The sequence below is a fragment of the Nothoprocta perdicaria genome, unplaced genomic scaffold, assembly GCF_003342845.1.
Source record: "Nothoprocta perdicaria isolate Ctin4 unplaced genomic scaffold, notPer1 scaffold_222, whole genome shotgun sequence".
NCBI classification, from domain to species: Eukaryota; Metazoa; Chordata; class Aves; order Tinamiformes; family Tinamidae; genus Nothoprocta; species Nothoprocta perdicaria.
In genome coordinates, this window is record NW_020455427.1 from 642,762 (window position 1) to 786,940 (window position 144,179).

Genomic DNA, 144,179 nt, shown 5'->3' on the forward strand with positions numbered 1-144,179 from the left:
GGCTGAAGAATTTCCTGAGTTTTGTCACTGTACTGATTGCCATAGGCCTAGAGATTTCTGTAGTAAACATGTCATATGGTAGTTGGCTATATTTTGTATCTATTTAATATGTAAAATATTATTATTCTCTCTATATATGTTTTTATTACTTTGCATAATATAGATTTGTAACTTTTTGATTTAGAATATATTTATATTTTAATTAGCTTATCAATACATTTGTGATTTTGCCTATAATGTGTGCTTCCTTAGCTCACATAGATTGCATGAGGTTTTGGATGTGGTACTATTGCCTGCAAGAATATATTACAGAATAAAAACATTAACCACTGTGATTTAACTCAGGAATTAAATATCTGTGAGGGTTAACTGTATTTAACCGTTTCTAACTCAGTTTCAGAAGTTTCGAAGACAGAAAGAGAAGATGATTTCCTCAAAGAAATCCAGGGGAGATTAGTCAAACAGATACATGAACTAAACAAAATAATTGAGGCAACATATGTTTAGTAACACTGAGTTGTGCAGCATTTGTAGATTTTGGATGCTGGTATGTAATTTTATTAAATGGGATGCTTTGACAGCATTATAATCATCTTTTGAGCTAAATAATGCATTAGAAAATTTTTAATAGATTGGTTTTGCCTCAATGGAAGTATATGTTATCCTCTTAAATAGCCCAGTGGGGGGAAAAATATAGTGAGAACTTTAATTATATAATGTGGCTAAAGCACTTTACTAAGACTCATATTTAATCAAATCTTAAAACAAATAAACAAAAGAAACAAGCAAACAACAACAAACAGCCTGAATTGTGTAATTTATTAAATTAGATCTATTCTAAGTACATTTCTTAACCTAAAATTCGCCATATCAGTATACAGAATCAGATGTTTCTGCAGAGTTTCTCACAGTATGAAAATAAAAAAGCATCTTTACTAGGTCCTCAGCAGCCTTCAAGAGCTATTGGACTCCATGGAGAAGCAAGAATGACTTCGGTAGTTTTCAGGCCATCATTAACAGTGTCCTGTGCCTTCCACATCAAAACACTGTCCAGGCTGAAGAGTTTAACAAAGACACACTTATACCTCTCTGATTTGTTCCTTTCTTTCTTCAGGACTTGCTGCATTGGCATTTTTGCATTTAGGAACATATACAGTGCCCTCTTTGCAATAGAGAAAGCATTGAAAGGAGTATGTTTTGCATTTGGAACAACATCAGCACAGCACCCTTTTTTGGCAGGACTGGGGAGGGAAATGAGTTCCGTGATTAAGACCACCTCCTGAGAAGGTATTTCTTTGCATTCACAGCTCAAAGCCTAATAAATGTGGTGCTACCTTTGCTTATACAGACCACAGACTTTGTGTTAAACTAATGGAACAAGCCTCAGGACCTTTCAGGTTTTATCTGAACTCACCGTGGCTTACTTGTAGTTATTTAAACTTGTTTAGCTGTACCAGCAATTGTGTGACAGTTACTAACCACTCAGCTTTGACTTTTGGTTAACTTTTACAGTTGTGTGGTGTAGTACTATTAATTACATATATATATTTGTAATTGATAGACAAGAATAAGTGGCCATTTTGTGCAAAGTCAGCCAAGTATTACCTCAGAGTAGTATACAATATAGAGGAGAATAGGCAGGGGAGGATAGCAGGGGCCTTCACTGAAAAAGTAAAGGAAGATATTGGATGCCCCAGGACTAGGCAGCTATTTATTATAAAATGAGTGTCACTTTGGGAGTTTTAGGGGCAAAACAGGAAACAAAGAACAAGTATCCAGTGTAGGTAATACACACTTCAGTAAATTTGGGTAATTTATGGACAAATAGCTATATATACACACATACATGTGTTTATATATACTATATATATTTTAATGCTGACTAGTGGGGGAAAAAGAAAACAGGTGGAGCATTTTAGTAAACATTATAATGACTCCAAGCCTATCCTAGAGCAAGGAGAATGAAACCATAGCATCACACACTTGTTGCAGAAGGCCTTGGGATGTTACTAACACACTGGTGATTTCCTGCTGTTCCCCATCTGAAGCCATTGAGGCTGAGATCCAAAGCAACAGTGACAGGGCAAGCATAACATCAAAGAAAGGAGAGGATACTAGCAAGTTTGTGCACTAGAAGTGTTAGTACTTCAAAATAATCAAAAAGAAAAAGAATCAAAAATAATTATTTGTTTATTCGCTCAAGATTTAATTAGACTAATAATAAATTTTTGGCTTCACATACAAAATGTGTTCCCATTGCAAATTACTAGTGCCAGCTGAGTTTTATACATAAGATATGATGATTGTAGGAGCTGAATTATAGAACCTAATTTCTATTCTGGAACACTAATGATCTTTTTTTCAGATAGCCTAACAGCACTGAGTGGCTCTTGAAACAAAAGATGGTGACTTTGAACATGAATTGATATTCTATGTAAAGCTGATGTAGAGAATGAAGGACCTAAACAAAAGAAGGAAAAAAATATTGCTGCTCTTTCAGCTTCTGTCTGTATAGTAATTTATGCCTAGTTGAACCAGTAGAATTAAATGCCATTTGAAGTAGAGTGTACAGATCTTCACAGTAATATTCTAATTTCTTTTGTGAACTGTGATTAAAAAAACAAAAAGCCAGATATCTTATCCATTGTTAGCTCCCAAAAGAAGTTTAATAAAACTGTTTTGAATAATAAAATATAACTTTATTTCTACAAATATTTGGGAATTTACTTCTGTCTTTTTTTCATATGTATATATATGTATATATATATTTATATACACACAAATTCTCTCACTTCCAGAAAATTAACCCTGCATTTTGCAGAATTCATTGAATCAGTTATTTAAAAATCCCAGGTGGCTTCTTTACAGTATTGTGAAAAGACCTCTATGCATATGCTGCTCAGGAAGAACAGAGAAGCAAAAGGATATGTTAACTTATTTTACTGTATTAGAATGGCTTATAAGTATTTTAGCAAGAGGCATGACTTTTACACTTCTGTTTTCTATAGGCAGTCAATGCCATTTTTAGGGAAGTGTTTGTGGTATGTAAATCTTCTACTGGATCCTCTAGATATGAGCTGTAAAGTAACTACATGTAGAGCCTCTAGTAGTAAAGCTGGTTTGTTCTTCAGTTGCAAAAACTGTAGTTTGAGAGTATGGAGTATGGGGCTTCTGTACTTAGATATTTCCAGATTAATTCCCAGCTATACTGCTAGCCTATTTGAAACACTAAGGGGTATTGGCACAGCATTATTATTCGGGTATTTGATCTAAAAGGCATTTTATGTTAAAATATGTGTTTAAACAGCTAATCTTTTCATGTTTTCATGAGTGTTTTTGGATCTAGATTGCCTACTGCTTTGTAACTTATTAAACTGTTGCTATAAGGTATTAAACTCTTCTCTGCACTGAAGGGAAGGTAGGATTTTATCCATGATTCAGGAAAGCATCAAGCCATCACAAATGCAGCCTGTAAAATATAGTTTTGTGCTTTTTGTGCTGCTGTAGAACGGCATGAGGAAAATGACTGGAGGTATATATAAGTAATCAATTGCACGCTGTTTGCCCACAGGTGAGATTGGCAGTCCCCTTCTCCTGGTGTTAAGCGTGTATGTGCGAAAAGGGAACTTTATGGTATGCTGCTTTCCAAATACCTAGCTGTGGTATCACTGCTGTTTGTATTGCTTGTCCTACCTAGAAAGAAGGAATTTCGTATCATTCCTCTGATGCTCTTTGTATCTCTTTCTACACAACTACATGAGTATAGATGTAAGTTCAGTTTTATGCAAAACATTCCAAATTAGAATAGTTATGAGTTGTTTCATTATCTATCATTACTGTGACTCATATAGCCTTTCATTTTTACTGTCTTGTTTTGTATATTTTCTTGGCACTTATATTTTTTCTTCATAGACTCTTACTTGACACTAAAATACTTCTCAATGAAATCTACGTCAAACTAGGTATGTAACTCTTTATTCCTAGTACATAAAGTAAAAAACCACTATTTAAAGACTACTATTTTTCTTCAGTAGTTATGGAATTGATCTACTTTGCATCCTTCTCATTCCTGATTTTTTAAAGAGAGTGTATGATATGAGCATGTCTGTATTCCTCATGACAATATTTTTATGTTCATGTTCTTTATTAAAGTTCAGTTGTTGTACTAATTTATAATTTAAAAGAAAAAAAAAACCACTTTTATATTCAGAATAGTATTATAGTTAGTAGTGAGTTCCCTGAAAAGTAATCAGAGTTCTTTTTCTCTATGGAGCTTTTCTTGCTTCATTTCCTTGTTGATTTCTTTAGAGCTTGGAGCTTTCCCACATTTAAATTACTTCTTTAAAACAAACAAGCAAAACAAAAAGCACTGCATATGTCTGTTCCCTTCAAGCTCATTCTGACTTCATTATTTAGATTTCTTCCCACTGTTTAAATTTTATGTCAGCTCTCTGTATCTGGAGTTTGGTGACCAGTTCCCCATTCCCCAAAACGTTTTTTTCCTCTTCATTTATATGACAAGCAACTGTTTTTTTTTTTTTTTTTTTCATATGCAAATGACATGGAAGGAAGCAATCAAGCTGCCTCAATGGGGCAGGAATTCTTCCTTGAGATGGACATCTAATTTCAGTGAGGATAGTGTTTCACAGCTCACACTGACTGTCGAAATCCCATCTCTTGGTCTTTCAACATTAATTTCTTTTACCTGTCCCTCTAGTCTGTAATGCTGAAGCAAAAACCTTTCCTTTTTGCTGGTGTTCTTCTTTTGCCACTTGAATTATATGCTGAAAAATATAGTCTGCAGGAATCCTGTCTTTTTCACTGTGCTTATGAAATGCCGCTAGCATGTCTTTCATATTAGATATTGGTTACATCAGCAGTTAAACAAATCTGACAAAGGACCATATCTATTTTTTCCTAGAAAGCTGTGATGTTTTGATTCTAAGACATGGGGGGAAAAAACTATTTTGCTTTCTGTTTTTTGTTCTTAAAGAATGTCTGTACATATATCAAATGTTTATCAGTGTGCATGTTGTGTCTGCTTCTCTACCATTTAATTTAATACCCATGAAAAAATATATCCTTAGTAGTAGTCCGTTCCAATGTGTTATTACAGGTTGTTTGAAATGCAGATTACTTTTCTTCCTCAAGTATGTTCCAGTCAAATCTCTACTTCCTTCATGTTTCTGGAAATTCTGTTTCAATATACTCAGGTTCAAAACCTCATAAGATTTTTGTGTATTTCCTGAGACTAGCTAGCAAACTTTTCCTGTCAAAAGCTTACAAGCCACTTTGGGCTTTTACTTTTAGTCTGTCACCCCTGTCATACAAAAACATCTAATATTTACTTAAATCCAGTACTTGCTACTGTAGTTTTAAGGCTTTAGGATCTTACTGGTTACTCTTCCCCCTAGCTCAGTCCTATTTGCTTTGATTTCAGTATGTTTCAAAAATTAATTTTTTTTTCTCATGGTAGTAGTGGACATAGATAGTATTTGATAAACTAAAAAGGAAGAAATCTGGTTGTGAGGAGCTTGGAATATACCTGGGGTTAGTTTTAGGATTGTGACAGGATTTGAGGATTTTTGACAGGATTTCTAATTTTAGGAATTATGTCTCCAATTCTGCATTCACATAGGCAGCAATACATAGAATGAACTAAAAGGAGAATGGAAAGACACCTAGTGAATTCAGAAGGCACCTAGCTTCAGAAGAGTATGAAATAGTAGCATATGTGCTAGAAGAGGAGTAAATACATCCTATGCATTGTATTCCCTTCAATTATCATTCATTGCCATGATGTCTTTTGAGATATGTCAAACTGTCAGATTATTAAGTATCTGTCATAGGTGAGTGATATGTTTCTCCCTGACTGGGATTTTAAATGATTCTTAGACTTACCCTCCGTAAGTAACAGAAGAAGCTTAATTAGGCATGTGGAGCTGCTGGAGAGAGTCCAGCGCAGGGCTACCAGGATGATCAGGGGCCTGGAACATCTGCCCTATGAGCAAAGGCTGAGAGAGCTGGGTCTGTTCAGCCTGGAGAAGAGGAGGCTGAGCGGGGACCTGATCAGTGTGTGTAAATACCTCAAGGGAGGCAGTGAGGAGGAGGGAGCCAGCCTCTTCAGTGGTGGCCAGCGATAGGGCTAGAGGAAACGGCCACAAGCTGAGGCACCAAAAGTTCCACAGGAACTTAAGGAAACATTTCTTGACAGTGAGGGTGACAAAGCTGAAAGCTGAGGGTGAACAGGCTGCCCAGGGAGGCTGTGGAGTCTCCTTCTTTGGAGATCTTTAAAATCCGCTTGGACGTAGCTCTATGCCACACGCTCTAGGTGACCCTGCGTGAGCATGGGGGTTGGACTAGATGACCTCTGAGGTCCCTTCCAACCTTAAACATTCTATGATTCTATGAATTCATGGTAATATTAAGGAAATGAAGAACCTACCAATAACCAAAAAAAGAAAGAAGAAAATACAACCAAATTCTGATTTCCCCCCCGCCAGTTCTCTAAAATTACATGTCCATTTCTGTTTGATAGGAAACTGTTAAGCTCATCTTAACTGTTAACTGTTAGTTCATCTACAAGATATATTTTCAGCAACTTTTATTCTTGTTTTAATTACTAGACCAGATCTCTACTAGTTTTTAACCAAAACAGCCATTTTTATTTTAGTGGAATCTGCCCTTAAAGCAACTCTGACCTGACAGTCCTACGGATGCCATCATCTGCTCCTCTTCTTTCCTCACCACCCCCACAAAACCTAATGCTCAGACATATCATTGACTGTAGGCTAAAAGCTTTCCAAGTGTATGGACTTAACGAATAGATGACGTTTAAAATGAAATTCAAGGAGACAGAAGTTCAGTGTCAGATGACATTGCTATAGGAAATATTCTGCATTTCCTTACTCTATATGTAGTTATGCCTAACTATCACATAAACTAGAACTGGCTTATCAGAACAAGCTTCCATAACCCTACCAAATCTTGATGTGTGGAGCATTTGACTCAGACCTCCCTCAGAGATCATTTTAGGAAAGAAATCTCAGTCATGAAATGCAGTTAATGCACATTTTATTAGCAGAGAATCAGGTGTATTTGGATAGGAGAGGTTTTAAATCTCCGGTAAGAAACATGCAGGCTTTCCATGACTGCCCTTGCATTCTTGAGTAGTACATCCTAGTTGGAGCAGCTCTGGAAGGCAAAACAACTGATGCTGGGCACCTGGGATCCGCACTGTATGTGTTTTGGAGCTTTTAATCTCAAAGAGATGGGATAAATGCCTGTTAACAGACAGCGTATTTTCTGCTTTATCTTGCTCCGCTGGGAGCCCAGCTCACTCACAGCAAGTTTGCTCCCTGATGCGAAACAAAGCAGGGTAAGTGGCAGCAATCAGAGCATTACTCTGATTTAGAGTAATATTTGAACTAAAAATGTCAATACACATATATGCATTAGGAACATAACTACTCTGTTGTCAGGGCCCAGTAATCACATCCACCTAGCTGGCAGGACTGTGGCCACCTTTTAACTGACTCTTCCCCTTCATATTAGATTATACTGGTGCTGAGCAACTTTAATAGCTCCTCAGGGAAAGTATTTTGGACTAATCACAGGTCTGTTTTCCAAAAAAAAAAAAAAAAAAAAAAACTCTATCCAGAGATTACATGAAAAGATTGGTGATTTCCACTGTTGCACTCAAATGTGCTGATGGTTTGAGTTCTCTAAAAATCATTTTTGTATATCTCTTCAGCACCAGCTTTTAGTTTTTACTATTAACAGTGTTTCTCAGAGGCAAAGAATGTGGTATCAGTGTCCTGTTTGTAAACAGGAGATGCTATCAGTGTCAGCTGGAGAAATACTTCAGGTCAAAAGAAAAAAAAAAAAGTCCTGGAAAGCCTGTATTGCACAAAAGCAGATAAAAGGTAAGGGTGGCGTTTGCGTACTATACAAAGGATAAATTATATATATCCATAGAGTTTCTTAAGGAAATTTGATCTGATGTTTTATCTGCAGTGAATAAGTGATGCAAAACAATACGAAATACTTCTGAGTATTTGAGTTTGAGTATTTGTGAATATTCTTTATTCTTTATTATTTCTCTTATGCTATGCACTTGGATTATTTTGCCTTCAGAACTTTTCAGTGAAGACTCAAATATTAAACTATAATGTCACTTACCTTCCGTCCAATAAATCTGAGCTAATCTTGGGATAAACTCTGTATATCTTGCATGGAATAACTAGTAATAACATTAGCTTAAAGCAATGCTTTGAGTGGTTAAAGAATCTAAGACAAGTATTGAAATTATTCCATGTATCAACTGTTGTTGGTGGGAAGCTGTTGTTTAAGTACTCGTGTGTTTTCAGACAGATAATGACATGATTTCTTGAAGATAGGTAGATTTTCTGCAAGGTAGAAAAGTGCCAGCCATGATCACCTGGTAGTCATCTTATATTCTACAAATGTGGGGTAACTACACGTGGGGTGTACACAGATTCAGTTGAGTACTTGTGGCTGAGCTCTTTGAAATGAAACAAATACGTATGTCTAAAGCCCTTTATGACAGATGAGGTCTGTTTTATTTTTTCCACAGATAATCATCTGTTTTGTTAAAATCAGTGATGTGGCAAAAGGGAGAAATTTGCATGTTTGTCTTGGCCCTCAGTGCCTGGGATCAAGCAGAATTCTTTGGAGAAAAGATGAAAGTGCAGCTTCCTTTAAAGACACATTTTGGGTTCTTTTGGCATCCTGCCCTGCCTTGGGAGGGCAAAATAGGTAGGTAAGTTTGTTTCTACATCTTTGGCTTTGGTCCATCTCTGTGGACTGGAGTTTCCCTTCTGAAAAAAAAGTTCATTTGCCCTAATAGCAGTTTATTGAAATGTCCTTTTAGCATCTGGAAACCCCTCTTATCTGCTGATTTTAAGGAAAATGTGCAGACAATTTTACCCGTCCTCATATGTGTTCCTATAATGGTTTACTTTTTCTCTAGTGAAATATTTTACTACATGAAATGGAACTGTATGCTGGTGATATTCTCAAGTAAGATGGCCTTGTTAAGAATCTGCCCATAAGATGAATTCGGACTAAATCGTAATACACAAGGAACTATGATTTACTAAGTGATGCGAAACTGATTTCTGTTTTAATGGTTTCTCTTAAATGAATGCATTTATGCTAGTTTTCTCAGTAGCTTGAGGGTTGACTGTGCTATTACAACATCTGGAATCTGTGATATATGGAAGAAATTATCCTTTGTTCTTACTGTGTCAGGAGCTCACACATGACACCATTAGGGTATTTTTTTTTCTGATTTTTTTTTGTTTCCATTTGTTTGTAGTTTTTTCCCTCTCTTTCAAATTCTGCTTATTCTTGTCAAACATTGGTTCCTAGCACTATCTGTGCTCTTTGACAGAAGAACACAATAGAGCCTTATACAAGCTGATGTCATGTGTCCTATATTGCTGACAGAGCTTTAACACAGTTGAGGTGGAAGAAGTTAATTTGACAAATACACTTAAATTCCTCAGGTTTAGGTATTGGAATAGGAATTCAAGAGTAAATTGCACAAAATACATGGAGTTCTGAAAAATTTTCAAACTGTTTCATAAAACAGTCAGTACTTTCAAAAATAACTTTGATGTTTCAGCTCACCACCACATATTTCCACCAATCAACTGAAGTAAAAATGACTTCTATCATATTGTTTACTCTGTATGAAACAAAATACAGAATTTTGGTGGTGTATGGTGGTATGTTGTATCTCCAGCCATATCTTTATCAAGCGTTTTCACTAAACTCCTTCCAGCCATGAACATTTTAGTATGTCCGATTACATTATCTGTGTTCTTAATCTCTCTCTCTCTCTCTCTATTTTTTTCCTCCAAGCTACCTCTGACCTTACAGTCCCTCAATCTTACAGTCTTATTTATATTCTTTATTATCTAGGTTTTCCACATGGAGTGCATACTTATAAATTCTGTTTGTATTATTTTGACTATTTCAAAATCAATCTTTTATTTCTTTTCCTGAACCCTTATTGTCTTCAAGATTCTTTTATTAGGTGCTGATTGCATCACTACTTAACCAGTTTAAAAATTTCCCCCATTTTACATGTCTTTCTGTGGCTGTACCCCTCAGTTTCTTTTATCAATTTTGTTAGAAAAACTTATGCTGCTAGATAATTTCTCACCACTATCCTTAATATGCCGTTCAAATACTGGGTCAAGTTTCTGCCTTGACCAAAACAACAGGAGTGGTTGTTTTTTTACCAGCACTAGCAGATTTGATTTACTGTTATGTTCCATTACCTTATCATGATTGGAATTTTGTTTTAAAGATTTTAAGATTTTGTAATGAATCTGTTACTTTGAACATAATGTTGGTTCGAGTCCTTGCAGAGAGATAATACATAGTAAGTAAAATGGACTAGTGGGACATGTTCAGATAGGTTAAATTTCACCTTGACTCCCTGTGACATGCTGTTTCTTCTTGCTTCTCCTGAGGCAGACTATCTCTAGCAGTGTCTGTACTGTCACTTTCTTGTAATAAGAGCTGTCCAAGTCTTCCATTGGCTTCTTAAAACTGGATTATTTGATACAAACCCTCAGACTAACTTTTATAATTTAATAAGAACCTTCCCTTATGGTAATAAGTAGCTTTCATATTGGTCACAATATGGTAAAGCTTTATAGATTACAGAACATGTTAACATAGAGAACATATTAATGCAGAGAACATATTAAGTTACTTATTTTCTTATTTTTTAAATTACTTTTCTTATTACACATTTTCTAAATGATCTCTCAGTCTGCGGTAAGTGATGAACCTTTGAATTTATAAAGAATTAGATTTATCACTTTTGCTGTGGCAGATCAGTTTTCTACCTTTGGAAGTAAATCAGTGAGTAGAAGTCAGTTTTTTTTCCTATTCTCTCCAAACTTCAGAGCATGAAAGAAGTGCCAACTTTGAACTCCCATTTTGAAAACCATAACTGGTAACTGAGCAATGTTCTGTATGTGTGTGCACTACCTAAGCTTGGTATTAAGTTGTCTGTTTCTATGGATGGCTAATTGTCATAAAATTCACACACACATAGTTAGATTACATTTACTTCCTGCATAAATACAGTAGGTAAATTGTTCACGAGTCTTTGATAAGTAATAACATTCAGTTATCCAATATAAGTTGTAGATGTTTCTTTAAAATGCACTGATAAAGTGCTACTCTGATTAAGAAGTCCAGTTCTTGCTGAATTTAAAACAGTTTGAAAACATTATTTTTGTTTACATATTCTTTTCAAACATTGTATTACTAATTTTAAAAATGGACTTTAACAATTGAAAGTTTCTTTGATTTATTTTTCTTTGAAATGAGAATAATAAATATTCAAGAATTGATTCTTTACTCTATTTACTCTGTTCTTCTTTGAAGATTGAGAAATTTCTTTTTTTTTTTTAAGTGTATGTTAGAATAGGGTAGAAATTGTGGAAATTATTAAGCTGTCAGGTTTTGTTCTCACCTACTTCTGGCGAACTAAAGTTACTTTCAGAACATTTTGTGCATTCTTACATTTCCTTCTTTCATTAAGATTAAAAAATTAACATTGCCTTAGGGAAAATGTTTGATGATTGGATTCAGTAGCTGAAATAAAGTGTTTTCTCTTTTTTTTTTTTTTTTGTTGCTGTTTTTTATGTGATAATGTTGCTTACTGTACAGAGCTAGAGAATAATTTCAGTCCTTGTGTGCTGTAATGTTTCCTTCCTCCCTTGAAGTCTGCTTAAGTGCTGCTGCAAGAATTTCAAGTGATTAAGAATACTTTCAGAGACCACAGAAAAGCTAAACTAGTAGTGTATTTATTAAATTACAGGAAGTTACCATTTGGCAAGTGACAAAAAAATAAATATTAAGCTAAGATGACACTTCTTTTCTCCAGAGAATGTAGTAAATAAAACATATACTTGTCTCTCCCCGCTCCCAACCAAAAAAGAAAAAGTTTGTGTGTATATATAATCAAATTATATATAACCTTAAGTAAAATCCTGTCAGTCCCTCCAATAAAGATAAGCTCTGTTTTTTATCAACAGTATGTCAGGCAGAAGTATAATCTTCCATAGGGCTGTGGCATTCATTCACCAAACTACATTTTCCATCCAGAGAAACCCAAAGGAATCAAATGCATTATGTTGTTGTAAGGGATTTTCATTTTATACTAGATTAGAGCTAAATGGGTCTCCCTCAGAAACGTGGAGCACCTCCAAATGCAGGGCATTTGGAAAATGACTAGAAACTTGGAGAGATGCCTGATGATGTTGGGCCACTTGAACTTAGAGTAATTGCTTAGGATGCTGGAAGTGTACAAGTGATGTAACACTTAGGCAGCAGAAAGAATGTTTTTTTTTTCCTTTTTCTATTTATTTTTAGAATGAAGTCGGAGCACTTGCCTAATCTTACTTTGGCAAAGGCTGGTGGTTTTTTTTTTTTTTTTTTTTGTTATAATTTCCTTCTAGATGATACCAAGTTTGCTTCTAAGAAGGCAATTTCTATCCTTAACCATTGAGGTCTTGGTTACAATAATAATAATAATGTTAAGCATCTGTGTCAAGTTTTATATCTGTGTTCTTGGTAGCTTCATATTGAAGATAGTTTTGTTATAACCTGTATCTTTCATTTTGCCTTTTCAAGAGCAATATAAAAAGTGATGGTTGGCCCTATGAGAAAATGAATATATATATATATTTATTTTTTCTCCATATCAGATTCTTTTAAAATGTTGCTTGAGTAGCGAGGTTTTGTGTGTATGTTTGTTTTATTTTTTGTTTTTGCTTTTTCTCTTTCTGGACTTGCTAAATTAATTTATGAAATCCTAAGTAAAATACACAGAACTTTTCTAATCTTGAATGTGAAGTTCTGTTCAGAGGTACAGAAAATAGCTTGGTCGCTGGAGCACTGACATGCAATATGAAAAACAACATCATGTTGCATGACTTGCACCAAAGTTCAGCTCCATTTTCTAATGGGCGTGGTAGTTAAAATATCCTTTTGTGTATTGATTCTTCACTACTTTGTTGTGCTTTAAGGTTTTAATAGTATTTATGAGGCATTTGCTTCATAAATGGTGCATTTGTGCACCATTTGTTCATAACTGGTGCATTTGTACATCTCTGGCTATAAGACTTAGTCTCTCCCCTCTGTATTTTTATTATCTGTTACACTTACCTATTGGTGAATGAATTTTGATACACTTCTCCACTGTCCTTGGTTAAAGATATTGGATGTATCTTTTAGCCTGGTTGTGTCTTATTTAGATATGTGGCCTCGTAAATAGTCAACATGGTAAGCTTGTCAGCATGGTAAAGATTTTCTCTGTTATAGAATATAAACTGTCAGTTTTTCAGTCTTATCTCATATTTATTGCCTTTCTTCAGTACATGAGAATGTACTTGGTGCCATACAGATCAAAAGAAAAGTTTTGCTTGATTTGCACTGCAGTGTCAATCTTTGCTCAGTCTGTGAACTTTCAGCTGTTAGACCTGTATGTTAACAAACTGATTTCTCATAATAGAAGTTTAGAGAACATCTTTAGTTAGATGATTTACTTCAAAAGTCCTGAGAAAAGTCAGGAAGCCAGTAAAAGCAGGTGAAGTCTAGAACATTGATCATTATAAATTTATCAACAATAAATTCTGTTTTATCCAATGGATTTTGTGTGCAGTGAAGATCTTGGCTTCACGTTGCATTTTGCAATGTTCCTCCATGTACTTTCTTTCTCTTGCATATTCTATTCTTTAGATAATCCTAAGACCTTAATAGAGTAAACTGTTTTTACTCCATAGTGGTCACTGGAAGGTCAAAAAAATTAAATAATGTGCCCATAGCTTTGATGTGTAATGAGGACCCATTCTGAGAATTTCTTTGACTTTATTGTCATTGTCTAATCACTCTGCGTTACTCCAATGACTTGGCTGTAGCAATACATAAGAAAATAGATATTATTATTATTGTTATTGTTGTTGTTACTATTATAATTTATGGTGTTAACAAAGGTTACTGATTGAATAGATAATGTAAAAGAATAAACAGGACAAGGGAGGCATGGGACATAAATCCTGAAAGGAACGAGAAGCATGCAAGGGCGTAAAAGCTTTTAGTTTCATTAAGAATTGTTAGCAACATTATCCTGTTATGTATCTTCAGTTCAATATCTCTGCCTGATATTTAATACAATTTTATATATTAAAAAAAAAAAAAAAAGAGACCGCCAGGTCAGTTGCTCCATGAGGATATGGAAGTATAAAATTCTTCATGTGTTAATGACCATGAAAATTAATGCTGTAAAGTGAATGAAAAGTACTTAATATTTAGATCACAACTTTTTAAAGGATCATTTTGCTAATCTTAGAAGGAATATGTAAGCTATTAATAAGCATGGATATACTCCATTACAATAAGAAAAATAGACGTGCATACCATGGAAATCAGAGTACTTTCTCCACAGTTAAGACTGACATAAGCTTAATTAAAACTTACAGTTGAAATAAAGGTAGAAGAAAGGCTGGGTAAGGAAGATGAAATGTTAAAAATGAAAGTTAGAGTTGAAGGAAGAATAGAATTTAAAGATGTATAAAGAGCCATCAAAGCGCATGCAAGGCGAAAGTATTTTAGTATATGTTAGGATATACAGCATGCACAGTGGTACGGTAAAAGGGCTTAGCATATCTTAGAAATGTATCCAGAAAAACAAGTCTCTAAGCAGGTGAGAGGCTTGTAGCCATAGGATCAAATGCAAATCCATATGTGTTAGGAAAAAAATGCAAATAAGCCACATATTGTTCCTGAAACACTATATGATATTTTTATGAAACAGTTAACTGATTTGGTATGAAAGTGTACTATGAACTCGAACTCAAAAATTTTAGAAACATGGTTTCTAACTATAATAATAATGGTTATATCTAAATAATAGAGAATTTCTGATTTAGGTTTTCTGATTGAAGGAGAGCCTTCTGCTGTTAATTCTTTACAGATTTGCTTAGCTGTTCTGTAGTCATGAAACTATTTGTATAAACTAAGGTTGTAAAGAAATATACTAGCTTTCAAACTGACTATTTTTAAGTGTCAGTCTTGAAACACTTCAGAATTGACTCAGATATTATTGTTCAGTACCCTAAATATTTTTTAAGTCAGAAACACAAAATTGTGAATATTTGAAAATGCTGACTGCTGCCAGGTCAAAAATATTACTGCTCAAAGACAAAATGAAATGCAAAGAAGTAAAGAGCTGACATAGCCAGGTCATTTTCTAGAAGTCTAAATGAAATAAGTAGGAATTATCTGGGAAAAGTTATTAAAATACTCAAAGAGGGAAAAGTTGGACAAGACTATAACCTGTCTGAAATATTGTGGCTGTACATTCACCAGCTGATCAAGGATGACCCAACAATCTGTGGCTATAGTAATTTAACAGGAAAACTGATTGAGCCAAGACTGAGATCTCCTGACTGTGAGCTCAGGATAAGGAAGAATAAAAACAGGTTAGTATAGTTCAAACAAATTAATTATACAGACAACCAGTTGTTAGTTATTTTTGTTTAAAAATGATTTCTGTCAGAATATAAATTCTTCATTATAAATTCTTCATAAATACTTCATTATGCAATCTCCTTATATTCAGAAGGACTTCTGCAAGAGCTTAACTGAATATGCAATTCTCTTCTCTATAGCAACATAGATAGGAAAAACAGAAATTATTTCTGGATTTTTTTTTATTTTATTTTATTTTTTTTGCTGCTGTCAGCTAACCTTTTAATCCTTGCAGTTTTTGAAGGTATGTGAGAACCGAGATAAGCAAAGGACAAATTACAAGTACCTTTTGATGGATACACAAGGAAAGAAGAACAAAAAGCTCTCTAGCTCCCGTCTTAAACTAGAAACAAGTGCAGCCTTTTTGTTCTCCTTTAGGAGCTTCTTTTTAGGCCTCGTGTCCTGATCTATCAGGAGCAGAAGGGAAGACCACACGTTCCATAGGAGAAGGCACGTTCTGCAACATCTGAATAAAAGAGGCAGTAGCCATTTTTCCCCCTTGCATAGCAACCCTTCACATTTGCATGGTATAGAATTGAATAACCTCCATTTTGTAACTGAATGTAGCATGCAATGATTTAGTGTTACGATTCCAAATCAGTGAAGGAAGGATTCAAAGACTAGAACATATAGAGCAAAATAAAGACACATTAAATGATGAGGAAACAACATGACAAATAATTAACGGAAATGTACTATTTAAAGCTGTAATTGCAAAGAGAGTGTAATACTGTCTCTGATTAACTGACCAAAAAGTCAAGATACAACAACGACAAAACAATAACTAAACAAACCAGAAAAAAATTAGTTCTGTTATATTAGTTGTGTTTCAAACTTAACCAGTGCTTGTGTTAGAATTTCAGAAGTAAATATCAAAAATATAATAGGCTGCTAATAAAAAATCATTTAATGCTTAGGAGTTTATCTGTAAGCCGGTGACATGCAAACCATGCAAATGTCTAAGATTTTTTTGCTTAAAATCAACAGTGGTTATAAGTCCTTATATGAAGTTATCTCAAGGTCAGTCATTGAGGATATAGTCTTATAAATAAGAGAACCAATGCCTTGTTTAGTAAGGGTGGCCAAAAGTATTTTATGATGTAGCAAGTCAATTTTTTTTTTATGTCTCTTTCTTGTTTTGCATAGTTTATCTTAAATTATGCTTTTGGGGACTGGTTGAGTCTGCATAAAAATTGAACACACAATGGGTAATATTGTGATGTAGAGATTTTTTTTTAGATTGCTGTTAAATTAATTTGATTGTTTTCTTTGCTAAGATTGTTTCTTTGCTAAGAGTACAACAGCTGTGATTGATAATACATCAGAGAAATAATTCTTTTTCAGAATATTAAACTGCAGTTCACCATTGGAAAATTTAATGAGAACTTGGGTCCTATTAACAAGGTATTATGTCAGGATTAAGGAGGTCTCAACTTTATTGCTGGCTGCTGGTGTTTCTAAAGAACTTAGTTCAATGTTCTGGTTCCTGGGGTAGCAAGAAATAATCTAAACAATAAAAGAAAGTATTATTATAAATCTAATTTTAGGGATTGAAACTGAGTAATTTGCTCAGTTATTTTCTTTCTTATTCCACTTCTGCATGCTTAAAGTATGCATGTAGATGTCTTTGTACTACTTCCCAAGAGTAGTCTAAGCGATTCTAAAAATGCTATATATTTCATCATGTTCTTGGGGGATAAAAAAAAAACCTGTGTGTGTGTGTGTGTGTGTGTGTGTGTGTGTGTGTGTGTGTGTGTGTGCATGTATATACAGGTGTATATTTAGGACTGTTGAATTCCTAAGTGTCGCAAAGTTTTGCATGGTTGTCATGCCCCTCTTATTTTAGGATGTTTTACTTATTTTTGTCAGATATATTGGAAGAATGAGAGAGAGGAAAAAAAAACAACAAAAGCATAAAATTTACTGCTAATATCTAGCTATGTGGGCTGTGACAGGAATGATTATGAGGACAGTTTCTGAGTTAGTAAAATGCAAAACAAAAAAGAAAGGAAGAGATTCAATTAGTTTGCTATATTGATGTTTATTACTGGAGTGTGGCTCACTAATATAATATTGCTAGAGGAATTTTTCATGGTGTTACAGAATTGGTCCAAAAGCCCTAGGTAAGTTCCCCGTCATGTTAGGACATGCAAAAATTTTTTTCTTGTAATCAGGTGCTATCAAAAGTTATTTTTCTGCTCTTCTTATTCCTGTGGTATCAGTTCTTATGCTGAGCACAATTGCATGGAGAGTGACTCTGGGAGTAAGTACTTGATTTGAGCAACAGCATCAACACTTCTTTTTGCATTCTTCCTTTTATTTTATTATTCATCATAGCCTTCTTGAAAGAAGGGCCAGGGGAGCTGGGTAAGTCTTCCACAGTATTGTCTGTTGTCACTGTGCCACTCTATAAGTGAATTGAATAACCTTTAAGAGTCTTATTTAAAGCTGAGTGTATAAATGCTACCTAGCAGGGAGAAAATATGTTCATTAACTTTCAATATATTCATAAGTTAATAAGGAATAGGACTAAATCTTTTTTCTTCCGGTGTCTCAGTTCATGAGACAAGTTCTAAGTGTGTATGTGCAAGTGCGAACACATAGACAAAATAAAATTCTTCTCAACTTGTCTATATTCAAGCTATCCTCTCATAACATGATGTGTAGTCCTAAATAACTACTTTATTTTAGCAAACAGCTGTAATTATCCTTCACAGAGGAATGAAGACTCAAATGAAGATTGAGGATAGGTCCACATGTACTTACTTGAAATATTAAGAATTCAGATCATCCAAACTTTAGTAAAACTTAAGACCACTCAGATGAAATCTTCACTTGTTTTTACCAAATAAGAGTGGGATAATGAAATATTCATTCAAAATTCTACATACGTTGTGAATTTTGCATAATAATGGAAATATTGGTTTGGAATAATATGCTATGCTATGCATATTATTAAGCATATAGCATAGCATATGCATTATTATGCATTATGCATAGAATATTATTAGCATATATATTAGCATATATAATATGCATACGAAATAATGGTTTAGAGAATAAGCTTTTGTGTTGGCAGGCTTATAGTTCTTCAGATGGATTCATAATGTTTAATAATTTGGCACATGATCTGGGAAAAAAAAGACTAGACTGCGGAATTAAATAAGGTCTTGTGTTAGCCATGGTCAAAGATAGTTATTTTAATTACTGAAACATTTAGATCTTGAACACTCTTCTATTCACTTTCTTAATGAGTGATCCTTGTCTTTGATCTTTGGCTTGTCCTAACAGCTATTAATACAGTTACATTTTGAAAGCATCATTCCTGATTTTAGCTAAGGCTCAGTGAAGTTGGCTTATATGATAAAAAACCTTTGGAGTATGTCAGTGAGATCTACTCTTGGTCATTTCACATTAAGTTGTACAGCTATATTTATTCTCTTGGTAAACATATTGCTATTTAAAAAACAGAGATAAGGAGCCCAGAATTGATCAATTGTTGCTAAAGTAGTATATTTAGTGGTATGCAGCCTAAATCAGTGTATACACTGCAGGACAATATCTGTATTTCTCCATATGGTATATATATCAATAGGTTTGTTTTCATATATTTTGTCAGGATTTTATTATAGGGTTTTAATGGCTTATTCTTTTCAAATATATCTAGAATGTGTAAGGAGACAGGGCATTTTTAGTAGTATTCGCTACGATTAAAGCTTATGTAAAATGTCTTTTTAAATATATAAAAAGTGATCTGTGATTTGTTGCAGATCAGTTGTTCATGGAAAAGGAAGACTTAATTTTGCTGGTTTTGATAATCTAATTATCTAGTATCCTGTTCCTCAAAGTATAGTCTTCTAGCGAATTGAAAAAGAAGCCAGAGGGAGTATTTGTGGGTAAGCTGCTAACATCATTCATTTTATTAGACAGCTGACTCTGCATGGTGCATGAATAAGCTCTGTGTAAGAAAAAATCTTTGCGTAATCCTTTTAAATTAAGGTCAAAAGACCACACAGAATGGGTGGAATTAAATCTCTACTGAAACTGTTATCATTTTTATGAACTGTTGGTGTCTTAGCTCTGAAGAGCAAATATGGTGTGTTCTTAGCTCCATTATTTCACATATGAGGATATAAAGAAACCATTTTCTTTTTTTTTTTTTAATAATTTGATTCATAGGTTTAATATTTCTGTATATTTGAATATAATATGGTTTCTATTCTAATTATTCTCCATTTCATACCTATACTTGAGTGTATTTCTCATGAAATACATAAACTCCTTGTATTTTCTATTAGCAAAGTGAATTTCATGATATGCAATACGCCAAATAAGAATTCAAATAAAGGATAGAATATAGGCTTATTGAAATGATAAAACTTGCTACATACAGTTTTGCAGGATCTCTGGGCTATAGTGTTTGAAATGTATATGAAATGTATAAAGATAAGCCAGTATCTAAGTTTAATCTAGGTTTAATAACTGCTTAATATTTTTTCATTATTGCTTGAATTAAAGTATCTTAATAGAAAAACAGCACCTTTATTACATGCAACATAGGTTCTTAACTTTTTTAAGTGATCCTAAGGCTACAAGTGCTCAGTTTATGCTAGTAATTTGACCTTTCATTCATCAGGAACTAAAAGTTAAATAGTTTCATCAAAGATAGTTCTGAATGTGATGAGTACTTACTTGTAGTTGTAGGTGATGACATGAATCCAAATTTATTTCTTTTCTTCTAATATGTTCTAAGGATGCATATTTATTTCTCCTCTGCCTTCCTCTACAGTCTTCCTTATGTCCTGTGTGGTTTGCAAACATGCTATAGAACAGACTCTTTGTGAGAATGTTAACTTGAATAATCTCATGTTTCAACAGAGAGAAATATTCCATATGATTCCATTGAACAACCTATATTATATAAATAATAACAACTTGAAAGCTGTGATAATTTATACTCAAAAGATAATGCGAACTGTAGACAAAATAATTAACATTTATGTAGTCAGTAGGAATGGAGGCAGTTATTACACTAAGCTCTATTACACAGACATCTATTGAAAATAATTTGAATGATCTGTTTTCCATATCAAAACATGAGGTAGCATATGAATTTCTCATTGTGAAGGCCATTTCCTTTTAATAGCAGCTAAAGCGTATTATCTTCAAAGATTTTTATGATGGGAAACCTATGAATAATTCTGAGAAGTCAAATGAGTTTAAATTAAGCAGCAAGATTCTGAGAGGATCACTATAAAGGGGAAGATTGTTTTACAAAATTGCTCTGCTGATATTTTCCACAGGAGAATTTGTTTTTACAGGATTTTCTTCTAAGTCCCCAGAGAAACTGCAATTAAAAACACTAGATGAGAGGAGTTTTGCAAAAACACCATTGTGCCTGAAACAAATATATATAACAAGTACTGAGTTATAGTTTTACTGAAAGAATCATGGGACACTGCAGACTTTTATAAATAATTGGGAAAAAGAAAGTATGTCTCTTCTATGGGAAATATTAAAGTTTAATGTATATTTGCCAAAAAAACAAAAACAAAAACAAAAAACAAACAAATCAGACATTACTTCAGCAGTATTTTGTAATTGTCAACTGGAAATAGTGAAATGTCAAAATTCCTTAAATCTGTCTGTAACGTTCCAATTGATATAATGGCTGAGTCAGGCATCTATACTGCAAATACTTCGTTATATTGAAATTAGATATTATTTTGGTGGTAGATTTTGTCTCAACATCTGCTGACAAACACAAACATATTTGTCTTAACTAAGCTGAGGTTAGAAGTTCTGAATTAAATACTGCTCAGATATTTTTAAGAAGCTTTGAAATCAGGTGAGCGCTGTAGAGAAGCTGTATACAGCTTTGTATTTTTACAGCTTTATATTTTTATTCTAGAATTTCAATGAAAATATTAGTCACTTTGTTTCATTAATATTCTCCTAATCTTTTTCTCTCTTCTATGGCACTTTATCTGGCACTTTATGTTTATTTTCAAAATATTCTGAGAAACCTTAGTTCTCCATGTTTTCAGTGTGCTACTCAGTATCATATATTGAAATTTCGCTGCCTCTACCTTTTCATAGAGTGAAATTTGACTTGGATCAAACAAAACAAGTATCTGCTTTATGCTTTATGTGTATAAATATTATCATGCACCTAAAGTGTTTCCAGTGTTTTAAATAATTTTCTACATCAAGACTAAAGAGATCACCTTGTAGGATTAAAATGATGCTCTATCAAGATTTTAAAGAAAAACAAAACCCTAGAATCTCATATGAATGCTTGAATAAAGTTAGATGCTAAATTTGTTTAGGGAAAGCTTTTCACATGGATGTACTAACTTGAGCAAAATTTAACCTGAAAATGATTTTTGGAATTCAGTAGAAAGTATTTGGTCAGAAGCACAGAAGCATTGTAGAATAGTGAGGAGACACAGAAGGCTCAAACTTAATGTTGTGCTGACATTTTAACATTACTGTTAGGTGTTTCAGCCTTTTCTTTCATTTCTCTTAAACTCAGTGAATATTTTGAATATAAAGTAGAAATGTTTGGGAAAGATTACTCCAGTTCTCCAGAAATTTCAGTTGGTCACTCAAATAGGCGTGTGAGCTTGATATCAAAATCCTGGCTTTCTGCCTGTCAGAGCAGATAAGTGAGTGTAGATGCCTTTTATAGCTTAGATGAGCTAGCTACAGAACTAATTATATAACTTTCTTTCTTCTTGAATCTGAAAAACGTTATCCAAAGGACTTAACAGAGGGGAGAAATCATTTCCCTAGACCTGTTAACTATGCTCTTGCCAGTATAAACCAGGATGCAACTCACAGCCTTTACTGCAAGGATATGTTGCTGACCTATTTCCAGCTTGTCTATGAGAATCCCCAGGTCACTTTCTCCAGAGCAGCTGTCAGTCTACTGGCTTCTAATTTGTACTGTCACATAAAGGATTTTGCATTTATTTTTGCTGATCTTCACTAAGTTTCTGTTAGCATATTTTTTTCCAGCCTTAAAGACTCCTGGGAATAGCAGTCTTACCCTCCAGTGTGCTGCCTGTTGCCCCAGTTTGGTGTCATTTACAAGCCTTCTAAGACTGTATGCTATCCTATTATCTGTGTTGTCAATAAAGACATTGAATATTACTAGCTCTGAGGGATGCTACTAATAGTTATTCACCAGTTGGGCTTTGTACTGCAGATCATCAGACTTTAAGCCCAATATTCCAGCTAATTTCATACTCATCTTATTGTCCTCTTGTCCCGTATGGACTAGATTTTACCAGCTGTCTATTTTGCAGTCTCTATTTTGGAACACAATGACTGGTCAGGCATGTTTGGCTTGGTAAATCTACTCTCGCTGTTTCCAGGCACATTCTTGTCCTTCATGAAGGTTTTGAGGAGGATTTGCTCCATGACATCCCCATGGGCTGAGGTTAGTAAGTTTCCCAGCTGCTATTGGTTCAGGTTGGATATTAGGAAAAATTTCTACATGGAAACAGTAGTCAAGCAAGTGAAACAGGCTGCTCAGGAAGTGGTGAAATCATCATCGCTGGCAGTCTTCAAAAAATGTGTAGATGAGGCACTTAAGGACATGTTTTTATAGGTACGGTGTTGAGGGGCTTGTTGAGTCCAACTTGGTGATCTCAAAGGTCTTTCCAATCATAATAACTGTATGATTCTCATCCTGCTTGAAGATGAACTGATATTTGCCTGTTTCCACTCATCATGAACCTTCCCCAATCTCAATGTCTTTTCTAAAGTTATGGAGAACAGGTTTCCAAAGGAATTGGCTAACTCCATCAGCACCCTCAGAAAGCCTGTCTAATCCAATCTGCTTTATGTGTCCAGCTGATGTAACTGCTCCTTAACTCTATTCAGGATATTGCAACATTCCCACAGACCCTGCTAATAAACTCAAGAAAGTGGGAGGCCAGTAGACAAACCTTGCCTATAAAAGCAGAGGGGAAAAATCCATCAGTTAGCTTAGTGTTTTCCATGTCTTTGGTCAGTGAGTTTCCTATTCCACTGAGCAGATGGGGGGTGAGTGGGGCAGGAGGAGGGGAGCACATTTTATTTAGCCTGTCTTCTGCTGATGGTGTACTCCTAGAAACCTTTCATGTTGCCCTTAACATTTATTGCCAATTCCAGCTCCATTTGAGCTTTGGCTTTTCTCACATTATCTGTGCACACTTCAGCAGTGTTTCTATATTTGTCCTGGCCAGTCCGTCCCTGCTTCTGCCTTCAGTGGTCTGTCTGTTGCTTTCAAGTTCAGTCAGGAGTTCCCTGCTACTCCATGCTGGCTTTCTGTCAGGCTCATTCAGCTTTCAACACGTTGATTGATTTTTGTGCTTTTCAAGTACACTCTCTCACAGGATCCTGTCTAGAAGACTACTGAAACAAAGCCTAAATCGGCCATGCTGAAGTCTGGGTATGTAATTCTATTTGCCTTATTCACTTCTGTCAGGATTTTAAATACTTCATTCCTGCTTTTGAGCTTTGCCAATGACTTTCAGATCTTTGACCAGTGCCATCCAGTCCAGCAGAGCAGCATCTTTCCTGGTTTCTCATGGATCACCTGTCTCACGAAATGGTGTCCAACACACTGTAAATCTGCTGGGTGCTTGTGCCCAACCCTGTTGTCTTTCCAGTGGTTGAACTTCCTGTCTCTGCATGACTTCTAATATAATCACCAGTATTAAGAGGCTTTTATAAAAATGCTTTAAGATCTCCCACAGTTATCTCTGCAGCTATTAGATATCCATTAGGCTATCAATTTTTCTGTTCTTTCCATTTAATTTATATACATAGACCAGGAGCTGTGTTCTAAATGATCTTTAACCACAATTAATATCCTATATAGAGGGAATGCTAATAGCTGTTTAATGATTCATTCAGATCAGTTTATTATGAATCATTACAAAATCTTAGCAAGACATGTAGAGATTTCAGTTGAAACTAATTGATTATAGCTGTCAGACCACTGTGTTTAAAAAATGAACATTATAAAATATAAATAGCAATTTATTTGATATTTTGGCTATTTTGAGTCTGAAAGACTGCTATTTTCGACATAGGTTTCTTTCTGTGGATTTAATATTTATGGACCAATTGACAGAAAAAAAGGTAGGGTTATCTTTGATTTATATTAGCATATTTGACTGCTGATGTTGACTATGACTGTTGGGGAACAGTATGCAGCTTTAGATTTCACAACCCGAAGCCAGGTCAGGAGCCAGGTCATGTGGTATGTGAACTCTCTGTGACCCTATTCCAACGGTCAGACCCTATTCCAACGGTCTCTGTGACCCTATTCCAATGGTCAGACCACAGACCATTCCAGAAAAGCAGCCATGTGCATAGTTGAGTGACAACCAATCGTTTGAGCTTTGCGCCCTCTTGTTGTAGCCAATCAGTATAAGTTTCCGTTTCTGTTGCTGTGCTTAGATCCTATGCAAGGCCAAGTTTGTCTACAATAAAACGGAATCATCTGCAACTCATATTGAGTCGTCTCTTGATTCTCGCAAGCCCGCCTCCCGTATATGACAACTTATTGTACAGCTTTTAAAGTCTTTTGAGATAGTCCTCAATAAAAAGTTGATTTGGCATTGCATCTTTAACTTCTGAAAAGTTTGGTTATTTTGGTAATGACTTCAAGTGATGTAGAGAGCATCAAAATATATCAATGGTGAGAAATTTTTGCCAGCATGTCTGCTCTGGAAAATAACTAACTTAATTATTGCTGTGGTCTGTATTGGCATGGATCCATAGGCAATCTTAAGGAAGTAAACATTGAAATAATACATGTTATTGGAAACTCCTAAAATATGTATAGTTTTGTAAGTATTATGAACCACTTCCAGATACCCGTGTTGCTTGTGGCTCTAGAAGTGAAAGAACTCTGAGAAATCTAAGATGAAACACAAGAAGGAGAAAGACCACAATCAGATAGTCAGTACAGGAGAGGTTGTCAGCTTATTTTCCTCTCTAGGACAGTGAAGTATACATTGGATTATTCTAGAACCTGCTTTATTTCATCAGTTTTTGCAGCTTGAATATAATTTCATTGAAACTAAGTTGCCGTCATCATTTTTGAAAGTAATTGCTCAGTAAAGGTCAGTAGGGTTACAGGTATTCTCATCAGCCAACATAATTTTCTTCTTTGAAGTAGCATACTCCTAATTATAGTTACCCATTTATTCAATGTCATGCTATCCTCAATTAAAATTTAGACACTATAACATTAAGTGCATAGATACAATGTAACATTTGTTTCAGCTTACAAAATGTTTCTTTCTGTTTCTAGTGTTCCTCTGACTAGGAATTTCTTTTATAAATATTTGATCACTTTAACAAAAACACTTTGCCCAAATGCCCCACACCGATCAGGCAAGACAAGGAGCAAATCATTAATGGCAAAATCAAATATTACTTTCTGTATTCCGTTTTTCATTAACTGATGATTGAAAGTTGCTGTTCAAGTTAATGTTTTGGCTGTGTTTTTTTATTTGTTTCTGTTTTTCTCCCAGTATTTAATTATCTGCTTATTCTATGCTTATGCACCAGACAGCTCTGTAATGTAAAGCTAATGACTTCAAAAGTTATTCTGCAAAATCAAATTTCGAAGAAGTTCCAGAAGTACAATTTGTCCAGTAAATTAGAAAGTGAATTAAATACATCTTAGCTTTTGGTAAATTCTTCCATTATCAGGCAGAATTTCCTTTGAGATTCTCTGAAATGCCAGAGAATACAATTTCAGTAAGACAAAAATGAAAATGGAGTGTTGATTCATTTCATATTAGATAAATAAAGTTGACATTCTTCAAATAAATGTCATCTAATCACTTAGTTACCGTATTCTAAATACTCAGTAGCAGACCAAATAGTATTTTGTGAATTATTTGAATAGACATTGCAATGTGTGACAGCCAAATTTTTCACCGTATAACATCTTTAGTTTTTTTTTGCAAGGTCCAAATATTGGAAGAGATTCAGTGCTCACAATGTATTTTCAAAATGATTATTTTTTTCATTTATCAGAGTTTAGAAATAAGAGCTTTTACTATTTTTCATATATTAGGGTACTAAGTCTGTTTTGTGGTCAGAATTGCATGTATTCTTCATTTTAGCATTGGAAAAAAATGAAAAACAGTGGTTAACTTCTTCCAGATCTCACAGGAAAGGTATTGCAGTACCAGAAACTGGGAATTGAACTTAAGTCCACGTTCATGAGCTGAAAGAAGAAAACAAAATAAAAAACAAACAAAAAACAAATGAACAAACAAAATAAACAAAAAGGCAACAACAACAACAAAAAACTATCACATCCTGCAGCCTGAACGAATCTGATGGAGATTACCAGGAGCCAATATAATAATACAGTGCTTCTGGGAGGTTCGGTGACTCTTCTTCTCTGCCACCTTTTTTTTCTACCACATTCAGCTTGTCAATTCTCCATTGCTTTGAAAAGGGACAGTGAGCATAACTCTTTCCAATATCTATTCATTCTTCTCTCTTTTTAAAAGAAAACTGCTACATTAATTTGATGCTGTAGTTGTTAAAAAAAAAATCTTTGATACACTGTGTAAGGTTTTTTTCTTCAAGATAGTAGCTGTTTAGTGCTGACCCATGCCAGCCATCTATTGCCTCAATCTTTTCGGCTGTTTAACTTGTGATGGAAAGATGTTTTTTTGAAGGGATTAAAGCTACCTGAAATGTATTAGTATACAGCTTATTTCTGGAGGACTTTGTAAAATCTCTGTATGAGACATGGTAGTCCATAATGCTACATGAGAATCTAAGGCAAGATTATAGGTAAATGCAAAAGTAAAGAGGTAATGGCATGTGGGCATCTGCCATGTGCAAATTATGAAAAGCAAAGGATTTTCTTGTTCGGATTTTTGTTTGTTTGTTTGTTTTTAGGTGTATAAAAAGAAATACCCTGCTGCCAGTTCATTAATTCTTTTAACTATGCTTTTAAGCCAAATAGTTTCTTAAAAAGACATCAAAGGAGAACTGGATTTTTTCTTTAAAATGAAACATTTATACTTTGATAAAAGGAAAGGAGAAGATAGGGATGTATGCATTCCTCTTACCAAAAAAATTGAGATTAAAAATGTGCTAAAACTCTATTACATATTTTTTCTTTGTAAAGCTTATTAAGAGGTATTAAGAATAAAAAGTAATAAAAAGTGGGAAATATCTAATTTCTCTGTTGGAATGGCTAGTCAAAAATAAGGTAATAATTCAATGGTTCAGAAAGGTCGTGTTATGCAAATGCTACTAAAACTTCAGCATTTATGTTAGAGTAATTCTGATGTAGACCCATTCAGAGATAATTTTCCACCCCTAATAAAGACATTTTATATCCTCTAACACCTTTAATCCTTTAATTAGATTTGAAACTATTGAAGTTTCAAAGTCTTAAGTCTCACTCTTTCAGGATCATATAGTTTTTATTCTTCAATTTCTGTAGACCTATTTCTAAATAGGCAAATCATTATAATTTATTAAGTGTTAACATTTCCTGATTCCTTGTCTGAGAAGTAGAGAAATCACTTCCTTCAGCTTTCTAAGAAAGTTCATTAATGTTGATTATTTTCATCGACTGAAGATATTAAAGATCAATTTGGAAATATTAATATTACATAAAAGTAAATTGAAGAATATAGTTTTGTATGTCTATTTTAGCTTATTTGGAAGCCATGAATTTGAGGTGGCAGGGTTTTTTTTGCCCTGGGAGCAGTGTACAGCCATAGGTGCCATTTGAAATGCTCACACACTGATGCCTTCACCCTCATATATCAGATTCGCATCTTCATTTTCATAATTGTAATTGTCATATTTTAGTTAAATTCATGCGTAATGAAGTCTTTCATGTCACTTTGAATTGTGCTTTGAATGTGGAGCACATGGACATCACTGGAAGTTACTCGGAGTATTGTACTTGCACTATGCACTCGCCTTCTGAAGGGAAAGTTTTACTGACCTTGAGGAGTGCAAATGAAAAATCATTTCCGCAAAAAATGAGCTTGAATTTTCTAGGAGCCTTTAGATAAACCTTATGAGCTTTTGAGAACTTATTAGATGCGAAAAGCTTTCTCATTCTTGAGCTTTATCTTCTAGCTGAAGCACTTTGAAGTAGTCCTACAGATTTGTGTGGCAGAGAAAAGTCAATTACAGTCTTGAATTATTAGTAGTTGAAACCTGATATATTGTCAGATAAAGTTAGAGACCTTCAAATTAATAACTTTATTGCAGAGCCATCAATAGTCAGCAAATACATGTGTCTAAATTTATTCCATTAGAAGCTCACATTGCTTTTTTTTCATGACTGCATCTGAATTGCAATGGTTTTGAAAGTAGATATTAATTAAACACAGCTCAAATATACACAGTTGTGGGAAAGCTGTTCAGTTTTCCACAAGAAGCTAAATATATTTTTAGTATCTGGATAACTGTAGAGATAACTGCTAGAGGTAACTGTAAGATAACTGATATATCTTACAGACCTGATGTGGGCAGAAACATAGGACATGCTGTCACAGCAGCCAGAGGTGCTCAATCAGGTTTCAGATAAGTTATGTCAGCACTAAACTCTACAGTGCTGTTCTGTGCAGATCAATTGCTTTAGTAATTAGTATTACTGCTTTGAGTTCCACAGTAAACTGAATAGCAAACTAGATTTTTTTTTTTTTTTTTTGGATGGGCTACAATATGCTGAAGTTGTTACCAGCTCTGTTGTGCACCATTATGCACCAATCAGTGCAAAGTACTTTATTCTTTAGTTGTTCTATAAATCAACATAGTACAGTTTAATATATCTTTACTTGGTATATAAGAAGTGTTTGGAAATGTTTTGTATCATTTTCTCTGCTCAGGAAGCTGGTTGTATTTGCATGTTCCATCTTACTGCTTTTGCTACTAAGTGAGAAGAAATCGTCAGCCTTGGTGAGGTCACACCTAGAGTGCTGTGTCTAATGCTGCAAGCAATAGATGAGAGGCAAATCCAGCAAAGGGCTGCTAAGATGATTAAGGGACTGGAGCATCTCTCTCATGAGGAAAGGCTAAGAGATCTGGAACAGTCTGGCCCAGAGAACAGTCAGCAGAGAGTCTCATCCATGTCTTATCCTTGTGAGAGGTAAAGAAGACAGCGAGAGACCATTCTTAGTGGTGCCCAGTAACAGACAAGAGGCAATGAGCAAAAATTGAAACATAGGAATTTCTGTCTCTCATATATATCTTTTTACTATGCAGATGACCTAAAACAATAGAACAGGTTGCCCAGAGAGGTTGTGGACCCTCCAGCCTTGGAAAGATTCAAAATCTATCCACTCATAGTCCTAGACATCCTGTCCTAGGTGAGAGGGATAGGATTAGATGATTTCCAAACTTCATCCAACCCCAACCACTCAGGGATTTCATGAATAGCATGTCTCTACTATATATTCTTTCTCCACTGAGCAAATTTAAACTTAATTTCAATTATTATTTATTAGTGTGTAAGAAAGATTTATTATATTTTTTGAAATTCTATAAAAGGTACCTCCTATAAAGATTTATAATCATCTCAAGGAAATTGGCACCCATAGTAATTTCTGCTCAGTTCTTTCACAGGGGCAGAAAATGGTGACTTGATAATTACAGGAAGATTCTATATAATTTTGAGAAGTGATGGTTGGTTCAGATTTAGATGCAGGACGAATAATATGAGGTAGCTCTTCCCAAGAGGAAAAAGGCAGTGAAGTTAAAAGCAAATAGAGTCCCAAGCTACACTGTATTACAATAATGCTGGATTCAGATAAAATGCTATAAATGCAGAGCAAGTCCAGCTAAGAGCAACTTCAGCTTTTTAAACAGATAAATTTGGGATTTATTCTGTTGCTACTTTTAAATGGATCTGTCTTTGAGTTCCTTCGTTATTATGTGTCCTTAGTCACAGGATTTTCTAAAACACTCTGATAACAGCCTTTGGCTCAGTTCATTCTGTGCATGTTTAAGGAACCTGTAATTACATTTCTAAAAATAGAATCTTCACAATTCAATACTACAACATTTTTTTCCTTTCATGATATTCAACTGGCAGCTTTCTGGCAAAAATGAAAAAAATTGCAGTTGAGATATAACCAGAGAGTTCTGGATTCTGCATTTTTTAATATTCCTAGTATATACAAATATAGATTATTTTTAAAATTTTCAACATTTTTATAAGCTTGATATTTAAATGGTATAATCAGAATTGACTAATTCAATCACATATCCTTTTCACTTACAGTTTATGACCATTTCCAAATGGAAACCAACCAGAAAGCCTCCTGACACTTCCCAGAATCTCCACGGAAATTCATGTCTCTTTGCTGTGCTCTCCAAATTATTTACCATAATCTCATAATATTTGAACCTTGTCTTTTTTAATTAATATTCACAAAGCTAATGAATTGTTTAGCAACTATATTCATCAAAGTAAAAATCTTTAAATGGCATCTTGCTTTTCCTCTTTGTCTTGCAAGTTTATATACATGCAAGGATTCCAGTGATAATCAGAAGCTTCAGAAAATAATTACAGGAAAGAATTTGGAGAATGTAAATTTTCTCACCAACTCTCTTCATAAACCAAAGGAGAGGAGAAAGAACTCAAAAACTCAAATATGAATGAAGGTGTAAATATATGAAGATTATGTCCATCAGAACAGTTTATATCTTTATTGGATACCCCAAAGCTGCAGAAGATAAGCATATTCACTTGTCTTGGAAGTTTTTTGTTTTGTTTTTGTTTTGTGGTTTTGCATTGTTTGGTTTTTTAAACAGGAAATATTGCCTCTTGATTTTGTTTCCATATTTTTTTAGAATACTGAAGTGAATCATGAGGCTTAGATTATATGCTGTATACTATCCTTCTCCCTTCTTTTTTCTTTATGGAAGATGGACAAAGCTGTGATGTATTGTCTCCATTTACTGTTCTGGTGTTTTTAGTAGGAACAAATTCAAATTTAATCAAAAGAATCATGGAATCATAGAATGCTTAAGGTTGGAAGGGACCTCAGAGGTCATCTAGTCCAACCCCCCTGCTCACACAGGGTCACCTAGAGCACGTGGCACAGGGCTGCATCCAAGCGGGTTTTAAAGATCTCCAGAGAAAGAGACTCCACAACCTCTCTGGGCAGCCTGTTCCAGGGCTCTGTCACCCTCACTGTCAAAAAGTGTTTTCTTAAGTTCCTGTGGAACTTTTGGTACCTCAGCTTGTGGCCGTTTCCTCTAGTCCTATCGCTGTCCACCACTGAAAAGAGGCCGGCCCCTCCTCCTCACTGCCTCCCTTGAGGTATTTATACACACTGATCAGGTCCCCCCTCAGCCTTCTCTTCTCCAGGCTGAACAGGCACCCAGAAAATGGAAAATCGCATAGACACCTTTATGGGAGGGCTCTGAGTGTCTTTATAATGTAGTGTAACACCTACCTGTCAGAATAGCAAACATCACATTTAGAATTACTAGTTCTTCATCGTACTAGAATGACTAGTGTTAATTGCTTAAGGATAACAATTACATTGTTGCCTTCGTGACAGAGTGCAACTTGTGTGTCATCCTCTCTTGGTTTCACTGTTCTGTTCTTGCAAACTTTCAACAATAATAAAAATGAATAATAAATTTCATGATGTAAAAAATACGTAGAAGGAAGAGGAGGTTTGAAGACAAAACCAAATACATTTCTACAGGGATTTTGACAGAAGGAGTTATTACTATCACTGAGAGCACTCAGGAGCTTCTTCTCTTCATGGAAGCTATATGAATGGTTTCAATGGTGGCTAGAGCTTTTCACAAACTACTAGGGAAAAGAAAAGCACAAAAATATTTATTTTCTATTATTTTCTGTGCATCTTTATAAATAATGTGTTAGGATGTTTTTTTATTATGGTTATTATACATGGTGGTTATTATACAATGCATTCCCAGCTCATTCATGGTTTGTTTAGATTCTTTCAAACTGTTACATTGTCTCTTGATTTTATAAAGTCAAGTATAACATTGTATAGTATGCATAAAATTATCAGGCATAGTACTGATTAAAGAACTGTAAGCATTTCTTTAAAAGCATTTTTTTTCTGCCAAGATTAGTTAAGTGAAAGATATCAAGTCATTTGACACTTTCAGCTGTAGCATCCATCTTCTAAAAAGTAGTTTTTTTCCATCTAAGTCAAGTATGTTACTAGTTTTTTGTTATTACAAATAGTAGCTGTATAATTTGTCATCATTTGCATGGTCTGCCTTAGTGTTTTCTATGGAGCAAGGCCTTACTGCCATGTTAACAACAATCCTTGGTCATAGTCATCAATGATCTATTAAGACTGCAGCTTTCCTTATTGGCAATTCAGTTGGTACATTTTTCCTGAAGTTGTGTACTCTGAGATTACTCAATTTATCAAACTTTGACCTTCTAATAGTTGTATACTTGCATGCGCATTGCATAGCTGAACATTTGGTACTGTTTCAAAAAATGAAAAGTCATTTCACTGCAAAAATACCTGTAACTTTCCTTCAAAAGTCATGTTTTCTGTGGTATACTTGAACATAATATGCCCATTACTTAGTATGAAATCATGTTGTAAATTCTTCTTTTGGAATGGAACAATATTTTTTTCTTTTGCTGTGCTTATTTTTCCTTTAGGACAAATAAAATGAAATGGGTATCTAGGAAAGATTAAGCCATAGATACCACTGACTTCTTCCTCCAGTTCCACAGATAAGAAACTGAAGCAAACCACAAGTTCAGTGTATACCACAGAACAAGAACATATGTTTTATATTTGAGGTTCATTGTGTTATATTCTGGAAATGGTACATAGGAGATACAATTTTTATCTTAATATTATTAAATCTGGAAGAAAGTCTCCAAAAACACTAGAAGAACAGAACTAAGAGAAGCTTCCTTCATATAATCAGTATTTTCTCAGGGCAAACATAGACATGTATTTCTGACAAAGAGTAAATTCAAGGTACAGTTATATAAATATAATATAAGGAAAACTCAAATGGATGCCTGGTTGCTGGCAGGATGATATTTGTGTGATGGCTAACAAGAGAATTGAATTCCTGGCAAGAAAGAAATGCATGTTGCTAACATTTGATATAGGACAGGTTTAATGATCTCTGTGGAGAGGATGCACAGGAGTGAATTCCTGCCTGTACAAATCCTGCACAGTGCAAAACAATTGTCCTCTTGTCAAGTGTAAGCTAAAGGATTTAATATTAGGGAGAGAATAATCAAATGCTGGATGTTACTTGAGAAAACAAAGTTAAAGGCTGATAAATACGCTTTACAAATATAAGAATTTTTTTGTACACAAACGAACAGGAGAAACTGCTTAGCCTTAATTATAACATGAAGCTAATCAATAGTTGTAATATTGTGTAGCTGCTTGTTTATTGTTTCAACAATAACATTTTTATTGATAGAATCATTTGAATTGTTGAGTTGTGCTTTTTCCCCATTAGTAGTCATCATCTCATTTACTTTTATTTCTGTTGTAGAAAACTGTTTTCATGTGGAGTGAGACTGCTGTTGTCATGAAATAACGTTATATTTTTATTATCAGTCGTTTAGACAAAATCATACTTCGTGTTGCTCACAAATGGCTCAGCAGTGTCATTTCAGGACATTGTGGAATGGGCCTTGTGGAATCACGTCATCTGTCATGGAGAGAAAAGGACTTTTTGGCTGCAAATGTGTGCTATGTTGTGGAGATTAGCTTAGTGTCTAGCCACTGTCATTAGTCAATTCACAGTGCCTGAGCCCATTATCCTGCTGGTGCATAATTTTGAAATTACTGGGCCACATAAGAAAAGAATTATTTGTGCAATTTGAGGGTTAAGTACAGTTTAGCCTAAAGAAGGGGCTTTTGATGACCTGAAGAAAGAAATAATGAGTCCAAGAAGAAAATTCAGCCATCTGATGAGATCAATATTGAAGTGTGCTCTAACATCCTAACTAGTCATGTGTTCATCCACATCATATTTGGAAGAGATCAAGATCAAAATGTAAAGCAGAGATTTGTTTAGATCAATTTAAAGTTTTAAAATTATTTAAATCCATTTGAAACAGAAGTTCAAGTGCTCACATAATACAAGATGCTTAAAGTAGGTTTGTCAACTAGCAGACGAAAGTGAGAGCTAAAGCAAAGAGAAAATGTCCAATGCTTTTTATATGTTTGTATGAGGAATGTCTGTATCCTTTGGTTAAAGTGAGAGCTATGAGGTTTCTTTTTTTAAATTATTTTTAATTTTTTTTATGTTTTATTTTCCCTCTCTCTCAGTGATTCAGATGTTTTCAAAGATGCATTGAGTAAATACCAAAAGATTCCCTACAAAACTTTTTACATCCATTCCCCAAGTCAGATATCCCCCAAGTCCCCATTGTTTTCCAGAGCATTTTTTGTAGAAATGCAATTTTTGCTGTTTTAAGTCCGGATGCCTGCTTTGACTGGTTTCATACTTGGGTATGGAGGAAAATGTAAATCTGTAAATTCTGTATGCTTCTGGAAAAATGCTTCTTCCCGTTTTCATCTGATGTATGAAATGGTACTGTGCAGTGCAGCAATGATAAGATGACATACATAAATAACATTAAATAACAGTGTGTGCCAGTGAAGAACATAAAGGAAATGTTAGAACAAATTAGATAAAGTTCAACCAGATGGACTTTGGCACATTTGCCACTCATAATTTCTCTTGACTTCTGTGTGAGTTTTTAAGGATTTATAAATAGATTGATTTTATGTATTCTTTTTTTCTCTTTCTGAAGTAGTTTGATCTTTATCAGATGCTCTTTGGGAAGAGTTGATGGAATGAGAAGATTTTATAGCAAACAAAACTTTTTTTTCTGATCAAAATTTAGAAATGAAGGTTTCAAGGAACTTTAAAATATTCTTACAGGAAATTCTCTTTTCTGTGATTTATGGAAAAGGTTCACAAAGCAATAAACTCTCACTGTAATGTTCAGTAATGAGGAAGAGGAAAGATGACTGAAGATGTATTTATTTAACCTAAATAGAGAAAGCAAATGTTATGTGCCTAGAAGTCTCAAGACAGAGAACTCTTAAAGAAAACAAAACCAAAACTTTAAATTTTCAAAGTAGTAGTGCCTTTATTGTTATAGCTGTAACATAGTAGGCTAATAGCAAATGGGAAGAAAATGGGGAAGAAAAATCTTTTTAAATTTTGCCTTCTGTTCTCTCTGACCAAACTTATCACAGCGGGACAATTTCTACCCTTGCTTCCTGGACAGACAGGCGGACCAATTTTATAGACAGACAAGATGTGCAGGGAACTGTAGGTGCTACTTTTTTGTTGCTGTCTGGAAGGGCTAGGTAGTTGGGAATGTGCAAAGAATAAGAGCCTGACTTTGCTAACATACTGGACTGCTACACGGTAGAGGGCAGTACTGCAAATTTCTTCCATGTGTATGTTGTTGCATGTTGTACTAGACAGTGTACTAATACCTCCAGAAATTTTCTTGCTGAGTTGCAGTTTCTATGCTTCCCTTTAACTTAGCTCCTGCCTAAATCTGGAGTGTTTGATTGCAGCACAGACTGGAATAGTCATCTACATTTAATCTTTCTGTCAGGGCCAGTAGTGTGAGCAGGATTTAGGATTCGGCACAGACAAGCAGCTAGACTACAAATACATAAGCCATTTTTTTAAAAAGTAGCTTTTGGATAACTTTATTCAAAAAACCTGAATAATGCTTATCACTCCTTCATTTTACAGTTCTCAGGCCAGTTCAGTTCAGTGATAAAAATAGATTTACCTATTTCCAAGACATGCTCCATGGTATTATGGAGCACACTTTTAATGGTGTAATGGTTGATGTTGCATTCCTAGTATGCAAAGAACATTAGTGGCTGAATTAAACTATTTTTACTCAAAGCACTTAAATTTTTGCACAATCAAATGCGACTTGGAGAAAGAGAAGATGGGATGAGAGCTGATGGAAGGAAGGCAATGGAAAAGAAAAGAAACTGGTGGAATCTGAGGAAAAAAAACCCATAAGTCATAATTCAAAAAAAAATGTTCATCTAGAATTTTGCTTTCCTGCTCTTATTTCATGAGAAAAGTAACCATTTCAATTCTTTTTTCAGAGTCCTTTATATATAGGACTTTTTTAGCTTTATAGACCCTCCTAGTAAATTTTCTTTTCTGCCTGCAGATTTTGCATGCTGATAAAACTCTTTTTTTTTTTTCAGAACATTTTCTTTACTGGGACACTTAGGTCCTGGTGATCTGTTCTGAATGCATTCCTGTGGCACAAATTCCTGTGGCAATCGTGGTGTAACATGCCAGTAGTCAGCATGGGCAAGGATGAAGAATACAGACTTGAGCTGGTAGATGTACCTTTGCAGCTTCTGAGGTATTTTAGTCTGGAATATATATTCTTCCCTTTCTTCCCCCAAACTGTGTCATGGAACGAGTAGGGAGTCAGGGGGGGAGTGACAAAATGCACTTTCCTCATATGAAAGTAATAATAATAGGGTTTATCGATATGGACAATGATTTCACGAGATTCTATGGCAAGGTTGCTAATTATTCACTGCATGGACGTTTAAGATAATACACGATTATCTTGGCTACTCTCCCGTTGAGTCACGAGGTTCAGATTGGACTCCCTTGCTTTCCAAGCTCCTTCTGAGAGGAGTCTGGGTGTGGCTGGATCCAATCCTAGTCCCAGTCCTGGTCAACGGTTTATGACTAAGGGTTTCTGTGCACAATTACAAAGTAAATTTTACAAGTTCAGAAAGAGAGCGCGCTATAKTCACTTACCACAAATCTGTTGTGGTAAGGGATCTCTTAACCTTGAGGAGTAACCTTGAGGGGTGTCCCTACTCAAGGGGAGATGCTGGCGTGCAGCCCGCTGCCATGTAAGGAGAGTTCAAGGGGCTCTTGGGCTTTCTGTGTATTTATGGGATAAGATGATTGACTTATAGTCATTAGTAGTCATTATAGTCATTCTTTCATTTCAGAGGAATTTTGCCTGATGTATGCACCATCAGGATGTATGTAGCCATCAAGACTTACTGCTGGTTAATGTCTGATTCTGGGAAGAAATCAGGGAGTCAACTACCAGGGTCAGATAATATCACTGGTGTTTAACACCTGGGTAGGGCTACGTGTGAAAAGTCAGGATGAGCTGGGAAAGGAGCATATCCGTCACACTCCACCCTGTGACTGTAGTCAATTCATCTTGTCATCACAGAGTGGTGGTACGGTCACCTCTGTGCCTCTGTGCCTCTGTGCCATTGTATAAGAGGAGGAAAGATTCACAGCCTGTTTATGATCTGTAGAGGCCTTGAGACTACTGTGAAGCTGAGAACTAACCCATTATCTGGTTGTAGGGAGTTTGAAGGCGGCTCTRCAGCTGCGAAAACAGGGGCCTTATCTGGTGGTGAGGAGCAACTGAGGAATTTGGAGGCAGCCGTGCCAGAAGGCATGGGGCCAACCAAAACACAGCTGACCTCTAAGCCAGTTTGGAGGTCAAACCTGAGGTGAGGGAGAGGAAGATGATGAAGGCAGGACCCTCATAATGAGACCAGAGACCCCCACTGGTGGGCGCGCATGCGCACACCCGGGAATATTGGATAACAAAAAAGGTGGAGCTTTGCCCGCCCTCTGGTACACCTCCTGACATGTGGTGGCCCTACGTGGCGGGATGCGCCAGATATAAAAAATAATCGTGGATCAGAGGAGGAGAGAGACTTCCAACTGAGACCAACGTTGTCTCCGCGGGGACGCCCGCAAGCTTGGAGCCTGTCAGCCACCTCTGGTCCACGGCGGGGGAATGATCGGTCTCGCTGTCCTGCTGGCAAGTATCCTCTCGTAAGTAATTGCTACGTAGGCGCCTCGTTCCGCATGTAGTTGCTAAGTAGTCATCTTGCTTTAGTGTGATGTTAGTGTGAATTGTCCTAAATAAACTAAGGGGTGGATTTTGCTCTCAGTGTGTGTGCTTTCAATTGCCGAGCCCTGAACCCATCCAGAACAGCCATAAACAGTGTATTTGCGCTTACAGGTCCATGGCAAGTATGGCATAAAGTATTGCTATTATATACTAATTTTGGTTGGTTGCATTTGGGTTATTTATTTGGTCATGTATCAAACCTTTATATATAATACAATTATAAGTAATAGACCTAATAACACTAGAACTAGTAAAATCACTATTGGATGAAGCATGAGATTAAAAATTCCCATTGCCATTGGTGACCATCCGAGAAGAGTTTCCCACCAATGGTGTTCTCCATCCGTTTTCGGTGGAGTCTGAAAGACACCAGTGATAAAATGTGAAAGAATGACTATAATGGAATGAAAGAATGACAATAAGTCACTCATCTTATCTCATAAATGCGCAGACAGCCCAAGAGCCCCTTGAGCTCTCCTTGTATGGGAATTGCCAAGTATAGTACTGATTAAAGAACTGTAAGCATTTCTTTAAAAGCATTTTTTCCTGCTAAGAATATTAAGTGAAAGGCCTCTGTAGTTCTTGAGGAATAGCCTTAGCAATAAAGACAGAAGCAAAGAAGGCATTTAGTAACCTTCTCTGCATCCTCCGTCAAATTTAGTGCCTTCTCTGCATCCTCCGTCAAAAAGGCACCCCCGCCACTCAGTAGAGGACTAACATTTTCCCTAGTCTTCCTGTTGCTGCTGATATATTTATAGAAATCCTTCCTGTTGTCTCTCAAATCCCTTGCTAACTCTAATTCCAGATGGGCCTTGGCCTTCCTCATTGCATCTCTGCCTTCTCTGACAATGTTCCTATATTCTTTCCATGTGGCCTGACCCTTCTTCCATATGATGTATGTTCTCTTTTTCTTATTAAGTTTACCCAACAGCTCCTTGCCCATCCAAGGAGCTCTCCTGCCCCCCTTACTTGACTTCTTTCTTGTAGGAATGCACCGACCCTGAGCTTGATAAAGTGATGCTTGAATATTAGCTGTCCGGGACCCCCTTTCCTTCTAGGACCCTGACCCAGGGGATTCCTCCAAGGAGCTCCTTGAAGAGATCAAAATTGGCACTCCAACCCAAGTCCAGGGTTTAGCAGGCAAATCAGTACCAACAGTTATTTACACAGCTCCACTTGCAAAACTGTTTTTGTAATCCTAATGCTAAATACCTCTTTCTTCCATAAATAGCACATGATTAGAAAACGGTACAATTTAGTGTAGGTATAAATTAATATATCTATACTGCTAGGTCTTGACAGAAACATATTACAACTACAAGTGTTACCTGGTAAAACTCTTTTGGATATTGTGACCTTCAGAATGTGTGCAGAATATGAGGTGCAAAGGTTGTACTCTTTGGTGGGAAGCGGCGTTTTTCTAAGCTAATCTTAGAAGATTATGAAATGCAAAATTGCTCCAGGCAACAATATCAAAAATAAAGAGTGACATGAAGTCTTGAAGTAGTTTATGTTGGAGGATACAGATATCTTGCTCAGTTTTGCTCAGTGCAGTGCAAAGCCACCTAGCTGGTTAGTTAGATGTATTATTGTTTTAGTAAGAAGATTTATTCAGAATGAGAGTATGTCATAAAAATCTTTCCTATTAAATTATCTTTAAAACAACATTAAAGGTGATTTTGATTGTAGTGCCAGAACAGTAGTTGTCAGAACATGTTATGCCTGCATAAACAAAATGTTCAGCTTGAAGCTTGAAGCACAATGTAAAATCAGGCCATCATCTCTGTAACTGTTTAAACTATAAATTTCTATGAAATTGCATAAACACATATGGAGACAAGCCCCGTGAATTTCAAGCTGGCAGGTCTACCTACCTAAAAGATACTATTGAAGACTTAAAGATGTTTCCTTATCATTCAATGCCTTGAGAAGATTTTTGTGTAGGGACTCAATTAGTCGTGCTAATTTTCTTTAATGTCTTTGATAGGGATAAAAGAAAAAAATTACACGGTAGAACTCAAGAAAATAATATATATTGTTGATAGGTGATGTGAATGTATAGTTTATTGCTTGGACCATTGCTGTGAGTCCATTATTTTAGCGATAATGAGGAACAACAACTTCTGTCTTTCCAGATCCAGTGGCTTGGGGCCTGTCAGGTATCCAATGGCATCAGGGCTGCTGCTGCCTCCTGTTTCATACTCTATCCAGCTATAGGAAAAATTAGGCAGCTCTTCTGGATGGTAGGTGCAAAAGACCCCAGCTGGTAGCTGGAAAAGATGGGAATAAGGCAGCGACCCAGCTTTTCTCTTTCTCCTGTAATTGATGTTGTGTTTTGAGAGAATAGGAAGGAATTTTGTTTCCTTCCTGCTGTAATTCTAGTTTTCTTTTTGTTCTTTGTCTGTCATCACAAGAAAATAATGATACAAACCCTAAGACAGCATATGCTGCACTGACATATTGTCAAAACTGAGGTTTTGTTTGTTGTTTTTAGTGTCATTTAAATAGTAGTCTAACTAGCTGTCAACAGGCACTTTATGTGAGTACTGAAGCTGAGAACAAAGATTTCCTATAAATGAGAGAGTAAACAGAAAAATTTTAGGGTTTCTGCTTTATATATTGAGCATATATGCTTTTTCAGTTTCTAAAAAAAATTAGTAATAAACATGATTTTAAGAATCTATGGTTCTTTGCCTCATTCCGCGAACCAGAGTAAATTCTTTTCAGTTACTGTTTTCCTTTGAGTTTTGCCTTTCCTGTCCTACTGAGGTCAAAATGCATTCGTGTGTCTTAAATTGGTTGTCTTGTTGGAATTTAAACCCAAGTAAGTAAATTATATATTTTGTGACAAGAAAGAAAAACATTGTTAGATTCCACAGTACAGCTGAGTGAAAATGAGAAACCACAGCATAGCATAGTCTAATCAACTAAAGCATAAGCAGAAAGAGAATATGACTTTAAGAGCCTCCCAATTTCTTCCTTCTGCTGTATTATTGCTGAATTAAAGCCTCCTGCAAGTTCTCCTATTCCTCCTTGCAGTCATAAAATAAAAGCTAAGGATCAAAGGCATCTAGATAAGGCAGATATAGAGAAAAGAGAAGGCAGATATAGAGAAAGAGAAGGCAGATGTAGAGAAAACTGTGAGATAAATTAATGGAACTGATTTAAAGAGAACCAGCAAATGATGTCCTCTGAAAGTTAAGCATCTTAAAAAGTACTAGGATTGACACTTACAAACGAGGTACCTGCAAGCACATTTTTCTTGAAATTTTTAGCTATCTTCAAACTACATGCTGCAGAATTGTTTGTGCAACAATTATTGGTTTTCATTGAGGTGCATAAATGTTTGCTAATGGTCCCTTTTCAAATTTAGCATCTCTCTGAAAGAATACTGATTCAATTAGCCCAACTATATGTATAAATACTGCCATCATATGTGCAAGTTTTCAAGTACAAAATTAGATGATGAAAATTCAGACAATACTTCTTTTAAAGTGTATGATAATTTCCTGGCATATTTCTATCAGTATTACACTTAAAACAAAAATGTATTGTGTCTTCTGAGAGCTCAAAAGTGATATAATGTAACAAGACATAATGTCAGTCAGCCAAAGAAAGAGTATGAGAACAAGGATGAGGAAATACCAGTTTTTGAATGCAGTAGTGGAACTGGCACTGAGAACAGAAATAGTTACCTAAAGAAGAGATATTGAAGAAATGAGATTTAGTTTTTTACTCTTATCATTTTTATACATAACAGTAAAATAGTAAGATAATATAACTGTTGTAGCATAGTATATTATAATAGTAAGTATCTTATTACTCTTCAATAAAATATCTTTTTCTGGAAAGAAAGAGAAGATTTGTTGTATCGTGTTTGTTTTTGACAGATGTGCTTTTTAATTATTGAGTTGTTTTTGTCAAATGTAAGAAAATGAATTCTTACTAATAATAAAATACACTGTAAAATATGAACTTTTTCATTATAGTTATTTTTCACATAATTAGAAGAAGGGCACACTGCTGACTCATGGTTAACTTGGCGTCAACCAAGACTCCCAGGTCCCTCTCCGTGGAGCTGCTTTCCAGCAGCTCGAGCCCTAATCTGTACTGGTGCCTGGGGTTATTCCTCCCCAGGTGCAGGACCCTACACTTGTCCTTATTGAACCTCATGAGGTTCCCCTCTGCCCAACTCACCAGCCTGTCCAGGTCCCTCTGGATGGCAGCACAGCCCTCTGGAGTGTCGGCCACTCCACCCAGCTTGGTGTCATCTGCAAACTTGCTCAGGGTGCACTCCGTGCCCTCGTCCAGGTCATTGATGAACAAATTGAACAGCACTGGGCCCAGCACTGACCCCTGGGGTCCCACCACTGGCCACAGGCCTCCAACTGGACTCGGTCTCATTTATCACGACTCTCTGAGCTCTGCCATCCAGCCAGCCCTCGATCCACCGCACCGTGCACTCATCTAGTCCACTGTCCTGGAGCTTCCATATGAGGATATTATGGGAGACGGTATCAAAAGCCTTGCTGAAGTCAAGGTAGACAACATCCACGGCTCTCCCCTCGTCCAGCCAGCCTGTCATCCCATCATAGAAGACTATGAAGTTCGTCAGACATGACTTCCCCTTGGTGAATCCATGCTGACTGCTCCTCAGCAGCTTCTTCTCCTCCATATGCCTGGAGATTCTCTCTAGGATGAACCGCTCCATCACCTTTCCAGGGACAGAGGTGAGGCTGACCGGCCTGTAATTGCCCGGCTCCTCCCTCTTGCCCTTTTTGAAGACTGGAGTGACATTGGCTCTCTTCCAGTCCTCGGGCACCTCCCCTGCTCTCCAGGACCTCTCAAAGATGATGGAGAGAGGGTGAGCAATAACCTTGGCCAATTCCCTCAGCACTCTCGGGTGCATCCCATCTGGGCCCATAGATTTTTGAGTGTCCAGTTTGCCTAAGTGATCCCTAACCCAATCCTTCTCAACCCGCGGAAGGTCTTCCTCTAGCCCATTTACATCTCTTCCATTTGAGCCCTGCAGTTCATGGGGGGTCGTCTTAGCAGTAAAGACAGAGGCAAAGAAGGCATTTAGTAACTCTGCCTTCTTGGCATCCTCCGTCACCAAGGCCCCTTCCCCATTCAGCAGTGCACTAACATTTTCCCTCGTCTTCCTCTTGCTATTGATAGAGAAACCCTTCCTGTTGTCTCTGACTTGCCTCACCAACTCTAATTCAACCTGGGCTTTGGCCTTCCTCATTTCGCATCTGCATTCTCTGATGATGCGCCTGTATTCCTCCCACGTGGCCTATCCCTTCTTCCACAAGCTGTACACTCTTTTTTTCTCACTCACTTTGCCCAGCAGTTCCTTACCCATCCATACAGTTCTCCTGCCCCTCTTACTCGACTTCTTTTTTGTGGGGATACACTGATCCTGAGCTTGGAGGAAGTGGCGCTTGAATATCAGCCAGCTCTCCTGGACCCCCTTTCCTTCTAGGACCCTGACCCAGGGGACTGCTCCAAGGAGCTCCCTGAAGAGGTCGAAGTTGGCTCGCTTGAAGTCCAGGGTAGCTATCCTACTTCTCACCCCACCTCCTCCACGCCGGATCGTGAATTCCAACATCTCGTGGTCGCTGCAKCCCAGACTGCCCCCAACCCTCACATTTTCCACTAGACCATCTCTGTTTGTTAGTATCAGGTCTAGCAGCGCCCCTCCCCTTGTTGGCTCCTCAACCACCTGCATCAAGAAGTTATCTGCAATGTTCTGCAGGAACCTCCTGGACTGTCTGTTCCTGGCTATGTGGTTTTCCCAGCAGGGTGGTTGAAGTCCCCCAGAAGGACCAGGGCCTGTGATCGGGAGGCTTCCCGCAGCTGCCCGTAGAAGGCTTCGTTCACTTCCTCATCCTGGTCAGGAGGCCTGAATAAAATAAAAATAAATAATAAATAATAAAAATAAATAAATAAATAAATAAATAGAATAAATAATAAAAATAAATAATAAAAGCTGAAGTGTGCTTTCTTAGAGAAACTGCAGAGGAAGAACATTTTGTAATTGTAGCCTTGTTTCCTTCTTGAAAGGAAAATTTGAAAGTCACTTTACATGTTTTTTTTCAGAAATATTTTAGTTCTTTTGGCACATCATTACATTGAAATCTGAGATTGTAAAAGTCATTTTAGACCCATAAGTCCTGGTACAGCTATTTACTAATACATATTAGCCTAGATTCAGCTCGCAAACTTTTGGTGCAATATTCTTGTCCGGATTCATCAAAAGATGTATGTGTTTTGGGTATGTACACATACATAAAGATTTTGCTTTCAGGCACAAAGACAGATAGCATATGTTGTAGGAACATGTTTTAAAAGGTCAGTATTTCAAATGTTTATAAAGTGGGAATTTTGTGATTGTTTATTTAATAGGTTAATTTAAATTAATCACAGTTAGAACACGCAGTATTTCAGTGTACTTTTTTTTTTTTTTTTTTTTTTTTCCTGAAACTAATGCTGTCTTGTGCGTGCTGACAGATTATCATTTCTCCTTAGCTACACTGCTGAGTCAGGGAGTCAAGTGCCTGCTGCTTGATATTTCTGGCTGCTTAGCATTTTCCTTTCCTATTTGGATTTCAACACTTGCAGTAAAGGATTTTTCTGTCTTTAATGTATAAATGTATAAGAAGACCATAAACCATCTCTGAAAACTGTATTCTCTCCTTTCTATCTGTGTAATGCATTAGAAAGGGCTGCATGCCTGTGAAAAGACAATACTTGCATTCTGTTTGAAGCAAAAGCAGAAACCTATGTTTTACCACCATTTTTTTTCAGGTCATAACCCTGCTGTTTGTGCTGTGGATTAAGATAGCTGGATTGTTCAGATCTAATTTGTCCTCACTGAAGATTTGCCACCTATTGGATTGCATTACCAAACATGAAACCACCCAGATCCATACAGTTGCTACAGAGCCTTGCTTTTTGTTGTGTCTCCGAGGTTGTCATCCCTAGCATGGCACCCTTTTGGCAAGCCTAAGCTTGTGGATTGTAGGTTTTGCTGCTCTATTATCAACTATTTGCCATGCAATAATCTTGGCTTCTCCCTTGCACTCTCTGTGTTTCTAGACCAGTTGGAGACATTTGTATACTACTCACACTACTCCATTTCTACTCAAGCTGCTAATGAGGTTATTAACCTTCCTAATCAATAATATTAATATAAAGGCCTGGCACCACATTACCTCAATATCTGATTTTTGCAATATTTACATTGTCATCCCTATAAATGTACTTTGTTACATAATGTCTCGTGTCATCCAGCTTGAAAATATATATACATAATTTGTCTCAAAGATAAAAGCTAAGTCACTGATAAGGAGCTGATGTTTGCTGGATGTCCATTTTTTTTTCCTTCTAGCAGAGTCTTCTTCAGCATGACTACACTATACCGTAAAAAGTAATTATCATAAGGAACCTATCTCTGTGCTCTTCAGAGATTGTCAGCAGGTTCAGAGCTTATATGTTACTGATGATCAGTACAAAATAAATGTAATTTTATACATTTTTGTACATATTTGTTGCATCACCATCATAACGGTCGTAGGTCTATGCTGAGTCATTTGGCGTACTTGAAAAAAAAAAAAAGAAAATCAGTGGGCATGTAGGAAAGTAATTGCAATGCATCTGCTTAGTAGGGTACATTCTGTGGCAGGGCATAGAGTTTATAGTTGTGATGGAATGGTTTCAAAATCTTTGTCAAGTGACCAAGAGTACATGAATAGTATTACTGATGCTTCGGAACTAATGAGTGTGGTAGTAATTCAGTGTATTGCTGGATATTTTTCAGTCAGTTATGCTGATTCAAACAGTTATGCACATGTCCCTGGGCAGCAGGATAAACTCAGTCACCTCATTGTAACAGAGAAGCCTGTAGGGAGCTCTCAATTGACACAATCAATTAAATTCCATGTGTGTCCTTGGCTTTATCTTGAAATGTAGGAGCAGATTTTCACGTGAACATCCTTTTGCTTGACAGTAGGAATGATGAGCAGAATTGTTTTCTACTAAGAAAATCCTGTAAGAACTCTGAAGACCCAAGTTGTTGATGAACCTCTCTATGGATGGAATCTACACTGCGTACCATGCCCAGTCTGGAAGTCTAACTAAGGCTGCACAAGGAATGTAAGAAAATCTATTTTTTTTCCTTCTAATGTTAGCTCCAATAGATTTTTTTAATAAATACTTTATCAAGTCAGAGTGCTTTTTTTATTGAGATCATCATGAACACTAGCCACAGCACATTTAAGGGTCAAACATTCAAGAAAAGGTCATATAATGAGATGATGAAAGAAACAAATGAAACTCCCTGATTGCTTTGTTTTATTACTCAAAGTATATTTGTCTATCATAGGATAAACTAGGTCAACTGGCTAGGATAACATCGTATACAGGGAAACAATGTCCTAACAGCTACTTATTTTTTTCTCATTGTTTTGCTGTGGATTTCTCATAAGGAAATGGTTTTTTTCCTAAATTTTCCTTTTTAAATTGTCAGTGTACAACTGGAGAGAAGGAGAGCAGGAAACTGTTTAGTCTGCATATTTTTCTAAATAACTACCTGCAGTAGGCCCTACAACAAGAGCTTCTTATGCTATAAATAAAAAAGAGATTTTTTTTTCAATCATATTAAATACTGCTGAATCAGCAGGCAAAACCATCAGTTATTGAGCACTAGAAAAAGGCTTCCTGACTTTCTTATATCAAATTGTTATAGAAAAATACTTTGGACCAGAGGAAAAAAAAAGTAGACATACTCAAAAGATACTTAGAAGTTTGTATTATGCCAGTTTATTAGCCAAACAAAAATTGGTGTGTCAGTATGAACCTGATCGCATCTATTCCTGTTTTTTTTTCACTCTTGCCCTACATAGCACTAAAGAGCTACCTACATCATTGATCATGCCAAATATTTTTGTAAAAACAGTTATTTAAGTCTTCCTGTCGAGAGAAGAGAGGGTTCTGCAAGGCATACATGAAAACAGGCTTGTCCTCTCTTGAGTTGAGGAATAGGAGTTTGCTAGGGACTTTTGGCGAGCTTGCCTTTTCCTTGTTTTGATTTCTCCAGCTGATTTTGCAGCCTGCATTATGGACGAGGCCTGTGCTACACCTGTGAAAATTTAGGATTAGGGATTTAGGAAAGTGAGGAAAATTCCCCTCTGAATCCCAGCAGGATATAGGTATATTGGTGTATTACTGTGTGCTGTCAAAGTTGTGGCAGTTAGGGGAAGGAAACACATTTTCTCAATTACACTAAATTCTGCTTTGTTCTGTTGCAGCCTCTCTGCCTGAACAAAAAACTTTCAATCAAATCTTTTGGCGAAGTAAATAGATTTTGGACAGCTTTTCCTCTGAGAACCTACCATTTGAGTTGGGAGGAAAAGTACTCCTCAGAGTGCACTCTAAATTGCACCTGAACCAGGCCAGGAGTAGTAGATGAGTGCCTGTGGGAAGGTTCCAGATGATTTATACTCCAACCTGCTTTTGACACATGCAGAAAAGAAGGCAGATTTCTGAATTCCTAAATCTAAAGAAAATGTGCATGAAGGACCCTGGTTCAGCTCAGACTTCTAACAAAATGGAAAGACCTGTCATGACTAAGAATTTTGTAATTGTTCCATTTTACGCTGTTGCATTCAATCCTTTAAAGTCTTAGTGCAAATGCATAAATGCTCTCTGAATTAGAAGGGATGCACCCTTTCTAGGGAGATCTACATTTCTTTAAGAATCATTTAAATGGGAAGCATAATTCTATTTAACTTTTTCTATATGCTTAAAGTTGAAGTTTCCTCTTCTGCTTCTTGTTTGAAATGAAATGTTTTTAAATCCACTCATGAAAACAGTTTTCTAGAGGTGAGGCCTCCATCACCTAGATGAATTGTCAAATCAATATGCTGTTTCATAAAACCTGAGCATTGGAGGACTCCCCCTCACTATAGCCATCAAGGAAGATGCTTGTGTTCCAGCATAGACAACAGTTCAGACAAACTCCTGTAGCTCAGTATCTGCCGCTGAATATTTCTGGTCATGAGGCCGTTTTTTATTAAATGTCTTCTTGTGTTTGCTTGCCATGCTCTTTCGTCTGCACATAATATTTAGGTACCTTTAGTGACATCACATGGTCTACCTGGATAAATAAACTATGTGATTTGGAATCATTTGATTTAAGCCACTGTAATTAAAATAATAAAAGCTAGTCCTCGAAAGCAAAATAAAACATTAATCAATTGTAAAAGCATTAGTAAGAGCAGTGATCATTCAATGGCGAGGTATATTCAACAAGTAGCAAAATTAATCTAAAAGATAAACTAAATTTCTCTACCCAAATTTCACTTATAAGAACTGGAAAATTCCATCTTGCTATACTGCAACATTTATATATATTCCAACATTTATTTTATAAATAGATATATATTTATATTAGATTTCTTCAAGCATTATATTTATTCCTTTTAGGGAATATATTTTTCATTGCCAAATCACTCCCCCTAATTTCACAGAATCTATTTTTCAAAATTTAAAAATTCCTAGAAGTAAACTCCAGTCAAGAAAAGCAGTTCATTATTTCAATACACAGAGTAATCCTAAATACAACTAACAGAAGAAAAGAACGGAGAATAATTCTCTTCCTTCTCTGTCCACATTATTTTCCCTTTTCAAAAGAAAGCGTATGAGCTCCATACAATAAAAGCATGGGAGAAAATTTACTAAGGATTTTGATATTATGATTAGTTCTTTCCTTATAGATGTTCGTAAGCCTTATTTCTGCTGATGTCAGTGTAGAGTACATTAAGAAAATATTCATTCACTCAAATTAAAAAATCTTGCATAAAAATGGACCACAAATATGTGCCTGTAGAGCCTTGCAATATTTTTTGGTCAGATGTTTCTACTACGAAAGTTCAACTGCAATCAATCAAATATGCAGTGAGCTCCACAACTAGATGAGTAATAAATACACAGGGGTATAAAGATCAAACTTCAAAGTAACTTGAAGAAATTAAATCAGCAGGAAATGAGCAGGGGATGAAGCCAACAGGAGCTTTCTGAATAATATTCAATGCATTGTCCTTACTTCACTGATTACCAAAAGAAAATAAAATGCAAAAGCAAAATAAAAAACCTATTTACAGCAGGCATATGACCAAGTACTATTAGACATTCTGGTAAGGCACATATATTTTTAATCTTTCCTGTTAATGATTTCATCTCCATACACTTCGATCAGTTCAGAGAAAGACAGGGGTCAGTTTATGCCTCTTAAACTATCTTTCTCACGGAAGCATATCATAGAAAATTGTACGTTTGCCTAGTAAATGCGTGACATTCAGCACAAGAACAAGAAATCATCTCTAACATTACAACACAAAGCAAGAGAGAAGTACGTTGCATTAATGAACACTTGGACTGATACTGGTTACCCCTCTTCTAGGGCAGTCATCACACTCCACATTGCTTTCCTTCATGTGTTCTCAGGATACTAAGTAACCAGGACAGTTAACCAAGTGAAATGCACACTAAAGAGGATGCATATTGTTTAGATTTTTGTCTTTGTCTTGTAAAGAAATGTACATATATATATACTTACTTACATATATATATAGAGAGAGAGACTAAGCCAAAATCTATGATCTTTGATAGCAACTAGTATATTGTCCATGTTAGACAGAAGTATGCAAATACAATATAAAGGTATTCAGAATTGTAGGAAATATAGCAATTACAAGATTTAAAAATCTGAAACATACAATATACATGCATGATATATAAGCATTAAGAAATTGCTTTAAGGTCCTAGTTTTATCCATGCATATTAGAAAATTAAGACTGGGGAATGATGATTTTAGGATCAGTTAAATTTGCAGCACATAATAAGCATGTAAATTGGTGAAATTGGGTTAGTTTAGATAACCTTTCCCCAATAGTGGCCAAAAGCAATGCATATAAGAACAGATCAGGCATACACAACTCTTCCAGACATTAATCAAGTGCTATACAGGGACTTCCTGAGTAAAAAGTGATTTCTCTGTATTTAGCAAACCACAACTAATCTGTTTTTCATTAACATGTCCAGCTTCTTTTTGAACCTATATAAAATCCAAGCATCTGTGACTATCTTAGCTACTCATCTTGTGAAGATGCCCCTCACTTGGTTTATTTTGGCCCTGTCACCTGTTAACTTTATGTAATGCCTCTTCCTAGAAGAAATGATAATTTATCTCTCTGTGATCTCTTTACACTAGTAGCAGTATTGTTGATTGTTACCATATTCCTCTCCTCCTACTTCAGCTGTCTTTAGAGTAAAAGCCCTAGTCACTCTATGTGTGTTTTGTCCATAATGTCATTGACTGGATAAATTCGAGGAGTCTAACTACATAGACTTTAGAACAAGTCACAGAATGGCTAAAGTTGAAGACCTCTGGAGATCAACTGGTCCAACTCCCTGCTAAAAGCAAGGCCAAATATAGTAGGTTGCCAAGGCAATGTCTAACAAGTTTTGAATATTTTCAGTAATGGAGAGTCCAAATGGCAACATGTTCCAGTGTATTGGGTCATCTTTACAAAACAAGTTTTTTTTGCTGCATATAATTTGAATTTCCTGTGCTGCAATTTGTCCCCATTGGCTTTTGTTCTGTTAATATACACTACTGAAAAGACTTTCCCTCCAACTTCTTTAAACCCTCCTGTCAGTTATTTATACACATGGATAAACCCTCACCTGAGCCTTCTCCTATCCGGGCTAAACAATCCCAACTCTCTTCTATGAGAGATGCACCAGACCCTTCATCATCTTTGTGGCCTGTTGCGGAGCTTACTCCATTGTGTTCATGTCTTTCCTGTACTTGGGAAATCAGCTCCAGACACAGCATTCCAAGCAGAGGTAAAGGATCTGCTGGCAATGATCTTCCCAATGCAGCACAGGATGCTGTTAGCCTTCTTGGACACAGGAGCTTATTGCTGATTCACAGTCAACTTTCTGTCCAAAAGGACTGCCCAGGTTGTCTTTGGCAAAGCTGATCTCCATCCAGTTGGCAACCTGGACTTGTGCAGAGGATTATTCGTCACCTCAAACAAGATCTGGCAGTTTCCTTTGTTGAACTTTATGAGATTGCTGTCAGCCCATTTCTCCATACTGCTATGGTCCAAGTGAATAGAAGCATAACCATAGGATGTATCAACCTCTGCTTTTGTTTTCTATTAATCACCTGCAGACTTTCTGAGGGATTACTTTTAGTCCAATCATCCAGGTCCCTAACGGAGTGTTAAGGAGTATTGACTCCATTATTAACACCAGGAGAACATCACAAGCGCCCGGCCTGCAGTGAACTTGGTGCTATTGACATAAACACTGAGCTTGGCAGGTTTCAATCCATCCTACTGAGCACTTTTCTAGCCTGGACATCCTTGATTTCTTCAGTTTCTCTATGAGAATGTTATGAGTGTTGAAAGTCTTTTCAAATTCGAAATCAACAGTATGAACTGTTCTTCCCTCATCTGTTGATTTAATGTCCTTAATTTTTATTCTAGGTCATGAAACATAATCCCTACCCCAATGCAACGTGCAATCTCATGCAGATTTTACCACGATAATGTTCTCTGTCAGGTGCCAAGGGTAAAAATCTCTAGTATTACTTTAAATCGATATCTTAATCACAAAAGCCATGGTAGCAGGTTCTCTGTATTTCTACATTAATAACAGAAATGTGTGGTCTGTCTCTCCCATCTCCTTTAGTGTTTTTGCAGACTATGAAGGCAGTAATGCTTTTGCTAAAAGCTTACACATTAATAATCCAATAGCCATAAAGCAGGACTCCTCACTTGCATATTCTTTTAATGAACTTTTATATAATCCTTCCATTTTATTGTCTTCCCACAGTTTAATTTACTTTAAAATTACGTTTAAAACAATCCCAAAAACTCTGAACAGTAGAGCTCATACTAAGGCTCATTATCCTTGAACATAAACAAGAAGAAATGCTTTTTCTTTTCCTGACAACCTTCCTCTTACACTTTGGTTTTATCTGAAAAGAAAACAACTACCTGATGGAATTCAATATGGACAAATGAAAGCACTCCATAATCTTAGTCTATAATCTGATCATATTACAGCTCATCAGAACATACTAAATTTTCACTGCCTTCTTGTATGCTCAAGATCATTACTATTAGTGTCCCTACCAACCCATCACCATCACCACCAAAAAAACAAAAAAACAAAAAAAAAAAAAAACAAAAGAAGAAAAACCCCGAAACTGTGTAAATCAGTGACATTACAGGATATTGCTTCATTATATGCAGTCTTAGAGAAGGTAAATTTCTCCACCATTGCCACTCACTGGACCAGAACCACTCAGGCAGGGATTATTTTGGGTATATAAATATGTATATTCAGTAAGACAGACAGAGACATTATAAACATTTCTTCACTCCCTTAGAGTATATTTACATTTTTTTATAGAACTATTATATTGTCTTCGCATTTAAGACAGAAATAGTTTTGACCGGTGTTATGGTGATCAAAGTAAAATTAAAAAAAAATCTGGGGGAGATTTCATTGCAAATTAAATTTACATATAGAAATTTTATAAATGAAGTAACAACTGAAAAAAAACCCAAGAATTTATAATTTTCTTCAAAATTGTAACTGATTCCTTCTAATGTGAAAATTTATCTTGTTCTTGATTTGAATAAAAAGAGAAAAAATGTTATTAATTGATTGTCTTAAATATAGGGTTGGGGAGGGCGTTAATAGAAAGTTTGACTTTTATTCATACTTAAATATCACCTCAATAGAGTTATTGTTAGGAATGTTTCATTATATGTTTTCAGCAATAGCCTTTAGAACTTTATAATGGTAATGTAATTAAATATAAAACAATATAACATCTACAGAACTATACCTTTCACTTGTGTGAAAGATCAGTTGTATTTATCTGAGTAAGGCCATTTTATATTTATTCCATGAATTTTTCAAGGCATTTCCATTTTACGGCAGTAACTAGAATAATAACACTGTTAGTAGTCTGTTCTGCTCTTTTCTCTATAATGAACTCTATTTTCATAACTCAGAGTTATGAACACAGCGCTCAGTAACTGTTTTGTCTCAAACAGGAAAATTTAGAGCAAATTTGTAAAGTCATTATATTCAGTCAGGTCTTTGTGAAATGTAATTTAAGAATAGCATCATTTTCTGATTTGTGAGGTAACAGCTTTAATCCATATTTTAGCAATTTTTTATGTTTTGATTTCAGAGAGAAAATACCCGACTATATATATATATACATTTTTTTTTTCTTGTAAAGACATAAAAAGCTGCTTCTCAGGAATGCAGAAAAGGTCTTTTCCTTCTTCCCTGAAATTTCCATAAATGATTCTGACATAAACTTATCTTCTGTTGTGTATATCCATCATGTAAACTTACCAGCAAGATTTCCTTGCAAGTTTGTTTTTATCTATTTTTTTACATTTAAACTTTTACTTCATTGTCACTAGTGACATCATAACCAGTTAAATTAAAACATAAAGTATCTCAATACCTTCATGTGCAGAAAGTATTTTACAGAACGTCTTATGATTTGGGGGAGATACTGTTGAGACATTTAAGATAATAGATTTATGGATGTTTGTGCCACAAAATCTTACATTAGGAAATTTAAACCAAATTATTTTTCTCAGTTTTATCTTCATTTCTGTGCCTTTCAGCATTTCCTATGCATTTCCCTGACACTCTGATAATGTGAGTTTCCTTCTCAAATTGAGAAAAAGAGGGACTTTCACTTCCAGGAGATCCAGATTATGCAAGAGTTTGTAGAGTTTTTTAAAAGGTGTAGAATTTAGCAGTGCAAGTATGTATCTGATAAAATTTGTCAATGCACTGAGGTATCTTAATCCCATTCACTTCAAATTGTCTTGTAAGCTTTGACATATTTAAATCTGGCAAACATCACATCTAATCAGTTTTTGAAAAATAAAGTTTTAAAAATCTGATCAGCAACTGTTAGAAAGAATGATATGGAATGTCATTCCATATGTATGGAATGAAACACAAATATCCTGATCCAGATGATGTATAAATGAAAAAAGGATCCTTTCCTGTAGTTCTAAAGAACTGTTTACAAAAACATCCTGTTAAGTTAAAATTGTTTGATCACTCTTTAAAAAAAGAGTATTAAATAAAAGATTTTAATTAAGATTTTATGGAACAATTACAGCAGTAATTCCATACCAATTAATTACTTTTTTTTTGAAATCATCCTGGAGGTTTATTAATTATGTGATAGAAACATCTTAATTCCAAACCTCTTAAATGTCAAAAATACGCATTTGATCATCAATTTGGTATTCATTTAGCATACAACAACTCACTGGTAAATATGGATAGTGTATAATAACACATTTCATACCACATTTCACGTCTTCCCATTTTGGAAGTCAGGAACCTCTAAAGCTTGTCTTGCTCAGAGTAAATGCTAGAGTGCTAGCACCCTAACGTCCTCAGGAGCAAGTATGCCACATGATGTCAGAAAGTCAATTTTTGCTCTTAGGTATGCTGATTTTGCAAGAGAAAAATATGCTTAAGAGTTACTAAGAGCAGAACTTGGCCACAAACTGCTCTGTGATTGAGCAGTATAAGACGTTCATTTTAACCTTGGTAGCAGGGGAGAAATTGAATTCTTCCTCACCACATGATGAAGCATTGGTAGGTACTGCCACAAGAGTCAATTTTGCATGAATCAAAATGCATTCTAACTGGTAGCAAACACCTGCTTTTCTAGAAAGCCTTCTTCTTAGGCCCACTTTGCAGTAAAAATTTGTATTTGCCATGTCACCACACTATATGAAAATAAAATATCCCCCTTCACACCAAAATTGCTATGCTGGCATGCTAACTGATCCTACCAATTCCTGCTTCCCAGTGCTCTGAGAAGAGAGGTTTTGGTTCATTATTCAGGGCACACAGGGTTCCTTTTCCGATAAAAGAACAAACAAACAAACAAACAGACAAAAAAGACCTCTTCTTTTTAGCATTTGCTGTGATTATTCTTCTGTGCTCTGCTGGAGCACAGAGGCATTTATTCCATCAGTGTTATACTATATATCTTTACCCAACCGTACTGAACAGACCAAATCTTATACCTTTCTAAAAGCTTTTTAGGAGTGTCATTATACTTTGAAATATTTTTATATGTTCATAAATCAGTACAGGAAACATGGCATATGTTAATTATTAGGGCTGTTAATTATGCCTGGTAGTTACTAATTTTTCAGTGTTACAAAAGATAAGCTGTAGACCTGAGGTGAATAAAAGACTTCTGATTCATGAAAGACTCAGGCTGACCTTGCCTGTACCATTAAATGTAAGTACAGCTCAAGCAGGTTGTATAGCAATGCAGCCATTTCAAAAGGACAGTATACAGATATATACATGTCATGGGCCGTAAACCATCATTTTATGAAATACTTTAAATCATCAGAAATAAAATAGTTTTGCAAGTCTCCCTTGGCATAATACCCTGTGCCTATCTGTGCCTTGCAATTCTACATTTATGGATGGATAGGTACAGGAAGTGTGGACAAATATACTGTTCCATATTTTTATTTTGCCTCTGTGAATGTTTTTGGCAAAACAAATTGACATAGTTTCCATCCTCAGAATGCTCTTTGAAATGTTTGATGTGGGTCTGGCACCAAAGTACAATGATATGCTGCACTGTAGCAAATGATCAGTCATACAGACTGACATAACTATCTCTACAATATGTATGTCTAGAGTAACTACAGAGTAACAATATGATTGCAAAGAAAAGTGATGAAGTGTTCTTTACATTATTTTAGTGATACTTACAGGGAACAAAATGAATTTGTGCTAAAAATACAATAATACCCTTAAAAAACCCTCTCCATTTTATGTTCTAATAATAGTCTCATTTTAAATGAAGAGAGGGAGCCAAACAAAATTTCCTTCATGTAAAGAAATAGCTGCTTTTGTCTTTTTATTATTCTGAAAAAGATGCAATGTTTTGATGAACATTTTAAATATTCATTGACGTATGCTTAGATCTTTTCCTTTTTTAATTTGGTCTTTACATCTTCAAAGTGAGCAATAGCAGTTTAAATTTTCAGTGAAATTTGAAAGAAGAAATATGTTATCTTGACATACTGGTTTTACGTTTAAGAAAAAAATAACCCCAAACCACAGAGCACACACCTCCCCCTGCCTTAGTTGTCATCATTAGACATACTCCAGGAAGTTATCTTCATTTTTGTTCTAAAATGATTAGAAGTCAGCATGTTGCTATTGCTTCTTGTCTTTTATGTCCTATTCGCCATTCAGTCTTGTTACACCATCACAGCAGACTCTTTACCACTTAAATGATAAAAGTTTCAATAGGCACTTTAGTGGAATTACGAAAAAGCTACCACTCTTCCACTGTGATGCCAGAAAGCTATCTTCTTTCTAAGTCATGTCAGTAAACTGTACCTAGTTGGCCTGAGCTTGTCTCAGTGTAATTCCAAAGTAACAAAAGCAACAACAACAAAAACCTGTGTATATTACAGGATTTATCTTTCCTTTGCAGATGAAACCGACAGTATGATAAATGTAGTACATTGTTGGAAACATTGCTGTCTTTTATAATCAAATGAATCTTGTCCCAATATAAAGCTTAGGTTTATCTTTTTAATTTGTTGTTGGTTTACTTGTTTGTTTTTTTTTATTTCATCTTTGTCTTTTTTCTTAAGTGACTTTGTCAGGGTTGTAACTTTCTTCTTCTCCAAACATGTCTGCCAAAATCTTAAAGCGAGGTCCCCAGTCACTCAGATAGTCATAATCCTCGTCTGCCTCTGTAGTAAGCGAATCTATAGAGCTGAGAGATTCTGCAACAGATCCATTTCCTTCATATGCATATGTTGCCAAGGAGTCATAAGGGGGTGCAGTGGGATCCACATCATTTTCGTGCAGCCTTTGATTAATGAAATCTCTTATGTCTGTATTATCTTCTGCTGGTTGTCTCTGCCGTGGAAAGTGCAAGGTATCTGGTTTTATGTCTCTGCGTATTTTGTTATCTTCAATCACTTTAGGATTCCTCAGGGCACCTATGTCGAAAGCCTGGGTGTCCTCTTCTCCACCTCCCTCATCATCATAATGGATAACATTATCTCTGATATCTTCTTTAGAGGTCATCAGGGTATCCTTTTTCTTCTGTCTTCGGAGTGCTACATACAGTACCACAATGACTGCAATGAGAGAAAAGTTAAGTTAAGACATGCACAGAAATAATTTGTTACTCATGACATATTATTATATCCTCCTTTGAAAGTTGAAAACAATCAAAGGCTTTTTTTTTTCTTTAGAAGATTTTTTTTTTTTAGTAACAGCACTCTAGCCAATGAAAAGATATGTGCTATTTGATGTATGAGTCTAACTTGCCTTACTGCTGGTTGGGCTATTGAAAGAAGTAAAAGAAGTAAAAAAGAAAATCTTCCTACTAGCTTACTTTATGAGAAAACATGTTGGACAGAACTTCAGGTTTTTAGTTCAGACTGAGAGGTGTGATTTTTTTAAAGACTTTCTTGTAGCAGAGCAGAGAAAAAAACAAACCTAATTCCCACAAAACAGTTCTGAGGAGAAAAATATAATTTAGAAACTGAAATTGTCTCTCAGAGAAAAAAACAATCCTGCCTACAGGTTTTTTTTCTAGAGCAGATTTTAGCCCTTTCAGAATCTGCTTGGAAGAGTCATGTGGAAGACTATCCTGCAGAGAAGAGGGGTCCAGAAGTGCTGATTGATTTTCAAGGAGAACATCTTTCAAGTTCAAGAATGGCCCATCCCGATGAACAGAAAATTAAGCAGAAGCACCAGGCGAACTGTATGGATGAACAAGGAAATCTGGACTAAATTCAAATATAAAAGGGAAACATACAAGAAGTTAAAGCAGAGACAGAGAGGAACACAGGTATATCATCAGAAAAAGGAAGAATAGGGAAAAAAATGGGTCCACTGCTGAATGGGGCAGTGGACCTGGATGACAAAGGGCACTGAGAAGGCAGAGGTACCAAATGCTTTCTTTGCTCACGTCTTTACCAGTAAGACTAGCCTTCAGGAATCCCAAGTCCAGGGGACCAGTGGGAAAGTCTTCCCAGAAAGAAGTGAGCAAGGATCTTCTTTAGTGAGCAAGGATCAGGAGCATTACAAAAATAATAATAATAATAATAATAATAATAATAATAAAGGAAATGCACAAGTCTGTGTGTTCAGAGGTAATGCACTCATGGGTGCTGACGGAGGTGGCTGATGTCTTTGCAAGGACAGTTGTGATGATCTTTGAAAAGTCATGGCAGTCAGGAGAGGTGCTTGAGGACTGGAGAACAAATGTCATCCCTCTTATCTTGAAGAATGGCAAGAGAAAAGATATGGGTAACTTCAGGCTTGTCAGCCTTACCTTGACCCCCAGGAAGGTGAGGGTGCAGCTAATCTTGGAAACCATTTCCAGACATATGAAGGACACAAATGGTATAGTAGGTAGTCAACATGGATATATAAATTCAAATTCATTCTTAACCAATCCAATAGCCTTGGAACCCAGTGAAGTAGCTGGCTTGATGGATGAGGGGAGAACAGTGGCTGCTATTTATCTTGAATTTAGCAAGACTTTTGGCACTGAATCTAATAACATCCTCACTGACAAATTGAGGAACTGCTCACTAGACAAGTGGACACTGAGGTAAATTGAAAAAAAATGATGAAACTGCCAAAACTCAAAGGGTTGTAATCAGCAGCATGGAGTCCACTGGAGAAAAATCAATAGTGGTATCCTCTAGGGGTACTACTACCACTTTGATAATGGGGCCAATACTGTTCAACAGCTTCATTTAACACTCATTCATTCATCTGATGAGAGGACAAAGTGTACCCTCAGGAAGTTTCCGGGTGATAGAAACCTCCAAGAAATGACTGCTACACCTGGTGGTTGTGTTGTCATTCACACAGACAATGGCAGGCTGGAGAAAAGGGCTAATAGGAACCTCATGAAGTTCAAAAAAGTGAAATGCCACATCTTTGAGGGGAAGAATAACCCCATACAGCAGCTCAGGCTAGGTGTCAAGTGGCTGGAGATCAGCTTTGCAGAAGACCTGAGCAATCCTTCTGAACCAACAGAATTGCTAATGCATCAACAATTCTGTGCTGCATTAGGAAAATCATTGTTAGCAGGTCAAGGAAAGTGATCTTTTATTTCTGCTCAGCTTTCATGAGGCCATATCTGGAGTGGTGTGTCCAGTGCTGGGTTCCCCAGTACAGGAGAGATATGGACATAATGGCATGAGTTTAACAAAGGGTTAATAAAATGATTAAGAGCTTGTTAGTGTGTATACTCTTTTACAAGAGTATCACTTGTTAGGGTGATACTCTTTCAAGGCAATGAGCATAAATCAAAACATAGGGAATTCCATTCATACATAAAAACACTTTTACTTCAAGGGTGACACAATGCACTAGATCAGGTTGCCCAGAGGGTGTCTCAAAACTTGTGATAACTCAAAACTGGTGATAACTCAAAACTTGACTACGCGATGTCTTGGGCAACCTGCTTTTACTGTGGACGTTTGGACTAGACAAACTCCAGAGATCACTTCCAAACTCAGATGTTTTGGAATTGTATTATTATGTCTAATACAAACTATTAAAGACAGTTTTATTTGGAATGACAACTGAAAAGGTTTCCCAGGTTTGAAGCTATCTTTCACGGAAGGCAACATCTTTCTGCAAAACCAATGAAGTTGCGTTTTGATACATTAAATTCTCTGACTTGGTAGAAATAGTAATATTCTGGGTGCTGTGGATAGGTAACCCAATAATGAATAAAGTTTTCCAGTGATTATAAATTTATGGTCTGGCTTGTGTATTTTAGAATAACTTCTGATAGTTGTTATATGTTGAGTCTATCTTTTTGTAGGAATAGCTTCAAGCTTTAAAGATTCTGTATCATACTAAGTCCACAGCAAGATTATCAATGCAATAGTAAGCAGAAGAAATTGCATATAAAATAAATATCATTCTTTTGGGTTACACATAGCACTGGAGATCTCATTAAATATAAGTTAGTTTTTCTAGGTAATTTTACCAGGTTGATTAGAATGAACAGAATTATTAAAGGACCAACACTCTCTTACGAACTCAGTCTGACTAATTCAGTTCAGTTTAGCAAGAAATGAAAATTTCTCCTTTAGTATGATGTATGCATCAATCAGCAGCAGAGCTGATAAGGAATTCTTTCACATAATTATTTTTGTTTGAATTATTGCTGTTTATTGAAATAAAGTATAATTTGTTATTTGTATTAGGGAAAGAGAAACAGTTTTTCTAAAGCCGTGCAAATCACCCAGCATATTTCAGGAAAATTCAGGCTTCTAATATTTCTGTTTCCCCAGGAACTCTGCCAGAATAATGATGATTGGAGTAAGAGTGCCAGGCTCTCTGCTGCTTAGTTCACATAGTCCAGTCCAGTTACTGCACACAAGGGTGGTAACTTTGCTACAGCCATGTGTTTGAGGATTCTAGGCACTTTGCTCTGCAACAGAGAGCTTAGATATCCTGAAAATCTTGTCTTAAGTCAGAGGCCTAGATGAGTGTGTTTCTATCTGTTCTTGTGACAATGAGCTAAGATGCGTTGCTTCATAACGGAATTAGGCAGCGAGATTCACTGTGAGCTTCTTTTACTCAGATACCCCCTAAAAGTGAAAAGGTAGCTCTGGGGAATTGTGGTAGATGTGACAACAATTCGTGTTACTTTTTATTTTAGAAAAGCTTAATGGCTGTATTTATTATTAATTTGAGCTCCATGAGAAGTATGTATATTTGTAGTTCCATTTTGATTTGAAACAACTTTTTTTTACAATATATACCTTTTACACAGAAATTCTGAGTTTTAATTCTGCTACTCAGAAGTTCCTTATGAATCTGAGAGCCTACAGTAATTTATTCTGGTGGGAAATTACTGTATTTAATCAATCACAAAGAGGTATTCATACAAGATCTTTCATAGCCCACAGCTCTTTTTGCCTGCCCAGACAGATCTGAGGTCTAACAAGTCTAATATTATCAAGACAAGGTAAGTCTCAGCTGGCATTACACACACCACAGTGTGTAAACTATGTAAACTACAAAATAGCTGTATTGTTTATCAGTTCATATAATATGAGAATATGATGATAATATGTTTATCAGTATGTTTATGAGTTCATATATAATGTACATGAGATTATTATTTAATGTATAATGTATAATATTATACATTATAGGTTCATGAGTATTGATTAACCTTGGTATGCTGAAATTAAGAGAAGATTTAAATATAATGTATATCCAGATAACAATGTCACATTATGAAATTCATGCTTGCCTGAAATGAAAATGCTCTTCTTAAGTTTTACAACAGTCTATCCAGTCAAAGTCTGCATGCACTACAACTATATTCTCCTCTCTCATTTCATTGTTCTTTTTTCTTAATCGCTCTCAAGTTGCTATTAAGAATTAAATAAATTCCCTCGCTAAGCCTTTTGCTGCTGCCGCTGTCAGCAGGACCTGTCCATCTTAGTAATTTTAAGTATATGGATATCAATTCTTCAGAAATGTTATATAACCAAAATTGTTTCACAAAAAGAAATAATGTGTTTCAGACTCGACTGGAAGCTAGTTCACTCTATGCAATAAGAAATATATAAAGTCACTAAATTCACATTCGTTATTAGTTACAGTTATTCATTATTGGGGCATTTTTCTAGGAAGATGCAGCATAAAATTTCCCACAAACAGCCAAGTATTTTAAGTAAAAATTTGTAAGCCAAAAAGGAAACTAATGACAACATGAGCTAAGCCAGAAGTGAGTTAGAGTTTTGTGCTAAACACGATGCCACGAGCACTAACCTAGCAGTATCACAATGCACAGCAGGATGGCGATGAGCGCTCCTGTGCTCAGCCCTACTGGTAAGAAGATTGCTTCCACGTTGCACGACAGGATGCTGCCGTCAGCATCACATCTGCACACCCGGATAGTCATCGTGTTTGTGCTGCTCTGCACAGGGTAACTACTGTCTTCTATCACCACTGGAAGAAGATGCAGCTCTTGTTGCCTTCTGCTGTAACCCTGTCTCCTGGTTTCGATCCCAGCTGTATTGTCTGTAAAATAGGGCATAGTCATGACAGATTTCTTTACTATGGTGTACTTCTGTTCATATTCTGTTTCACAGAATCACAGAATCACTATGGTTGGAAAAGACCTTCAATATCATCAGGTCCAACCGTAAACCCATTACCACCATGCCCACTAAACCGTGTCCCTAAATGCCTCAGTATGTGTTTCTTATATCACCTTAAATAGCAGGAAATTATTCCATCTTTGAAACTTAGTGGATTACATAGTCTCTGTAATTACTTTGTTTTATCATTACAGAAACTGCTGTATTCTGAGCAGGATAGCAAAGAAATCTGCTTTTTCCAGAACATCTAATAATCTTCTATTTCTCGTGAATAAATCTTGCTAATCTCAACAGCTAACATTTCAAAGAGGACATAACTAAAAATAAATGCATTACAGGCACTAGATTAGGAAGGATTTTTAGTTTTTCCTTTCTCATTAAGATCTTGTTATAATCTAAGATCATGGTTCAAAAGACTTTGATTGCAAGTGTATTTAGGACTGCATCTATTACTGAATTAATTTCCTTTTAAAACTAAAAGGCATCTGAATGTAATACAAAAACTTTCTCATCCATACAAAGTATAGAAATGAACCAATTAATTTGCAGTCAGTATATTTCCCACTAATTAGTCATGAATGTGTTCAGAGCTCCCAGAAGTTATGTTTTTCCATTTCTTCCTGGTACTTATTTCCCCACCCTTTTTTTTATTGACTCAGTCAAGATTAGCAAGCAGTAGCAAATGAGTAGCAAGGAAAATTCAAATATTGCAGGACGTCTTAAATTCAGTGATATTTGGTTTTGAAAATAAATTATTCTTTTCTATTTGATTTTGATACTAAGAATATTTCACAGTTCGCATTGAATCGACTTCCATCTTCAGTTTGCCTTTTGTCTCTATGATTAAGCATCCACAGTATATTAAAAATTTTATATCTAATTTTGAGATCATCCAGCTTCAATTTCCCATTATTTCTATAAATATTCTGCCAATTATAATGATAAATATCACTTTCATACCTAGTACAATGTAATCAAACTACTTCTCTTTCTCCTTTGAGAGGAACCAAACAGATGGAGCAGAAGATAACGAAAATGCACTACTGATTTTCTGTTTGGATAGATTCTGACAATACCATAAAATCTTAAAAAAAAATGAAATCTTTGTGTTTGAAAAATATTTCACATAAGCTTTTCATTGGTCGGCACAATTGTAATATGAAGTGATCATAATTGTCATGATAACTCCAGTCTGCTGTTCTGAAAGAAAGATATGGGAAAACAACTTACTTCTGTAGTCATGCACTGTGAAATTGGGTTTGTTGGATGCCTCAGGTGACAGTCTGAAGGAAAACCTTTGTCCAGCTGGTGACAAATCTTTGTCCACTGCAGTGATAGTCTGTATTACCTGAAATCAGATTAAAATTAAATTTGAAATCAGTTCATTCTTCTAAAAGAACAATTTTGTAGAAGTGAAAAGTGAACCTAAAAAGAAACAATAACAGTGATCATCCTGATGGATTATTCTCCTTCCTGTAATGTACTGGGAAGCAGAAGCAGTGAGTCTTGAGTGCTACAGTCTCCAGGAGTGATAACCCACAAGGTCTCACTCTGACATATCTGAAGGAGATTAGAAAAAAAATGCCATATACTTCGCTGCAGAAATATTCAATATTTGTCTTTTGTATCTAATGCTTGAGACTGTTTGCAAGACTGACAGATTATTTAAAGACAGCTCTGTTTATTCGATACTACTACTACTACTACTGCTGCTGCTGCTGCTGCTGCTATTACATGCTGCAATACTTCACAAAAGTACACCCTAGTGTTACAGTCCAAAATGAAGAGAATTGAACCATCTAGCCATGAAAAATAGTGGAACAAGAACTTCTGAATCCAAGTCATATCTACTGTATTTCAGGTAAACACAGTACACAAAGCATTTTATGGTAGGGATTTCCACTGAATTTTAAAAAGGGAGAAAACTTTCTATGTAATGAAGGTCTAAATATTTATAATTGTTGATACTTCAGTAGCTACCTTAGCATCTCCTGTAATAAAAGACTCCCTTATCTACTATTAACAAACTGGTAATTACTAGCTAGTAGGAAACTACTGGGTAACAGGAAGTTCCATCTCCATGTGAGGAAGAACTTCTTCACTGTGAGGGTGACAGAGCCCTGGCACAGGCTGCCCAGGGAGGCTGTGGAGTCTCCTTCTCTAGAGATCTTCCATACCTGCCCAGATGCCACCCCATGCCACATGCTGTAGGTGTCCCTGTTGGAGCAGGGGGTTTGTCTAGATGATCTCTAGAGGTCCCATCCAACCTCAATAGTTCTGTGACGCTGTGATGCTGTGAGCTCTCTATTGACAGTAGTCTCTATCATGATGTAAGATGATATTCTGTGTCCAGAAGAGACTTCTCATGTTAGGTATATGCTTATAAAAACAAGATTTTAGCTGATGTGTTTTTTGCTTGTTTTGGAGTTTTTGTTCAGGATAGGATGTGGAGATGCAAGTTAAGTGCATTCTACTCTATTTACTCACTTGACTGCGGGTTTTTTCCTTGAATTTAAAGCTCTACAAAGCAAGGATTCTCTTATTAAGGCTATTCCCTGCACATAATAAGGTGGCTCTGGCCCATATATTCCGGGAGAATAAAAATAAACAGACTATAAAGGTCAACAACCAGAATTCCTAAAGGTATTTCTAACAAACACAGGCATACAGGCATTTTTTTAAAAGTATTCTATACATAGTATCATTTTTTCAAACCAAGAAATGTCTATTTCTGTAAATAATAAGAAAATAAAAAGCAAAATAGCAAACATTACAGATTTGAAATACCTGTCCCGGTTTGGCGTTTTCACATACAGAGGTCTCATAGGGTACGGAAATTTCAGGAGGAAACTCATTGACATCCAGGACATTTATTATAACGTTGACTTTGCTGGTTAATAGTGGGTTACCTATAAATGATTTTTAGGAGAAAATCATTAAACAATACTATTTATGTTTGTTGTCATCAACAGTGCCCATAACCTGTCATAAAATCTTTTGATCCTGGCACTGTGACTTCTAAAAGCCCTTGACTTCAGTTTATTTCTGATTTGTACAAAGGAGGAAACCAGAGGCAAACTTATCATTTCATACCAGACTTGTTCCATTACTGGAATAAGGGATCAATCAACATGATTGTGTTTAACAGATCATAATTTGTAGAAGCTGCAGATGCACTTATAATTATAGGTGCAAACTTTTCTCAGATCACTTTTAATGGAGTATATGGAAGGCAATGCCAGTGATTGAAATGGATTTCTGTGTTCCACTATGGAACACAGAAAATCAATATTTATTACTTATTGCCTATTTACTATTTCAAGAAGATAATTAAGGAGGTAGGTGGAGCATACCCATTTTGTAATAAGGAAAGTAACAGAGAAGGAATGGTTCAAGCATTGCTAAAATATAGGGTGAGTCAGTGGCAATTTAGCAGTGAAAAATATATGCTGGCATTCTACTCATTATTAGACCATCAGGCTATGTTATAGCAAATACTCATTTAACTGGGTGAGCAGCAAATATTTATGTGAAAAGAAATGTTAAAAAATACTATACACTATCCTTATTTCCATTCTAGATACTCTCCATCATTTACTAAGCTGACATTTTACTCACTAGAAGCATTTTATAAACAAGATTACCTGGCTGGCAAAAAGGAGACAAAGCAGAGAACTCTTGCAGTATGCCATTTTACATGGTAGTAAGTACATGAAACAGTTTAGATGATTAGTCAAGAGGATAATTTATCTCTTTCAGTTTAAGAGAGTGGCAGATGAAATTCAGTTGCCATTAGTTGTTCAAGAATTCTCCCCTATGAAATGTGGCAAGCACACATGATAGAATTTGGTAATAATTAAGAGCTTTCTTGTGGCTTCAGACATAGATTAAACCTTTTACACATACTTAATTCTTTGCATTAGCTACTTACTTTGAAATTTGAATAAACTCTTGTACTGTTTTAACAGACATGGCAGGGGAGAAAGGTTGCTTTCCAGGCCAAAAGTGTATTACAACTCAGTATGCACAGAATTTCATGATAGTAGGGTAGAAATTTTGCAAAATTTATTTTTTTCCTAAGAACAGAAAAATACTTTTTTTTTTTTTTTTTTTTTTTCAAGAGACATAGTATGAACAAGGCCAGCACTTGGCATAATAGTAATTCTGGCAACGTTTCTTTAGGTGAAAAGAAGTCTAGATAACTTTCTTAAATAGCTGGCTTTGGACTAACGGGAAGGAAGAAAATACTATGAGGTTATTCTGGTGACTACAAGACAGGACAGTACCCTATTTCTGAATAGAGAGGTCAGATGAACCAATAGTAGGTGAAATTCTCACAATTACTGTCAGAAACAGAGTCTAACTTGCAACTAACCTGCTAGCAGTGCTCTTTGGAAAGAGAACGGCAACTGACACACATATTAACTTGTTTTTTCCTTGATTCTTTATGTATTCATTTTAAGGCACAACACTGAATGTTCAGGATGAACACTAGATTCACTAAAAGCTTATGGGTATAACTTTAACACTTATTTTTCATGGATGACCAGCTTTACTTCCCGTGATTCCTTGAAAGAAAGAGATCAAATTTTTTTTCTGTTAACTGTTTTCACAAGGTAAAATTTTACCTTGAATAAATGGTCAGGAAAAAATAAACATTAAAGTAAACAGAATTACCACAGTGTAAAATGGAACATCTTCTGGGTTCCAATTTATTATGTGATCAATTTCCTTTCCATAGAAGGAAAATTAGTTTAGTCCATAGTAATGCCAATATTATTATTCATATCCACAAGGAAGACCGTATCAATATTGTGTATTGCTTTGAATCCATACACAGTTACAAAGACTTGTGACATCTGATGTGAACAAGGGTGAAAAATTACATGTCAGATACCACTTTGCAAATTTGACCTGTATTTTCTCTGTTTTGTTTGTCATTTTTCTGTAAGTCAAGTCTATCTGAGCCTTACCAGCTCTGCAGTGATGTGCATACTGGTATCAATGAGTGTGTCACTGAAAACATCTGTTCATGCTTTTTAAATCCAGATTACACAAAATAGAAGACAAGTAGTTAAATCATTAGCCTAGGAATTAAGACCTAGGTTTCAGTTTTCAATTTTTTCTGTGTGATAAAAGCAAATAACTTAGCTTCTCTTTTCCTCAAATTCCCTGTATGTTAGATAATGGCAACCATTAACATCACTTTAGTCATGGATACTACAGTAACAGAAATATATATATAAAGCATTCTAGATAACCTATGGAAGTGTGTGAAGTTCAAGACACATGAGAAAGCAGATGTGGACAGCTAGTTACACCTAATACAGAGAACTGGTGATTCATAAATGCCACATAAGTTATGCAGGAGAAAATAATCTCCATCTTGAGCTTTCAGCTCAAGTTTCTTCAGCATTCATAAAATTTGGGCCTAGAACTAAAGGAGGTAGAAGGATTATTTCTTGATGTTTAATTTTATTCTTAATTAGTCCCTTGAGGAGAGGAAAGCAGAAATAAGAGCTTATGTATTTTATGTAGTTTCTACTGTTTAAGGCTCAAAAGCTATTTCTGTACTAGGTAATTAAGTATCAGTTGGGAACTTTTTGAGCACTGGAATGTGATTATTTATATCAGTATATACCAGTTATTTATTACATTACCCCATTGGTATTAGCTTTAGTTTGTACCAAAGAAATGATTTACTTGTGACCACCCTCTCTTGAAGGCAAGAGAATGTAAGAGTACAGAAATAGGCCTTTCAATGCCAGACAGCCTCAATGCTTGAGACAGACCCTAAGCATATTTAATTTACTAGTAATGGACAGAGTCACTAAGGTCAAAGATAACTAGATTGACCAACTATGTAGGCTACTAGGCAGTTGATTTACTCCGAGAAGAAACTAACTCTAAGAGTTAATTTCAGAGTCTGGAAAACCTGTGTGACAACTGACTTCTTATTTACTATCCTGCTACTTCAATGGAGGTGTAAGGAACCTTTCTGACGCCTGTGTTTTTATGATGTTACCTGCCTGCTATCTGCGCAGTCACCCATCTCCCACCGGTCTAAGTAGCACAGTCATCCACCACCTGCTCTACCTTGAGTTTTTCTATTTTTTTTTTTTTTTAAACAACCAAGTTGTGGTGTGCTGCTGTGTTAGGCATGGCAGTAGGAGGATGTCTATCACTGCACACCAGCTAAATCCTGAGATGTTTTCAAGAGCTGGCTGCAGTTTAGAGGTTAATTCCCAGTTTATGTTTAAATTAGATTTATTCACTCCTTCAGGATTAGAAGTAAAAAGCATGTAATTATGGTTTAGAATCAGATTTGGTCATTACATAGCAGTGATAGAACAACATCTCATAGCCCAGCTCTCTACAGTGCAACCAGTTACTACTGTCTATATATATCATATATTCTTTTATTCCTGCATAACCAGGCCTACCACAAATTGACAGAGGCAGGCCTACAGCAAGCATATTTCTCAGTTAAGTCTTTGCTAATGCTCCAAGTTCTACCTCTATTTAAGTTCCCAGGCTGCATCATATAATCTCTGGTGCACATAGGGATGAAGGTGCATGGTCTGGAGTTCGGGGAATACTTATCTTAGTATGTCTATCAAATAAATGCAGAATGCGGATGCTGGACATAAAAGTTTTTAAAACAGCTATTTCCAAACATCTGGGTTTTCAAACTGTTTTTTTTTTCCTCCAATGTGTGATACTAACAAATTTTACTTCAATAAGCATAAGGCAATTCCTTTCTACTTCATTCTACAAATGTTTTCCCTTGAGAAATGATAACGTCTGGGGCTTTGGTGTTAATAAAAGTCAGACCAATAAACATGTCTAAATAGTCTGAAAGTCTAAATGCTACATTTATATTTATCTACTCCCTGCTGTTATACTCAGCTACCTAAACTGCATGGTACTTGTGCCATTGTTTGGAAGGCAGTTTGATTGCTTAGAAATCGTAACACTACAAGACAGAAATATTTGCTTTGAGAAGAATTGTAACATAAGTGTCACCTTTGATTTGTGCAGGGTTTTCTTATGAAGCAACATATGAACTGCAGGGAACAATGACTAGAAAGCCTTAGGGCTAAGGCAGAAGGCAGCTGGTCTACCCAAACTTATTCATGACCATGCCGTCATTTTCCATAGACAGGTTAATAATGGCAATGTCATTATAATTTCTTATTATAGATAAAGCTGATGTAATCCTCCTTTTTTGGAAAAAAAAAAAAAAAGAAAGATTATTTTCAAAATGGCCTTTAGCTGTCTAAAATAGTGCTTTTCAAATAATGACTTGAGAAAGTAAAATAAGTATTTTAGCAATATAGTTTTAAGTTACTGAATTTAATATGCCTGTTACTAGCTTTGAGTTTGTTTCTCTGAAAGAGATAAGTTCAGTCTCTGAAAATCCTTAGATAAGAATATTTTCCTTGTCACAGCAAGGTTACACAACTGTTTGCATTGTAGGGCCACTCCTCTTGGGTAATCATGAATATGTCAAGGAAGCACACTAAAATAAATGTTTAAGGGACTGTTACTCTAAAATGACATTGCAATTCTAGCATTCACATATCAGCACCAAAGAGATGGTAATTTTCATTTAAAGACAAAACATTTTCAATGTGTGTGTGTTTTGTTTTGTTTTCCTTTCCTTCAGATGGCCTCTCCTCTTTGGCTGTGTGCAGTGTGTCATTTCTCAAACCCAAGATTTATTTCTGTACTAGCTCTGAGTCAGGCAACTATATATGAAGTTTGGACAGTTAATATATCTCAAATTCTCCAAAGCACTGCCAATTACAGGTACAGTGCAGGTATGGCAGTTGTTTTCAGTGCCACGGTTAATGCTTGAAGTATTAAAGTTTTGAGGTATACAGATATAAATCACTAATATCTCAAAACAGGTAAATCTATAGAGTCTTAGCTGGCTTTAATTACTCTTGGGAATAATGAACATATTCACACAGAGTTTAGTAAAACCTTTGCCTTACCACAGAAAATTTTACAAATCTCAAATGTTCATTACTCACCAATAAATCTACATAGTTTTGCTTTACTGAAACAAAGGCCAGTATGAAATCTCCACACTGTAACTGTAACAGTTCTGAAACAGAACTGCCTTTCTGTTTCTCTGGAAACCAATTACACTTCTCCTGGACTTTCTCATATATGCATATGTAACCCCGTATACTCAATCACTTGAGATGATCGTTTCATTTCCTCTCTTACTGTACTCCAAGCTAAATCTAAAAGTCACGTTCTCATTTGTCTTTCTCCTCATTATATTTTCAATCTCTTGGGAGTTATCCTGTGTTTACTTCTGAGATAGCTACAACTGAGAATTTCTTTCTTATTTTAAATAATATATACTTTCTGCTTCGAAAATCTCCTTGTTAGCAGAATGTATTACTTATCGAGCACTCAATGCAATACATTGAGGAAAATAAATTCTCTACATTATAATCTTACATTCCCAGACACACAAACCATCCATAACAAATGGGGAGTACAGCAGGGCTTCTCCTCTACCACCAGTGGATATCAACAGACTTCTGTAACCTTTGCACAAATGCTTGATGACCAAAAGAACTTCATTCAAAAGGCAGTATAAGCCTAGGAGGATTTCTGTTTGACAGTATCATGAAGGATGGATGCTACACAGAAGGCTGGCAATGTAGAAAGCTACAGCTATGTAACACAGCAGAGAAGGGAGTTCTCATCAGGGAAAAGGCTTTGTAGGAGAAGGCAAAAATACAAGTGTGAAGGAAGCAAACAAGACAACTGCAACTTGTTATAGAGAAGGAGAAGAAAACAAGTGGTTAGGAAAAAAGAGTCTTGGGTAGGAGGAAACTCAAAAGGATAGAGAAAGCACAAAGGTTGATTCATTTCTTTCTTAAATTATTAACATGTTCTCTTGAATTAATTTTAATTTTTCGTCTGAGAAAGGAATGTTTGCATTTTTCAATCCTCAAAAAGCAAATAGAACTCTTCTTTGACTAATCTAGTTGTAAAGTAAGTGAATTACAAAATTAGAAACAAATAAAGAAGGGTTTCGATACAGTAGCACAGAAAGTCTCTCTCTCCACTGTTGTAAGGATAAAATGGAATAAGAACTGAAGGGATTACTGTTGGAAGGACAGTTCTTACATAATAAATATTAGCACCAGTCAAATAGGCAAATTATATATATTTCACATATGGTTTGGTGGGTGAATTTGGTGTTTCCATTGAAACTTTCCTGTTATTTCACCTTCTGATTTCTTGCCCTTCACACTGTCAAACACCTTTCAGTTTCTGAAGGAACTGTGCCCACAAGAGAACTACTAGTTAAACCTTACTATACATATCTTCTGGAATATCACACTTTGCCTTACAGTGAATCGTTCCAAAATACTATTTATTGTGCAGTCTTAAACATTTCTTTATAATTTGTGCACTTTTCACAGCTTTTTTCTGTCTAAACACTAAACTCAGAAAAAAAGCCCACCGCGTATTAATTTGTGCCATACTTACTAACTTTACTTGCAATTATAGAGAAATTGTATTGTGCTGTGCTTTCTCTGTCCAGTAATTCATTGGTAGCAATGGTTCCTTCAGTAGCATCTATTGTAAAGTAGCTGTTCCCATCATTCTTCCAATCTATGAAGTACCTGCACGTGAAAAAATATTAAACAAAATAGATGCAAATGTGCAACGATTATACTTTTATCACAACAGCAGTCTAGCCAGCTATGGATTTTTTTTTTTTTTTTTTTTTTATTTTTTATCTCCTCAGATATTGTCATCTTTGAGAAGACAATAAACAGCAATTTGCTCATTTATTTTTTGAAGATCTGGAATGCTCAAGGGAAAAGGGGATAAAAGATTTAGTACTTCTTGGTGTTTAGCTTATTTTAAATCCTTGAGCTCTGAAGAAGTTGATACATGGCTTCTGTGACCCTGATTGCTTACATCAGTCCCTTTGGAAAACACTAGACAGGTTTGGAGGGAAAAAAAGAGAAGAGATGTGTAAGACAGTGCTTATAATGGACCAGTCAGACAGTGCTTATAGTGGATCAGATCTGGTCTCTTTGAATTCATTCATAGCTGCAAATAAGCTGGAGAGTTGGGCTTGTAGAGTTGCCCTATGGGAAATGTATGGACTCTTAGCACAGCTTTCTGTTTCTAGAGTGAAGGAACTTCACGTAGGGAAGGACAGAGGAGCACCGAGAAGAGATGAGTCTGGTCATTCTCCCCACAAATATATGGACAATAAAGGGATCTTTGGCTTTTGGGAAAAGAAACAGCTCTCACTTTTACTAGACCTGGGAAGAGTAAGGTAATTTAATTTTTTTAATTCACATTCTGATTCTTTCTTAAAAAATTACTAACAGAACATAATCAAAACTTGAAATATGCATTTTTTTTGCTGTTTTCTCTATCAAAGATCTAATAGATATATCTGCTTAATAATATGGCTGCTTACAAGGAATCTGATAATTATTCCAAAAGCATTTCCCTTAAATGCTAATGAATTTGAACATCTGTTTTCACATTTGATGCTACCATTTGCAGTTATAACAGAACAATAATTTTTACGATGCAGCGCCGCTAACTACTCATTTCCTTTTCATTGTCAGTCCCTGCATACCTAGATGATGTTTCTTAAAAACCAAAAAGGATGAAACTGAGAAAGCTATTTGTGAGTAGTAAGCAATAAGAACAAAACAGCCGACAACAGGTATTTTTAAAAGATCATAAAGACCAGAAAACCACGCGTATGACACCTCTGCATGCAAACCAGTGACACAAAAAGAGAGTATTTCTGTCTTTCATTAGTGTAACTTACAAAAAGTAGAGGCAGGCAATGTCATGTTAAACAATATATCATTAGATACAATTTCACTGTAAAGAATACAATGATTGAAAGTGTACGCAGCATAACCCTGAAGAAAATATCTTGGATTTAGACTAAAGAATGCTAATAATCCAAGCTAACATCAATAACTAAAAATCACCAGTGAGGTGCCATGCTTTTGAGTAATTTCGTTTAAAGAAAATCATAAGCAAATCTTATAGGTAGATGAAATAGTTTGGCTTATTAATTGCCAGTCATCCTAACTAGTAGAATGCTTTATTTGAGAAGCTTCATAAATGATATGGTAAAGGCAGAATATATCATTTTACATAGCTGAGCGGGCATATTATCATGGATATGGTGACATTAGCTACCTACGTTTATAATTTCACTACATTTATAATTTCGCTTTGAACATTCTCATTGTTCAAAATCTGGTTGACAGAAAAATCTTAAAAATATATATGGCATTTGTTAAAAATGTTAATATTCCAAGATAAAAAATTCAGGAATAATGAAATTACTCCTTCAGGCATTTCCTGTTTAATAAATAAAAAATTCTTCCAAAACTTAATATGCATCCATACACACATAAACAGGAACAAAACATGAGAAAGGAACTTTGTTTATCTTCCCTCTGTGGAAGATTAGCTTTGTCTAAGTACTCTGTGCACTGCAATATAAGTCAATGAAGACAGAATTTGATTTAATTCAAATGGTAGTGCAAGCAATAGGAGTTTTCCCATTTTGGTTTAATGATGCCTGAAGTAGACTCATGTTCCTTCACCAGGAGGTTTTAAAACTACAAAGTATGTATATTCATTTTGAGAGGAGATAATTTATACCAGTATTATACAATATTGTGTTTAAAGTTCAGTTCAAGCACAATTACTCGTAGAATCAGAATCTCATATTCTGTGGGCGTTCATGTAGGTGGTTGGTTTCATGCACAAGCCCTGTAAGACTACTCCTAAACATAAGCATTTGCAGGAGCTAAGTCAAACATACACATTGCAATTATAGCAGTTATTTTTGCTGAAAATAAAGGCAGAAATCCTCCTGGTATCAGTGGAAATGATATCAGGGGAACTGGACAATATAAGAAAAATGCATTATTGGGCTACACAGTTCTTCAAAATTTGGTCTTCATCTACTTGCACACTAGGGATACTATTATGCCAGTATTGTTAATAGGACAGTTTTACCTTAGCATTATCTTAAAAGTAATGCCTATCTTCCCCCTTCATCCTCTCTCCATGTGTGATACCCATGAAAAAAATAGGGGTAGTACATTGGCAGTCAGTTCAAGCTCCTCTCATCCTGAGCATCTATATATTAGCTTAGAGAATGGAAGAGGTAAGGAAGTATTGTATTGCCTAAAAATATACTTATGAGAACAGCTGCAAGCATCCCACCTTCCTACCTTGCTCTTTTCAGTGGTTGTCCATGTCTAATCTCTTTGCTGTTCTGTTGTGCAGTGTTGGCCTAATGCAACAGTGGTATTGTATAACAAGCTGTAACATGTAAAAACTTGTAAAAAATTACCATAGTCTTTTTTTTTTTTCTTTAAACTGATGCCTAAAATAAGAGTGTGTATTTGTGTTCCCCATGTTGGACCTCAGTATACCTGCTTAAATACCTTGTTTTCTGCTTTTGAGCAGCATAAGAGACTTTAAGGGGAGACTGTGGTTGCTGGAATCATTCCAGTGATGAAGTCGCTCTCAGGAAAGAAGTGACAAATGCAGAGAATGTAGAAGTAACAAAGAATCAAGAGGCACCAGAAGGTTTGCTAGGTGCTGTGTCGTAGTACCAAGAAAGGCGGGTGGTATCAAACTCTTAGTGTTCTCTTGTGTGCTCTCAGCACAGAGGTACTGTAGTGTATTTACCCTCATTTGTGCTCTCATGTAGCCAGCAGCTACCCTCATCAGTACCAAAAGGCAGCATCCAGGACTCAGACAGAGTCTGCTTTGATATTGCTTTGGACTGGAAGATCTGAGAAAATAATTAAAAGAGCAGAGATAAGAAACGCAATACCTTATTTGTAACACTCATACCTCCTAGAAAATAAGAATGAAAGCAGGAAGAGTCTTGCGATTCCTCTAGGCATACCACTGCCTGCTAGATACATGTGGGAACTCATGAAGAGGGACCATCTGAAATCGAGTACGTCCCAGAAATGCAGTTCCTAAAGCTTTCAGGTAAATATTATAAATATGCAAACCAAGTCATGAAATTTACAATGTAAGAATCTACATTGTAGGGGACAGATAAGATTCTTTCAAGAGTAGACTGGACAGAGATTAAGGCCAAATGTGACAGAGGTAAACAGAGAAAGATGGAACAAAAGGACTACCAAAATAGAGAAGGTAGGTATGGTGTAGTGCCAGCAAGCATACAGAGAGGAACTTTGCCCAGACCATGCAGTGGAAGGAAAGAGGGAAGAAAAGGGTCACTCAGCATCCTTTATCACTGACTGTAACAGCAAACAAGGAAGGGAAAAGGATCAATCATGCCCCCACAGACCACGTTACAGGCACTTTGGCCAAACTTGCTACTGCTATGAGCATATCCACAGTGTGAGCAAGCAAATGGAAAATGATATAAAGGGTTAAAACATACTCAACTGGAAGCATCTTGAAAAGGAAAAGGAAAAGAAAAAGGAAATAGAAGAAAAAAAGAGAAAATGAGAGGTCCATTCCATTATTTTTATGTTTGATGCAGTGCTACATCATCTGTGCCTTTTATCAGTGGGAATATTCTGGTCTGGTCTTCATTCTTATACCGAAACTGCAGTTCAGATGGACTCAGATGGTAACATTTTATTTCATTAGTTCAGAATCTAAAAAAACAACTCAACCCAAATTTTCTGTGTACTCTCTGAATGATTTGCCAACCTCAGTTTAGAAAGCATCTTATTACTCAAACTACAGGACACACAGTTTTTTTCTTTTTTTTTTCCCGTGGTGTCTCATGGTGCGGGGAATAGCAGGGGTAGGAATGGCAGCAACAACAGTTAACAATACTGATTCGCAAAGGAGTAAGGCAAAGCAATTCTGGTAATTTCTCTCCTGCAACCAAAGGCTAAATTTTATGTCTTACAAAATAAGAGATCATAAGCCAAGATCTTCAAATACAGCTAAGTGACTAACTTCTAAAGAAATGAACTTGTGATCTTTTAATTTTTAGATTTTTTACATGTTGGTCAGAAGAAGTATCTATAAGAGAAAAACAAAAGTCATTGAGAACATGAGTAGCTCAGGATAGGTGGTAATTAAGCATTTGAAGGATAATGGCTTCTTGTTATTGAGGTTTTATGAAGAAGAGAGTTTTCCTGAAAAAAAAAATCTCCTTGATATCTTTGGTTTGAGATGGACAAATAACAGTTGATAGATATGCTTTATAAAAACATTTTTAACTCTTAACAAAAGAGTTCAGCTCACATTCTGTTGTTTTTCCAAAAAATATGTTTTCCACATATTTCTTACTCTGGCCCCTGCTGAGTCAGAACACTGATTTGGGGGAGAGAAATGTTGCAAAGAAAGTCAAAGGATATAGTAGTGTGATAATCACTATTTCGGTGGCCTTAAGCTGTTTAACCTAGTTTACCTTTAAAATGAACTACAGGTAAATGAAATCCAAAGTTTTTTGCAACTTGGGATTGTTAAATACTACCCGTCAAGTCAAAAGTAACAGATAGAACCTAAAACAAAATTAGAAACTGAAATAAAAACATAAAAAGATTAATTTGGGAAGTGTGGTCAATTAGGATTTTTTTGTAATCCCAATACATATACAATTAAATAGATGAAAGAAACATGCAAAACAGCAGTGTCAAGAGGAGTGAGGGACTTAAAGAATGCAAATGAGATGTTAGACGTGATTTGAGTACTTAAATGTCTAAAGGAGAATAATCATGTGCTGAGGCTGGACAATCATAGACCTTTGCATACAGCTAGGTGTCCAGCAAATGGCACCTAGATAACAGTATTTTGTCTTGGGCACCACATCGCTAGATAGATATCATCAGACTGGAGGATGTTTACAAAAGGGCAAGAGAAAAACTCTATTGGGTATAGGCATCCTGAATTATAAGAAAAGATTAAAAGAACTAAAATATGTTCAGCCTGGATAAGCGATGGCAAAAGGGAGAAATGATAATAGTCTACAGATAGCTGAAGGGCTTAAGCACCAAAAAAGGAAACGTATTATTTTGTTCAGCACACAGGAGCAGAGGGGTGAAATTAAGAAAGGGAAAATTTATGTTGGGCTGCAAAATGTTTCTGGCAGTGATGTATATTATGCTGCATAAAAGAAAAACGATATGAGCTCTGTCACTTGGCACAACAAAGCTGTACTGGAAAAAATGCAGAATGTAGAGTCAGAAAAAAAAACCCATTAAAACCTAAAATCCTGTATTTCCTGAAAGATGGAGTAAATCTTATCAGTCTCTGTAATGCTAAGCACTATAATCTATAACAGGAAAGTGTCCTCTTGTTAGTTATACTCAGTTCCAAATCTACTCCAAGGTACAGTTTCAAGTATTTCAAATTTCATCATGAATGTTTGTTGAGATTACAGTTATTAGAAAACAGACAAAAAAAATAACAAGAAACAGACTTGTTTTATGTGACTTTTCCATATGGAAATCATCTTGCTTAAAGGCAGTAGACCCAAATAAATTTATCTACTAATACATGAGAAACATAATCTGACACAGTCATAGTTAGTATGAGTTATTAGAAGAGTGTAATATTCATAATACCAAAATAACATGGAAAGTTTCAACGTAGTCTTTTCTTGTCCTTAAACCCAAAATGTGCAGGGATTATAATAATGCTCCAATGACAGGTGTTGTTCTGCAAGATCATCTTTTCTGTTTATTTGTTTAAATAATTTTTTAAGCTTAATGGGAGCATGAGCTCTATGTACCTGTGCTAAGGATCTTGTGAATGCTGCTGCTTCATTAGAAGTCAAACCATAGAAAAAGATGTGTTCAGATTTTATCGTTTGTGTAATCCTATCATATCAGTGCCACCCCAAGAGAAACTCACCCATGCAGATACGCTGTAGTCTATACCTTCAAGATTAAGAATTTGAACGGGAATACAAACCACAGAGAAAAACAAAACCCTAAGAGAAGTGTGGAAAGGAACCCACACAGCCACATTCAATATGTTAAATCTTTACAAAACATTTCTCCTAAGTGCACAATCAGCCAATATCATCCTGCTGCTGCCCTTCCTGGAGAAGTGGTTATCTCCTACCCTTGCCTCCTTCCCAGCTGTATTAGTCCTGAAATTCTCCCAGGTGTGACTTCTTTTTAAAATGAAATGGTCAAGTTTGAAAACAAATAGTAGGTAGGTAAGTTGGTGGCTTACCTAAATGCTTTCATAGATTGGGTTAATGAGGAGTTACACTTGCAAACGTGATGAAGACAATAGCTTCCCCTTGTGGGGGATGTTTTAAATCAAGCAGTAATAATATTCAAATGTCTTAAGGAACAGGCAATCTAGTTTGTCCAACCCATGTCAGGTGCCTTTAGTGTCTTATAATAACACAAAAATAAAGGGAAGAGGATGTGTAGAATGAGTTAAGAGGCATTACTTTATAAAGGTTAATTTGTTCACAGGTGAACAAAGGTGCTTGTGTAGGGTACACTAAAGAAGCAAAAAGACTCCTCTTTGTATACCACCATAATGGACCTTGTTCTTGCCACATCTAAAAATAAATATTTCCCAGCTTGTCAATTTTTTAAAATATTCCGCTTGGTTTTACTTTGATCATTCCACTCAAATAGCCATTTTTCAATCATTTTGTAAAGATTTTTCAAATGTGCTTAGCCCTAACATAAAGCTGTTGCAATAGCTGAATACAAAAACTAATCCTTTAATGGAAAGGTGGTTTTTTTTGTGTGTGTGTGTGCATGTGTATGTTTTAAAATATTTTGTCTTTAGAACCAGAGATTTTTTGGGTCATTTTAAGGATAGAAGCCAAATTAATTTGATGCATTCTGACCCTCTTTCCAAAGGAATTCAGCAGAGTACTTTCTCACAATGATAGTATTGTGATATGTACTTCAGTCTTTCCAGAAAAATCTTAGATATACTGTGCATTATATAGTGATGCTTTAGAGAAGGGTAGGTGAAACTTCTACAGGTTGGGAGCAGGAGCAAACAATTCTCTGTCAGATTGTCCCATGCCTATCATCTTCATGTCTTTCACATAACAGCAGATATTCCATAGGAAAAAAAAAAAAAAAAAAAAAAAAACACGGTTTGAGTCTTCAGCACACTATATAACTTGGTTCTGCATAGTACAGGCTGCATACTTCTGCATTTCTTAATCAGAAGAATGAAGGATGAGTAATTTTAGCAGTCAGCACTGCTGCAGTCATCTGATATAAAATAAGCAATAACAATGCAAACAAATTATACTTTGTTCCTTTGGAGAATATCAAACACTGTGCAGAATTAATTGACAGGAAAGCAGTGGCTGCAGACACACAGAATCTGATGACGGATCAGAACCAAGAGAGAAGCTCTTAAACTTTTCATAAGCCTTATAAATCTTACATAAAAATTTCAGTAAAACACCCTAGACAATATAGGAAATAAAATGTGCCACACTTCAATTATCAGCCCTTCCAAGCTGCCAGTTCTGCCTGTCTACTAATTCCATTGCTTCCTCCCCTTCTATATTTAAAGATGTTGTGCATTTGCTTATCAAACTCTTCCATCAGCTCCACTGTCATGCTTTGCATTTCTCATGGTGAGTCGCGTATTTTATTGAAACCCTTTGTCCTTCAGAAAATGCATTGTTTTCATTCATTTCTAACATTATTTTTACTGCCTCACTGAGCAGGCAGAACTGCAAGGCAGCAGGGAGAGGGAAAGCTTTGCCCTATAGTTTAATTATGTCTCAGTTATTTCGGCTAAGAGCAGCAGTAGAAGGCACATTGGAAACAACCCCTTTGCTACATGCTGAACAAGCTTGGATGGTGTTGTAGTGCAGCACTTTCTCTACTGGCACTGCAACTATAGGTATATATCAGTATCTCTGTTAATGAGCAGATGGAGTACAGAAAGTTAGGAAGCAAATTATTTTAAGTGAATTCCCTGGAGCCTTAAGAAAGCTGAGAGGGAAAAGACAAATGTGGATTACTCCCTTAGATGTTCAGCCACACAGAAATGAAAACTTTGTTTTGTACTTGGAGGCACATGACACCAAATAAGATGGAGAGTGAAGCTGCGTTATACATTTCTATTATTATTATATATATTTCTATTCCATAGCTCCCTCTGAAATGCTTGAACACTTGAACCTACTCCGGATTGCTAGAGTAAACAGTATCTGCTATATAGGAGAGCATCTTAGAACCTTTTATGCCTGTATCTGTGGCATAAATTACAGAATCACAGAATTGCAGAATGGGTGAGGTTGGAAGGGACCTTTGCAGGTCAACTAGTCTAACCCCTGAACAAACAGGGTCACCTAGAACATTTGCACAGGACCATATCCAAGTGGATTTTGAATTTCTCCAGAGAAGGAGACTCCACAATCTCCAGGCAATCTGTTTCAGTGCTCTGTCACCTTGACAGTCAAGTTATTCCTCAAAGTCAGGTGTAAATAAACTGCTTCAGTTTGTGGCTTTGGTTCTTCTCCTGTCACTGGCCACCACTGAAAACAGCCTGACTCCTTCCTCTTGATGCCCTTCTGTAAAGGTACTTGTACACATTGGTAAGATCCCCTCTCAGTTTGCTCTTCTCTAGGCTAAACAGACTCATCTCAGCCTCAGGAGAAATTTAGACCGAAAGCAATTAGAATCTGATTAAGTTGTATAGGTTAAAACAGCTATTATTATGGAAAGGGACATCAAATCTTCAATTATAAATGCCTGAAACATAATTTCATACTAAGAAGCATGAATTCAGTTTTGAATTCGTGAGCCACTTTGCTCAATAACCACCTAACAGCATCTTATAAATTTTCCTTATAAGCTGTTTTAAGTTTGGCCCTTCATATATCTCTTAGTGTCAAGCCATGACAGATTCACAGCTTGAGGTGGTGTGTCCACAACTGTTAAACCTCTATTTTAATCTCACTGTGCTTTTTGAAATGCTTGCAAAATTCACTGCTGCAGAAATTTGGAATAAGAGCCCTTGATCTAAAATCAAGAAGGCTATTATTTGAGCTCAAGTAAGATGACAGTGTGCGCCTCTGGGACACAAACTCTCTTTGCAAAATCATATCACCAGGTGGTATAATTATAATAGGCTGCTGTGAAGTAAACTAGAACTATTACAGTCATATTGCTCCCTTCTCCTCACTCTGGCTTCTTAGCTAGTCTCAATTAATTTAAAAGCTTTCCCTGCCAAGTTCTCCTCTTCTGCCTTTGAGCTAAACGTAATCTTCTTCATTTTCAGCATCCGCTCCCCTCGCAAACAGAGCATTTATTGAAAGAAGCAATCCCTGAACTTCTTGGGCCTGCACATAATTTTAATATCAGACTGCTGACTGATATTTTATAGGTTGATATGGTTGATATACACCAATTAAGATCACCTATTGTTATTCAGAAGCATCAGTAACTTGAGAAATAACTGTATTACTGACTATAAATAAAAGTTACTGACTTTTGTCTGTTAAAAAATTTGCTTTCAGTTGCTTTTGTATTTGCTGGACTTAGAAAGGAAAACTTAAATCAGCTGTTTAGCATTTCACGCAAAAACAATGCAACTGTTTTCAGGAGTAAATGTAGGGGGGGGGAATCAATCTTTTATTCAGAAATATCCTGATTCTCTCTAGCACAGGCTTTCTGATATATGTCAGATACTTATGCTCCATGTTCCTGCCAGTCCTGTGAAAACCCATGCAGTCTGAAAAACTCATCTGCATGTACTCTACCGGGATCAAGTGGGGCTTTTCAGCTGAAGTCTCTGAAGCATCTGCTCCCAGTGAACATGCTGCAGCATCGGTTACAGTTCTGGTCAGTGGTAGCCCATTTTCAATTCTCAGTGAAGAGGGTTCTCTTCACTTTAATCCTAAATTCACATAAACAGAGCTCCACTTTGCTTGCAATGGTTACCTGTAGCAGCTCCAAGCTGACCATTGGCATGGGGGTACCAGAGTACTTGAATTAATATAACTTTGTTGTCAGCTGACCTGTGGTATCTTGTTGCCCAGGCACACCTCATCCATTACAAATTTGAAGTAAAGCATATTAACTTAAACTACTATGACAAAAAATTTTTAGACACTTCTTGCTTGACAGTTGCAACAGGTAAAGCATAGATAAACAGTTAATTGCTGTCACAGAGAAGTAATTCATTAAGCTGCAGTAAGACAGCTGTTTTGAAAGACAGTTCAAACTCAGAAGATACATATTTTGTCTGCCTCGTGTTTGAAGAGCAGTCACCTGAACATCAAAGAGCTGAGAAAGAGGAAGCTTTCCCAGTCAATCCCAGTTAAACTCAGGGAACAGAAGATCTGTATGTGAGGTCATGTAGGGATCAAGTGAAGAGGAGAGGACTATATAGTGGAGCATCTGATTGCCTGAGGTCATGAAGACAAAGTCTGGAAGCTAGAGAAGGAAACAGAGGAGGAGCTGGGAACCCTAAAGGAAATAGGAGGAGGAAAATAAGAGTTTGTTGTTGCTCTATATCTTTTCCAGCATTCTATCTATCCATCAGGTAGAAAAGGGATACATTTGTCCTTATGGCAGCTGAGTGTTCATTGAGACAAATAAGAAAGTAAATTAACAAGGCTGGAGAGGAGTATGAAGTGTATCAGCCAGATATATCCCTTGGTAGTCAGAGAAAGCTCTGGAATAGAAGTACAGTTTCTACAGTCCCAGAAACCAGATCAAAGTAATGAGCAAATAAATAATAATAATAATAGAAAAACCTCAAGCCACTGAAATCATAAAAGATTGTCAGCATCAGAAGAAAGAAGGGCTGTAAAGCTAGAAATTAATCAAGATGTGGGATGTAGTTTAGGAAGAAAAGCAAGGAAATAGCTACAGGAGAGAGAATGATGGTCAGCAGAATAGGAGACTGGTATTAGACTGACTGAGCTTGGGATTTGTAAGAAGTCTCATATGTGGACTAGTAGAGGAGCTGCAAATCATGGAAGGGGTCCGGAGCAGCAATTGAGAGGTACTGGTGCAGGACTTCAAACTGTTTGGGCTGGATGAGTTGGAACTTGACACAGAGATTTTAAAAGTAGTTGCGAAGATTGAGACTTCGTTAAAACATGGTATGGAGGATGGTATGGAGTTAGAACTGGGTCAAACAGGCAGGCAGGAATAGCACAAAGTCTGTTCAGCTCACTAAAGCAAATGAAAATGCTCCTCCACGTCCTGCATTCTACCATCTCTTTCTGTCTGCAAAACCCACTGGCAAAGCATTTCATCCTCTGCTAATGTGCTCAGCTATTAAATAGAGAGGTTTGGGGTGCTGGAACTAGAGGTATCAATCTTTCTAATAATCTGAGTTATACATTGTTACAGAATGAGATCATTCTTTCTACAGAAACAGAAAATTATAAAAAGCATTGTACACAAGCAGAAATAAATGAAGAATATAGAACTTAAATGTCAAGTAGTTTCCTGTTACATAGGTACAGGTCCTGAAAACAAACAAACAAAAAATCTACGACACATACACACAAAAAAACACAGAATTAGAAATAAAGATTTCTGGTCTACAGCAAACTAGTTGAGCAAACAAATACGGCTGGTCTTTTGGAGCCTCATGCAGGGAATACAGACCTGCCCCCAAGATTCGGAGGACAGGCTTGACTAGTACACCTGAATTTTTGTGTTTTTAATATTCTTTACTGTTAGGGTAACAGAGCAGTGGAACAGGCTGCCCAGGGAGGTTGTGGAGTCTCCTACTCTGGAGGTCTTCAAAACCCGCCTGGATGCCACCCTGTGCCACATGCTCTAGGTGTGCCTGCTTGAGCAGGAAGGTTGGACTAGATGATCTGTAAAGGTCCCTTCCAACCTTAAATATTCTGAAATATTCTGAAATATTCTGAAATATCATGGTTTCATGACTGTAGACTTGCACAAAATAATGTGCAGTTCCCCACAACTTTCCTGCTCTGAGTGGTTCTTGTGGTTCATAAGGAAGCACTCCTGAGCAAAGCAGGGGAGATCTGAAGGGCAGCATTGTGGCACTGCCCATGAAAATCATTGTAATTGGACTTAGAACTGCAGTTCACATCAGAGGCAAAAATTCTTTCATGCTCTATGCCATACCATCTCCTAGGAAATTTGACAGCTCCTAGGAAATTGACAGGAAATTTGAAGGCATCCATGAAAAGTTCTTCAGCTGCACACAGCGTTAGATAAACTTTACTTTTCATGGAATCATTGCCAATAAGTCAGTCTTTCCATCTACATTTTCTTTCTTGTTATTTGGATTGCACTGTCCCAAACTTTGTAATTATGGAGGGATTTTGAAAAAGTTCTAAAATGCCTTTCACTAGAAGCAAAGAATTTAAAGTAAAAACTTCTGGTATTTATAAATTATATGCATTGTCATGAACACTAGAGTACAGGTGCTTGTTTCTCCTACATGGCTTATAACCATCATAAGCTAGAGGTATCCAAGAAGAACGTGAGATTGTTGCTCCTTTCAGATGCGCTTTGCGATTTTTAATGGCCACAAAGCACATAGGACCACAGTTTAACATTTATGCAGAGCATCTCCTGCAGCAATGTGAGGAAAATAGGAATGGACGAAATAGCTCTCTTAAGAGACATAAACTCTAGACTTAGCATAGTTGGAAAATCAGGTGCACTGGGGTAATGTTCCAAAACAGCTTCAAAACCAGTCACCCTTGCAGGTGCTGAATACCTGCAGCCCCTTTTCTCCTTGTGCTTAATTTCCCTTCCTTACTGAATGTGCGCTCTGTGCCTCTTCATTTCTACTTCTCTGTCAAGTATCATTCCACAAAACAAACTTTTAAAAATTGATTTCTATGGGAACTTAGCTCCAGCAATAGGGAAAACAGAAAAGAGAAGGAGAATATTAACTGCAGAATTTTTAATGACTTCGAGTGATACATTTTTCTTTTTCTAAGCACCTGAATCTAGACTCCACTCTTAGCTCTTATCTCCCCCTTTCTGCTATGTCTAGCATAACAGAATTAATGTTTTTGCCTGATAAAATTGATTAAGTTCCTGTGACTAGTGCTGCTTCCTTTGATGTGAGCTGTTTCAGACTGCTTTGCTCTCCAGAGTTTTGCCTTTGTTGCATACAGTGCAAATTTGTCTTTTCTCCCAGCCTCTGTAGTTTTAGCAGATTGTTGATTTGGTTGTGGTTGTAACGGGCATCAAAATGGCCACATTGCTATAGAGAAAAGCATTTCAAACTGTGCCAGCCAGTCAGTTGTATCAGCTGCTGCCTCCAAGAACATTACTTTCTTTTCCATGGCTGTTTAAAGACTTATTTCAATAGAAGATATTCAGACTTCTGCAAAATATGATGGGATTGATGGAGCCATTATTTACGTCTGTGAGACAAGCTAGAATTTAAACAGCTGAAAGAGCATAATTGCTGTAAGGTACATTTGCAAGCTGTAATCACGTACAGCCCTTTCCAACTAATTTATGGTTTTTTAACTTCCATTCACTGACTTTCAGTCTCAGTTGGAGGATATAAAACTCAGAATACTGAACACTACCTATGTAGCTTACCATTACATACACTTCTTTTTTTTTTTTTTTTCACTTGGACCAATGAGCATTTGAATATATGTTCTTCCAAGACACAGCAGCTTGCTCAGAGTTCAGTTAAGTAAGTATCTTATTGAATTCTAAGAACTGGGGATGAAGCTGAATATGCAGAATCAAATTTGTCATCGGTTTAAATGAGGGGAGCTAATGATGAGATTTCAGTACCAAAACATCTTTCAATACCAGACCATGAGAGGTATTACAGCTGTACTAACTGATTTCCGACTCCTCAGCATATCAGCTTGCTTATGGGAACCGTCCTTGTCCTTAGCGCACCTGTACTGCTCCCTAAACCCATTAATCCAATGTGTGGCTCAGTGTGTGGGAGGGAGTGCATCCATCTGGAAGCACTCCTGTTTCACGACAGAGTCCATGTTTTTCCCTGCACACAAATGAGCTGCAACTCCTTACAAAGAGCCAAGGAAGCACCTCTGTGATACTGCAAGCATCATGGTCAGAAAAGTGAGTAGTGAGGCTAAAATGCCAAGGTATTTTATAAATCAGTGTACAGATATAGCTTTCAAGAGAAGTTCCACAAGCTATTGGTCTAAGTCATATCTTTTGACTCAATGTGTAAATGTCCACTTAAATACCCAACTGATGATTCCAGGATCAACACAAACACTTCAAAACCACTTAAAAATCAGTATTGCAGTGAACTCTGTATAGTGACACCTTCATCTTAAAACAGGGGATTTTAATGTGTAGATGTAAATATAGGATCAGGAACTAAAGCATGGAGTCTCCTAGTATCCTAGGATTTGTGAAATAGGAATTTTCACTGAGGACAAGTTATACATTCAAATAACTCTGCTGTTATATGAGTGATACAATTAAGGGGCTAGCTCTCTGGTCACAAGAGACAACACAGCTTTCAACATCAATGTAATATTGACTTCAGGGGGATAATGTTCATAGGCTCCCCACCAAGCAAAAAGATTCCTGACTTAGTCATTGTTACTGACTGTTTTGATCCTGTCTGGGAAGGATTCATGGTCAAATATACTCTTGTATTAAAAAATATTGAAGGATGTGTTTAAAAATACACAGCAAACAAAACTAGTAATAGGATTAAGCAATAATTAACAGTAAATTTCACTGGAGAGCAGGAGTTAGACACCCACTCTCTGTTGATTTTTGAATATGATTAGCAAATAGCATTTAACAAGTTTATTGTACATTTTGAGAATATAAATACTGAGTCCAAATATAGATAGTTAATAAACATGGATTATGTTAAAAAGTCCAAATCAATTTTGCAGTGAATTAATTCATTTGGAATACATACTCTGAGTGATTATATGCATGGCTGTATATGTATTTGGTAGTCCGTAGCGACATTTCACTGTTCCATCATATTCCCATTTGATTTAAAGATTAACAACTTTTGTTCTGCCTCATATGTTGTTCATGATAGTCTGGAGTGAAAAATGCCTCCTGAAGTCAGGTAGATCAGTCTGGATCGGTAATGGAAGTTTGTGTAATGATTCCCTACATCCTATATTAAGTCTGCACAGGACTTTCTTTACTGATATCTATGCCTGGTTCACTTTTTTTTTCTCATGTCATTGGAAATATATCAGCAAGAAAGATACATTACATTTGTATAACATCTGCCCTCTTGCTTTGTTTCAAAAAAATATGCTATACCAGTAATTGGAAGGTTGTGCTCATAGGGATTTACACTCAGGACTTCTCCTGAAGCCTGTTGAGCAGTGCAGTATTTGTCCATAATCACATCTCCACAGTCTTGGCCAACACAGATATAGCAATTATTTATTACAGTATTTGTTATTTGCCACATGTGAAGAGGGAATAGTTGGTGTGAAAGGACTAACACTTACTGTCACCTGGTGATGTGTAATAGAGATATAGGTACAATTTCCCTTTTCACCTTCAACCAGTTTTTCACGGAGGCCCCAGACAGACATGTATTCTTATTTCCTCAGTCTCATATTATCTGAAGTCATGTCAGTATAAAGTAATTTCCATGATCCTCCTTAGCTGTCAGTACTTTATACATCTTGCCAGACAACCACCTAGACTAGCATCCTTTTCAATATTTTTACAGAGCAAGAGCTATCTGTTATGGTAACTAGATTGGAACATTTTATATACTCGTTCCAAGCTCTTTACTGCCTACATTCACTGCCAGCAGGAGTTTGAGTTGTGTGAAAGATACTGACAGAAAAAAAAAAGTCTTCTCAAGTCTCACCTTACAGAACTGCTGCCAGCATCGAGGTCTTGTGCTGTCACTGCACCGATAATGGTCCCCACAGGAGTATCCTCATAGACCTCCATCGTGTACACAGGCTTGCTGAAAACTGGTGGCTCATCCATGTCCAACACATTTATTTTCACAGTGGCGGTGTCTTTGAATGGACCCACAGAGTGGAATCGATGGTCAAGGTGGAGATTGGAGGCCTCAACTTTAAAGGTATATGCCTTTTTTGTTTCAAAGTCTAATGGCTGTAAAAAGAGCAAAAGCAAAATGTCAGGTCTAACTAAAAATTAACACTGCAAAATCAGCTTGGCAGGATTAATCTGACATAGTTTACAACATCTTCAGTGCAGACTTCAGCAGCGGAGCTAATCATCTAAGCTTCTTCTGTGGCCACTGGAGAGGAACAGACATCTTCAGACTGCAGTTCATCCTTGCTAAAGTGGTTATCTGAAATGTGCCAGAAAAGTCACCCCCAGGAATTGACTATTTTTCCACATTAACCAGTCAGGATGACTGACAGGGTTACAGACAGCTATACTGTAGATGTCTGGAGTTAAATGGGTGAGATTCTCCTCTTGCAAATGAACTCTGGGCAGGCTAGACAGAGCAATGCTTTCTCAGCTCCCCTGTGCCTGCAGCATGATCAACCACGTCCAACTAATCTGGTTCCTTAAACAGAAGATTTGTACTTCTTTTAGCAGGGAAAGCTTTCAAAGAAACACACCTGTGATGGAAATGAGCCCAGATGAAGCTATATACCAATGATGTATAATAAGGAGGCAAACCAAATTTCAGGTGCAGCTGGAAATCTGAATTGAAAACTGATTTGAATCAATGTTTTCCTGTAAAATGGCTATCTTTAAAGAGGAAAATTTATTCATGCAGGATGTATGAATACCACACAGGTTGCAAACAGAGACTTAGACACTGCTTTACGATCCCAGCTGTAATTCATATGGTCTTGAACACAGCAGAGTAGCTTTTGTGCTATCCCTCTTTCTGATGGAAATACATTCTGCAATGGGATTGTTTTGCTTTGGATTTCTGTCAATGAACATCAGTTTAGTGTCTTTGATTTTACAAAAGTAATCAGCTCTAAACCTTAATGTAGTCATATTTAGTTGAAATGACATAGAAGCTTTATTTTCAGTTAAAGGGTTTAGCTGCATTGGCGTTAAACGTTTTTTTTATGTTACTGAAGCATTCTTTTCTTGATGGCTGAGTAATACTGGCATCTAGTGGTTCTGGTTATAATTGTCGAATAAGAAATTTTCCTACTGGAAAGATATGTGGCTACCGGGAACGACGTGCACCATCGTCACAGGAGCAAGATTAGGTTAATATTGCTCCATTTTTTTTTCTCCTAACCATCATTACCTCAACGTTTCCAGTCATTTGTCATAGCTAGCATAGTTTTAAGTTATGCCATTTTCTGTCCTTATCACAGCAAGACATAATTGATCAGACGCCTGGCTGGTGTAAACTGGAGTAGTTCCATTAAAATCAATGGAGTTACCTTGATTTACGTTAGTTGAGCAGTCAGCATAATAGTCTTAAACCTTTATGGAAGACATTATAATTTTTACAGACTACATGGCCAATATTTCCTGAACTGGGGACTTAAAATTAGACATCGAACTCTACATCCCATGAAAATGCTCAGGCTTGAAAATCTAGTAACCAATCCACAGTCACGTGCAACCACTCTTCTAGACACAGAATTCCCAGTAAAATCCATTAAGAATTTCAGTTTCATGACTGGACTAGAAGTTTTAAAGAATGCAGATGAAGCAGTTAGCTTTTAAGAATGCAAATGAAACATATTTCCTGAGACTTATTGCATCTGTGTCATCCCTGACTGCCAGGGTTTGCAGACTAACACCCAAAGGTATGCAGTTGTTTTTGCAGCAGCAGTCAAGCTGTCACCCAAATGGTAACTAATGAGCTGGTCGACATGTGCATGCACCCACTTGGAGTTCACCCATCACATCAGGCTTTGTATCAGGCAACACAACCTGAATGCACATGTTGTCTCTGTGACAAACATCTCCCACCACGCAAAAAACAGATAAATCTGAATCTGCATGCAGAAACAAGTCAGGCTTGCAGGCACTTGGCTGTAATTTTGTATTATTCTGAGGGCCTGCAATATATGTAGTTGTATACATACACAACTTGCGAGCTCTCTTCCAGATTACGCTCTAGATAAGATAAGACAGGCGGCAAGCTCTGACCTCTCTTCAGAGAAAGTAAGCAGAGACAATCTCCCACAAAGAAGTAGAAGTTAGTCTTTAGATATGTGAGGCTAAACTGCAGCCAAAACATTTGTGGATAGGCCAGATAGATAAGTTGCAAACAGTAAATCTGCACAGTTAAGTCATGCAAATAATTACTGACAGTCTCAGATTTTGGCATTCATCAGGTGTGTCTGGAGTCCACCTGAAAACAGAAAGATCGAAAGTCTAACGGGTTCTCGGACAAGACCTTTTGAATTTTTAGTTTTAACAATCATGGAATACCATTTCTTTGTATGACTTTATGAATATCACGCAGATACTACTCAGATCTGTGAAGGAAATGAGTGGTCCACACAATGTTTTAGCTGCCAAAATTTTTTTTTGTTCGTTTTTGTTTTTTACATGTTTTACTGCTGTGTGGTAAAAGTCCAAAGCTGCTCAATCCCATTTGCCTTTAAAAACCCAAGTACTGCTAAACTTACCAATGTTAGGGAATAGCAGAATGTTAGGTAGTCAGCTGCTTAAAAGAATCTGTAAGATTACTGAAAGTTCTTTCAGTTCAGATTTTAATCAGAATTAAGATCTTAATCGGATCTTAATTTAGAATGATTCCATAAAGTTCTTTTTAATTAACCAATAGAAATATTTTTTCAATTAAAAAGTAAATTTATTTTAAAAGGTTCAAATAAGGTTCAAGTAAGGTTTAAATAATTGTATTACATTTCAGTGTTGTTACAGAGCAAACAGCAATTTTGCTAATGCTAAGGAACCTTTTTATTAACCATGGGCTACTCAGCTATTATAGGAGCATTTCTAATTGATATTCTAAGTGTCAGTGTCCGAATAGATGTACTCAGCTCCCCTACCAGTTCTTATCATCCTTCTCTATGCTGTGGATATAAGTTTCTCTATATAGATGCATAGTAAAGCACTATCAGCATGTACACAGCTGTGTATAGCAAGGGCATTTTACAAATCCCCAAATCAAATAACACATAATGACACATCACTTTTTATCTTGCAATTCAGGAGGTACCAAGAACTGCTTTATTCAGTATGATTCAGAAAGCATATAAACAGCTCAGGTTTGGAAATAAATGTATTTTGAAATCTTCCTTTGTCCCTTTTATTCAAGACAGAATCAAAGAAATGCTGATATATGGAGACTTATCTGTATCTAAATTTATATTTAGATATATAAACTTACATACATACTCTTAATAAAAACTAAATAATTGAATCAGAAGAAAATGCTGTAAGATATAATGATATAATATAATTTCATTCTTCTGATGAGAAGCATGAAAAGAATGGGAAAATAGCTACACTGTCAGCTTATTCTTCTTCACAAGGAGGCCCACACTGGAAACTCCAGACGTTTCTGATTTTTTTATGCATACATAATAGATAAAGTGATTTCATTAATGATACAAATATTCATGATCCAAATATAAAACAGGAGAAGAGCCACATTTTGCTATGAGATTCTCATTGGATATGACTTTTGGAGGGAATAGTTGTTTGCTATTGATATCAGAAAACAGGAGTAGTTTGATGAGGGGCAAGACAGGTTGCCTTGAGTGAAAGTGAAAAATTAAATGTACTGAATGTTTATCTTCTTTGTGAGCAAGAGGTGGAGAGAGGCACTTTGGGAATAAGAGTTACTCAATATTCCCAAGGTGGGAAGCATACACAGGTTTTCACTTGGAAATTTGCAGCTTAGATCTCAAGGGGTGTCTACCAGGCTTGAAAAACTTCTGATTAGGAGGTTGTAAGATGGGGCCAGACTCTTCCTAGTGTCCAGTGACAGGACAGGAAGCAACAGGCACAAACTGAGCATGGGAAAACATATTTTCACGATAAGGGGACTGAGCACTGAAGCAGGTTGGTGAGAGAGGTTGCAGAGTTTCCATTCCTGAAGATTTTTGATTCTGGTGGGACACAGTCCTGCAGCCTGCTCTAGGCAACCCTGCTAGAGCAGGGGAGTTGCACCAGATGGTCTCCAGAGGTGCCTTCTAAACTCATCTGTTCTGTGACTCTGTGAGTTAACCTGGCAATGTGAGGAAATGTTTATATTCCTATATGAAGAAAAAAACCCACAAACTTTGTGCCTGTGTCACATATCATTTTTTTCTTTCAAGAGAGAGCAGTTTGTTTTTCAAGGAGTGAGAAACGTATGGGAGAGGGCAGAGGAAGGTAAGACAAAGCAAGAACCTGATACTGTAAGTCGTATATATTATGTATAAAGATGAAATATTAAATTTACTGGAAAAAATGTAAATGGATTTCTGTAGAGAGAAAGAATAGTTTTTAAATCACAGCCAGCAGAGCATGGCCTACTGAAAACAGCAGGCTATGTCACACACTCTTTGCCTTTAATGCTCCATCTAGGAGCATAGATTGGAGAGGAAATCTGAAAAATCTCTTAGTGTAGCTAACCCCCCCACAGCCATTCAAGCACTGACTGCACAACTAAGGAAAGAAAATAATAAGGTTGAATATTCGAATGCTGGGAGCTTCATGAAGGACAGTGGCGCTGTGCTCATGCTCATAAGGTCTGAGCCAGCACCAGTAGCTCTCTTCTGGATTAGCTCCTGCTGAGCCAGTCAAGAGGCTTCTGCACACACCAGACCTAAGCCTATAATTCATCCTTAGTATAACAAAAGTAGTGTCAAACACTCACTAATGCTCAGGACACAGTGAGAACAGGAAAATCTACTTTTTTTTTGTGCCAGAAGCAGAAGGTCCCTTATGTCATCCTGCTTCTTGTTGGTCGTACTCACAGTTTGCTGAAGCAAGGAAGGAAGGACTACATAAATATAAAACCTGAAAAATACTGTATTAAATAAAGAAGTTCATTCTATGCCTAATATACAATTTTTTTTTACTCTTATAAACACTGTATGCAGCACTATCCTAAAGTCAGACATTCCTCCCTCCTTTTACTAATTTTGTCCTTTTTGTGAGGCAGAGGCATGATTATATTACTAACCACAGAGTGGTGCTAAATGGCATTAGGATTATATGACTGGCAGAATGTAAGAAAATCGACTCCTTTTTTAATATGTGTATATTACAAGACAGTAGTAACAAATCTTATATTGGATCATAGCTTAAAAACAAATTAGCAGTCAAAAAACAGATGGTTCACCATCTCCAGTTTAAGCTGGTCATACCCATTTAGTATGGACAAAATTTTGTCTCTGCGGATTCACTTAGTGTCCTGGAAAGAACAATTTGGCTTGTGTATTTATTGTCAACATATGTATCTTTCCCCCAAAACAAATCTAGTCCAGCAAGACTTCATTTTTCTTAATTTTGATAGAGAGGTGGCATCGTGCTTTTTGCATAGCAACAACAAAAAAAGTATCCATGTAAAGACTGACAGTTTCTGCCTGCAAGCAATTTTTCAGGAAAAATAAAGGCAAGCTTTATAAACGGCAAGGATGTGTTTGAAATGGTTCAGTGCTGAGTTGCTGCTGTGCTTACAGTGTGAGAATATGCTGTGATACAGGAAGAAGTGCAAATTTGTTTTTTAAGCATGGCATGATTTTTATTAAGGATTTTGACTGATTATTACTTATAATTCATAATTCTTAGTGTTGGCTCTACTCATTCACAGACCCTGATTAAAGAAGTACTTAAGTACATACCTAACTGATGTATTTGCTTAATGTATCCTGAACAAATCAGTGTTTTGAACACCATGTAATGTGAAATATGACAATTTGTCTTTCTCCCTTTTTTTTTTTTCAGAAAGTGTTTCTGTGCAGACAAGTGAATAGGCTTACTGCAGACAAGCAGAGTGAGTAGTAAGCATTTCTATAGATGTCTATGAAATTGTGAAAAGTACAACTCAAGAAAATATATGTACTTTATTAAAAGTGTGGAGAATATGAAAGGCAAACTGAATTCACAATATCTTTAAAAACACACATTTTGTTGAACTCTAAGACTCAGCATGGAACATAGACTGATGGATGACTTCAAAATGTCTTAAAACACCTGAAGCATTCAAAGCTTACTGAACAGTACTTTTCCCTGAGAAAAGTTTTGTGAAGGGCAATGTGAAGGATCAGGGTACTTATAAAGGCTTTCTTTGCCGGAGGACCTGCAGGTTGGGTTTATCTTCTTTTTGCACTCTTGCATATGACAGAGCTGGCACTCCTTGACCTTCAAAGACACTGTCCTCAGGCAATTTGTGATGAGGAAGATTAAGAAGAGCTTAGGATTTTATTTAGTTTTCCTCATGTTAATTACAGGATCTTTTAGCTATTGTAAAAGATTCCTAAAGTTTTGGATAAAGCATGTCTTATTACTTCAAATGACTAAATAAATACAACCAAACAGCATCAGTAACTTTAAAGAATTGGAGGGTTCAATTAGACAAAAAATATCTCTCAAAAGTGTCTGAGCATTGTGTCTGTGTTGGCTCTGGTGGTTGCATCAGTGAAATCTATATTTAGATGGTCTTCACTGGGAGCAGAAGTTCTACGTATCCTGTACCCTATTTGACTTCTTGTCAATTTGAATATTTTTGCCTATACAGTCTCTCTATATAAATGTGTGTATATACTTGTAACAATTCCATTGCTTCACAGCTGAGGTTTAGGATTAAGCAATCAAGAACTGAATCCTATCAACTTTTGATACTTTCGATGCTTTTGATGCTGAACATTCATTTTTCAATGGTTTCTGCTCATCCCCATTTCCAATTGACAAGGCACTCTGAGGGACACATAAATGTGAAGTCTGACATTTCCAAAAGCTCTTGTTCCTGAATTTTCTGCCTGGATGAAAATGGTGATCAGAATGATTTTTAAAAATAAAGCAGTTCACTAATTTACACAAAGAGTAAACAATATATTCAAACTTTTAGACAAAAATGAAGGGTATATATGAAGAGTTGTATTTATGTCTCATTGGCAAATAACTTCGCACTGACACACAAGCTTCCGTTTTATTTCGCTAAAGATGGCAAAAGGATAAATGATGTGATATCTTCTGGCCTTTTAATGTTTTTGTGAATAATTTGCTATTTCCTAGATCAAGAGTTTGAAGCCAGAAATTTGGTAATTAGAAGGAATAGCAAGTAAATCTTGATCTCTGCCTGGATTTGGAGGGATATTAAAGCACCTAGATTTTTAGTTTACTGGAATTCAAGTTTCTCATTTCCTATACGTTGTTTAATTACACACATTCAGAATTCCTTACTTTTGGACAAGATATCAACCAGGACCCTAAAATTACGCCCAGTCCCTCAAAAAGGGTTCAGTTCCAAAGTTTGCTTAGTTTACTCAAAATTATATCCTTAATAGTTTACTGTCCATAATGCACAGCAACTCCAGCCTTCAAAACTAGCCAGTGTTTCTATTTTCTTTTTACTCAAGAAGTTGGTCACTGGTGTACATATGTTAAGGCTGAGATTCTGAAGACTGCCACTATTTAAAATGGGATTGTCCCTATTTGGAATCTTCTGCTGAGTACTTTGATCATCCAGTTCCAAAATAATGCTCACTCTTTCTACCCTAGAAATTCATAAATTCAGTAATCTTGAGCTTATTCTAGCTAAGTACAGCAATATAACCAGCTGAGAGGCTGCCTTATAGGAACACTTGACAACTTGATAGAGCATGGATCTGCATATATCTGGGCTTCCTTCATACTGAGTGAGTATATTTTTAACAGGATTCTGACAGAAAAAAAAAAAAAAGAGAAATTACACCTTGTAACAGAGTTAAGAATTACTTCTCCACAAGTGAAACTAACATAATTTGTGATGTCATAAAATAAAATACAACATTCCAATTTCTTATAAGGCTTAGATCACAACTGTGGATTCTAACAGAGACCCTTTACTGTGTGTGTATAATCCCACACTATTGAATTCCCCTAACTTCTCACTTCACTTAAACTGCAGTCTCATACCTTTTTCAGTTTGATCACTCCTTCCTGGGTGTTCTCATCTGTTGTGATTTCAAACAAATTTCCTCCATCTCCTGGAACGATGTTGTACTCAATTGCAGCATTTTTCCCAAAATCAGGATCCACAGCTCTGATCCTTCCAATAGCTGAACCAACATGTGAGGATTCAGGTACTTTCAAATGGAAGATACCTGTGAAAAAGTGGTAAACAGTCATTCTTGACATACAGCACAGTAGACCTAATAAAAAGCAGGGAGCCTGTTCAGAAGAAAAAATAGGCTAAAATCAGAAAGCTTAAAACAACATGATGATTTCAAAACAACAGAATATTAGAAAAAGATATGCAGGTTTTTGCCCAGTCAACATGCTAACTTGCATTCTAGATTTGGACTAATGCAACTGTAAGGGCCTCATCCTGTCTGTCTGTCTGTTTGTATGTCTGTATAGTTATTGTTAATGTCATTCATATAGTTGATTCTTTCAGATTTAAATTCTACTTGCAGGCAGTACATGTTTATAAGCCTTTTCCTCCTTTTAATACAAACCTAACAGTTTCCATTAACATAATTTTCAGCTGCTGTATTTTTATTTTGTCTGAGAAAATAGGCAAAGAAAAATCAAATGAACAAGGATTTTTATCTATTAGTGTAATACTCAGTATTAAAATTCCACAAACAACACCTTGTGGGGAGGGAAGAAATTGAAAAGTGCTGTTTATAAATTAGCCACCGGAGGGTACTCTTACTAAAATTTTTGTAGGAAACGTGTTTCTAGTTCTGCACGCTTTTCTGTTTAATTGCTACTAATTATAACTTACACTTTTAAAACTATAATATTTTTTAAAAAAGAGAAAAGCCGATGAATTTTCCCTATTTTTATAAGTATTAGCAATTAATATGGGAAGACAAAATGGTTTAATTCATGGAAAAGAGTATATGAGGAAGATGCTAGATATAATCATTAAAATAGCTTAAAAAAAAGTCAGAACAACTTTGAATCAATCTTGACTTTAACAACATCAGCAACAGGCCTCAGGTTATAACATCTTGATTTAGTTTACTGCATTGCTGCCTAAAAAGTTTGCCTCTCTCATGTAGCTTTGTTTCATGGAGGAGGCATACTGGGGCACTCAGCGCTTTCCCCTTTTAGTTCAGTTCAGTCACACTTCACAAAATCACAAACCCTGAGAAGTTGCATCTCATATAACAGCAGGATAGATGACTTTCACATCCAGCTGCTGAATTAAACAGCACACACAGCTCCTTGTTGTTATCTCCTTACAGTGCATGCTATGTCAGCTTCTTCAGCTTTGTAATGTTTCTGAGGAAAGGAAAAATAGCAGTAGTACTGCAAGATTAGGAGCAAACTTACTCCTCTCTGAGCTAGAAACACTATTTTGACTATGGTGTCTGCATAATTATCTCCCCGAATGTCTCTGAAAAAATTACTCTTCCTTCTTCCTCCCTCTATTCATGAGTATGCAAAGTATATATGAAGGCAAAACTTTATTTGTTTGAAAAAGGGCATATGCAAAAAATTCACTTGTGTCAGCATCCACATCTGGATACTATCATGTGCATCTTTGTAGCATTCATCAACTGTGCTGCTAAAGGTTGGGCAATTATAATTCAGCATTTTTTTCCAAGGGCACCTACTATGGAAAACTCTTCTTTTTCTTCATCGTTTTTTAACAGATGGAAAAGAACTCTATGAGGAAAATAATTATTAAGTAGTGTCAGCCCAGCTATTTTTCACTAGTACTTCAATGACTCTGTCTAAAGAATAAAAGCTTAAAGTGTTAAACAGGACATAGAAACACAGATCGTCCTACTACTTAATACCACTGACTAGCATGCTTATTGCTGGGTCTCTGTTGTACAAGTTATTCCAAAGAGAGGCCAGGCAAAAGGACACATGAGGATTTTCCTTACACTTTAAATTTTTATGTTTCCACAACTTAGTTCTATTCCTATGCCTAAATCTTTGACAGACACTTATGTTGGATTACAGGGTTCATTGCTGTAGTGTTTGCTCTTTACAATCAAATTTGATTGAATATAAAATGTAAGAGCATAAAATATTTTCCTTTGTTGTCTCGCTGATGCTTAAACTTTGCTTAGTTTTCTTAGAAAACTGATGACAACTCAAGATTCATTAAAGCAAACATTTCTCTATAAAATATTATACCTATCTATAAAGCATACCAGACTTAGATGAAGTCAAAGAAACATTTTACTCTTTTCAGATTGTTTAGCCACTATCAGTTATTTTCAATGACTTGGTATTTCATCATTTCCAGAAATTCAGGAGCAATAAAGATGGGGTCATTCAGATTAATTTGAAACTCTGAAGTAATCGTCAACTCTGCCAGCATCAGATCACTGAAGATATAGCATGTAATTATGCTGCCATCATCCTCCTGTAATAGTACCTTCACAGCATATGGAAGATCTCAATGATACTATTTTGACAACGCACTTTTGGAATAAAATAAATGAAAACAAATAATTCAGAAAAAAAAAAGTTAACAGAATATAATCTACAGAAGTAGAACAACACTCTCTTTTTCCTCAAAAAGACTCTTTGTTAAGGAAAGAAGGCATTTGAAAAGATCAATATATGCTGCACATGAAAAGTAACAGGACGATAATTTAGCAGAATTCATTTTTCTGTTTCTAGAAGGGACTACTGTTTCTGTGGACTTGCTGTTACTGTTAAGCATTATTCAGTTTTTATTGTCTATTCTGCCTACATAGTGTCTTACTTCTATTTCTTATAAAACTATACTGACAAAAATCTTGAGTAATAGTCTCAAAAGTCCTGAAAAGCTTTTTCTTTGCAGCTTCTTGGAAGAGTGGGACAAGTAGCCTGAACAAACATGCAACAATGAATTACACTGGTCAAACATTTCTGTCAAATTTTGCAGATTCTTTCACATGACTTATTTGCCCACGAAATCTTCTCTCCTCATGGCAAACAAATCTTCTGAAAAACTTCAGCTTGGGAACGACTTTTGTAAAAGATTAATGATAAGGGATTTACCAAAGGAAAATCCCTTATTTTCCTCAAACTGTACTAGGAAACTGAAGTCTGCAACTAATTACACTTGTGCTGCTTTCAGCCATGTATATTGCATGGATGTCTGAATGCTTTTACAAATAGGAAAGTTCAGGACAACGCATATTGCCTAGTTAAGAATTCATCACAATGCCTTCAACAGAATCTTAAGAAAAAAAAACTAATGTAAGGCTGAAAGTAAAGTGTTAGATGACAATGCCAGATTTAACTTATGCAACAATTCACTCAGCATTCACTGACATACAAAACAGATCCCAAAGCTACAGAAAGTTCGGTGATTATTTAATGCAAGCCCTGAGGAAGCCTATGAGCCCTGAGGTCCTCATCAAGGCTATGAACGCGTCCTGTCTCTGTGACTCATGTTTAACTTCTCTGGAGTTCCAGGTTAAGAAGTTTCAAAAAGGTTGATAAGAACAGATGAGTGATGATCCTGTTGAAGTCTTTATGCCTAAACAACTGATGAGGATTTTTATTCAGCCCCCAAAACATCCAGAAAACTGAGACTGAGGTAATCTAACAACTAGTACACTCCCCCCTGAGTTTCTAAAGCAAAGACTTCAGTAGGAAGTGATCTGAGTTGAGTGAGTAAAAGGTAATCAGTGATATTAATTGAAATTCAGCACACATGTACATTTTTTTTGACATGACTGGATTTTCTTTTTTTTTTTCCCTGCTTCTCCACATCTAGTTTATAGGAATGCTGGCATTTACTGAGAAGGTTTTCAGTTCTGATGAGAATAACAGATGAAACCCATCAATACATCAGTAAAACAACCATTAAATAGAAATCCAGGTTAGCACCTAAAGATCTTGGCTAAATGCATAGTGGCCATCAATCCCACATGCAAAGCTTCTGTACATGTAAATTATCTTCCCCTGCTTTTTTCTTTGCTGATATTTGTTTCAGATCTTCTTCAAAATACAGCTTGCAGTACAGTTAGTCATAGCAAAAATATTATAGGTAATAAAAATTCTTTTTGAGGGGGAATACTGATTCTATATATTTTGTAGTAATACAAACCTTGAAAAGCTGACATGTAACATCAAGCAAAAAAAAGAAAATTGTTCCTTTAGCAGCAAAATAAACATGAATACTGTAGCACTTGGTAGCTTACAAAGGCATGGCAATTGCTTAATCCTCTTGGCATCAGCAGTACCTGGCCAGGTTCTAATAGGTACTGCTTGCGCTCATTTAAGAATAAGCCAAAATGAGGAAGCAAAACTGAAATATATGTACACTGTACATATAATTTGGTGCCGGGTATATTTAACTTGTTACAATAGCTACAGCCAGCAAACAGTGACATGTAAAATGCACAGGCTCCTACAACTGGATAGAAGCTGATAGTCAGGCATGACCTGACATGGGCTGGTAAAGCTTCATTTGCATCAAGGCAACTTCTTCCAGGCCTGAACCCACTGCTCTGAATTAGGGTTTACAGTCTCATTGTATATAGCTCATCTGCCCTTAAAGATGCCTGGAACATTGCTACAGATTCCAAAGTGCTCATCTGTCAAAACTTACATCTCCCCAAATGGCAACATTTTGAGTTATGCAGAGATCCTGGATGTTCAGGTCTCACCATCTCCTTAGGATAAAATGCACAGAAGAAAGACCCTTCTGAGTTTGACTCTGCCTGACCATTGATATGATGGAGCTTCCTGAGCTGGTAGCTCAAGGATTCCCTATCAGATTCCCAGGTAAGCTATCAGACTGAGTTTTTGAGTACCTCCTCTTTCTTTCCTCCGTAAAGGAAAAGAAAATTCAGCATATGTGTTATAATTTTTGTATATTGAAATATATCATTTTAATCATTTTTTTTTCCACTGGAAGGCTGTTACCAAAAAACTTACTACAAATACACATTTCTACTATATGCAGAGATTAATTCCACCCACAGCAAAATTTGCATAGGCAGAGCACCTGCCCACCAGGAAATGACAGTTCATTTTCTCAGCTGAAGATATTCTGATCCACAGCTTCTATATCTAAAGAAGCAAAGACAACAGAGGATGCTCTATCTAATGACAAAATGGAGAAATAATTCCAAAGGAAATTTTTGGAATCAAAGACTCTGAGGAGGGAGTAGCTTAATAGTCAGGCAGGAAATGATGGATACTTTTGTTTCATGAATCTTAAATTGTCTTTTGTATGGTAGTACAATTTTAATAGGTGGTGAAGAAAATGCTCCCTTTTAGAACTTCCCTTATGTTTGTAATGAAGGTTTTCTCCTAATGACAGAGTACGCTGAGCAGACTAAATCAAGTTCCTGAGCGACTGTTTTAACCATTCCATTATTCCTATATAAGAAAGATATCACCCCTATCACTTCTCTGTCAACTGGTCTTGCTGTAAAGCAAGGAGGTTCCCAATATGGCTATTTGTGCAAATTCCTACTTTGTCTTTATAATGATGTGTTCTAAGATGTGATTCCAGGATACTGAAGACTCATGTAGAAGAGCAATTTTAGGTCATTAGATTCAGTATGTATCATGAACAGTAAAGAATTTTTCCACTAGAAATTGCTCTGCTAACAAGCAATCTAAGATGTATCAAGATATCTCAAATAATATCAAAGATATTATCAAACAAAAATAAATTATAAAGCCCAGACTGGAATGTCATGAAATTATTACAGAACTAGTAGTTAGAAAGAACTGTAAAGAGGTAGCATGACATACAGATATACAGATATAATAGTAAGATATTTTTCCATTCCCAAAAATCTCAGACAGCACGTAATTCATGTAATTGGTATGTATCAAGCAGGTATATTGGTAATATTCTGGTGGGCACATTGTTACCATGAAACAAATCAATATGCTTTTTCTCTCTATAAAATTTAAATTGCATGATATATGAGAAATATTAATGTGATAAAAAATATATTGCCAAGGATGGGACATATAGTTTGTAATGCTCTGCTTAACATCTCTGCTATTTAAATATCTTGTGGGAGATTTTTCATATTTTCTTTATTATTCTGGCACAAAATATAATAACATGATTTTATTACAATTCATTCACTGTTAGGAATGTGGTCAAACCATTTTCTTTAGGACCTAAGCCAAGTGCTCTAAATCAACTGCACTGGAAGAATCCTTTTCTCTTCATTGACTAAGGAAATTAATGTCCTTGTTTTCAGTCCTTGAGTCACATTTAAGTTGCATTCCTAAAATTATCTAAACAAAACATGTTTCACATCGGTATTATTTGGAAGTCTGTCTGTGAAACCTTGATTTGGTACATTATTCTGTAAACACTTTTCACTAAGAAATACATTATTTTTCTTCACTGAGTTGGCACTGTTTGAAGCAGAAAATGAATTTTTTAAAAGATATAAATGTAAAAACATCAAGTGAATAATGGATTACTCTTCTTGGCTTTAAGTGTGGTTTATTGTATATAGTTTCTTTATAATACTTTTCTAATACTGAAATGTGTTATAGACCCACCAAAATGATACAGTTGGCCTGATATTCGTAGTGTTGTAGGCTTTATACTTTATCAAAGTGGTATTTATAGCTTCAAAATTAAATGTCTAAATTTGAAATTTGTGTATATATATTGCTCCCTTTTCAGTAAAATCTGCGGATGGTCAGTGACTACTTCAAGACCTCCTTTGTCAGTGTTAGCTATTACATCTGTAAAATAGAAAAAGGAAATGCTGCATTTGCCAAAACAAATGCAATACAAATACTGGAATTTTCTGGATAATTTTATTTTTGTTTTTAGGTCTTTCTTAATGCAAAAGCTTTGCTAAATATATAGTTTGGACTCTACATAAGCATCTATCAAATGTGAATCTACAGCTACTACCACTATCAGCAGAAACCTTTGGATTGTTGCAATCACTTTTGAAAATCTGGGCCTCTCATTTAACACTTTTACAAGAAAAAAAGCACTTCTGAAAATCAGACTGCAACTCTGGTTGTCAGGTATTACTGAAAATCAAGAGCTTAAACTGTTGTTAGTAATTAGATAATTGTATACGCTCTGTTTCAGTTCATGTTGCACCACAGCTTCTAAATTTTCACAAACAAAACAAAACAAAACTTCACACCTGAATACTCAGAAGCAGAATGCCTGTGTTTTTTTCTTCCTTGGACAGAAGGCCCCAGGTAGAGAGCAGATGCTGCCAGAAATGATGTTAGAGATGCAGCAAGAAACACTATAGTTTTTGAGTCACTTTGCAAACAATTCTTAAGGTATTGCAAGCCAACCTCATGGTGTTAAATCTGTAGCCCTAGCTGCTTTTCAGCATCTGAGAGCAAGCAGAGGCTTGTAGTGCCTTTGAGCAGCCCCAAGGTTGCCATGGTTAATTTCATTCATTCGATCTAAATACTCTCCGTGTTTGGAATAAATAATTTCTTTACCACTCTCCTCAGAAATACTCTGAAAAAAAAAAATTATTTTCACCTTCTTTCCAGAAAGCAGCAGATGAAAATATAACTCAGAATAAAAAAAAAAAAAATATGATAATAAAATATTTTAAAATAGCTGACATAAATGTTGTTGTTAATGATTAAATACCACTTAAACTTGATAATGGAGGGAGAAATAAAATTGGCATCAGACTCACATGAGTATTTTACGATCTATAGATAATATTTAACTTACAACCACTATTGTCATCATTTGTATTTCTTAGACTTTTGCTTTTATGGAGCTATCAGACTATTACATTTTACCTATGAATGAATTATCTGTATTTTGTTTGCTTATACAATAATACCAACAGGACTACTTCTTTCTCTTTCTCTTTCTCTTTCTCTTTCTCTTTCTCTTTCTCTTTCTCTTTCTCTTTCTCTTTCTCTTTCTCTTTCTCTTTCTTTTTCTTTTCTTTTTCTTTTTCTTTCCTTTCTCTTTTTCTTTTTCTTTTCCCACTCCTCTCCTCTTGCTCTGCTTTGTAGTTAATGGCTCAGACTCTTTGTTTAGTGCTTTAAAGAGGTTTTACTTCATACAGTCAGTACTCCAAACAGTCCTTAAAAAAGGGTCTTTGCCTACTCTGTATTCTTGAGAAAGTTAAAAAGATCAGCAACAATTTCAGTGTGGCAGACCAAATTTACTGAACATTTAATGTTCTTGAGATTCTATAGTAACTGAACATTTTTCTCCCCAGTTTAATTCTCAAGTTTTTCAATGTTATGCTGCAGTGAGTTTGAGGTCATTGTCAGTTTCAAAAGAAATTGACACTCTTCCAGAAGAAATTTCACTCTTCTAGACGTTTTATGGCCAAGAGCATGCTACAATGACAACTATCATGCCTAAAGAGCTTTCCAAGGAGCTTTTACTGACACTACAGCCACTTTCTGCGTCATATCTGCTCTTAGCAAAAGCATTTGAGGAATTCTGATATGAAAGTGAATAAGAGAAAAGTTGAAGAAATTTGGCATAAATGTAAATAGAAAACTGAAGAGATGCTGAACTTTTTGTAAACTCATCCTTTAAGTTGTGCACACACAAATAGTAACAGATACCTACATCACTCTCAGATGCAGTGAACAGAGATGAGCTGCATGGCCTCAGTCACAAAGCCCAGGCTCAAAAACCTACATCTGTACAGGGAAATTTCACTTCCCCAGCTATATTTCGTGACACAGAGGCCAGCCAATATAGCCTATTTCCATGTTATTAAATTCTTTTGCCCACACCAAAATAGGTCAGCTTCATGGAAAGTGAAGAGCACAGTAACTACTCTCGACTACACAGTGTAGTTCCTGATCTGTCCTAATTCTCCCATGTTTCCTAAATTTGTTTGAGATTTATTTGGTGTGGACCAAAACCATGCCAGGGATTGTTATAACAGTTTAACAGTGCCGATGATTTAAGTATTTAGGAACATTTCCTGACACTCTTCAGCAGTACAGATGCAGGTAAAGAAAATAATATTCTAACCACAGCTTAGTCACAGTAGTCCCTGGTAGTCATCACTGCTCATAATATTCAGGGAAAATACATTTTGTGCTCTGGATTCAAACACTCTCAATAAAATGCAAATAAATACACAAGCGTAGTACCAAAACCATTTGTAAAGCAAATCCCACAAATCTTGCACTTACTTTGCAGCTATAATACAAGAGGGAATCTGGCAATGTTTCTGAGACACATAATTATTAGTAAAAACACTACAGAATTACCAAATGCCATTTATAATAGAGAAGTCAAAGGTGGCAAATAAGATCCTTGATGAATCAAATCCTGTTCAAGCACATGACAAGACCCAGTCTACACACTATGACCAAAAGCCCCGTTCCTACAAATATTTGCAGTCATGATTAATTTTACTACAACAGCTATTCCTAAAAACAAAGCAAGCATACATAAACAATCTAGGCAAACAGCAATTTTATAGCACAGCTGCCATGAAAATGAAAGCTTTTCACAATACATATACTTTTCTACGTCTTCATAAGCAAAGTAAAATGGGCCTACTTCTTCACCACTACAGCCATAGCAACTCAGAGCAAGTACCTCTATGTATTTTTTTTCTTAGAGATACTTTCACATTACAGTACTGAAAATTTGGGCAGTTTTGCAGCATGTCATGGAAATAATCCCCCAAATTGTTCTTTTAGTCTATATAAAAGTGTCTATAACCACATTGATTAAGTGCTGAAGCAGGAGAAAGAAAACAGGCATTTATATGACTAGCTGGTCAATACATGGCTAAAAATGCTCAAATGGGTTGCTCAAATGGGAACAGCAGGAAAGGTTGGAGTCAAGTAAGACAGAGCTTAAAGAGATTATCTGGAATGGTGAAGAACCAGGAGCTCAGCAAAGCCAAACATGTTGAGACTCAAAGCTGGAAGTGAGCCAGCAAAGGGAAAATAATTCTAGCAGCATTTTAGGGGAGGAAAAAATTAGGGAGGAGGAAGAGGTGGTTAGAGAAAGAGCTCTTGATAATACGGAGATATGGGACTTAGAAGGAATCCTCATGAAAGAGGAATTTCCCATATTCTCCTTGTACAAACTAAATGAAAATGCAACAATATTTATTTATGTACTCAAACACATACTTATAAGATTACTGTTTTTCTGGTGTCTTAGCTACTGGTAAGTATCAAAATCAGGTATTAAGCCCCCAAATTATAATATCTGCACTCATGATTTTCATCATTCCTTGAATAATGACAATTTGCATTCACCTCAAGAAATGCGGCTTTGATTTACTCAAAAATCACTGATGGATAGATGAATCAGACTTACCTAATATTTTCTCATGTTAAAAGACTGAAATTTAATTTATAAAACTATAAAGATAAGGACTGGGGCTTTTTTCCTTTTTGCCTTACTAGCACAAGTGGTAAAAAATAATAGTGGTTAAAAAAAAAACAATAGATGGAGTAGACCAGGATTCAAACTTCCCTCCCTTTCTGATTCACAGCAGGCTTTGCCTTGGTCTTCCACTTTATCACTGGTTGTAGCCTAATTTCCAATGAATCTGCCTGTCTGTCTTGTGTAAATAGCTCCCATTTGGTATAAAATAAGTATTTAGCTACTGGAACCAAGTTAGAGCATCTTGCCTGCCAGGCAAATGCTTTAATCAATAGAAGATAGACTCATTTTCATTCTGAAAGCTCAGGAATGTACAAGGGTTGTATACAAAGCACAACAACTTTCAACATGAGTTTCAGAGAAAACCATCATTCCCTAGCTAAAACTCAGTGGGTAGAATAACTTCCCAGGCTGCCAGGCTTGTCTCAAGTTCTTAATTAAGCAGATAGACACTCTGACCCTTGCTTCTGTGCAAGTTTTCTAACAAATTGTTAAAGAATAGGGGAGTAAACCTGTCTTCTTATTTTGAATCACAACATCTATTTTTCTTACTTTAATTTTTTAGATTGTTGAACAGAAAAAATTAACTAATCACACAGTCCTCCCCAGGATTTCTGTAGGTATCTAACTTACTGCTAAGGGTGATCAGTGTTGCATTCTTCTGAAATCTTTGAAGGTAGATGCCATTATTTGGGGAACTTTTCTCTCACAGGCCATCAGACCTGTATTTTAAAGAAGTATCTTGACTACACTCATCCAAAGCACTGGGTTAAAAAAGTTATGTTTCTATTTCATGTGGTCCAGGAGACATTTTACTTGCATTCTGGATGTGAACCAAATTTTCTAATGAAACCCAAGCAGGACAGATACAAAGTCACATGAATGGAAGCTGCCATATCTAATTTACTGAATAAATAGTGTTGACTGGCTTTTATACCTGTTTTTTTATGTATGCTTTTATACACACCTTTCCTAAATAGCGTGCAAGTGAATTGTTTGATGTACCAGGCTTTCCAGAGGTAATTGAACAGCTAAGTAAATAATGATGATGAGATTTTTCAATCCATAAAGTATATATGAGTATGTATGAATAGACAGTTTATTCCATTTATCCGTAGACAGTTTATCAGCATTTGCTTCTTTATTCTTTAAAAAGACTTGTAATTCAAAAATTTTTAATACTTGGAAGTAAGACCTTTAAACTATAGGGGAAACTAACAAATAGCTGCTGAAAATTATGCTACCTAAAACATAATGATTTGTAGCCTCTCTTCCTAATTTCATAATTGCAAAAGTGACCATCTAGACAATAGATCACTTATATAGCCTCCAATGCATATATAACTAAAAGAAACCAGTCTTTCTCTGTTTTACAGACCTGTTTTTTTTTCCTGGAAGCCAAACTACGAATATTGATGAACAATATTTTTTTAATAGTTTGTTTGTTATCAGTTTTATTTACTTTTCTATATTTCCTTGCTTTTCCTTTCCATTTTAAGATAGCTGTTTTCTCTGCCATGCTCTCTCCAGACAATAAATTCTGTGAAATATCTTTCACCATCTACTCTTGAAATCCAAATCCAATTATCTGCCAGGTAGATAATACAATAACTGGTAGCTGAAATGCAGGTCTTAGGACAAGTCCTTCAACCCTGCATTAAAGTACCATTATCATAAAAGATGAATAGTTCCTTTCCTATCTCCAAGCATGTTAGCATTTTTGTCAGCCATACATGTTCTGTGCAAGGAATCTTAATGGATTTCACTGAGATACTTTAGGAAAGACTAATGATAGCAAAATCCTACCCTTGTGATGACTAGTCATAACTCTAGAGCTTTCCGGACATTTTAAAATGTTGTCACCCAAGAGGCCTGAGAGATTGGTTTCTGGCCATAGACAGATGGTCTGGTTATCTTAAAGCCAATGGCAGATAAAATCAAACAAAACAGGTAGATAAACTCTTGGATCTAATCCTTATTTCATCCTACCCACCATTAGAAGTAGTTTTCAATCATCACCGCACAATGAGTTCTCCAGTGGTCTGGGAATTATGTTATATAATATTTTTTTTAGCAAAATTGTTCTGTTATATTAAAAAAAATAATTAGGGAAAGGTCAACACCTTAAAAGTAACACAAACTAATATGACTTAATACAACACTTGAGAATGGTCTTTTCTTCACTAATATGAGAATAAAAATATATTCACCTTAAAATTTAAGGACATTTCTTCTGTATCAGGGTTTTACCCAGTAAAAAGTATAATTATGACATATTAAAATAAAAAATCACAGTATTCCTTTGACTAACACTGTTCCTATGTGCCTTTATTGTTCTGCATATAAGGTTTTATTTCTCTAAATGGCTTTCAGTCACTCTGTCATCAGTGAACAAAAGAAAGAGACACGAAAACTGAAGCACAATAACCTTACAAAATATGAATCAGCCACCTCACTTAATTGGTTTGATTCCATAATGTATAATTTATACCAACTAATTATACAGCTTTTGTCATTTAAATGCTGAAGTAAATATAATCCATCCATCCTTTCTTGAAGCTCATTTTAAAAGTTGGAAACAAGCCACAACTGCCCTTGCAGCTAACTCAGAAATGTCTAACACTTCATGTGTTAAGAGTTAGCCCATTAGCTTCCAGGAAAGATTTGATGAATTGTCTTTTTATTTAACCGGCTATCACAAGCTACACAAGTAGCTGAGAAAGGAAGACCACTGGGTTCCTTCTGAGACAAGGTGCACACCTACAGCTTTTATCCAGTCTTCCTTACCAAAAGCTATGTTGTTATGCCAAATTTTCATTTAATTGCCTCAATTATATAAGGTTATTTTTTTTTTCTGCAGGAATCAAGTTTTGCTATGAAAGAGTTATTTTGATGTTTACAAAGAAGTTCTATCTTCAGCAACGAAATGTGCACAGAAATTCAGAAAAGCAGTGTCCTAATGAGTCAGTCAAAGAAGGCATGTAGAATCCTCATGACAATACATTTCTACTAGCAGACCCATCGAAATCCATTTTTCCTTCTAGTTATTATGAAAATATCAGTTTTCTGAAGTGTCATATTCTGAAATGTGGGCCATGAGATACCTGCAGGTCAAACAACTCAATTAGAAGTATGTGATGTTTAGAGGTTTCCCTGTTGTTACAGAGGCATCTCCTCATTACTGAGATGTTCAAGGTAGGAGTTCCCCTATGAATATGTTCAAAAGCAGAGGGGCGAAATAAAAAATCCTATGTTCAGCAGGATAGTCAATGGCTTTTCATCACCACAATCTGATAGGCCACTCAAACTTGTCTGCCTCCTTAAAAGGATCCTCAGTGTTCCATGCTAGGTGTTCCATGCTAGAATTTCTTTTGGAGAGCTTGTAATGCATTATTTATCATTGTAGTTTCTTCTAAGAATTAATAATATATACTCTTCCACTTCTACTGTGATTTTTTTTTCATCTTAACTGAGTTCAGAAAACAAGTTTAAACTTTATTCTGCTATAATGGATATCTTTTTATTCTGTAAGATAACCTGGAGCATCTTTGGCATAAACACTTTTGGAAATTGCAGTCTTGATTATGCAACACAGATGCATCTACACAGTGCTAGTTATTGCTAATAGAACTTAAGCCATTTTTTCAAATCTGCACGTCTTGGCTTTTTTTGGCCAGCAGAGGTCTCAACCAAATTGAGAACTGTAAGGACTCTCTAGGTCTTGCCAAACTTGGGACCTACACGCATCCGATTTTAAAGACTATATATATATTTTTTCACATAAATATCCTTTCAGCTATGGTGGTCAAACAAATGATCAACTCCATTCCCTAACAAGCAGTAATTCTGATTCATGGCAATGTTTTCAGAAAGCAAAACCAAACAATATAAAATTACAATATTATAAATAAAATTCGTGCTCAACTTCTTTTTCCTATTAATTACTTTTGTTGATATCTGTAACTAACAGGATGGCTCTGTGTATTTCAGGAATGCTATTTCATATACCACTTACGCATCCAGGACTGGCTGACTCTTTCCCTCTTCACCAGGATTTTTAGTATCACTATTCTGATTAAACAAAAATCAGTAGTTTATTGCAATCCAATTATGTCTTCTGCAACATGTTCAGAAAAAGTGGGGGGATGTTTCACCTAACTGTCGGTCTTCATTAAGTATGTTGCAATGCAGTGGCACACCCAAACTGACATTTTAGCCTGTAAGCCATGCTAAATGTTTATTATTTCCAAAATCAACATCTACCTCAGATATTACACTCTTCTCTTTTGTTGAGATTCACTGCTATAATTTGGCTTTTGTCACATTTGATATAATAGAAGTAAAAGGTTTTCAACTCTGCTAGTGCTTTATAAAGCAGAGGTCTCTTGGGGTTTTTTTTAGATCCCTTGTAGCAATGATTGGACTAAAAAGTCATAAGTAGAGCCTGTGCATGAGAAGAGACCTCAAGGCTATCTCCTTCAAAGAGGAAAAAATATCTCACAATTTCTCTGTTTCATGAAATTTTTCTGACATACATGAGACTAGTGTATTTTCTGTAACACACTAATAGATGAAGGCATGCAATGAAATAGAAAATGGCTAAAGTCTCTAACAGCAAAGGCAGTCAAACGTGCAACTCAAAATCAGACACAGGAAAGAACCCTATCACCAAAGAGCTTGACAATGCACTGTGTTTTTCAGTTTTCAAGAGGTCATAAGATTTTCTTTTGTGCCTGTGATAGTAGCAGGGATTGCTTTAAATATTGAGCATAATAACAGTGAGAACGTCACTTCAGAGAGACTTCCTGTGATGATTTCATTCCGACCAGAAGTGGAGTTCCTCGCACGTGTTTTGATGGGCTGTTAGAAAAGACAAGGAAGAACTATTGATCATAGTTCATGTGAGGACAGCTCATACCTAAAGACTAGGGTAAGCGTGGACAGAAGTCTTGGGGGCAAAATTTATTCTTATAGGTATGCAACTGAAGATGAGGACAATCAGAGTAGCATGGTCTGAAATTGTCTTGCTATGTACAATTGAGGAGAGAAGTAGGTTTAAATGCCTTGCTGAGAGAGATTCACATTACTGGCAAATTTGCTGAAGAAAGAATGTCTGTACAAAAGCTGAAAAACTCATTTCAACCATGAAAAAACAACTTTTCAGCTAGGAAGTTTCCTGTGTGATTAGACTGAATCACCATTTTGATTCTAGCTGAAAAAAGTCCAAGAAAACTTTCAGGTGTAGAGAAGCACACAATTCAAAAAGCACACAGTTCAAATTAAGGGTGCAGTCACCATAATTCTGTATTTTTTTCTGAAGAATGTTACAAAAAGCAATAGTAGTCAAGTAGGAAATGCAGAAAGGGTAGATCAAGCAGAAAACAATCTAAATAGGGACCAATAATGAGAACAAAGCAACAACATAATGCCAGAAGTTAAAAAAAAAAAAAAAAGGGAATTGTATGGATTGCTTTAATGCTTAATGAAAAAAAGAGAACAAACACCTATCACTATAATAGGCATGTTAGAAATCTGATGAAATGAGTAAAGTCAGTGAGGCAGTCTAATACCAAAAAGCAAAATATAAATTAAAGTAAAGTAGGCCTTATCACTGGAGGAATAGTGATATGTTTTAAAGGATGTTCCAGATCAAATCAGACTCGAAGTGGAGAACAATGTCAATAATAGTTAGTTGGGAAAAGTTCCCTAGCTCACCCAAATTTTACAGCAACCATAATGAGTTTAAATTGAATATCTGTGCAGGAGCAATAGGAGCCCAAATTACATGATGGCTGTACTCAAATAAATAAGTGGAAGTAAATAAAACTGTGGAATATTGTTGTAAAGACTCTGAACAAGATATCCGAGAGAGTTAAACCACAGTTGGTACTGTGAATGCTATGTAGGGGAAGAATTCTGGAGGTGCAAGACTTACGGAAAAGCAAGTCAGTAAGAATAAACAAGACAGTTATTAAAAGCAAGAACATATCTTTCAAAACATTAAGTTGCATCTAAATAAAGACACTAGAAGAACTGTAAAATCTGCTTTAAATATGAAAGCATGGTAGGGAAGACCAATAACGAGTCTGAGTAAAACTCTGGTATATAAGCTAACATTGTCCTTTAATATATCTGGAGGCAGAAGTTCTGAGATGGAGCATGTAAGGTCAATGCAAAATCAAGTTATAGAAGTGCTCAGAGAAAATATGATCACAGAGGCAAAGTTGAAGATTTTTTTATGTGTGTGCGTGTTCAGTGTAGAATTGCTTTGGAATTTTTCTACCCTGGAACCCCTTTTTAGAGGAAATCTATGAGAGAAAGTTAAATTAGCTACAGGAGCCACCGTGGAAAGAATTGTCAAAAGAGTAACAAATCATTGGGACTAGGTTTTATTCATCCAAGAGCTTGAACAATGAAATAACTGAACTATTATGATGTGTAATGTCTTATATAAAATCACTCTGTCTTATATGAAACCACTCTAACATATGTAGAATTGGAGGTGCTAACATAAAAGTGGTTTTTTTTCCTTTATTTTCAAAGGTTTTCAGGGAGGTCTTTACTTTGTAACATAAGCACCCTCAGTCATAAACCRTTGACCAGRTCTGGGACTAGGATTGGATYCAGCCGCACCCAGACTCCTCTCAGAAGGAGCCTGGAAAGCAAGGGGGTCCAATCTGAACCTCGTGACCCAACGGGAGGGTATCCCAAGATAATCTTCTATTATCTTGTGCCTCCATGCAGTGAATAATAAGTGACCTTGCCATAGAATCTTGTGAAATCATTGTCCATATTAATAAATCCTGTTATTATTTCTTTCATACGAGTGAAGTGCATTTGTCACTCACCCCCGCCACCACTCGTTCCGTGACAAATGTCAAATATCGTTTGATACCTAAGGACTATTTATAATACCAAAAGTAGGATTAGAATGCCTACACAAGGCATATAAACAAGTATAAAGCTGTTATATATTTGCTGTAAATTCACATAGTTCACAAGTGTTATCATGCCAATTTGCCTTATTAACAATTTTTAGCAGTTTTTTTTCCAAATTTATCAAGATTTATGCTTGATCAGTGTCTGCATTTCAAACATATGCAACACACAGAACTTTGAAAGAGTGCTGTAAATGACAACTCCTGCTAATCATGCACAGACTATATGACTCTTTAAATTAGCATATTTCTGAAAAGTCTCATTTAGACTAATTGATATAAAGTGATATAAATTGTCAGTGAATGATCACAATTTAGAGACTGTATGTATTTTCAAGAACAGATTAAATCTTCTCGGCCAAGACATATAAAACATTTACACCTTCCTATAATAACAGCAATGATTAACATGAACTATTTCTGTTGTTAGTACCTGGAAGTCTCAGGTTTGAACTCCATCATTTGAAGAAGATATCTGCTTTCCCCTAACAAAATATTACTTCCTAAGCCATTTTAAAGAGTAAATGAAATGAACTTTCAGCCTTAGACTGGCCCTGCAAAATGATGATACATTGCATTTTAAAAATTCAAAACTTGCATTTGTAAATACAGCTTTTTATTCTAAAACAAACAAACTCTGCATATTGCATTTTTTTCATCACATACATTTTCTTGCAGATTCCCCCAAAAGAATGAAAGTATTTCTTGCACTAATACTTTAAGTCATGCTGATTGGAAATTTAATGCATTTAGAATACTACATACTCTTAGGAAATCTGGGTGGGTTGTCATTGACATCTGTGAGAGTAATGTTTACAGTGGTAGTACCAGCTAATCCTCCCAGTTGTCCTCCCATGTCCTTGGCTTGGATAAGAACTTGATATTGTTCTTTAACTTCTCTGTCCATATTTGGCAAAGCTGTTCTTATCACACCTAGGAGAAAAAAATGGGAAAGAGAAATAAATAAAAATAAACAAGGGCTATGATACCCACCTATGATATTCTAATATGTATCTTTTGGGCAGACTTCCTACAGGAATGATCAGAAAGCAGCTCACACAGAAACACGACTCAGTCACCTGGATCTTTCACAACTGCTCCATACTTAGTTACTATTCAGCATTCCAGAATGACTGCTATGTGATTAGATCAGGACATGAATCACTTTCATTGAGCATGAAAACAGTGCATTTTCACTGGAGATGTGCAAGGCAAGGTTATCAGTTTGCCACATCTGGAGCAAGGGAAGCTATGTTGTGCAGACTCAGACAATGGAAGATGAGAGGCTGGGTCAGCATCAATATTTCAAAGAGTTATCTTTATCAGTTTCAGATGAATCAATTTCCATCAGAGTTAAATTACTCTCACTCTGTACTAACAGAGCTCTTTATTAGAAGGTTCTTCTTTATTTCATGAAGTTGGCTTGACATAGCCTCTACATGCAGTGAAAAAGTTTAGGTATTTTCCTACAGTAATGTAATCAACGAGGCATTCCCTGAATGGTTCTTATTCTTTGATGACTTCAGTCTAAACAGGTATGCCATAATCGCCCTCCTGACATGGTATAAAAATATATGATAAAAGCAAGATTTGTAGAGGAAGGGAAGTAGTGCTGCTCATTTGAATAGCTGATGAAGTTGTAAAACTACCTGGGCTTGGCCACAACCTTGTATGCATAAGCCCTTCTTTTAAAATCAAACATATAAAAAAGGATATGCTAATTTGTCAAAAATTTACAAAAATTTACTGTATTGCAAAGTGCTGCAAATCCAGCAATAGTTTTCAGAAAAAAAAAGGCTTTTTGCAAACAGGCTAATATAGGTAGCACATATAATTATGAAATAAATCAGTTGGAAAGATATTCTTCTCCTTCAGGTCATTATTATTTAAAGAACACATTATTTTTCAGTATTAACCTGTTTGGTTTTAAAAGTAATCTTTTCCCCCTGGCATTATAATGAAGCTGGAATGATAATAAACAAGCTTTAGGGCTCATTCTGATTTTTCTGGCAACTAACAGCTGGTCTGTTAACAAGAACAGGAACCATTAGCTTACAGTACTTGTTCAGAGTCTAGAAATAACTTTGACCTAAATTTTCCATTTATGGAACTTATCAAAAATTCCTATTAAATTGAAGTGTATAACAGTAAGGCTTTTCCATTCTCTCCACTTGTAACACTGAATCTGATAATACCAATTAATAATAACTACTATTTTCCATCTCAGCATGGAATTTACTGTACTACATAGATCTGGAATAGGAATAGCAAATACTTGAAATAATTAAGAACGTTTACATACTGCAACAGTAGGCTTTGAATTTTTGAAAACAGTTCAATGCTTTGTTTGATCTAGATAGAAGTATTGAATTTTAAAACACCATAGCTGCAAAAATCTAGGAGCATGCAAATTTTTAAATTTGGAGGTAAGCTACCTAAAAAGTTAGCAGTATCATGGCAGCAGGCATCACGTCAACAACTAATATTATTAAGAATTTAAGTAGAACGTAGTATTTGTGAAAAAAAAAAAAAAACTTTTTGCAAATAGGTTGAATATAACTGAATATAACTAACTAGCCATGCTTTTACATTGTGATTAGTGTACATTCGGCAATATTTTACAACATTCTTGGTATACTTATTCTTAAATCAAACAGCTATGCAAAACATCATAATAATAGAAGATGCAAAAAACCACAAAGACCTGGGCTGATAGCATATTATGAGCAGGAGATGCAATTCATTTGATTTTTTGTAACAGTTTTAGGTACTATTGAGTGGTTTTCTCAGTTAGAAATATTCCTAATGTTCCACAGAAAATGAAGAACTAGTTATCAGTCTAGTAGTGAAGTGCTCAATCATCCACTGTTTTTCCCATCTGGAAGTTTAAAGGTATTCCATATTTTTTTCTGTAAGAAATCTCAGTCCCCAGTAAAAAAAAGAAAAAAAATCAATGAGAATATTTTTTCTGTCTAACAGTTCATAGGCAATTTTCCCTTCACTATCTGCTCTATTTCAAAAGCATAGATGAAAACTACTATTACTACCAAAACCATCAGCTCATATGTATGGGACAAAGATGACTTAAAGATATCTAACCACAGTAAAGGATAAAAATAAATGGTAATAAAAATCTCTGGGAAAGAAATGACTGCAAACTTTGGTAATTCAACTCCTGCTTCACAAACTATATCTGAACTTTGAACTTGAAGATTTACTCAAATGTATAAGTCTCATGTGCATGTAACACTGTTACTAAACTCCCTTAAGATTTTACATTAAAAAAATGACCCAGAACTGAAAAAGTTTGACTTTTTTTTTTCTTTGCAAAATAGCATTGACATCTAATGTGATGGGAAATGGGATCTCAATGATACTGGTAACTGGTAAGTGTCCTGGTAAACTGGTAAGTGTGTGACCAAGGCCTAAAGACACGCTTTGCAAAGTTCATAATGAATGAATTATGAAGTAAGAGATCATAATGAATTTAACAGGAGATGATCCACTAACAATGGAAGAGAAAATCCAGGTTCTGTGAACAACCTCATGAATAAACTTTAATGTTAATAAGACTGCAACTGAGGTTAGAATTTGGACAACAATGATTTAGTTATAGAGAAATTGGAGACATCTAGCCTTAAAGAGAATACTGACCTCACAAGCACAGCATGTCATTTTGCTACAGAAAGGCCTTCTTCTCTCCTCTTGCCAAAAACACTGGAGGCAAGTGTATGGTAAAAACAATATTGCATACCTCAGAGACTTTGCAATATAAAAACTACTGTATCATCTTGACAGTTATAAAACAGGGAAACAGAAATGCTTGAAGATTCACAGTGTTGCTCAAGCCTTCTGCATTTTACAGTAACATTTAAACAGCATGATTATCCAGAATCTGTCACGTTATAGGCACAGCTAACTGATCTTGTGATCTTTCTAATGCAGGACAGGTTACAACATATCATTGCTGCTCATAGTTGCATTAAAATCCATATATATTTTTTTCTGGTGTAGGATTTTAAGCTTGTGCTAGGCTAGCTATGTTTTCATAATTCTTTCATAACTCTTCCTTTAGAGCTGTGTCCCCTATTTGGCTGCCAAGACCCACCTGAGTAATTCATTTAATGTATTAATTAAAAGATGTGGAAACCCTGGGTTTGTACAATGTTCCAGAGCTAGCAGGTTGCAAAGCTGTCTCCTAAGGTTCACTCACTATTCAGGACCAAGTAATAAATGAGAACATGTGATTTTATGGGATAACAGCAATTCAAAATGCAACAGGGAAAATGGTTCCTCATTGGATATTAGCACTTAATTTTTTCTTGTGTAACTGATATTAGAATATGTCATGTCTTCAGGAAAGGTTTTTCTTGCCATTGAGTTCCTTTTCACTCCTTGCAAGATCGAAATTTAGAACAAAGAAACAAACAAAAAATATACAGGTAAAGACCTTTTCTTCCTCCCAGACACTCTAAGAAGTCACAATACAGTTTTAAAAGTAAAGTTGCTGGCTGCAAATTTCAATATGATCACATGCTAAATGGAGCATGTGACAGAGCAATGTGCCCTTTGATGCACAGACAACCTCATGTGGCTCTCACCTCCAAATTATTCATCGATCAGAGAGAAAGGCACACAATCCAGTCTAGCTTCACAGCGAGTAATATGTTGCAAAGATCATATGGGCAGCTATCCCTATAACATATTCAGGATGATGCAATACATGGCATTCACATGTAGGTTCTTGGTTCCTTAACTGAATTATTAAATATAGAAACAAGAATTACATTTAAAAATATATGACAAGATAGCTAATTAACTGGCCTCCTAAACCCTCAGGTATTCCAGTCTCTTTAAAAATATTTTTCTTCTCTGCTTACACATCCAGCAACTCCTGACAAACCTACTATGACCAAGGAAAAGAGAAGGACAGGAGATGATTATCTGTTCCGTATTCCCAGATTAGTTCTATATACCAAAACAGTAATTGTCAGAGAATTACTGACTCTAAGCTCAGCAAGTAAAAGTATTGAGAGAAAAGAATGAAGACCTGATATACAGAATGAAATCACCCGTGAAAGAAATAGAGTACATGCAACACTTAAAGTTTTAGCTGTAAAGAAATGGTAGAACACAAGGAAAAACTACAGTGTACCCAGATATTCCTAGATTGACTGGAGGAAAGTAGACATTTTTCTTTTTATAATAAAACGCGATTCATTCAAAAACTTTTGGTCAGTAACCAAACCAGCATTAGGTACTAAGTCACCTTATTGGCTTAGGTACAATGCTGGTACAAAGTTAGCCCATTAGCACACTTCATATTTATTCATAAATATTGCCGATATGTCTATCAAAATACAAACTGTTTACCTGTTTTCGGATCAATGGAGAAATATGGTTGCCCCTGAAGAATGCTGTAAACCACTCTAGCACTGTTTCCATAGGTGGGATCATCAGCATCTGTAGCCTTTACCTGAAGCACATATGCACCTGCAAAGAAATATAGGTAATCAAAATTTCAATATAAAGCAATGATTAGGAATAATTCATTTTAGTCCTGTTGATGATGGCCTGTGAAAGCTCTATACTAGATTTTGAAAAGCATATCTGAGCTTTGTGCCTTTCAGTCTTGTGTAAAGACAGGTGTGCCCTCAGATATGCCCACAGACAGCTGTAAACGTTAAATATGTATGCAATTTTAAAATGTAAAATTGTTAAATATGTAGGTATTTTGAAAACAAGAGTTTGGTTGAGCAACTTTGGAATCCACCAGTGAATAAATCTCTAAGTACCTTTAAAAAAAAACCTGCTGAAGTCTCCTGTAGGCAAGATTCTCTGCTATTAAATGAATATTCACACTGTAGAATGGAACCCGGTATTTTATTCAGTAAGTTGTGCTTAAAATCCAGACTTGAGTCTTGTTCCCTTTCCACTACAGCTTGGTAGGAAACAAAAGTACTGTGTAAGTACCTCTGCTTGATGCTGGATTTTCAGGCATGGTTATATGCAATAATATGTGAAATAGTTTGTTTTATACTCCTACATACAGGACACTTACAGGAGAGACATGGAGCAAACAAAGCACACACAAAGTCATAAAATTAACTGTAAATAGCAATCATCCTACAAAAATTTCCTGTCCTTCCCACCTCTTGCAAAGTAGTTTACCTGCGTTTCTCCACTGCCCCATAATGAAAGTAGTATTTGAACCATTTGCACAGTCTCCAGCAAAACAACAGGTCAGATATCTAAGTTTTCCCTTCATCTTTGACATGAATGCTTGAATTTGCCACACTGATTTTGAGTAAGTGAGTGAGTGAGTGAGTGAGTAGAGAGACAGCCAACATCACAGACAGAACAAAAAGTTTTAACATACGCTTTACATTTGGAGATTATCTGATACTCTTTCAGGAATTTCCATGAAACACTGCAAGGAACTTATGTGTAATGGAAACTGGAAAGATACAGAAAAGGTTCACAGATCAAGATTAGCTGTGGTTTACTTCCCTAAAATTTATTTCTACGGGTGCCTCATTGAAAATTCCTCCATATAAAAGATGCTACAACTTAGAAAGGTAACTCATAGCAAAGGTAACTGTTAGAAGAAATTCTCTTTCAGTTTCTTGCCACACATCACATCATAAGATATCTTTAGTGGTGACACAAGTTTTGGAATTGGCACTCTAAAAGAACTTGTGGCATGGTGGCTGATTTTGCAAATCTGTTCCTATGACAGTCTATTGGACAACAGAGAAAGAAAAGCGTCTGAGCATTATTCTTGTTATATCCTGAAGAAGACACAGAATTATGTGTTAATTGTCCATGTTTTTAAAGTCAAGTATGGATCTAAGTAAAAGCATGTCCCCAATCTCAGCCCTGTCCTCTGCTTCAAAACCTCAGGGAGCCTTAACAAAAATAAGTTGTCTTCTAGTGACCAAGATGGAGAGGGAAATGGTAACTCTTCATTTCATTCTCATTTTTCATCAAAAATTTTAAGGGCTGCCCATGGATCCTTACTGTTGTGGAGGGAAAAGCAAAAGATCCCTTTCTGAACACTAACAATGAATCATGCAGGGTTCACTCATGCAGAGTACAACATCCCTCCCCCATACTCAAACAATTGTCTGCCTTTACTGCTACAATTATCTACTAACTTTTCAACATAAAACATGCAGTAATTCATGGACTTTGGGATTTATATTCTTTATAAATTATCCTTCACTATGCTTTGTACAGCTTCACACAGCGAGTTGAAAACAATACAGAATATCAATCGATATTTCAGTTTTTTTTTTTATTTTAAAGCACTATTCTTAAACCTGGTTTAAGATTTAAAATCAATATTTCAATATCTTTAGCCCTTTCACAACACTGCACCTGTACTTACCACTATCGGAGCTTTAATTTTAATCCTTAAAACTCAGTTCTGGGAAGAATAATTACAGTAGTCTTTGAAGAGTACTGACTAGTCTGCTATGCTAGGTCACATTCAGAAGAGAGACTTAGCTCTCTTGGTAAAGTTTGTGCAAAAAATGCTGTAATCTCTTCTTACAAAAATCTCTTTTTTTTTTTTTTTCTTATTGTGAGCTGATTTATTTGTTCATTTACTTGTAGAATTTTAGATAAACACTGAGTCATTTATTTACTATTTTTTTAAATCAACACTAATGGTAAATCTGAGTTTGACTTCTTATAGTTGAATGGCATTTCATTGCTGTTATTATGAAAAACAAAAGTGTCTGTGTTTAATAGAAAAAGATATATTTTCTCTCATTATGCCAGCTTTTCTAGGAACATGAGTAGTGTTTTTAAGTCCTCTTCAGATCTGTCACCCAAGCCACAACAAAAAGTCTTTCAAGTCATAGATGATGAAAAGGATACATCAGCATGAAACTACCCACTGGCATAAAGAGAATTCATAAATATATTTCTCTCAGGTGAAAGAAAACAGAAAAAAAAAGCAACTGATTTAAGACTATATGTGTATGTATATCAGTAGCACTTCAAAATAAGAAAAGTTATTACAATAAATAGTAAGTTAACAAAAATCAAGAATCACTGACTCAGTAAACTCAACTGTTCCTTTCAAATTCCAACAAATTTACATAAGAAATAGCAGTACTAAGTTAAGACAGCCAAATAACCTCAATTTTCTTGTTGTGTTTCAATCATTAATGTATATTTTAGATGTTAATATTTGAAATGGTAAATGTGTTCACAGGGGGATTTTTAATTGGAAAAATGATATTTTTTCATAATTTTAATCCACACAATATCTCAGCAGACTGAAATAACAGATACTAACAGTGCGCATGCTAATCTATTTTTACTTATTCAAAGCAAAACCACAGAGATTGTAGGGGCCAACAGGATTTTGGAATTTATCTTCTATTCTTTGGTTTGTCTCCTAAGCCCTAGCATCTTATAACCAATACATGTTCTTTTCACAAAACAGCAGCTGCTTTAGTGGTGCAATCAAGCAACCAGTGCTTCACAATCAAAATTATTTTTCAGAAAAATAATGCAGAGTGGGAGCCAAAATGAGTGCTTGAATGGAGATACCAATAATGGGGGTCATTTCATCAATCATTGGACTTCCCCAGTCCATCTACAGTCAGGTTGGACACTTAAGCTTTGCTGTGCAGATGGTGGATGGAGACAGGAAGCCTAATAGCATTATTCTAGGCCAGGGATGCAAAAGTGGACATATTCAATACCACAGACAAAAACATCTTTATTTCTAATATCTCACACAATAATATGTCTTTCCAAGGTGAAGAAATAGAGTGCATACATCAATATGCCTGAATATTCAGCAGATGGTGTAACTGTCTAAACATTCTTGCAAAAAAATGATTCTTAATTTGCAAAAAATATGTATTTTTATACATGGGCTCCAGGTGATTTAACCTTCTTATTCAAAATGAAGTATTGGTGATTTATGTTTTATTCTAGTGAACATTCCAAGTCATATTTTTGTCTGTTAAGCAGTGAGTACTAAATATGAAAAACTAATATGTTTCACAGTGACAGCAATTTCAGTTGTATTAGTTCATCTGCCAGATCTTCTGCAAGAAACAGATAATATGTAAGGTCAGTATTTGTATGAGAAATATGGTATTTTTATTTTTTTTATTTAGCTTATGTAGTTATTCAGCAGCTTATATTTAATTTTCTGAACAGCTTTACAGAAATTTGCTTCTCATCCCTTCAGTATTATTAAGGAAAGTCCATTCTATCTATTAGACTTTCTATTTTATCGAAAAGCACAAACCCAAGATATTTTTAAAAATAGATCCTGCTCCTAATTGTTTTTTCCAGACAATAATACATGTGATAATAGTTACAAATCTTTAACACAAAAGGTATTGAGAGAAGATCACATTTCTTACAGCCTGTGACATTTTTATTAAAAAATATATCTATATTATTGCATGAAATAATCAAATGACCAAAACAAACATAATATTTTTGGTGTTCAGATATACCTTCAATGATAATCAACATTTTAGAAGACTTACTTTTTTTTTTTATATTTGATATGCAATCAGTAAATATTTCAGAGTCTATAAAGCAGAGAAGAATAGAATGATATGCTTAAGCAATTATTTATGTTCTAGAAAGAAAAAAAGAATAATGAAATATTATCAACCATTCATATGGCTAAAGCAAATGGCTTGAAGCCTTAAAGAAGACAATATTTTCATTTAAATAATACAGATGACATTTAAGAAATATGTTGCAGATAGTGGTTGTAATTACAGAAATAATACTGTCTTGGATTTCAATCTAGTTGACATCTAAATGTGTTCCATAAATAATTTTGAATAGACTATAGAGAGTAACATTTTGTCCTTCTCAGCATGTAAATTTTTGGCATCACCAAAATTCAATGGGATATTTTGCCAGCTCCTATGACAGCAAAGATGCACAAAAGTAAAGATGACAATACAACATATAGTTTATACAAGTTTGCTATATTTCTATTCTTAAGCTTTAAAAAAGCTCAGAGCTTTTCCCTGATTCTTTGAATCAGTGATCAATTGCACAAGTTCAGAGTTCTCATTTTCTTAAAATAATTCACATTTTGGGATTCTTCATCTCTTAATACTCCATTTTTTAGGATTGCTTATTTTTTTATGTTTAGTTATTGAACGGAATAGCATGACCCAGAATTCACAACACTCAACTGAGACTAGATAAATTGGTCATTTCACTGAAGTTAAAAATGAGTGGCTACAAGGTTAGGAGAATATGACAACAGACTATTATCTAGATACATGATCCCTCCAAAAATAACATATTGGCAATAGAATTGCAAAGATAAAGAAAAAAAGAAGGGGGCTATATGTCACATCTTTTCTCATTAAAACCAACTTCCAATAGGCCTACCAATCCCATAAAGTTACTAACAAACAGCAATTCAGTTATTCGGTGGTGGTGCTTTAGTTTCCACAGAGAGTGAGAGGGACATACTTTGAGGTTTTGGAGAGGCAAGAGGGACAAGGTGGAAACAGTGAGGTTTGGGATAATTAAATTATGAGACGGAAGTGATACTTCAAGAGACAGTAGGACTTTGCAGCATTGTGTCTTGTTCCAGGTGCTCTGGGTAGTCTCCCCTCACTCTATTCATCCTTGTCTTTAGGGTGTCTTAAAGGTGGTCTTTAGTCACTCCTGATACAGGAGGTAAGTATCAGTGGTGCTGACATGGACAAGCATAAAGAGGCAATAGCCCACAGGCTAGTTAGGCCTTTGCAGTCTCCTCTCACAAGGTGAAATATTCCATCTGTCAAACAGAAAGTCTCCTGAGACATTGCACAAGGCCTCCTGCCTAGTCCAGCTACTTGTTTGAGACTCAGCTGGTTCTGATAGGAGATCGTCTTCCACATATGATTCTGGAGCACTGTACCTGTTCTTTAACTGCAGAACCGGAAGCAAAGAATGCCTTTGCTGCATTGCTGGAAGTGATAAATTTCCAGGCTCCGCCATTCCAGGATTCTTTGGGGGTTGCTCTTCCTCCTTCCTGATCATGTGGAGTTCAGCTTCTTGGTTCTGAAAGGTCTCTGCAAGGACCCTGCTGAACAGTTGTTCATCCTACCTGAACGTACATGCCATGATTGCCTCCTCATGCAGCTGTTTCACCCGGAAACAAGACACCTGAGTGTCTCCAGAAGAGCATACCCACAGAGCATACCCATGCCCCAACACCAGGGAGAAGAACTGGACATGTCCTCCAGCCAGAGATGTGGACAGCAGCATCATTCCTCAGGAGAATTGCCCGAGTCTGATGTTCTAGGGAATTTCTTGAAGCCACCGAGTGAATGCAGAGAAAAAGTCCCAGGACTCTGCATCTTACTGTGACAACTGCTGCAACTATTGGTAACTACTTCTGATGAACTCTGAAAACTCTGCTCATGGCTTCTGGTAAAAAAGCTGCTTTCCAAGCAGGTGCTCTATCCTCCCTGCTCAGCAGTTGTAGACAAGAAGTATAGACAGTCCCTTAGCAGGAAACAGCCACCAATAGAAGCAAAAGTCTTCAGAAAGCTGCAGAAGCTTTTCCTTATCTGACAAGCAACAGCAAGCCACCAGCATTTCACAAAGATGATCCCAGAAGGAATCAGGCATCTTCTCTTCCCTGGAGAAGGCACCTGAAAAATGTTGTGAAAGCTGCTGCATCTCTGGGCTCAAGGAGATGGAGCTCCTCTTTTTTTCTTTTACCCTGCAATATGAACTCCCTTTGCTAAATTCTATCTTCCTGGAAACAAACAAACAAAAAAATTCATTCTCTGATTTATCCTATATTTCTACCCCATCATTCTGGTAGAGTATTCACTGATCTCTCTTTCCTTCCCTGCTGCAGCCTTGTCTGCAGTTATCAAACTGACAGAAAAAGAGGGAAATGCCCAGTGCTGGGCTCTGCTCCAACGCATTGGATGGAAGATTAGAAATTAGTCAATTTTACTCCCAAAGTATCTGCAGCTACTCAGTGGAAGTAAACATAAAGTAGATCTTCTGCCATAAGCTCTGTGTGTAGGCTTAGTTTTTGCAAACTTGTTTTGTTGCCGAGTTAGAGAAGGTGTCACACCTTGCTGAACAACCTCTGCTAACACATGTACACTTCTGTGTTTTTGTCACTCTGCTGGAAGCTGTTTGTGCTTAGTATCTTTGAAAATAATGAGAAAATAGACAATTGCGCAAACAGTTCTTTTATATAGGCAGCAGGAAGGAGAAAAGGGACATATCTCATAATTATGTGCCAGCTATGTGCCAGCATAGAAATTCAATTCTTGGCCGAATATTCTCCTTCAAGAATTCCCCAAATAGTGGCCTATGAGCCTGAACAATGTTCATCCTCTTTTCAAAAATCAGGCGAAAACCTAATCAACATCTAGTTTTCTTGTGTTTGCTTCTTTTTAGAAAAAAAGAAAAAGAAAAAAAAAAAACAAAGGAAAAGGAATTTATGATTCACTGCAGCACTACATTGCAATTCAGATCAGGAGATCCCTTGTCTCAATAAATATTCCCCTGACCTACCACTTGCAGTTTTAGCAAATCTCTAGTACCAGGAGAGCAACTGTGCAACTGTAAAGACAGATGATGACATTGCCCTTTTGGGGCTTATCTTTTACAGGAAAATTTACCAATAACATGTTCTGAACATTCCTGAAACTGACACCGACATAAGTAATGTGAGGAAGACTTATTTTACTTACAGAGGCCAGTTTAAGTCGTCTATGTATTCATGGCTGTGCAGCTCTGATAATAACACAAGCTTGTTGGCTCCATCAATATCTTGAAATATTAGACACCATCAGGGAAGCACACTTTTCTCCTGTTTTGCATTCCAGGCACCACACAAATATATGTCTTTTTTCTCTCAGCTGTCAGAAGTTGCCATATCCACAAGAGCAATGCTGCCATTCCCTCTTGTAACTGATGAAGAATGGTAGTGTTTTGCTAATACCTTTGTGGTACTCTTAGCTACAAGCAGCTCTTGCAAGTTCCTGGGCTTAGTGCAGGACCAAACCCATTTCTGATATCTCCAGAATAATATTATTTGATTTAAAATGTCATCAAAACAGGGACTATGGAATTTGTCATGCAGGATAGCCTTTGTTAAGCAGAACCACATACACCCTCTGATTTCTGTTTCAAGTGCTGGTTTTGTTTTGTTTTATCTTGTTTTGCTTTGCTTTGTTTCATTTTTTTTCTTGGCAAATTGGAAGACGATATTTCGTGAAGACGATTTTTTTTTGTTTCTTCTACCTTATACTATAAGAAGTGTGAAGTGCCTTATAAAGTAAAACTAAGGATTTAAAAAGATGTAGTACATTTTATTGCCCACAATATTTGCTTTTTACATCATTTCTTACAAGTAATTAATAGGTCCCTTTCTCCTGGCCATCCCTGACTCCCTCATAGATGATGTGGGTAAACTATAGTTATGCTTTTTTTAGATAATTATTTAGCTTGGGTATCAGCAAAGCAATTATTTTCTTTTCCCTTTTTTCTTACCCTCAACTGTTGGGGTCAGCCAGAGATAAGCCATTAAGGGCAGACAATCTGGCTAAGCTAATAACGACTCTGTTAGCACTACCTATTTGTTTAATTTATTTATTTTTATTAATTTAGGCTATTTATATATTTATAAAGACATTCAGCCACTTACACAATCCCAGGGGTGTGATAATGTTTACAGAGGTTGTGCTTTTGAAGAAAGCAAGGAGCTCAAAATAGCAGCTAATAGCCTGTACCCAATATGCACATAAAGAAAAATCTTCATAATGTAGCTGCTGGAAATCATGCAGTAAGAGAGCAGCACAAGACCCAATTAGCAAACACTGAGTTTAATATTCTTCCATTTGAGAAATATATTCCTTGAGAGTGATATTTTCCTTCTGTCTTCAAGTATGTGGACTGTTTTCCTCTTACTGAAATGACAGAAGTTCCTTGCTGATATATGAAATTTAGAGAAAGAAAACTTAGCTTTGATTTTTGCTTTTATCATTTTGACAAGAATGATCATTAAGTGATAACATTTTAAGCTGTGATTCAACAAGGACTTGGCCTACACTCCATAGTTTTGCCTTCATGGCTAGCATGGATAAGGTAAAGAAAAAAGTACAGCCTCTAGTTATGTTAGCTAACTGGCAAAATTCTTACAGTAGGCATCACTGTACTGATAAAATAATACTTTTTTTGGTCTAGTTTATGTGCCTGGAGGTAGCATTACCTGTATTACATAAAAAAATAAAGCCTTTCTGATATCAAATGCTATGTTTGAAACGGGATTTTGCCAGCTAAGCTAGCTGAGTTCAGGTGCACCCTTAGAAGTAAATATTTACTTCAATGGAATTATGAAATAATAGATATTAGGCATACCCTAGTGCACTGAAATCTTAATGGTTTGAAGGAAAAGAGTCCACCATAGAATAACAGCACAGACAAAAGATGCAAATATTCAAAGACAAGGCTGATTATTACGCTCAGTTTGAGTGAAGACAGTGATATACTGGAACTGATGCTTAGTTTTTGAATGCTAGTGCAACTTGATGGTTGTACTGATGTTTATCTGCACAACCCTTGTTATTATCAGCTGCGTGCCTTTCAACAACATGTCATCATGCTAGCGCCAGATGAAAGAGTATCAGGGAAAGAAGAATTTTTGAGCAATTCCAAAACAAGCACTCTTTTTTTTAATTTTTTTTTTTTTTTTTTTTTTTTTTTTTTTTTTTACATAATAGCTCCCTGGAGATTTCAAAGATGTAGAAAAGGTCTTGCAACAGTGACTGTGTGTATATATATATATATATATATATATATACACACACACCTACATACATATATCCCACCAGAAATTGTGGAAATTACACAAAGAATTCAGGAGAAAGCATTATCTTTTTTTATTTTTAAAAGTTTTTCCATGAGCAGGCTTTTCACATATCAGTTCTTCAAATGTCAACTGATTTATTCAGAATGCAGTAATAGAATCACTTCAGCTTTACAGAGGACAGAAGAACAAATTACTCTGAAATAAATGTCATTCATACTGAATGGCAGTTTAAGGGACTTTGATTTGAACCCCAGTAGATGCTTGGGATGAATATGGAGTCCATTCTGTTTCCTTTATTTTAACCAGGTATTGGACATGGTTAGAAATAAGTTCATTTAACATTCACTCAGGAATCCTTACATGAATAAAGTTCAATGCTGTGGCAGAACTGGGTGAAAATCATCAATTCTGAATGACAGGAAGGAGTCTGCTAAGATCTTCTGGGCAACTACATTTGAATGGAGTCATGCTTTTACATCGAATTTTCAAAACCAATTTCACCCTATTCTCATGACACCTCAGGAAAAAGAAGTTTGAAGAGGGTGATGACTGAGCACTCATTAGCCCTGTTTTGCCTACATCAGGTTTGTGTTTGAAAGTTTTACTCATCAACCTCAAATCATTATATCGGGGATGCTTGTTTCAAGCTCAACAGTAAGAGGCTCATCTATAGATTTATTTCTGAAAAAAAAAATCATACACATCTCTTGAAATTTATATTTTGCTAATTTTATAGCATAATGTGTTGAAGACATCCATCAAATACAGTTCCATTTTCAGTTTTTAACAATACAAATCGATTCTATGTGGCTCTGCCAGGCATGAAGCTACTTCAGTCCAGAAGCTGGTGAAATAACCTCTCTACTAAAGACTCTGCCAAAATGGCTCTAAGTAAAGCTGGTAGGAAAGACTATCACTGAAATGCCCAGAAATGGCTACACTGCCTGCCTACCTATCTCTGTGAGACATACACAGAGCTAGTTAGCTAAACCTTCAAACTTCTCCATACTAACAGAAGTTTAAAGAAAGGAAGATAGCTAAACCAGATAAAAATCACCCACAGAACTTGGGCTCTCACTTCACTTTATCTGAAACATAGGAACCTTGCTTCTCTCAAAACCACCCATTTCTGTCTTTCAGTTTTGCATATTCTCTCCCCCTTTCAATCTTATCCAGGTGTAAAATTAAGCCTCACTTTGCATGGACATGTCTACACATAAATGCTTTAGGGACAGACACACAAGTATCTTAGGGGCAGTGATTTCAGATCTTATTATTTCCTAGCTTCTTGCAGATTTTTAGCTAAATATCTCATGAATGATGCAGTATGGTCTTCCAAGTGTCAAATATGCTGATTTTTTTTTTTTTACTTTAAATTATTATGAAAGTAATTCAGGGTCGCCTCCCTTACAAACTGTAGTCAGTGTTTCAGGAAAAGATGAAAGAAAACTAGTATTTGAAAACTCATTGGATAACATGACCCAAAACAGGTTCTGGTGTGATTTTTTCCCCAGATAAAATTTATAAACCTTCTAAGGGAAAACATGAGTAAGATGGAAACAAGATAACATGCAAAAATAACCTCAGAATACTGATTTGTGCACAAGCTAGTATGCAATGTGATATTCTGTAAAAGGTGCTGATCTTCCTTTAAATCAATCAGAATATTGCTTTGAAGGCTGTCCTGCTCCTTCAAGATCAAAGCACTGAAGGCTTCATAGAATTTTACTTTCATTAAAGTTTAAAATGTCATTTGATCCATTCATTGCCTTAATTCATCATTTGTATGGCATTCTACGTAATCACCTATATCAAACTCCAACTACACTAACCTACGGCAGTGATAGGAGACAGTAAACCCCTAGATCAATGATACTGAATGGCAGAGGTCTAACTTTAAAAGCATCACAGCTTGTAATTGCATGGATGTCAAACCACACATAGGATTTCCCTCACACAAACTCATTAGCAAGAGCAAATAAAAGGTAAAAATAGGAATTGCTACCCTAGGTTAGATCAGGGTTGGCCTTCCTTACAAAATGTGGTCAGTGCTTCAGAAAAAAGTTGGAAGAAAATTAGTATTTGAAAACACATTGGATAACATGACCCCATATAGGTTCTAGTGTGATCCTCAGCAGAGACTGATTTAAATTCTGAAACATTAGGAAGTCATAGCTTTTTGAAATCCTTTTTTATCTTTCAGTATACTAACTAGGGATTCAAAAAAAAAGTTGTAAGTAATTTCCCTTTATACTACAGAAAGGACAAGAAGTAATGAACATTCAGGGAAACAGATATTTCTAATGTATGAGCAGAAATAACTTGCACTGGATGGGCTATGCTGGTTCTTGTCCTTGTCTGTGCTTTCCATCCCTTTCTCAGAAATCCCATTCTTGATGTAGTACAGACAAGGCAATCATGAAAATATAAAATGATGTTAATTCAAGATTTCTTTAATACTCCAGTCTGTAATTTTCAGTAGTTCAGGGGGATGCTGCATAATCATCTGAATCATGCTTGTAGCAGAAGCTCCTGAGAGAGATGTGCAGTGAAACAGCTGGCAACTGAAAAGAGTAAGGTCATTCAGAACAGAAATGACCATTCCTCAACTAGTGGTCCAGTGATAATGGGAAGTACAGGACTGTATTTGACTAGAAGGACTGCAGGTTGTCACTATCTTTGGAATTTTTGATAGAGTTTTGATAGTGCTTTGAAGTAGCAGTGGAACCTTCAAAGCAACATTCTGATTAGTTTAAAAGAAAAACAGCATCTTTCACAGAGTATCACATTTAATACCAGCTTGCATACAAACCAATGTCCCTTTCCAAGGTTAGTTTTACACGTTGTCTTGTTTTCACCTTACTACTGTCTTCCCTTAAAAGATTTTTCGAAGTGTTGGACAAAAAAACTCCTCCTCTATTTGGAGAAGGCCATTACTCTAAAATCTCCATTTAAAAAAAAAAATAGAGAGTTTTCATTAGTGCATCCTAATTATAGGTGCTGAAATTTTATTATTTAACTTCAGGCACTTAAGATTTCAATCTCAGAACTCTAAAAATTAATGTACCTGCCTCCCTCAAAATGCGCAGTGTTCCTTTATCAATTATATCTTTATTCATCATGCATCTAAAGATAAGAGCCTGAAACCTCATGGGATAATACTGTGTTTTTGACTGAGTGGACTGTGACCACAAAACTTCCAAACTGAACTACGCCAGATCTGTTGACTAGGTGGCCAACAGCCCTACAGATACTATGGCTGTTATAAAAAAGGCTCTGTTCACACATGGGCTGTTCCTTGTATGTTAATGGTAATCCAGAAGCCCAGATATTCACTCTCAAAATTACCTTCTTTTAGGTAAGACTGGCAAATAGATTTGTTTTCTAGTATAAAAGTGTGCATCTTCTGATAAAATTTAACTACGTCCCTATCTTTTCCCTGATTAGGAACATTATCACACTTTCACCTGATGTTATTCTGCACTTCCTACTGTAAAGCCCTGTTTGGGAAGGACTAGATCCTGTTCCTCCTAATATTAACCACAAAACTCTTACTACTTTTAATAATGAAGGACTGTGCATTTTGTTATGACAGTTGTCTTGAAATTCCCAATCCATTTAGATCACTAGAACATACACTTACCACTCTTTCACAAACCAGGTGTCTTCTGTCATTATGATACATAACCAGAGAAATAGAACTAAAATTAAAATTTTCAAACTTGATATTGGGAGCTATAGATTGATTTTGAGCAGCCTTTGTGATAGAGAAATTGACTTAAAATTCTGCCTGCCTTAAAATTCTCTAAATATTCTCATACTCAACTCATTATGCAGGCAGACAATACATTGGCTATCCAACATGTACAATCGATCTGGCAAGATAAAAACTGTCACCTATGACAGATACATCTCATTATTGATGTATATGACAAATTATTGAATTCTACAATATTTTGGTGTCTTTTGCCAAGTGGTATGCCTCTGAGAACCAATATTCTACTTAAAAAAAAATCAAATCAGGTTCTGAAGTCTTGAGAAAATTTTCATATGCCTGCATTTTACAGGAAACATTTCTCTAACTTACTAGATTGCTTGGAATTTTTAGCATTTTCAAAAACATGGTACTCAGTATTCTGATGCTAAATTCAGTTGAAACTGTCTGAGGCCATCATCAAAAGTTCCTTAGAAATGTGTAAGATGTAAGAGTAGACAAAAAAATTACACAACTCCTTTACAAAGGTATTATTGATATCCTAAATCTAAACACTTTTGACATCAATCTCTTACCCAAGAGCAACAATTACACTTGTCAAGTCAACTAATCCCTTAAATGAGATCCAAATTATTCAACAGTATGATAAAATTAACAACAAGCCTCAGGCATAAGGCAGCAATTGTTTTTTAGCATTCATTTTTGTTTTATTAACCCCTAGAGACTGATGGCAAGTGAAATCATTCTGAATATTGCATAGGATGATACCATAGTTGAACTGAACAGTTCCTTGTTCCTATAGCAGAACCATTTTACTCTTTTCTTTACATGTGGAGAATGCTTTTGGGGAGGCAGGCATGTGCATTTGCAAGTATGTTTGTGCAGCTGCAGAAGTAGATGCTGTAACTCCCGACGGCTGAATGCAGTCAGATATCCATTTTCCTAAGTTATTGAGGCCTCTGTCCATAGAAAAAGTGATTGTCTTTTAAGAGCAAAATCCAAGCCAAAACAATAAAATTACTGAATTTTCCATACAGTTGCAAAATGTTTTCTCTACTTTTGGATAACAGTGGCACTGTGTCTCAACTGATTGCAGGTCTCTTCCCTGGCTGCAGAGATATAATCACATATATATGTATATAATCATACATACATGTGTGTGTCTAATATAATAGACTGAATAGACTTAATTTAAATATATATATTGTATATGTTTTGCATTCATATCTACAGATATCTAGATCTGGATATATCTATCGACAGGTAGCTACCTAGGTAGAAAACATATAATACATATACATATATATATGTACTATATATATATCTATATATGTTAATCATCGCATGAGGTGAAACACACACAAACCACGCGTTTTACATCTATATCTAAAACACATACATAACATAAATATCATATATACATATCTTTTATATAACTATAATGTAATCCTTTTGCAATGTCCAGTGGCCTAAATCTTTTGCTTCCAGATTCCTATTCCCATCAGTTCGAACCACAGAGTCAGAAAGGGCACAATGGCATTCTCCAAATTCAGCAGATCTGGTTGCTATGCTCACATTTACTTGCTACATTCACTTAAACTGCTCTTTTTTTCTCTTTAATGTGGCCTACATCTCTGTTCTTCTGCAGCCCACCCTCTCTCCAAGATGTCTTTTCATCCTCTGAGACTTCTACTCTTGATCCTTGCTCAAGACCTTCTCTGTATAATGTCTCATCAGCAGTTGCTGTTTGCCCTAGCTTACTCTCTACAAAAGACAGAACAAAACAAAACTAGAAATCTGTCTCGCTCTCAGCAAGCAATGCTTCTGAAGGCTGGCATTCAGCTGCCCTGCCAATTTCCATCTTTTGACTCTAACCAGCCTGCTTCTCTTGTTTCTATCCTCTTTTAATTTAATTTTATTGTGCAGTTGGAAATAACTCTTTTGACACATTTTATTGTTTAAAATCAATTCTAGGATGAACAGAAGGGACATTATGTTTTCTAGAAATGTATTACCTTCCAGATGATTGACAGCACTCCACAAATTTTTCCATGGTCCCACTGCATCCATTCACAACAACATATTTCACATCAAGAGGCTAGGAAAAATATGTGCTTAACACAACTATCTAAACAATATGGAATTGTAATGAGAAGCCTAAGCAGTGTCAGGTCACTTCTAATTGTCTGAATTTTAATTTGTTCATTTGAATTTCTCTGTGGGGCTCTATACTCTCTTTATCATGAAAATCAAACAAAGAAATTAATAACAATTCATCTGAACTGCAGCTAGTTGTGGAAAAATTTATAGGAAGGCTTACTCACTTTCTTATGGCAGCTAAATATAAATCTTAGAACACTATCTAGTTTCCTTGAAATTCAGTATGCACGTTAAGGTTGCATTGAATCAAGGAATACACTCTTGGCCATTATGTAAAAATGTTTAATTAATTTTTCTTTGTCAGTTTCCATATGTCTCTATTACATGCCTGGGACTATTGGGATGACTGAGTTTTCCATCTGCAAATTACTGTTCTCAAGTGAATCATAGAATCATAGAATCATAGAATGCCGAAGGTTGGAAGGGACCTCAGAGGTCATCGAGTCCAACCCCCCTAAGTGAAGAAACACTGAAAATTCTTAGGCACACATCATTGTTGGTTGGGGCCACACAAACAAAAATCCCACTTGGGCCATGCTTACTCTTTTACATTGCCCAGAATACAAGGATAAACAAAACTTTTTAGAAGAACTCTCTATATTACTTTACAGTATAATGTATTATTTTACAGTATAATAGATGATAGAGAACATTTTCATAATCTTAGTGGTTCCCAAACTTTTTTTTTTTCATGGCTCACCATGCAGTAGCAAGGCCTCCTCCAAAGTGCAGGCAGGTTAAGCAGAAATGAGCTTTGCAAATATATCCAATTCATGCAGTTATCTGATTAGCTATAGGATGGTAGTGCAGTGGTGCATGTAAGAAGCTGGTCTGAAGACAACAGATTACGCTGGACAAGGACTGCTTTTGATATGTTGACATGTGTGATCTGCAGGGAAGCTATTGACTGATTACCTGAGACTTGCATACACTTATCTATCAGCCTATCGATCAAATGAAATGAAAAGCAAAAATTAGTAGCAGAGAAGTCCCAAAGTCAACAGAACTATAATGTATTAAAAGAGTAAATAAGAGCACTTGTATGATTCCATAATTTTATAATTATTTTGAATTCATGTACTGTTTCACTGATTTTGTAACACTTTATTCCTTCACCAGAAACTCATAGGTCTCAGCAGATAGCGCAAGTAAACACTTAATGAGTTGTTATAATTTTTGAATTAGTTTTAGTTCTCCTAAACATTTTCATAGAGTATTATTGCTTTTGTCCAGTATTACTCTTTTATCAAATGAAATATTATTTATTAGTAAATATCGTGGAAGAAATAATCCTCTGGCTCAACACTAGATAACTGTGACTATTACATTATTATCCACTATTATATTTTTTCTATTATTTAATTGCTAGCACTTTTCTCAAAATATTCCATTTTATGACAGAGACAAAGCCTCTAGATTACGATTATGTTCGTTAGAAATTTTCCAAAGACAACATCCACTAGACGCTTCCATTTTCCAATCAGGCTATAGAATTTGGTCTGTAAAATCTCTCAAATTCTTATTTACTGATTTTATTTAAGAATTAGTATCTGCTTCTTTGTCATTTTATCTATGTCCTATGCATTTATGAATGCTACATTGATTTTTATGTAAAGACCTAAACATGTCAGCAAATCTGTTTCTTAAGAAAGGGTGGATGGGAACAGAGGATGCAGTACAATGTTAGGAGTACAACTGTCTGCTGTTACCTTCAGGTCATGCCTTTCAGTCTTTTACTGATTGATGATAAATCCCCATGCTGTGATATGAACCCAGTGTGAAACTGAAGAAAAAAGGTAAAAAGGAAAAGAAAACCCTGCATCTCATTATGTTATAGTATTCCTATTTGTCATTTACATAATTTCCATAAATATCTTATCACTGAGTAATATATTTCTAATATTTTTCAAACACTGATCTTATATTTGACATCAGCTTGAGCTGCACCTAGCCATTAGATAAAAATACCACACATACCTTCTGATTTATTTTAAATGATCACATTAAATAAGAAACAAAGTCCATAGGTAGGTATCAACACTAACTTGCAGGCAACACACCAACTCAACAACTCCATGCTGATACTCACAGGTCTCTGATATGGCTACAAAGCACATGGGTGTATGGTGCTAATATCCTCACTAGAGATGTAGGTTTTAAACCTGGAGTCTCTCTTACTTAACCTAGGACAACTCAAATGGATTTTGGCAGGGCCCTTACCTTTATAAACATCCCCTGTTCCTGATTCATTCTAGGAATCTCTCAGTTTTTAATTTCTCACAGCCAGTTCCCAGTTTGTTTGTTTTTCTACAGTAGATTTTTCCTTAAATGAAATATCCCTTCCTCAGACATAGTTGACCTTGCTTCCAAGCTTAAAACATTTTACTTTTATATATACATATATGAATTCACGTAAACTTTGCAGCACAAATTTAGCTGAGTTACTTTTTAACACTGTTTACATTCTGCAATATGAAGTATAAAGGATTTTATACTATCTCTCTCTCTTTTTTTTTTAAACTGACAGTGGTAATAACAACCTTATATATGCAAACTACACATTGTCTATATATGTTAAATCATGCAATTTCTAGAAAAATATTCTGAAACCATGTTTCTCAACCAGTTCAGGTTTATAATTCCTTATTCAGAAAAAGAAAGAGAGAGAGAGAGTGAGAGAGAGAGAGAGAAAGAAAGAGAGAAAGAGAGAGAGAGAGAAAGAGAGAGAGAGAGAAAGAGAAAGAGAGAAAGAGAGAGAGAGAGAGAGAGAGAGAAAGAAAGAAAGAAAGAAAGAAAGAAAGAAAGAAAGAAAGAAAGAAAGAAAGAAAGAAAGAAAGAAAGAAAGAAAGAAAGAAAGAAAAAGAAAGAAAGAAAAAGAAAGAAAGAAAGAAAGAAAGAAAAAGAAAGAAAGAAAAAGAAAGAAAGAAAGAAAGAAAGAAAGAAAGAAAGAAAGAAAGAAAGAAAGAAAGAAAGAAAGAAAGAAAGAAAGAAAGAAAGAAGGAAGAAAATCTTAATCTTGAAGCTAAAAAAAGAAAAAAGTAAATATCCTTGAAACATCAGTAATTGGTTTTGTAATGTCCCATCTCCCACTACTTGATTGCAGCCATTGAAAAACTAAGGGCAATTAGTTTGAAGAGCAGGGATTGACTGGAGGGTTAGGACTTCACATTTGAGTTAGTATCAAAGCGGGAGGAAGAGCTACTCTCAAAGCAGGTCTTTCAAGAAGAGGTGGCAGGTAAGAAATTCAATTTGCAAGAGGTATTTTTTTTAATCAGAAAGTTCTACTGAACCTGTCATTTTTTTTCCAACCCAGCTCTAGTTTCTACAATAGTTTCTATTAGTAAATCTTATTATAGATTGAAATGATGGTAACCACAACAATGCAGAAAAACTGCAGGTACTACGTCAGTAATTACAACATTGGCAGAATCTGAACTCTTTCTCAAAATGTTTGCTTTCACTGACAATAGTTTTCTTCCATTTCTCATATCCTGAGGTATGTATGTGTTAAAAAAGTTTTTAATTTCTTTTTAGCTTCCCTGCAGATCACACAATCTTTTTTAAATGCTGTCTTCTGTGTCATCAGCTGTTGCAGACTATGATACAGGATGATTTCCATGACTTTCATCATTCCTCCCATTCCTTCCTACATATTTGATTACGATCAAAGGATAGTGGCAATGCAAGAAAGGTTAAGTAGGAGGCTTAGGATATCAGAGGGCTTGACTCAGCACAATATAGCCTTTACATTATACTGAACCAGACTGCAAAATTTTGGGAAATCCTTTGCTTTTATGTCTACCAATGCCTCTACTTTATGAGATAACCAGCTGTTTATTCAGAGTTCCTTAAATATGCTAAAGCAAAAGCTGTGATTTAGATTACAGTAAGGATATTAGAATTACCTATTTTTGCCTTTATCTGTGTGAACCTTACTGGCTATGATTAATGAGTGATATTTATAGGGATTGTGGCAAGAACGACCAGGAATTCTTCTGACAGCATGTCACTCAGCACATAAGTTTCAGGTGACTTGGGGCAGGGTTCACTTAAAGGGATACCTATCCTCAACAGTGTGGCTAGTAGATGTCTGAAATTAAATAATTATTTAATATCTATTTCTGTTTTCAGTACTTTATGCTCTTGATGGCTTCAGCACTGCCTGGATATCAGAACAACATCTAATCCCTTCCACTGTCTGATTATGAGGCACCAACAAAAGCATTTAGATCTTCAATATCATGAGGAAATCCTGAAGTTAATAGAGAGCAATTTCTCTTTTTCAGCTTTTAAACCCCTTACCGGGAAAAAAAAAAAAGAAAAAAAAAAAAAAGAAAAAGTGACCTCCTGCAAGAATTTGTGCAATAGATTAAATTATGCCTTTCCTGATACAGCAAGCAAGAAACAGAAGGATAGTCTTCCATATCTGCAATCAAACTAGAATGAAGAATTGAAAATTACAGATGTCTTCTCTGTTATTATTATTTCTGTCCTATGCTAGTTGGAGAAAAAAATATATAATTAGCAGAACTTAAGCTTTATTTTGAAACCAAAAGCATGAAATGAGGAACTTTCAAAATCCTAGGTCCCTTAAACAGGAAAGATGTATTTAACAGTGTTTTTTATCAAATTACCTACACTTAACCCCCATTAGCTTTTTACAAGATATAGAATTACAAATATGAGGTAGTGATGCTAAGGAAACAAATTCTCACTCTGACAAATATCTCATAAAGCCCACTGTCAACCTCGGGAGTGAAATGCACAAAATTAATTTGAACGCATGCTAGCAAAACAAGCAATTTCAGGGCTATTTTTCTTTGTCTCTCATTTAACAAGATCATTTTGTTTCTACAAAGGTTATGTGTCTTCGATGGACATGAGAGGAGAGGTCCTGTTCTAGGTTATTTGTAGTGGTTTCTCTGTGTTGTAGCTTATTCCCACAACCAGTGTTGGCACATTTGCTTTATTCTGCACAGCCTACAGGAGAGAGAACTGTTGTTTCATCTTTTATAAGTTTGCCATCACCATGCAGCTTATGGTAACTCTATGGATATAACAGAATTACAAAGTCACACTGTCATGTAAGTATGTTCCATTTAACAACATGCTTCTGTTTTTACCACAGGAAAAAGTCTCCGTTAAATGAATCAGGACTGCAGGCTCTAGTCCTTTTTCTTCCTTTCAGTATGCACCTAGACCACACTCCCAGTTGTTCCCATTGCAGATGAAGCTTTGTGACTGCTATGATGTAGCTCTTAGCTCATCATTACGGCAATCTACAAGTGAGAGCAGGAGAGAAACTCACCTGCTTCTATAACCATGGAGATCCATGGGGAACTAGACCCCACGATCAACTTCTCCTTTAGTGCTGGCCTCTGGTATGGTCCAATCATGCTGCTCGCAGACCCACTAGCATGGCTGGCTGCCGTCTACACAGCAAACTGAACCAAACCTCTGGAGAGTTAATCTTGGATTAAACAAGTCAAGCTTTACTCTCCTCCAAACTGTTCTCACTCATTAACTAATTGGATCAATGCAGTAAAACTCACATGTTGCATGAAAAATAGATACATATGACAAATGTGTTTTAAGATTTAATGTAGGAAGGACAATGCAGTTCTAGCAGCATGAGTCCAGTTTCACAGTAAAATAAAAATGATTTTTTTTGTACTCTTGAATTTATTTTTATTTTCCTTTTAACCTGTATATAACTGAACTTTATCAAATTAAATATAAATATGGCAGGACATTCTCTTGAAAATAACGTATGCCCCTCTTGTCTGCTTTTTCCCTCTACTTCCTCTGCTAAGGAAGGCTTTACTTTCAGAACCCTTTCTTTAAACTCTTTGGATTTTTAGGTTATTCTATTAAAAACTATATGCCACTTCACTTTCCTTTTCTTATTACATACTTGATTTATAAATTCTTTAGGCAAAATTCTCTTCTCAGTTACATACATGCAGCACTAATTACCATTTAATCAGATAAATAACTTATTCTTAGAGAAGGAAGATAAGAATGAGAGCAAGTGCAGGAAAAGAAAGGACATGGAGCACAAAATAATAGAAAAACTAGCAGAGATAGTTAAATAATACAGATATAATGGAGGCTGAATGTGAGCATTCCCTGTTCCTTCCTTTGATTTTGTGAGTTAACATTCATTTAAGATCAGTGACATGTTCAGCTTTTGTCAGTTCCATTTAAAAGACAAAGAGAAAATTGTCTTCAGTTATAATTACATTTATGAAGTCAGTACTGCTTGCAAATTTTTGCTGTTGCTACTTGTGGAAGATACTGTTAAAGGACAGAAAACCAGCTACAGCACAAAAAAAAGGCCAACCCCCCCAAACCCCAGAAATATAATCTCCACCACTACCAGATGTAAATGTGGAAGCAGGCATGCAGACAGAGTAAATCCCTTGTGACCACTATTTGCTCTACTCCTAAGCTAAGCTATGGAAAAATACCTAGGTATATCTGTGCAATTTAATGTCATGCTGTGTAACAATGAGCTTGGATGGGTTCTACACACAGAAAAGCCACAGTATTGCTATAAGGTCCCAAGCTAACAGCATATTGCTTTGGTTAAACTACTTGCGATGTCTACACTATTTTTTTTTCTCATATAATCACTGCCATAAACCATGGCCACTCATGATAAAATGGGTCAACTGCCACCCTAGGTAATGAGAAGTTGCAGCACCTTAGCTGCCTCCACCCTTGCTATTCCCTACCTGAATATACCACCTCTCACTCAGGTCCAATCTTGTACAACTGAGTTGCTAGAACAAAACCTCTGTCTCCTTTCCATGTGTGAACCTCATACAAGGCACTCTAGCTTATCTTGACCAAGTTTTGGTAGGCAGCCCAAGCCAAGATTTTCCCCTAAAACAGATGAGAAGTATTCATATGATTCACTCTGCTTGCTCAAAGTTGGGGATGGCACTTCTGAGGGACAGTAATATTTTAAATCACCATACTTATTTCTGAAGTAATTCTGTCAAAATTGGTATAATTCTGCTGATTATAGCCTTACAAAAATATTCCAAAAAATTCTACTAGAAGCAAAACTGCATTGGTTGACCTAAATAAGTTAAAATACTGCCAACCTGGACAAAGTTTACTAGGCTGTATTTCCAGTGGTTCACATCATGAGCCTGAACTCACTGAGCTTTAAGATTAAAAACTTATAAAGCTTTTTGCCTACTGTAACTGTGTATAATAATACATTTTCACTAGACATGGGTGAATTTGAAGAATTTCAGAGTTCTGATTTAGTTCAGATAAGGACTTGGGAGTCTGAAAGCTAATCCATTTTTCTTCTGAATCTGTGGAGTCTGTAAAATGGAATCAGAAAACCCGTGAGAACAGAGACTCTCTCAGGTAGGTTTCCAATATGCTGCATGCAATTGGGCAGGAACAAATAAAAAAACCCTTATCTGCCTATGATTTCTCAGATTTTTTTATGCCACTCGCCATTAGAAAGTCAGAGGTGGAAGTGTATATATATATATATGAAAATGATCAAAAACCAGAAAATAAATTTGAATTACAGAGTAATTCAACGCTGGATTTATTCTACAAATGTTTTAGAAGGATGTTTATTCTTTGTTGAGCAGGTCTGTCTATACTGAACTTTAAAGTATATCTAAATGTAACATAAATACTGGTAAGATTGCTTTTAACGTGGTTCATGTATCTTGTCAGACAGTCTCAACACCCTCATAACGGCCAAAAGATGAAAACTGGGAAAAGGTTCTTCAGATTTAGCTTCAAAAATCTAATAGTTGCAGATTACTTTCCTTTTTTTTTTTTCTTTCTTTAAAGCATATAAATAGCATTTTGCTACCTTGAAAGTCCATTATTTCTCTTCTTTTAAGGTGTCTTCAATACAACTAAGGAACTGCTTGGTGTAAATTCTACATATTCACCAATTAACAGGGTATATGAAGATTTCTTCGTCCTCAAACAAGATATTTAAAGATAAGATAGCCTGATGTTTTTCCATTTCCACAGTCTTACATGGAGTGCCATAACAGAGAGCAAGATGTATGGGGAAAAATTCACACAGCCCTATAGGGATTGTGAAAGTCTATTATCTGCCAGGCTGACCTGACATATGTGATGACTTAATCATGTTTTAGTCACATCTCTTTCTATCTTGGCTTTTAGCTTGTAAAGATATGTTCACAACCTCCTCACAGAACAGCATTCTGCTTCACAAAGGCTACCTTTAAGATTTTATCTTCAGTTCCCAAGATATATACTTTACCAATTCTTACACTGATAAGATCACCACACTGCCATTTTGTGAACACTGTTTTTAAATAAACTACGTTATTATATATAAAAAAAAATCCAGGAAAAAAATGAAGACCGACTTTGTTTTCTAAAACTCTTAAAACATTCCCAGTTATAGGATGTTGCACTGCATATCCAAGAAGTTTCACATGAGCTTTGTTATTTTTACTTATTCTATTTGAGATGATGCTTAGAGAGGTTGAGGAATAATGTGGGAGCTTTGTCATTAAAATTGTCATCATCTCTGATGCTGAACAAAATACATCAACAATTATGGCAAATGAAGCATGGAACACAGCACTGAAAACATGATGGCCCAATTACTGGGTAAGTATTCTGCCTTGAACACGTTTCAATGTCAGATGGAGCTAAACATTTAAGTATGACTATTGTGAAAAGAATCTGTCAAAAAAAAAAAAAAAGGTATTTCTCAGTATAGATACCTGCTTTTTGTGACTACTCAGGTGACTGAACACACTGGTAGGAAATGCAGTGAGTTACTTCCATTTGATCTGCAAGGCTGGTTACTACGCATGATGGAGTGAGTTTACTGATGTCTTTGGCAGCAGGAACATAATTGTTTATTGGTTTCCAAGAACCAAATCTTAGTTGTTGATGATGACTGTATCAAAGCATAAGCGAGCAGTTTTGATCCTGGCAGCATGTGAGTACCATGAGTTCCCTATGCCTGAGTTTCAGAGCGCACTGAGCACCACGGATGTTCAGCACCTGAGATTAGAGCTGCAATAAACACTAGAGCATGGGAAGTTGTTTGGTAATTTAGAATTTGTGAGCAAACACTTCAGATGCACTATGAAGAAAAATGGGAACGAAACATTAGAAAGACAAACTATGGGGAGCCAAAAGAAAACTTTCTTCCATCTATACCCCAAGCTGGCAGGACATCTGCTCAGTGCCTGCCATCTGGGGGTGCCTAATTAGAAACTACCTGGAATTGTCTCTCCAAGAGCTATTACACAAGCAGCGCTACAGCAGATGCAGCTTGAATCCCCAAGGGCTGAAATATAAGGCTGTAAAGACGAGGGGACCGCTGAGCAAAGGGAATATCGTATC

General features: G+C 35.9%; 1 protein-coding gene across 1 annotated transcript; it reads right to left on the reverse strand.

Moving 5' to 3' along the window:
* Positions 1-57,290: 57,290 nt before the first annotated feature.
* CDH12 (cadherin 12) lies at positions 57,291-119,569 on the reverse strand. Its single transcript, XM_026039202.1, has 9 exons — positions 119,464-119,569; positions 114,856-115,023; positions 96,799-96,986; positions 88,625-88,878; positions 72,344-72,480; positions 65,609-65,730; positions 64,052-64,169; positions 62,490-62,741; positions 57,291-57,802 (listed from the first exon to the last, which is right to left on the reverse strand). The coding sequence occupies exons 2-9, from the start codon at positions 114,995-114,997 to the stop codon at positions 57,303-57,305; spliced, it is 1,713 nt and encodes a 570-aa protein (XP_025894987.1). The 5' UTR covers positions 114,998-115,023; positions 119,464-119,569; the 3' UTR covers positions 57,291-57,302.
* Between the last annotated feature and the right edge of the window lie 24,610 nt (positions 119,570-144,179).

Excerpts from the sequence above, each read along its gene's own strand:
- CDH12 (XM_026039202.1), bottom strand. The coding sequence starts at position 114,997 with ATGGACAGAGAAGTTAAAGAACAATATCAAGTTCTTATCCAAGCCAAG. Across the intron at positions 96,987-114,855 it reads CCCACCCAGATTTCCTAAGA|GTATCTTCCATTTGAAAGTA; the intron begins GTATGTAGTATT and ends ACTTTTTCACAG. Across the intron at positions 57,803-62,489 it reads GTGCATTGTGATACTGCTAG|TCATTGTGGTACTGTATGTA; the intron begins GTTAGTGCTCGT and ends CTCTCATTGCAG.